Source organism: Myxine glutinosa, chromosome 3 (assembly GCF_964187855.1).
Source record: "Myxine glutinosa chromosome 3, kmMyxGlut1.1, whole genome shotgun sequence".
Lineage (NCBI taxonomy): Eukaryota > Metazoa > Chordata > Myxini > Myxiniformes > Myxinidae > Myxine > Myxine glutinosa.
Genome location: NC_136263.1, coordinates 190,727,228 through 190,871,406, shown reverse-complemented (window position 1 = coordinate 190,871,406; position 144,179 = coordinate 190,727,228). Strand labels below are relative to the sequence as shown.

Below are 144,179 nucleotides of genomic sequence, written 5' to 3'. Positions count from 1 at the left end.
AAAGCAACTCGGACGAATTCCGTCTTTGGTCGCGTCAATTCTTTCGACTCGCGTTGGAGCGCAGCTCCTTCACTGGTGACCTACCGACATGGACACGGCAGTGACTCTTAAACTGCCTACCTTCTGGGAGGCTCACGCGGCTGTTTGGTTCGCCCAGGCGGACTCCCAGTTTGCCCTGCGAGGCATCACCGCGGACGACACCCGCTTCCACCACGTTGTGGCAGCGCTCGGTTCCGCCACCGCGGCCCGCGCCCTGAGCCTCCTCGAGCACCCGCCGGCTGCTGACAAGTATGACGCGCTGAAGACGCTCCTCCTCGACGCTTTCGCCCTCTCACCGGCGGCACGCGCACGCGCCTGCTCGACCTGCCCGAGCTCGGCGACACGTGCCCGTCCGAGCGCATGGACTACATGCTCTCGTTGCTCGGTGAGCACTCTCCAGATTTTCTGTTCCGCGAGCTGTTCCTTCGCCAGCTGCCTCACCCGGTAAGCCTCGCCCTGGCTGGCACGTCGATCACCGATCCCCGCGCCCTCGCCAGGGAAGCCGATAAGATCTCCTCGGCGGGCCAACACATCGGCGCGGCTACCTGGAGCCTGCCGCCGTCCGAGGCGGTGCAACTGGCGGCTGCCACGCCGCGCCGACCGCTTCTGACACAACGGCCGGGGCCTCCACCTGACCAGGCGTGGTGATATTACCACGCCAGGTTCGGACACAAGGCTCGGACGTGCCGACCCCCGTGCACTTTCGGCAAGTCGGGAAACGGCCGGGCCGGCGTTCATTCCCAGCCATGAGCGCCGGCCACTCGGGCAACTTGCTTTTTATTCGGGACAAAGCGTCCGGGCGGCGTTTCCTTTGTGACACCGGCGCCCAACTGAGCGTCATACCCGCCTCCGAGCAGGACAGGTGGGACGCCGTTTGCGGCCCCTCTTTGGCCGCTGCTAATGGCTCGGCCATACGCACTTTCGGCCCGCGCGACGTCACCCTCTGCTTCGGCAGCCAGCGCTTTCAGTGGACCTTTGTGACTTTGTGACTGCGTCCCCATGGCTTTGCTGGGCACCGACTTCCTCTGCGCGCACGGGCTGCTGGTCGACGTCAAACGTCGTCGCCTTGTCAACGCCGAGACCTTCAGCTCCCTGGCGTGCACGATGAGCAGCTCCGCGCCGACCGAACTGGCGTGCGCCCTCCCGACGGCGAACGAGTTCGCTCGCCTGCTAGCGGAATTCCCGGCCCTCATGCAGCTGACGTTTTCGGCCGTCTCAGTGCGGCATGGGATCGAGAACCACATACCCACTACGGGCCCGCCGGTCTACGCCAGGGCCCGCCGCCTCGACCCGGCCAAGCTCGCCGTGGCAAAGGCCGAGTTTGACGCATTGGAGCACCTCGGCATCGTGCGGCGCTCCAATAGCGCGTGGGCCTCACCACTGCACATCGTGCCAAAGCCGGGGGGCGGATGGTGCCCGTGTGGCGACTACCGCCGCCTCAACGACGCTACCACCCCCGACAGGTACCCGATCCCGCACATCCAGGACTTTTCCGCCCGTTTGTCGGGACGGGTCAAATTTTCCAAAATTGACCTGATACGGGGATACCACCAGGTACCTGTCCGGGCGGCCGACGTCCCGCGCCGAGCACCTCCTCCACCTCCGAACACTGTTCGGTCGCCTCAGCGAGCACGGCTTAATTGTCAACCCGGCCAAATGCCACTTCGGCACGACGACCGTTGACTTTTTGGGCCACTGCATCACCAAGACCGGGGCCGTGCCGCTGCCGACCAAGGTCGAGGCCATCACCACGTTCCCGCGTCCCCGTTCCATCAAGGCCCTACAAGAGTTCCTCGGCATGGTGAATTTTTATCACCGATTCGTGCCCCGCGCTGCTCAGCTCATGCGGCCCCTTTACGAGGCCGTCCGGGGCAAGCCGGCCAAGCATGACATCGTTTGGTCCGCAGCCATGGACGTGGCCTTCGCGAGCGCAAAACGGGCCCTCGCCGACGCAACGCTGCTGGCTCACCCGGTGCTCAATGCGCCCATCGCCCTCACTACGGACGCCTCCAACTACGCGGTGGGCGCCGTCCATGAACAATGGGTGGACGGGGTTTGGCAGCCACTCGCTTTTTTCAGCCGGCAGCTCCGGCCGAACGAGTTAAAATACAGCACGTTCGACCGCGAGCTGCTCGGTCTATTCCTGGCCGTTCGCCATTTCCGACACCTCCTGGAGGGCCGCCCGTTCACGGTTTTCGTCGACCATAAGCCGTTGGTCGATGCAATGGCCAAAGTCACGGAGCCGTGGTCGGCCCACCAGCAGCGCCACCTCTCCGCCGTGTCGGAATTCACCACGGACATCCGGCACGTCGCCGGCAAAGACAACGCCGTGGCCGACTGTCTTTCTCGGGCCAGCGCGAACGCGGTCCACCTCGGCGTGGACTTCGCGCTCATGGCGGCCGACCAGACCACCGACACCTCGGTGCAGGCCCTCCGGGCGGCGGACACGGGCCTCCGCCTGGCCGACATCCCCTTCGCGGGAACCGTCCTGCTCTGCGACGTCTCCCAGGGCCAGCCTCGCCCATCGTGCCCGTTTCCTGGCAGCGCCGCATCTTCGCCTCCATCCACGGCCTTTCTCACCCGGGCCGGAAAGCTTCTCAAAAGCTGGTGTCGGCGCGTTTCGTCTGGCACGGCCTGCGACGGAACGTCCGCGACTGGGCCAACGCCTGCACGGCCTGCCAGCGGGCCAAGGTCCACCGCCACACCCAGGCCCCGCTTGCACCTTTCACCGTGCCTGCACGGCGTTTCGACCACGTCCACGTGGACCTGGTGGGTCCCCTGCCCCCATCGCGGGGGTTCACCCACCTGCTCACCATGGTGGACAGGACCACCAGGTGGCCGGAGGCCGTGCCCCTCACCTCCACTACCACCGCCGACGTGGCGCAGGCGTTCATCGCCACCTGGGTCGCGCGCTTCGGCGCACCGGCGGACATCTTGTCCGACCGCGGCCCACAGTTCACGTCCGAACTTTGGGGCGCGGTCGCCCGCTCGTTGGGGGTCACGCTGCACCGCACCACGGCCTACCACCCCCAAGCCAACGGGTTGTGCGAGCGGTTTCACCGCTCCATGAAGGCCGCACTCATGGCCGGCCTTCAGGACGACGGTTGGACCGACCGGCTGCCGTGGGTCCTTTTGGGCCTCCGCAGGCCCCCAAGGAGGACCTCCGGGCGTCCGCCGCCGAGCTCGTCTACGGCCAGCCGCTCCGCATCCCGGGCGAGTTCGTGCCCGACGCTACCAGTCCCTGGTCCGCCGCACACCAGCGCTCGGACCTCCAGGAGGCCGCCGGACGATTTGCCCCCGTGCCAACGTCCCGCCACGGTGGCCCCCAGTCCTACGTCCCCCCGGCCCTTCGCACAGCGGAGTACGTCTTTGTGCGTCATGACGCGCACCGGGGGCCACTCCGGCCGCCGTACGACGGGCCCTTCCGGGTCCTGCGACGGGGCGACAAGTCCTTCGTCGTGGACGTCGGCGGCCGGTCGGACCGGATCTCTGTGGACCGCCTCAAACCCGCGCACGTGGACGTCGACCGACCACCACGGTTGGCCCTTCCTCCGCGGCGAGGCCGCCCCCCGTCTACAGTTCCCCCCGCTCGACCACCCACCACCGGATCGGACCCCCCACCCCCCCACGACCCTCCAGGGGTCGCTTCGGCCGGGTCATCCTGACCCCCCTTAAATTGACCCTGCCGGTGCAGGTCGATTCTGGAGGGGCATGTGTAGCGGTCCCCGCTGAATGTACACAATCGCCTTGCACCTGCCAGGACGTGGCCAGGGCGCGATCGCCATGCCAGGCTCGTCCGGACGGGCCCAGACGCGCCTCTCCTCTCCTGGACTCGCTGTTCCCGGGCACGCCCGAACCTCCCGGGCACGCCCGGTCTCGTCTTTCCCGGGCATGCCCGCTCTCGCCTTTCCAGGGCTCGCCCAGAGCGCCCGGGCACGCCCAGCCTCGACTTGCCAGGCTGCGTCCAGGACGCCCGGGCATGTCCAGACTCGCCTTTCCAGGGCTCGCCCAGAGCGTCCGGGCATGCCCGCTCTCGCCTTTCCAGGGCTCGCCCAGAGCGCTCGGGCACGCCCAGCCTCAACTTGCCAGGCCGCGTCCAGGACACCCGGGCATGTCCAGACTCGCCTTTCCAGGACTCGCCCTTGACACCCGGGCATGCCCGGTCTCGGTTTTCCCGGGCAAACGCCCGGGCATAAATGTGTATATATATTGCTGCCCGATAAACGGGCTTTTCAGAATACCTGAGCTGTTTTGTTTCAATAAAGCAACTCGGACGAATTCCGTCTTTGGTCGCGTCAATTCTTTCGACTCACGTTGGAGCGCAGCTCCTTCAATAGAATAATATTTACCGATATGAACAGTGATGTGGCTTTTATTAAAATTCTACAAATACTGTTTAAATTTTGATGATTTACATGTGATATGATTTAACGGATGTTTATATAAATCGTTTAAAAAAAAAAGAAAAGCCTTCAATTTCTTATATTTTGCCTTTTCATTTGGGCCTCCCAATTTAAGCCCCGCCCGTAGGATGGGTACCGTTGCTAGTAATCATAATTATATAAGCATTTGTCAGTAGCACTCTGGCATGAATGCAAAGCACTATGTCTGGTGGAAACCGAGCACAGCTCATCCTCATTTAACACCACCCCTACCGTGAAGCATCGTGGTGGCAGCATCATGCTATGGGAATGCTTTTCAGCGGCAGGAATTAGGAGACATGTGCGGTTAGAGGGAATAATGAATGGAGCCAAATCCAGGCAAATCCTTGAGGAGAACCTGCTTCAGAGTGTAAAAGACATTAGACTGCAGCAAAGATTTATGTTCCAACAGGGCAATGACCCAAAACATACAGCCAAAGCAACACTGGAATTGCTTCAGAACAAGAATGTGAAAGTGCTTGAGTGGCTTTGCCAAAGCCCAGACTTTAATCCCATTGAGAATCTGTGTAAAAACTTGAAGATTGCTGTTCACCGATGCTCCCCATCCAACTTGGCAGAGCTTGAGCAAATCTGCAAGGAAGAATAGGAGAAACTCCCCAAATCCAGATGTGCAAAAGTTGATATAGACATACCCAAGAAGACTCGAAGCTGTAATCACTGCCAAAGGAGCTTCTACAAAGTATTAACTTGGGATCGAATACTTATGTAAATTAGATAGTTCTGTGTTTCATTTTCAATAAATTTGTAAAAAGTTCTAGAAACATGTTTTCACTTTGTCATTATAGGGTATTTTGTGTAGATCGGTGACAATTTTTCTTTCATTTAATCAATTTTCAATTCAGGCTGTAACAACAAAATGTGAAAAAGTCAAGGGGTGTGAATACTTTCTGAAAGCACTGTATATATATGAAAATGGTACCTCCTGGCTGTGATAGTGGGTATTAGCCACAGGTTATGTCTCGCATGGTGCAAACTGCATAATCTGCAAAAAAAAACAACCTGTCTGCCACCAAGACCATCGTTCCGCTAATGCAAACCCAAACCAGAAGGTATGGAGCGATCGGCAGGAATAGATTTGGTGGGAATAAATAAATAAATAAATAAATATATATATGTATATATATATATATATATATATATGTACACATACATACATATAAATATATTTAAATAAACATAAAAAATATTTAAATTCAAAAACCCGACGTGCGAAGCACAAAGTGGGGTTAAGCAATTGGTTCACTCTGTCTGCACTCTGCAGACGTCAGTCTATGATCGAGGAACTACTTAATTTCAATTGAATGTTATATTTTGAACATTAATTGGAACATGAATCGGAAAACGAACCTGTAGTTTAGCACAACGTTGGTTTTGAAACTGGCAATTCTACGGAATCTCGTCCCGAGCGCATGCGCAGAGAGGAGTAAGGTAATTGTTTTTATGGATTCTACGGAATCTATGGAATCTCATCCCAGTCTGGCATTGAAACAAAATTTAAAATCATTTGAAAAAGGAGACTTACTGTTTTTATGGATGTCATGAAGGACACAAACGACAGGCATGAATAACTAATTTAACGTGTTCAATAAGGTGGTGTAAAAGACGGGGCATCAATGCCGGTAAACGTCCAGAGAAGTTTTTTTAAACCTTTATTTTATCTCGATTGAATTATATGCTTGAACACTGAAGAACACAAATTGTCTTGTTGGAACTTCCAAACACCTCCAGTTTTGCAGTGCTTGGAGAAAACATTACGCCATCTCGACCAATCAAATTTTCCGCTCGCGCTCTCAGCGTCGGAGAATATCGAGATTCAGGCGAAATTGCGGCTCGTAGGAAATATAGATTGTGCTTGGAAAAGCAAAGCAAAAACAGTTGGGAACGATCTTTCCCTTGTGCTTTTTCTCAAGACTGCATGAGGTAAGGTTCTATGAACTCTCCAGTTAAATAAATAATAGTAGTAGTACTAGTAGCAGTCAGAGATTAAGACAGAGGGGGAAAGACCTGATATAAGAGGTAGACCTCATGGCTGTTATGCTTTGCAAATTGTCGTTATGGTTATATCTGATCATGCAAGTAAAGACTTGACAGTATCATTGTATAAATCAAATATAAACACCAGTTTTCAAGTACAGAAAGTGTATAAAAGTCTGGCCTTTACAGCAGATGCACAATGGGATAGTTAGGCCTAAAGGGGGGTGATGACACAGGGAGGGGCAACAAAATGATTAGGGACCATAGACGGAGGAATAGAGAATGGGATTCTGACCAAATTTGGTACAATTATGTAGAATGATGTAAAGACGAACTGATTCGATTTTGAGATCAAGAGGTCAAAGGTCTAAGTCTGTAATCGGCATAAGTAAATAATAGCAGGGGATGTAACTGGAGGATGGGTTGTGGCCACCAGATAGGAAGGTCCAGTGAGAAGTCGCGGCATGGCCACAGGGCGAGTAGATCACCTCCAGAAGAGACATAGCAGGGGAATTGGGGAAGTTAGATATAGACATAGGCACAGTATATTTTGTCACCGTTGTCCCATCAGTGCACATCCTCTGAGGTTGGACATGTGGTCCAAAGACTGCTACCACACGCTCTCCTCAATATCTTCCCAACTTTTTCTTGCCTTTCTTGTTCAAAGGTAAGTGGGATGACCAGCACCAAAAATCTGACATCAACCTCCCCCCAAACCCGCCCTTCTCAAGGTTCACTCAGCCTTTCCATTGGACTACCTATTGGAACGGGTCAGAGGCTCCTCGCGGATTGGCCACTTATAATGGATTAAAACACCCTTTCCTAATGATATCCTAGCCCAGCATTGCGATTGTTTTGCAGGGTGATTCTGCCCAACGTATCAATGCAGCAGCCCAGGTATCGAAAGGCGGAGTGGATGAAATGATGCAAGTCACGTTAACGGCAGAACAAGTCCAGAAAACCCTTTTCAATATCACATGCAAACGACAGAGCAGCAGTTTACATTGCAGTTGTTAAAACTGCAATTGTTTTTTTTCTCTCCGCATCAGGCACACTGTTGCCTATTAAGTTGCCAGAGAAAGGGCTTTTTAAACGACTCTGTATATTTATCACACAGCTTCAGCGCAGCGCAGCGCAAACACGAACGACCTTAATGTTATGTGTTGGATGCTGGCGCTCAAGGTCATGAGCCTTTCAATACTGGCTCCTGACGGCGAGGCCATGTCGTATGGTTTTCAGACATACACGCACCGACACACAGGCAATTGGGGGTGGACGGGGAGATTTGTGGATTTTTTTTTATAACCGTGACCTGACACTGGGTGCCAATCTCCACCAAAATCTACACACATGCAAAATTCGGTGGAGAGTGGCACAGGGGTATGAAAATATTGGAGCATTTCATTTCATATCAGATGCGGAGCATTTCAAAAATCTAACTCTTAGCTGTGACTTCATGTTTCAGCAGGTATGTATGAATATGAGGAGGATGAAACTGGTACTGTCGACAACAGAAGCAGTCAAGGAAGAAAGCCCAAACTCTCCAAAAGGGAGGTTCGTACTTCAAGGTATGCTCTCTACGTGATAGATGATGTTAGGTGCACCACCTTGCCAGGTTGTCGCCCGCCTGCTATGCGGCATCAAAGTACTGGTCCTGGCCGTGCAATACCGCGGTACACATTCACTCTTTTGGCAGCAGGCTTGGCCTTACTCTTAGTCTGGCCAGTCTCCATTAACTATGCCAACTCATCCTGGCCTGCTTTCAGCTCGGCCTTAAGATCAGCCTTGAGCTTGGCCTAACTTGCTTCAATTTTTATCAGGCTCATGTCAATATTGTTGGGTAGTTGGCCTAGACTGTGGTTACCTTGGCCGTTAAATCGGCCCGGCCTGTTTTTTTGACCTGTCCGGAGCTTCTGCTCCATGCTGACGAAGGCCAACAAGCCTGAAATACGTCCGTGGATGCTCCCTCTCCGGTGTGGTTTGGTCCACAAAGAATTTCATTCACTTATTGGTATTGGCTGCAGTACAATCCCATGGAAATGTAGGGGGCCATAGCTCTGCTAAGCTCATGCCTAATAGACTGGGCCTGTGCAATTGTTTATCCAGCAGAGCCTTTCTCAAATTTAAATTTGCTTGCTTCTCCCAGAACTGTTTTGTGTACCAACAGACCAATAGAGATCTTGCTCTAGACTTAGCTCAGTAGACCTAGCTAGACCTAGCTCAGTAGACCTAGCTAGACCTAGCTCAGTAGACCTAGCTAGACCTAGATCAGTAGAGCTAGACCTAGCTCAGTAGACCTAGCTAGACCTAGATCAGTAGAGCTAGACCTCGCTAGATCTGGATACACATTCGTGCTGCGTATCCGCCAGAAAACCTTTGTTGCGGATTGGCAAATTCAGCTCGGTGTATTGCAATTTGCCAGGAATGTACCTTTTCTTCTCATTTTTTTTCATTCTCATTGTTTCCGAATTTAATGCCCCCAAATTACCAGCAAGTATGTAACACAATGCATTGGTGCAGAACATACACATACCACTTCAGTTTGATGTCCTTTTTGCAACCTGAGTCGCCTCGCAATCCGAGGGCGATGCATCATCCACAGTTTGAATCTGATATCTTGAGATTTTCCATTCGCTACGTTCTAAGATCTCCTATTTGAGCATTCAGGGGTGTCTCGCCACTTTTTATTCAGCACCACATCTCCCAGGTGGCTGCAGGAACTGCACGGACAAGGTCTCTCCCATCTGCACGCCATGATTTGCGACCATCTTTGTGGTTTTTATGGGGCCTCAACAGGACATCTGTGCTGCAGTCTGGAGGGGCCGATGGAAATATAACCGAACATGAATAATTCATGACCCGATGGATGCATAAGCCATCCGAAAAATGAGTGGTGAAGGAAATAGAGCTTGCAATGGTAAAAGATGGAGATTGGAGATGTAACTCGGTTAGATATGTATGTGATGGATCAGCATTCATGAACGGTTCACATTATCAACACAATGTTGGACAGGTTTGCCGTGGAAAGGTGCTCTTGGATGCTGGTGAGAGCCTTTGTGGGTGGAATGCATAAATCCCTTCTTCGCAAACTTAAATAAGCCTTTATTCTAAAAGCAGAGCTCGGTCATGAAGACAGGAGTAAATATTACTCTCAGATAGTTAAAACTAGGAAATGGCTGGATGTACACTGTACAGTCACGTGAAAAAGTAAGTGCACCCCAAGTAAAGTTTTGCCTTTTTCAACATATTTCAACATACAGCTATTTGATCTTCATTTCAACAATATTGATAGACTAGCAGAAGTACCCGGCATTGCCGGGCGGGGGAGGGGAAGGGGGAGGGGGAAAAAGGAGGAGGAGGGGGAAAAAGGGAGGGGGAGGGGAGAAGGCGAGGGGGTAGGGTGGAGGGGGAAGGGAGGGGAGGGGGAAGGGGGAGGGAAGGGGAGGGCCAGTCAACAATGACGTTGCAGTTCTCATGGTCGGAGAGCAGCACAACAATCGCGACATCGTCCTGCATCTTCGCAACAGCATGAAGTGGCTTTTGGAGACTCACCGATCCTGTGACGCCCTCCAGTACCGGCGTTGCCGGGCGGGGGAAGGGAGACCTGTACATTCCCAACCCGTACATTCGCCCTCTCGACTCAAGCTCACTCGGACAAAAGCCTCGCACAAATTACACCGTGAAGGCCCAATGGCCCTGTCTATGCCACAAATCAAGTACGTGAGCGATTCGGGCGCACTGAATTGAAAATATATAGAACGCTCATACTCCGTGAAAAGTGAAGCCGCCGTGTCGCCATCTTGGTTAGCACGACTCGACCAATTCACTTCGCGGATCTCGTTTGTTTTGAACGTGTGAATTACGTGCGAACGCGTAACTGTGAGTTTATGGTGGCAAGGAGCATCACGTGATCGCTCTGAGCGAATCAGCGCGCTGCTCTGCCACCTGATCAGATTCCATGTATAATATTTCTCGCTGAAATGCGCTGAGGTAAATATGAATAAAAAATATGGATCTCGTAAAGATGAAAGAAAAAAAAACCGATGTGGTGTGAATGGCAATGTTCCTCGCTGAAATGTGAAAAAACGCAATCGCTTTTCGCTCTGAAATACGTGCGAACGCGTAACTGTGAGTTTATGGCGGCAAGGAACATCACGTGATCGCTCTGAGCGAATCAGCGTGCTGCTCTGCCACCGCCTCAGATTCTGTGCATAATATTCCTCGCTGAAATGCGCTGAGGTAAAAATATGGTAAAAAAATATTATGAAATAATTTTTTTAATGTCGGCCATGTTCTTCCCAGGCTCAATGGCCATGTCTATGCCAAATATCAAGCACGTGAGCCTCTCCGTTTAGGAGTCTATCGGTAACATTGCACACACACACAAACTGTGTTTTATATATATAGATAAAGGTGATATAATATAACAAATATCATGAAACATTTACATTTTGTACTCCATTGCATAATTTAAATAAACACAAATGCAAATTTCGCATGTGGAAAAAGTAAGTACACCCCTACATTTATCACTACTTCAAATACCTAAAATTAGAATCAGGTGCACCAGCTCAGGTGCAAATGATTAGAACATCGTTAGAGAGGATCTTGGAGGAACCTGTCTTATTTAAACCTCAGACATTTCGTTTGGTTTGCACTTTGTTGTTGAAGTGTGCAGCGTCATCAAGCCTGGATCATAAGAGCTCTCTGAGGCCTTCAGAAAGAAGGTTATAGATGCCTACGAGTCTGGGAAGGGATTTAAAAAGATCTCCAAACAATTTGAAATCGATCATTCGACTGTCTGGAAGATCATCTACAAGTGGAGAAGATTCCAAACAACTGCGAACTTGTTCAGGCCAGGCCTCCCCAGCAAGTTCAACCTGAGAGCAGACCGCAAGATGCTGAAAGAAGTCTCTAAGAACCCCAGAATGTCATCACGGGACCTACAGGTAGCTCTTGCCACTGTTGATGTCAAAGTGCACGAGTCTACCATTAGAAAGAGGCTGCACAAATTTGATCTACATGGGAGATGTGCCAGGAGGAAACCTTTGCTGTCCAGAAAGAACATCAGGGCAAGACTAAAGTTTGCCAATGAACACCTCAGCAAAGACCAGCACTTCTGGAGCAATGTGCTCTGGACAGATGAGTCAAAGGTAGAGCTATTTGGGGACAGTACCAGAAGACATGTTTGGCGAAAACCAAAGACAGCATTTGACCACAAGAACCTGATACCAACTGTAAAGCATGGTGGTGGAAATATTATGGTTTGGGGCAGCTTTGCTGCATCAGGGCCTGGGCAGCTCACCATCATAGAATCCACTATGAACTCTTCATTGTACCAGAGGGTGCTTGAGGATGATGTGAGGCCATCTGTCGGGAAGTTGAAGCTCAACCGAAGGTGGACCTTGCAACATGACAATGACCCTAAACATACCAGTAAATCCACCAAGGAATGGCTGAAAAGAAAGAAATGGAGGGTTCTGGAATGGCCAAGTCAAAGCCCGGATCTAAATCCCATCGAGATGTTGTGGGGGGATTTGAAACGAGCTGTGCATGCAAGAAACCCCTCAAACATCGCACAGCTGAAAGAATTCTGCATGGAGGAGTGGGCAAAAATTTCTCCCAGTCGATGTCAGAGACTCGTAGACAGTTATAAGAAATGCCTACTTGAGGTTGTTTCTGCCAAAGGGGGCAACACCACCGATTAGAGCCAAGGGGTTACTTACTGTCCACATGCGAAATTTGCATTCATGTTTATTTAAATTATACAATGGACTACAAAATGTAAATGTTTAATGATATTTGTTATATTATATCACCTGTATCTATCAATATTGTTGAAATGAAGATCAAATAGCTGTATGTTGAAATATGTTGAAAAAGTCAAAACTTTACATGGGGTGTACTTACTTTTTCACGTGACTGTATATATTGTATCCCAAGAGATATATTTTTGATAAAGAGAACAGAGGACAAGCCTTTTGGAAGAACTGGGCAATAGAAGAAGGAAGGTAAACAAACCGACAATGTCTCCATGGTAACAGGCAGACAATGGACATTACAGACATACAGGATTGAGGTGAGTAGAAAAGGCTTCGGTTAGAGTTGTGAGTATTCAAGGTCATGAGTAGTTATGGAGGACAACAACGCCAACTGGCTTGGGGAGAGAGAAGAGCGTGATTTAATTGACTCAAATAGGAATTTTTACAGACAAGATAAAAGGAGACAAAGGAGTAGAGGTGAGCAGAAACCATAGACTTTGATGGGGAAAGGAATGAGGTGGTGATAAAGGAAATATTACTATGATATTTTCTTAAATCGCAAACGGAGTTTGCTTATTGTGGGTCACTTCATGAACTAAAACGGCACTCGGTAGAGCGCATACCTCCGCCAGGCTGAACAGTTTACGTTTTGTATCCACCGATAGGCTGGATATGGATCCAAACCTGAACCAAACTCGAACCGGCTTGTTCTTGTCACTTACCTAACTCATCCACCAAGTTTCATCCGAATCCATCCCTAACTATTTGAGATATCTTCTTCACAAACAGACAGAGACAAACAAGAAGACGTCATGCAGAGCACGATAGTTGCAAAATACACCCCCTTCCCCCGAAAAAAAGGTTGCCATTGATCCAGCAAATTGTACATTTCATCAAGATTAAAATTGACGATCTTGATCAAAGCTCGGGTCAATCGGATGAAAAGTGATGATTCTTCAGATGAAAATTGATGATCTTAGAAGTTTGACCAAGAGTTGACCTTTGACCTTTTGACCTTAAAAATAGTTGGTTTCCCAATTCAGTGAGGCACTATGCAAATGCTGTTAAATTTTCAAATCATTCAGATGAAAATTGATGTTTTCTTCAGATGAAAATTGATGATTTTGAAAGTTTGACTTTTAGTTGACCTTTGACCTCAAAACTAGTTGGTTTCCCTATTTAATGACTCAATGTGCAAATGCTGTTCAATTTTCAAGTCAATTGAATGAAAATTGACGGTTTTTCAGATGAAAATTGATGATTTCGGAAGTTTGACTTTGAGTTGACCTTTGACCTTTTGACCTCAAAAATAGCTGGTTTCCCAATTTAGTGACTCAATGTGCAAATGCTGTTCAATGTTGAAGTCAATCGGATGAAAATTGACGGTTTTTCAGATGAAAATTTATTATTTTAGAAGTTTCACCTTGAGTTGACCTTTGACCTTTTGACCTCCAAAATAGTTGGTTTCCCAATTTAGTGAAAATATGCAAATGCTGCTCAAATTTCAAGTCAATCGGATGAAAAAATGACAATTTTAGATACTTGACCTCAAGATGACCTTTGACCTTAAAATCAATAGGCTTTTTCCTTATGACCAACTCTACCACTTTGTGAAGTTTCGTGAAGATCGGTTTAAAATTGTGACCTGTAGGAGACCAATATACTCATACTTGAAAAATCTTCGATTTTCGCAAGTAACAAACAGACAGGGGTGAAAACATAACCTCCATCCACCTTTGACATGAATGCAAAAAGAGATTGAGAGACTTCCATTTTCTCTGTGATGAGCCGGTATCAAGCCGTGCACGTCTGCTCCATGGCAGCAATGCAAATGATGTGCAAGGCCTTGGACCACACAGTTTTAAAAAGTGCCAGGTAAGAGCATGGGGACCGTTACCCACAGTGGCGAATCATAATCTTATGATAGTGCAGACAAACATCTCATAAGAAATGGACAGCGGCAGACTACCAAGAAGTCAGTACAATGGAGAATGCACAGCAGACGCCTGCAGTTGGAGGCCAGTCATGGACAAAATAAGTATTGATGGATAGTGATGCCTTAAAGTTGCATATGCTGGGCCTTCACCAAAAGTAGACAGTAGCTTGAAATGAAAACATTAGTGAAGCAATCCTTGTGAAGGGACAGGGTGAGTACGTGCAACTTGCCAGGGTTAAAGGTCATGGGTTTTCAGATCTCGCGAGATCATGCGGGGGAAGTCACGGTTTTTCGAAGCTGTCCCGGGCTTCACGCACGCTCGAAGCTGGCACCCAGCTCTGCTCACCAAACTCTCCTCCTTTGGTATCCATGGAAATCTCCACGCATGGCTGGCGGACTTCCTCTCTAGTCGTAGTCAACGTGTGGCCCTGAATGGGTTTCTCTCATCTCCTCTTCCTGTTCAGGCTGGAGTTCCCCAAGGCAGTGTTCTGGGCCCTGTGCTTTTTCTGGTCTTCATCAATGATCTCTCTGACTCTCTTGAAAATCCTCTCTATCTCTTTGCTGATGACTCTACTCTCTGTCGCTCCATTCCTCATCCCTCAGATCGGCAGTCTGCAGCCTCCTCACTCTCTACAGACCTGGACAAAATCATAGACTGGGCAAACAAGTGGAACATGTCTTTCAATCCTGACAAATCTCACGCTCTTACGATGTCTCTCCGAAAAGACCGACTGGACAACCCTCCCATCCACTTTCTGAATAATCCTCTCCAATAAGTTCTGTCACTCAAGCTTTTGGGTTTCACTATCTGCCATGATCTTTCCTGGGAAAACCACATTTCAAATCTGGCCTCCAAAGCCAGTCGCCGACTGGGCATCCTCCGTCGTGCGAAGTCCTTCCTTGGTACACCTGAGCTCCTCACCACATACAAGGCTTTCATCCGCAGCTCAATGGAATACTGCTCTCCCCTCTGGGCTGGTGCTCCTGCCTCGCACCTAGCTCGTCTTCACGCTGTTGAAACCAAAGCGTTCAGAATCATTGGAATCTCCCGCGATGAAGCTAACTCCAAGGGCCTTTCACTCACTCACCGCAGGCAGGTTGGTGGTCTTTCCGTCTTCTACCGACTCCTCTCTGGTCTTGCCCCCCCAGATCTCTCTGGGCTCTGTCCCCCAAATATTTCTACAGGTCGCACAAGATCTGCCTGCAACCCTCTTACGGTTAAACTGCCAAAATCAAGACTCTCTGCTGACATTCACACCTTCATTCCTCTTTTCTCCCACATCTGCAACAAACTCCCTCACTTTCTTCAATCCCACTCCACCCTCCAGGTCTTTAAAACAGCTGTTAATCACCATCTCTTATCTTCCCCCATAAAAAACCTTGATCTTTTCTACCCCCGCTAATTTCACCCTAAATCCACTTTTTTGAAATACCAACTTCTGTCCTGGAAGTCCTTGGTGTCCTTGTGTTTTATACTTCTCCCACAACCACCTCCCCTTCCCACGCCTCCGTCCCCCAAGCCCTCTCCCTCCCACACATCTCCCTGCTCTCAAATGTTGTGTTTGTGTGCTTCCCCTTCTCTCCCCATCTTGTCTTCCGCTCCCTCTTTTTATATATTTTGTTTGTCTGTTTGATTTGTTTGTGAAATAAATGTTAGCTCTTTCACGAGCCTCGATTCTGTATACAAAAAAAGTTAAGTAATTGTTCAAAATTGTATTTTTGTGGAAACTGTATTTATCTTACATGTGTGTACCTATAGTGCGTCCCTTGGAAGATTATCGGTGTTAATCTTTCATACCTGTATAGAGTGGTCGAGTATTTCGTGCCACGATATATTGCGGCCTTGTTGTTGTTCTTTAAGCTTCCTACCTGGAGGCTTTGTTTGCTCTCAGCAGTCGATTGTGGTCCATCTACTCTCGTTCTCTCAGTTTTTTCCCAGTCTTTTCACCCCATACATCCTTGTTTAAAATCTTAACTAAAAAAAAAACTAAAAAAACAAAAACATTTCCTTCTTTGTTCTTTTCGTTCGTTCGTTCTTCGACCACGTGTTTTACCCCCATTTCACCCCCATTTTCACGTCATTCCCCAGATCTGTTTTGCCCTGTTCTTTTTGCTGACACCTTTTGCCCTGTTCACGTGATTCGTGGTTGTCCCTCTCGGCTCCCTCTCCCCGTTGGTTTTTTTTTGTGAATGATAGATTGTTCTTCACGGTTCTGTTTAAATATGTTTAAACTTTCCCCTGCAGTGTTTTATTCAGTGGTATATTACAACACGCTGTTTATCTTCCTATTTATAAGGCTCTTTTCAATTTCCTCTCCAACTCATTAACTTCTCTCCTGGAAGTCCTTGCAGTGTCCATATGTTTTATAACTCTCCCACCTCCCCCCAAGCCCTCTCCCTCCCACAGTTCTCACGATGTCCCTGCTCTCAAATGTTGTGTTTGTGTCCTTCCCCCTCTCTCCCCATCTTGTCTACCGCTCCCCTTATTTTGTGTTTTTTGTGTCGGTTTGACTTTTTGTGTGATTAATGTTATCTCTTTCACGAGCCTCGATCTTGTATACAAAAAAAATAAAAATAAAAATGTCAGAAACGGGTGACAGCAACTGTATGCTGTCTGTTGCTCGGCTTCAGAATGGCCTAGTATTGAGTAATCAGCAAAACGCTAGAGAGGGTTGCTGAGGATGACACAATTGGCCTACAGCTTGACAACAATGGCTAGGTGTACGGTGCAACAAAAACAAATGAAAAGTCAAAATAGATTGCTCTGACTTCTTGCTTGAAGTTCGAGGTGTCTGCCCATTCCTGGATTAACAATAATAGAGTGCAAGAATAATAAGTATAATGATAATCTTCCATAAGAGAGATTATCAATGGTACATGAAGATAGGGCGGAGATGTAACCGGACAGGAAGGAGACACAGGCCTTCAAAGCAAGTCGACATTTTTCTTCATAAAATGAACTCGTCAATTATGATCATTTCCGGTGGAAAGCATTCATTTCCCGTGCTGCATCGCTTTCTGGGAGCGCAGCTGTGCCGCTGATGCAATGCCCCCCTTACCAGCTAGCTGGTACTCATTTTGTGAGGGTATTGTACTCAGAGTGCTGTCAGGTAAAGAGCTGACCAACCTTTGATGTAGATTGCTCACTGGGTGTCAGTGATATGGTGTAGCGGCTGCCGCTGGGGTTACACAATCGCCTTGCACCTATCAAGGACGCGGAGCGATCACCAGGCCGGGCTCGTCCAGGACGCCCGGGCAGGCCCGCGCTCGACTTGCCAGGCCTCGGTCGGGACGCCCGGGCAGGCTCGCCCTCAACTTGCCAGGCCGCAGCCGGGACGCGGGGCCACGCCCCCTGGCGCCAGGCCTGGGCAAACCCCCTGGCGGAATAGATATATATTGCTGACCGTAAAACGTTTTTCCCAGAGTGCCTGAGTAGGGGATTCAAATAAAGCAGCTCAGATGAATTCAAGCTTTTTGTCGCGTCCATTCTTTCGATCGACGTAGGAGCCACAGCTCCTTCATTGGTGACCTACCGACATGGACACGGCAGTGACGCTTAAACTGCCTACCTTCTGGGAGGCTCACGCAGCTGTTTGGTTCGCTCAGGCGGACTCTCAGTTCGCCCTGCGAGGCATCACCGCGGACGACACCCGCTTCCACCATGTTGTGGCGGCGCTTGGTTCCGCCACCGCGGCCCGCGCCTTGAGCCTCCTCGAGCACCCGGCGCGTTCGACGGCCGAACTGCCGACGCCATTGGCGGGCGCTATACCGAGCCGACCACGTCCAGCACGACGTCCGAAGCCTCCACCCGACCAAGCGTGGTGTTCCTATCATGCCAGGTTCGGACAGAAGGCCCGGACATGCCGACCCCCGTGCACCTTCGGCGGGTCGGGAAACGGCCAGGCCGGCGTTCATTACCTGCCATGAGCGCCGGCCACAGTCACACGGGCAACTTACTGTTCATCACGGACAAAGCGTCCGGACGGCGCTTCCTGTGCGACACCGGCGCCCAACTGAGCGTCATGCCCGCCTCTGACCAGGACAGGCAATCCGCGGTTTGCGGCCCCTCCTTAGTTGCGGCCAACGGATCGACTATCCGCACCTTCGGCCCGCGCAACGTCACCCTCTGCTTCGGCGGCCAACGCTTTGCTTGGACGTTTGTAACCGCCAACGTGCCCATGGCTCTGCTAGGCGCCGACTTCCTCTGCGCACACGGACTGCTGGTGGACGTCCAACGGCGTCGTTTAATCAACGCTGAAACCTTCAGCTCCCTGGTATGCACATTAAGCAGCTCCGCGCCGACCGAGCTGGCATGCGCCGTCCCGGCGGCGAACGAGTTTGCTCGCCTGCTCGCGGAGTTCCCGGCCCTCACGCGGCCGACGTTTTCGGCCGTCGCAGTACGGCATGGGATCGAGCACCACATACCAACCACGGGCCCGCCGGTCTACGCCAGGGCCCGCCGCCTCGACCCAGCCAAGCTTGCCGTTGCGAAGGCCGAATTCGACGCGTTGGAGCACCTCGGCATCGTGCGGCGCTCCGATAGCGCGTGGGCCTCGCCACTGCACATCGTGCCGAAGCCGGGGGGTGGATGGCGCCCGTGTGGCGACTACCGCCGTCTTAATGACGCTACAACACCCGACAGGTACCCGATCCCGCATATCCAAGACTTCTCCGCCCGTCTGGCGGGACGGGTCATTTTTTCGAAAATTGATCTCATACGGGGATATCACCAGGTACCTGTCAGGGCGGCCGACGTCCCTAAAACGGCAGTCATCACGCCGTTCGGCTTATTCGAGTTCTTGCGGATGCCGTTTGGTCTCAAGAACGCGGCTCAGGCGTTCCAGCGCTTGATGGACGGCGTGCTGCGTGACCTGCCGTTCCTTTTCGTTTACCTGGACGACATCCTCGTCGCCAGCACGTCCCGGGCCGAGCACCTCCTCCACCTCCGAACACTGTTCGGGCGCCTCAGCGAGCACGGCCTCATCGTCAACCCGGCCAAATGCCACTTCGGCACGACGGCCGTTGATTTTTTGGGCCACCACATCACCAAGAACGGGGCTGTGCCGCTGCCAACCAAGGTCGAGGCCATCACCACTTTCCCGCGTCCCCGCACCATAAAGGCCCTGCAGGAATTCCTGGGAATGGTGAATTTTTATCACCGCTTCGTGCCCCGCGCTGCTCAACTCATGCGGCCCCTCTACGAAGCCCTCCGGGGCAAGCCGGCCAAGCACGACATCGCCTGGTCCGCAGCAATGGATGCGGCCTTCCAAAGCTCAAAGCGGGCCCTCGCCGACGCAACACTGCTCGCTCACCCGGTGCTCAACGCTCCCATCGCCCTCACCACGGATGCCTCCGACTACGCGGTGGGCGCCGTACATGAGCAATGGGTGAACGGGGTTTGGCAGCCACTCGCTTTTTTCAGCCGGCAGCTCCGGCCGAACGAGCTCAAATACAGCACGTTTGACCGGGAGCTCCTCGGTCTACACCTGGCCGTCCGCCATTTCCGCCACCTCCTGGAGGGCCGACCTTTCACGGCGTTCGTCGACCACAAGCCGTTGGTTTACGCCATGGCCAAGGTCACGGAGCCATGGTCGGCCCGCCAACAGCGCCACCTCTCCGCCGTGTCGGAGTTTACCACGGACATCCGGCACGTCGCCGGCAAAAACAACGCCGTGGCCGACTGTCTTTCCCGGGCCAGCGCGAACGCGGTCCACCTGGGCGTGGATTTTGCGCTTATGGCGGCGGACCAAACCACCGACACCACGGTGCAAGCCCTCCGGGCGGCGGACACGGGCCTCCGCCTGGCCGACATCCCCTGCGCGGACACTGTCCTGCTCTGCGACGTCTCCCAAGGCCGGCCTCGCCCCATCGTGCCCGTCACCTGGCAACGCCGCATCTTCGCCTCCCTCCACGGCCTTTCCCACCCGGGCCGGAAAGCTTCCCAGAAGCTGGTGTCGGCGCGTTTCGTCTGGCACGGCCTTCGTCGGGACGTCCGCGATTGGACCAGCGCCTGCACCGCCTGCCAACGGGCCAAGGTCCACCGACACACCCAGGCCCCGCTGGCACCTTTCACCGTGCCCGAACGACGTTTCGACCACGTCAACGTGGATCTGGTGGGCCCCCTTCCCCCATCACGAGGGTTCACACACCTGCTCACCATGGTGGACAGGACCACCAGGTGGCCGGAGGCCGTTCCCCTCGTCTCCACCACCACCGCCGACGTGGCGCAGGCCTTCATCGCCACCTGGGTCGCCCGCTTCGGCGCACCGGCGGACATCTCGTCAGACCGCGGACCACAGTTCACCTCTGAGCTGTGGGGCGCGGTCGCCCGCAACCTGGGGGTCAAGCTCCACCGTACTACGGCCTACCACCCCCAAGCAAACGGGTTGTGCGAGCGATTCCACCGCTCCATGAAGGCCGCGCTCATGGCCGGCCTTCAAGACGGCGGTTGGGCCGACCGGCTGCCGTGGGTCCTTTTGGGCCTTCGCACGGCCCCCAAGGAGGACCTCCAGGCATCCACCGCCGAGCTGGTCTATGGTCAGGTGCTACGCGTCCCGGGCGAATTCGTGCCCGACGCTACCAGCCCCTGGTCCGCAGCTCGCCAGCGCTCGGACCTCCAGGAGGCCGCCCGACGGTTTGCCCCCGTGCCGACATCCCACCACGGTGACCCCCAGTCCTACGTCCCCCCAGCACTCCGCACCGCGGAGTATGTTTTTGTGCGTCACGACGCACATCGGCGGCCACTCCAGCCGCCGTACGACGGGCCCTTCCGGGTGCTGCGACGGGACGACAAGTCGTTCGTCATCGACATCGGCGGCAGGTCGGACCGGATTGCAGTGGACCGCCTCAAGCCGGCGCACGTGGACGTCGACCACCCACCACGGGTGGCCCTCCCGCCGCGGCGAGGCCGCCCCCCGTCCACGGTGCCCCCCACTCGACCGCCCACCACCTCACCGGACCCCCTCCCACGACCCGCCAGGGGTCGCTTCGGCCGGGTCATCAGGACCCCCCTCAAGTTGACCCTGCCGGTGCAAGTCGATTCTGGGGGGACGTGTGTAGCGGCTGCCGCTGGGGTTACACAATCGCCTTGCACCTATCAAGGACGCGGAGCGATCACCAGGCCGGGCTCGTCCAGGACGCCCGGGCAGGCCCGCGCTCGACTTGCCAGGCCTCGGTCGGGACGCCCGGGCAGGCTCGCCCTCAACTTGCCAGGCCGCAGCCGGGACGCGGGGCCACGCCCCCTGGCGCCAGGCCTGGGCAAACCCCCTGGCGGAATAGATATATATTGCTGACCGTAAAACGTTTTTCCCAGAGTGCCTGAGTAGGGGATTCAAATAAAGCAGCTCAGATGAATTCAAGCTTTTTGTCGCGTCCATTCTTTCGATCGACGTAGGAGCCACAGCTCCTTCAATGGCATGTTTCCGTCGCATCGCAACTGGGCTGGTATTCATATAGTTAGGTAATGGAAGACAACAGGTTCTGACAATCTCACTCTATCACTCTGGAATGATTGCCTAACAAACCAACCTATCTATTTCCTTTGTCATCCACTGGAAGAGGTTTAGTCTCTTGAACTTATTGGTCTCACCATCAGCCATGACCTTTCCTGTGCTGACCACGTAGCAAAGATGGCCTCCAAAGCGAGCTGGAAACTGCGTATCAGTCAGTCCAAGTCTCCCCCGAGGAAAATCAGAGTTACTCATAGTCTACAAGGCCTTTGTCCATAGCTCAATGGAGTACTGATCTCCACTATGGGCTGGTGCCCCAGCATCACATTCTCCTGGATTCTGTGGAATCTAAAGCTCTCAAAATTATTGGATTCTCCTGTAACAATGTCGAAGCACAGGGACTGTTGCTCTCGCATCGCAGGCAGACCGGTGGTCTCTGTTTTCTACCATTTATTCTTCAACATTGCTCCCTCTGCTCTCTCAGCCATCCGAAACTCCGCAACAACTCCAGGATGCACGCGTTGTTCCAGTAACCTCCTCCTAGATCAGCGGTTCTTAACCTGGGGGTCGTGACGTACGCGCATACGCGAACAAAATACTGTGTGTGGTATGTACCTTTGTTCGGTTCCTAAAAATGGGCTCAACACATTGATGTGTTATTTATCAATGACCCCCGGAAAACCCCAAACGAACCCCAGGTTGCGAACCACTGTCCGAGATAAACTTCCAAAATCCAGGCTGACTGCACACCTCAACTCTTTTATTGCTCCCTTGTCCAATCGACTTCCAGAGGCTGTTCTGTCTCACCCTTCCCTCCAGGGCTTCAAGCAGTGCACCGCCATCTATTGGCATCCCCAATTGTATCCCTTGATCTGATCGTTATTACCCCCCATTAACCTATATTAACCCAACCATCTTTTCAGCGTTTCCTCCCGTCCTTCCTCTTTTCCTGTTCATTCATTCCCTTGATATTTGTCCCACTGCAAGTTGTACCTTGCTCTTCCATAGTTCCATGCGCCTTGTTTTGTACGTAAAAAAATAATAAAATAAAGTAATTAAACAGGTCATTCCGAAATATGTCAAGTAGGGTTTGGTTAACAAAGAAATAAAGTTTGGTTTACTGTTGCATTATTTTGTAATAGTCAACAAAAGCAATCAACTTAAAAAGTAGAACAAAGGGAGTGGTCCAATGAACCATAGATAGTTTGGGCAATTGGCGTCTACGCAAGCTATGTTAGGATTTTCAAAAAGCATTCTTATGGTAAGAATAGAACAGAAAAAGGTTGACGTGCTACTGACAAATGCTTATAGAATTCTGATTATGCAAGTCGTTATTGGTACGCGATAAATGTGCTGCCTTTCTCCGACTTCTGTTACGTATATATACCAATAGTGCGATCCTGAATATCTCGTTTCGTTAGTGGTGAAGCTGATATTTCATACAATGCAAAGAGCCACCCTTCTGGTTTCTGTGCCTCGGGATGTAGCAGATGCAATACATTTTTCACATTGTCATTATGTCATGGGAAGATCTTTCTCGAAGATCTAAGCCGGAATTGCCCGGTTGGATTGTGGTGGACAGTTGGCAGACCTTTCGGTCATCGGCTTTGCAAGTTCATTCACGTCCCCTAGGGTGGGTTCGGTGACAATTAACCGAGGGCTTCCCATGACGTAATCACAATGCACGGATAAATACAACACCAGGCAATTTGCGGAAGCATGAAGAAACTTGTCCGCCAACACAAGGTGAGGACAGGTCGGACCAACAGCGATAGACCGATGTTGGGTGAAAGGCCAGTTGGTTCATCAAGAGTATATTGGAGACATATCTTCATTGTAGTTGGTGCACCACCAAATCTTCTTTATGCAGTCAGTGGTCTGACAAGGCCAATAGCCATCTTTAAAGGACCCGCATGCCAAACAAACAAAGTGAGATTATACATAACAAGCAACGGTACCCGCCCTATGGGCGGGGCTTCAATTCTGAGGCCCAAATGAAAAGCTAAAATATCAGAAATTGAAGGCTTTTTTTATTTTAAACGATTTATATAAACATCCGTTGAATCATATCACACTCAAATCATCAAAATCTAAACAGTATCTTTAGAATTTCAATAAAAGCCACATCACTGTTCATATCGGTAAATATTATTCCATCATGTTTGGAAAAACTGGAAAATTGGAAAAATTGGGGAAAAAATGGAAAAACAATATAGCCTATTTTACACCAGGGGGTTTGAAAAAAAACTGGAAAATTGGAAAAATTGGAAAAACAATATACCCTGTTTTACTCCAGGGGGGTTGGAAAAACTGGAAAATTGGAAAAATTAAAAAACTGGAAAAATTGGAAAATTGGGGAAAAAAATTGGAAAAACATTATAGCCTATTTTACTCCAGGGGGTTTGAAAAAACTGGAAAATTGGAAAAATTGGAAAAACAATATAGCCTATTTTACTCCAGGGGGGGGGGGGGGTTGGAAAAATTAGAAAAATTGGAAAAACAATATAGCCTATTTTACTTCAGGGGGGGTTGGAAAAACTGGAAAATTGGAAAAATTGAAAAATGTGGAAAATTGGAAAATTGGGGGGAAAAAATTGGAAAAGCATTATAGCCTATTTTACTCCAGGGGGTTTGAAAAAACTGGAAAAATTGGAAATTGGAAAAATTGGAAAAAAATTGGAAAAACAATATAGGCAATTTTACTCCAGGGGGTTTGAAAAAAAACTGGAAAATTGGAAAAATTGGAAAAACAATATACCCTATTTTACTCCAGGGGGGTTGGAAAAACTGGAAAATTGGAAAAATTTAAAAACTGGAAAAATTGGAAAATTGGGGGAAAAAAATGGAAAAACATTATAGCCTATTTTACTCCAGGGGGTTTGAAAAAACTGGAAAATTTGAAAAATTGGAAAAACAATATAGCCTATTTTACTCCAGGGGGGTTGGAAAAATTAGAAAAATTGGAAAAACAATATAGCCTATTTTACTCCAGGGGGGGTTGGAAAAATTAGAAAAATTGGAAAAACAATATAGCCTATTTTACTCCAGGGCGGGGGGGGGGGGGGTTGGAAAAACTGGAAAATTGGAAAAATTGAAAAATTTGAAAAATTTGAAAATTGGGGGGAAAAAATTGGAAAAGCATTATAGCCTATTTTACTCCAGGGGGTTTGAAAAAACTGGAAAAATTGGAAATTGGAAAAATTGGGAAAAAATTGGAAAAACAATATAGGCAATTTTACTCCAGGCGTCCCAGGATTACCCACCCACAATTTCGTTGAGATCGGTTCAGCCGTTTTTATGGTACCTGGGAACAGACGGACAGACAGACATTTGGTGAATTATAGTAAGACTAGGGCATGCCCGTACTATATATATATCTAAAATTATATCCCCCCCCCCCTCTATTTACATGAAATGGTTTGGTCCATTCGCAAAGCCAAAGCGAACGGCTTGCGAGTACGGTGACAATCCCTCCCCTCTATTTACATGAAATGGTTTGGTCCAAAGCGAACGGCTTGCGAGTACGGTGACAATCCCCCCCCCCCCCCTCTATTTACATGAAATGGTTTGGTCCAAAGCGAACGGCTTGCGAGTACGGTGACAATCCCCCCCCTCTATTTACATGAAATGGTTTGGTCCAAAGCGAACGGCTTGCGGAGTTTGGTAAAGAAATCGCCATAGCGTGCACAAACGCGCAGGAAAGCGAAAGAATCGCAAATTAGTTTTAATTAGTTTTAAAACATAGTTTAACGCCAACATAGCGGCAACATAGTTTGCCAACGTGAAATAAATGAATACGCTCTCAAATGTGCCGTCCGAGGCAGAGTCTGTTCGGCACGTTCGGCACACGTGATAGCTCGCTGCTCTCTGATTGGTTGAATCCTTTTTTGGACATAGCTCGGTAACTACTTGTCCGATTAATATGAAACCTTGAAAAGGCACATCCTCGGGTCCCCAGCAATATACCTGGCAAGTTTCAAGTATATCGGACCGGTAGTTGTCGAGAAACAGCGGTCACAGACAAACACACAGACATACACACAGAGATTACTGGAATTATAGATAGATTATCTGAAACGTCAGCAGTTTTCAGCTATGGCATATAGTATCCACAAGCATGTGTGTATTCTATATAGTTTTCTGCCTTAATTGTCTCACTTTGTCATCAAAGTGGGAATGTTTGTCAAGCTACATCCTATGAGCTCTGCTCACCAAGCTGCAGGGTCTTCGCTTTGGCTGGCTGGGGGATTTCCGATCCACACTCACAAGTAGTAGCCTACATGCCCAGGAAGTTGTTCTTTCTCTTGCTCTTCCCTTGGAAGCTGTTGTCTCCCAGTGCAGTGTTCCGCGTCGACTCGTATTTCTGGGAAACATCAGTGACACATTGGAAAAATGCTCCACACTTCCACCGATGATTCCGGATCACATGTGCTCGTGAAGCAGCACGTTCCTCGTTACTCTTGCCAAATCCGGTCTCGCTGATTGCTTTCCCTGCTTTGTCATCTTCCCTCGTCCATGGAATCATGTCTTTGAATGCATCCAATCTTTCTCCTCCCTCCAGGCTTTCACATAGTGGTGACCGACTGCCATCTTGTGATTCCTCCCATTACCTTTTCTATTGTAACTGACCTTTATCTTCCATCCACCTGTCACGTGTTATCTGGCTGCAATTACACTGTCTATTGGCCTTCCCATCTCTTTGTAACTCCCAATCACCTGTTTACTTGTCTCAACGTGCTTCCAGTTTGAGTGTCCCTAGTTGTGACCCCGTGCGTGCGAAGTGAAAAGTGGGCTTAAGCAATTGGGTCAGTCTGTCTGCAAATGTCAGTTTATGATCAAGGAACAACTTCATTTAATTTATTGTTATATTTTGAACACGAATCGGAACATGAATCGGAAAACAAACCGATCTTTATTTAATTAAAATTAAATTTTTATATACACACTTGAACACTGCAGAGCACAAAACGCCTTTGTGACGCTTTCAAAACCTTCCCAAATTACCAGAACTTCGGAAAAACAATTACGACACGTTTTACATCATCTCGACCAATCAAATTTTCCGCTCGCAGACCTTTTGTTCTCATAACTGCGCAGGGGTAAGGTGTTCTATGAGCTCTCGAGTTTTCATGCCCGTTTGTGTATTTTTTTTTTTGGTATACAAGATCGAGGCTCGTGTAAGAAGTAACATTAATCACAAAAAGACAAACTGACACATAAAACATAAGATAAAGGGAGCGGGAGACAAGATGGGGGGAGAGACGGAAGCACACAAGCACAACATTTGAGAGCAGGAACATCGGGAGATCTTTGGGAGGGGGAGGGCTTGGGGGGAGGAGGGACAGGAAGGGAGGGGTGGGGTGGGAGAGGTATAAAACATGGACACTGCTCGGACTTCCAGGTAAGAAGTCGGAATTTCAAAAAAGTGGATCTGGGGTGGAATGTGGAATTTCAAAGTGGAATTTCAAAACGGGGGTAGAAAAGATCAAGGTTTTGGATGGGGGACGATAAGAGATGGTGGTGAACAGCTGTTTTAAAGACCTGGAGGGAGGAGTGGGATCGAAGGGAGTGAGGGAGTTTGTTCCAGAGGCGGGAGAAAAGAGGAATGAAAGAGTGAAGGTGAGGAAAGAGTCTTGATTTTGGCAGTTTAACCATAAGAGGGTTGCAGGCAGATCTTGTGCGACCTGCAGGAATATTTTGGGGACAGAGCACAGACAGAGCTGGGGGAGCAAGGCCGGAGAGGAGTCGGTAGAAGACAAAAAGACCACCAACCTGCCTGCGGTGAGCGAGTGAAAGGCCCTCGGAGTTAGCTTCATCGCGGGAGATTCCAACGATTCTGAAAGCTTTGGATTTGGACCCAATTTGTCGTAATCCACCAGTTATTCTCTGCTCCATTGTCCGTGCATTTGCAATTCTCACCTCTGTCATTTGCCTTTGTCGTACAAAACATTGCTGAGAGATCAATGTACGTTCGATTCTGTCTAACTGATTCATTTCAAGCATAAACTCAAACATCTCGGATAAACGTCACTTCTAAAAGGGCAAGGAAACTTGTTTTGAGCATTGCACATTAATTTTATTGTTTAGCAGCACAAAGTATACCATCATAAATAGCAGACCAAAATAAAAAATCAGATTTGAAGAAAATACAGCCATAAGCACACAATATCAGGTAAATATGACCATTAAAAACGTACATTCAAGTTGTTTTTTGCAATAATATGTAAAAACATAGTCCTAGAATTCAGGATTTGTATTGCGGTTTGATGTTCATAAAGTTTTCCATGTTCCTTCCTCCACAACCCAAAGTTTTATAGAATAATTATATAACTGTTTTATTTGGCACAGCGCACCAACACACATATATTATGTACAAGTTATATTCTTTTCGAAAGTTAAAAGTTAATTTCTGATAAACGTCTGCATAAAGTCCGATTCGGAATTCACGGATTGGAACCTGGGATCCAGGCGGACGAATTGAGCTTCAATCCATCCCACTGCATCTTCTCTTGGAGTTTCCGGCGCTGCGATGGCATCAACTGTGGAACGCTTCGGCTCTGCGATTCTTTCCAGGGAAGAACTCTCGCGAACAAAATACACTGTTACTTCACAGGCCACAAATGCACTTCTTCAGCAAAGTAAATGAATGCGTAAATATAGGAATTGCCGTATTATATGTCGAGGCTTCATGCGGAGGAGAGCAGTGGAAAACATCCATACCTGGGTAACCTGGGTAACCTGGGTAGAAGCAAGCACTCGGTCTATCCGAGCAATGGCATTTGTGGGGTATGACGTCGCAGGAGTTGAACTGGCATCACTCAAAATAATCAATTCGCCAGATGCCAATTTAACGCATGTGACGTCATACTCATGTCATAATGGTAATGCACATGAATTTTTTTTTTTTTTTTACCTCCAAGTACCGAGCACATTGCAGGTGTGCTTTACGATACATTGCAACCAATTACGACTCAAATGTGGCTTTTTTTTTTTTTTAGGTTCTCACTTCTGCTGTCACTATAACACATTTCAACAATCCACACTGTATTTTGTTGATGTGGGGATCAAAAATCCTCAATTGTATTATTTAGAAATGAACATCGTTTTTGTTTCATGAACAGCACTACGTATTGTCGTCATTGTTCTTCATAATGCCAGGTAACGGGCTGGACGAGACAAGCTCCTTTCTTCACTGTCGACATGGCGTTGCAGGTTCCTCCTGTAGGAAGAAGAAGAAGAAGACGAAGAGGAAGAAGAAGAAGAATTAGGAGAGGAGGAAGAAGAAAAATCTCATGTTAGGTCCAGGAAAACAATCAGGGTCCTTATAAATGAGGTTTAAGTGTTAGGCAGGTCTAACTGTTGGTTTATGTGGTGGTGTAGTGAGGTTGACTTCCTGGATTCCCAAAGATGTTCACTCACATTTTGTTGGTGCGTCTTCAAAACTAGCACCAGTAATCTGATGCACATTCAACTGCCATTCAACTGCCTTGCCCTTGAGAGTTATCGTTTTTGTTTTTCATATCATCAATAATATTGTTGCGGTTATGGAAAAAGGATCTCGGGGTGTCATCAGGAACCCTTAGAACAGGAACTCAACACATCAGGAACCCTGAGTTAAATATCCCATGAGTAATTGTGCTGAGACAAGCGCCTTCCCCGAGTATCAGGGACGGGGAAATGCGTTGTTAGGGTTAGCGGGTTCCACCCCACCTTGTGATTCCCCACCTTCTCGAGATTTCCCCCATCCATCCATCCATCCATCCATCCATCCAAAATCCCTCCTGTCCTCAATTCCTTCAAGTCCCTACCCCCTCCCCGTGTACCTCCCCACAGCACAAACAACACTGACACCACAACCACACCGATGCCACAATCACACAGAGACCATAATCAAAGCCGTTCACAACATCATTCCAATGCCAGCTGATAACCAACAACATCATTCCAATGCCAGCTGATAACCAACAACATCATTCCAATGCCAGCTGATAACCAACAACATGATTCCAATGCCAGCTGATAACCAACAACATGATTCCAATGCCAGCTGATAACCAACAACATGATTCCAATGCCAGCTGATAACCAACAACATGATTCCAATGCCAGCTGATAACCAACAACGTGATTCCAATGCCAGCTGATAACCAACAACATGATTCCAATGCCAGCTGATAACCAACAACGTGATTCCAGCGCCAGCCCATAATCAACAACGTGCTTCCAGCGCCAGCCCATAATCAACAACGTGATTCCAGTGCCAGCACATAATCAACAACGTGATTCCAGCGCCAGCCCATAATCAACAACGTGATTCCAGCGCCAGCCCATAATCAACGTGATTCCAGCCCCAGCCTATAACCAACAACGTGATTCCAGTGCCAGCACATAATCAACAACGTGATTCCAGTGCCAGCCCATAATCAACAACGTGCTTCCAGCGCCAGCACATAATCAACAACGTGATTCCAGCGCCAGCCCATAATCAACAACGTGATTCCAGCGCCAGCCCATAATCAACAACGTGATTCCAGCGCCAGCCTAAAACCAACAACGTGATTCCAGCCCCAGCCCATAATCAACAACGTGATTCCACCACCAGCCCATAATCAACAACGTGATTCCAGTGCCAGCACATAATCAACAACGTGATTCCAGTGCCAGCCCATAATCAACAACGTGATTCCAGCGCCAGCCCATAATCAACAACGTGATTCCAGTGCCAGCCCATAATCAACAACGTGATTCCAGCGCCAGCCCATAATCAACAACGTGATTCCAGCGCCAGCCCATAATCAACAATGTGATTCCAGCACCAGCCCATAATCAACAACGTGATTCCAGTGCCAGCCCATAATCAACAACGTGATTCCAGCGCCAGCCCATAATCAACAACGTGATTCCAGTGCCAGCCCATAATCAACAACGTGATTCCAGCGCCAGCCCATAATCAACAACGTGATTCCAGTGCCAGCCCATAATCAACAACGTGATTCCAGCGCCAGCCCATAATCAACAACGTGATTCCAGTGCCAGCCCATAATCAACAACGTGATTCCAGCGCCAGCCCATAATCAACAACGTGATTCCAGTGCCAGCCCATAATCAACAACGTGATTCCAGCGCCAGCCCATAATCAACAACGTGATTCCAGTGCCAGCACATAATCAACAATGTGATTCCAGCACCAGCCCATAATCAACAACGTGATTCCAGCCCCAGCCTATAACCAACAACGTGATTCCACCACCAGCCCATAATCAACAACGTGATTCCAGTGCCAGCACATAATCAACGTGATTCCAGCCCCAGCCCATAATCAACAACGTGATTCCAGTGCCAGCACATAATCAACAACGTGATTCCAGTGCCAGCACATAATCAACGTGATTCCAGCCCCAGCCCATAATCAACAACGTGATTCCAGTGCCAGCACATAATCAACAACGTGATTCCAGTGCCAGCACATAATCAACGTGATTCCAGCCCCAGCCCATAATCAACAACGTGATTCCAGTGCCAGCACATAATCAACAACGTGATTCCAGCACCAGCCCATAATCAACAACGTGATTCCAGCCCCAGCCTATAATCAACAACGTGATTCCAGTGCCAGCACATAATCAACGTGATTCCAGCCCCAGCCCATAATCAACAATGTGATTCCAGCCCCAGGCAATAATCAACAACGTGATTCCAGCACCATCCCATAATCAACAACGTGATTCCAGCACCAGCCCATAATCAACAGCGTGATTCCAGCCCCAGCCCATAATCAATGTGATTCCAGCCCCAGCCCATAATCAACGTGATTCCAGCCCCAGCCCATAATCAACGTGATTCCAGCCCCAGCCCATAATCAACGTGATTCCAGCCCCAGCCCATAATCAACGTGATTACAGCACCAGCCCATAATCAACAACGTGATTCCAGCACCAGCCCATAATCAACAAAGTGATTCCAGCACCAGCCCATAATCAACGTGATTCCAGCCCCAGCCCATAATCAACATGATTCCAGCACCAGCCCATAATCAACAACGTGATTCCAGCCCCAGGCAATCATCAACAGCGTGATTCCAGCCCCAGCCCATAATCAACGTGATTCCAGCCCCAGCCCATAATCAACGTGATTCCAGCCCCAGCTCATAATCAACGTGATTACAGCACCAGCCCATAATCAACGTGATTACAGCACCAGCCCATAATCAACGGGATTACAGCACCAGCCCATAATCAACGTGATTACAGCACCAGCCCATAATCAACGTGATTACAGCACCAGCCCATAATCAACGTTATTACAGCACCAGCCCATAATCAACGTGATTACGGCACCAGCCCATAATCAACGTGATTCCAGCCCCAGTCCATAATCAACGTGATTACAGCCCCAGCTCATAATCAACGTGATTACAGCACCAGCCCATAATCAACGTGATTCCAGCCCCAGCCCATAATCAACGTGATTACAGCCCCAGCCCATAATCAACAACGTGATTCCAGCCCCAGCCCATAATCAACGTGATTACAGCCCCAGTCCATAATCAACGTGATTCCAGCACCAGCCCATAATCAACGTGATTCCAGCCCCAGCCCATAATCAACATGATTCCAGCACCAGCCCATAATCAACAACGTGATTCCAGCCCCAGGCAATCATCAACAGCGTGATTCCAGCCCCAGCCCATAATCAACGTGATTCCAGCCCCAGCCCATAATCAACGTGATTCCAGCCCCAGCTCATAATCAACGTGATTACAGCACCAGCCCATAATCAACGTGATTACAGCACCAGCCCATAATCAACGGGATTACAGCACCAGCCCATAATCAACGTGATTACAGCACCAGCCCATAATCAACGTGATTACAGCACCAGCCCATAATCAACGTTATTACAGCACCAGCCCATAATCAACGTGATTACGGCACCAGCCCATAATCAACGTGATTCCAGCCCCAGTCCATAATCAACGTGATTACAGCCCCAGCTCATAATCAACGTGATTACAGCACCAGCCCATAATCAACGTGATTCCAGCCCCAGCCCATAATCAACGTGATTACAGCCCCAGCCCATAATCAACAACGTGATTCCAGCCCCAGCCCATAATCAACGTGATTACAGCCCCAGTCCATAATCAACGTGATTCCAGCACCAGTCCATAATCAACGTGATTACAGCACCAGCCCATAATCAACGTGATTACAGCCCCAGCCCATAATCAACGTGATTACAGCCCCAGTCCATAATCAACGTGATTCCAGCACCAGCCCATAATATCAACGTGATTCCAGCCCCAGCTCATAATCAACGTGATTGCAGCACCAGCCCATAATCAACGTGATTACAACCCCAGCCCATAATCAACGTGATTCCAGCCCCAGCTCATAATCAACGTGATTACAGCCCCAGCTCATAATCAACGTGATTACAGAACCAGCCCATAATCAACGTGATTACAGCCCCAGCCCATAATCAACGTGATTACAGCCCCAGCCCATAATTAACGTGATTACAGCACCAGCTCATAATCAACGTGATTACAGCACCAGCCCATAATCAACGTGATTACAGCACCAGCTCATAATCAACGTGATTACAGCACCAGCCCATAATCAACGTGATTACAGCACCAGCTCATAATCAACGTGATTACAGCACCAGCCCATAATCAACGTGATTCTAGCCCCAGCCCATAATCAACGTGATTCTAGCCCCAGCCCATAATCAACGTGATTACAGCACCAGCCCATAATCAACGTGATTACAGCTCCAGCTCATAATCAACGTGATTACAGCACCAGCTCATAATCAACGTGATTACAGCCCCAGCCCATAATCAACGTGATTACAGCACCAGCCCATAATCAACGTGATTCTAGCCCCAGCCCATAATCAACGTGATTCTAGCCCCAGCCCATAATCAACGTGATTACAGCACCAGCCCATAATCAACGTGATTACAGCACCAGCCCATAATCAACGTGATTACAGCCCCAGCTCATAATCAACGTGATTACAGCCCCAGCCCATAATCAACGTGATTCTAGCCCCAGCCCATAATCAACGTGATTCTAGCCCCAGCCCATAATCAACGTGATTACAGCACCAGCCCATAATCAACGTGATTACAGCTCCAGCTCATAATCAACGTGATTACAGCCCCAGCTCATAATCAACGTGATTACAGCACCAGCCCATAATCAACGTGATTACAGCCCCAGCTCATAATCAACGTGATTACAGCCCCAGCCCATAATCAACGTGATTACAGCACCAGCCCATAATCAACGTGATTACAGCACCAGCCCATAATCAACGTGATTACAGCCCCAGCCCATAATCAACGTGATTACAGCACCAGCCCATAATCAACGTGATTACAGCACCAGCCCATAATCAACGTGATTACAGCACCAGCCCATAATCAACGTGATTACAGCACCAGCCCATAATCAACGTGATTACAGCCCCAGCCCATAATCCTGTGATGCCTGCGTCATGCCATAGCTGACGGTGTGCCACTGCAGCATCACCAGGATGGGCGCGCCAATGGGTACATGGCATGCAAGGGTCGAAGAGTGTGGAGTGACCCATGCTCCCCGAAGCTCGGCCCCGCCCGCGGGCAGAGAGTGCTGCCATGAACCTTGCTCCCCTCGAAGCCTCGGCCAGGACTGATGAAAGCCAGAGCACACCAGAGCTAAAAGTGTTGCCTCGCACACCAAGAACCTGGACGTGTAACGGAACCGTGTGCCTGCTTGTTGAAGGTGGATCCCTAATACCTGCCTGCCATTCGAGCTGAACGACGAGGCGAGACAGGTCATGCCGGGGCGAGTCGCTGTGAGCGGACGGCGACATGAGGCTCTTGGCACGCAGTGGCACCAACTGACCTTACATGAGCCGCCATAATGTGTCAACTTAAGACGCACAAAGAGAATCCAAGAGGCCATGAACCATTAACCTCCGTCTTGACTGTACGAGGTACCGATTTTGACGAGTGCCGAAGAGGAGCACACGGGACGGCGAGACCGGAACCAACCTGCAGGTTCTTGCGCCACACGTTGACAGCAGCAAACGCCAGCTGCATCTGCTTCCTCCTCGCGTCTTTGTGTCGCTTGTACGCGATCTCGATGAAAATGAGAAACATTCCTGCCACGATTCCGCCAGCCACCAGCATGAACACACCTGTGAACATGCATGAATCATACCAATAATTGGCTCAACGTAAATTACCCTGCCATGTATCACGTTGTTTCTGGCACCATTTGCCCACTGGATTGCCCCCGGTGCCCCCGGTGCCCCACAGTTGCAGTGATGAACCCACATTATGAACTACAAGGTGTGTTGCTTGATGGTGTTTCGTATTGGTTTGTTTCTAATGGGCATGTTTCTACCTGTAGTTCATTTAATGTACACGATGCCCACAAGTGTGGGCATTGCTGACCGTGTGCTAAGATGTTGCCATTCCGCTTAAGACCTGTTGCGTAGGCAGTCTCGACCATCGCAGGAAACACCTGTTAAGTAACTCAGTTGCCGCAGTTTCCTTTCCGGCTGTTGGCAAGGAAGGGCCTCATGCCAATCTATTGTAGCTGCCTGTGCCAAAACCATTTGTTTACGTTCTTCCTCGGCGAGACCAGAAATCGTAAGACGCAGAAGCAAGGCTGTGTTTTTCGTTTTTTCAGGCCCACAAAGGTCACATTGATGCTGCGGCTGCGATTCCCGTAAACATGCCCGTTCTCACGTGTTGCTTACCCGCCATGTTTTCGAAGGTTAGAGTGGCAGGAGAGTTACTGCGGCCGTCGCACTCTTGGTAGCGCACCCACATGCGATCCAGGTCCTCCATGAAGCCGCTCTCGTGGAAGCTGAAGCACACCACAGCGCAACACGCATAATCGCACTGCGTATTGATCGAGCACTAGAAAACACCAGCTTAACATGTTGAAAGTCATTGGAATCTCCCGCGATGAAGCGAACTCGAGGGCCTTTCACTCACTCACCGCAGGCAGGTTGGTGGTCTTTCTGTCTCATACCAACTCTTTTCTTTACTGTCTTCTACCAACTTTCTCTGGTAGAAGAAACTTGTCTTCTTCCAACTTTTTCCAACAACTCCTACAACTTCAACTTCTACCTTCTACCAACTTCTTCTACCAACAACAACTTCTACCTTCTACCAACTTCTTCTACCAACAACTTCTACCAACTTCTACCTTCTACCAACTTCTTCTACCAACAACTTCTACCAACAACTTCTACCAACTTCTACCAACTTCTTCTACCAACAACAACTTCTACCAACTTCTTCCACCAACAACAACTTCTACCAACTTCTACCTTCTACCAACAACTTCTACCAACCAACTTGTCTTCTACCAACTTTCAACTTTCTTTCTGTCTTCTACCAACTCCTTTCTTTTTCTTTTATCAACTTTCAACTCTTCGACCAACTTTCTTCTACCAACTCTCTTTTTCTGTCTTCTACCAACCTCCTTCTACCAACTTTCTGTCTTCTACCGACTCCTCTCCGGCCGAGCTCCCCCTGCTCTATCTGTGCTCTGTCCCCCAAATATTCCTGCAGGACGCACAAGATCTGCCAGCAACCATCTTATGGTGAAACTGCCAAAATCTCGGCTCTCTGCTCACCTTCACTCCTTCATTCCTCTTTTCTCCCGCCTCTGGAACAAACTCCCTCACTCTCTTCAATCCCACTCCTCCCTCCAGGTCTTTAAAACAGCTGCTCACCACCATCTCTTATCTTCCCCCATCCAAAACCTTGATCTTTTCTACCCCTGTTAATTCAACTCCTGGAAGTTCTAGAATCCTGGAATTCAAATGCCCCCCCCCCCCCTTCCCACGCCTCCTTCCCCCCAAGCCCTCTCCCTCCCACAGATCTCCCGATGTCCCTGTTCTCTGCTGTTGTACTTGTGTGCTTCCCTCTCTCCCCCCCATCTTGTCTCCCGCTCCCTTTATTATATGTTTTATGTGTCAGTTTGTGTTTTTTATGATTAATGTTATCTCTTACACGAGCCTCGATCTTGTATCCAAAAAAAAAAAAAAAAGTCGTGATTAATAAAAAATAAATTGATGTGAAGACTCCAGCATGACTGAGCGGGTGTGGCATCAATCTCTGGACACAAAGTGCAGGATACTAATGTTGCCATTCCCAGCTTTTTGGTGGCTACCTGCATAACTGGCAACTAAAACTAATGGCCTTTAAAATGGAACATTAAGGAAGAGGGAGTCTTTAAATCAAGGCCATAAAATCTGGGTGCTGGATTGTACAAAAGGAGCTTTTCAATAAAATAATCGAGGAGCATTAAAACGGAATCAGTACATGTGCTCCGTATCGCCATGAGCTCACTTTTGATCCTTTAAAAAAAAAATACGAAGAAGAGTTCTCAGGCAAGGTTATCGCATAAGGACGGCTCTCACTTGAGAATGGCGAGAGAAACTTGCTGCTTCCAGGGACTCTCCTTGCGCATCCCGATGCCGAAGCCGGAGCGAAAGAACAGCTCCCCGGCCGTGACCAGGTCACACTTCTGTGAGGCCTCGAACTCCAGCACAGCCGAGTCCCAAACGAAGGCATGCAGAGTGCTGCAGATAACATCATCCTATCAGTTACACAACACCATTGTTAGCCCCCGTTGGACTCGGTCCGAAACGGGGACTCACGGATTGGGTCTTCTCTGTCCGTCCGTCCGTCTGTGTGTGTGTGCGTGCTTCCGCAATCATATCTAGGAGATGTATGCACCGATTTAGTTCATACTGGGTACAAAGACAACGCATGATGGCATATATACATATATATTTTCTTTCGCGATGTGATCAAAGATGGCCGACTCGCGGCCATTTTAGTTGCAAAAAAACCCCGATTTGAACAGGCCACCAACCATTTCCCGGACATGCATTTACCGGTCTTGTTTAAACTTTGCACACAGATAACGAATGATAGCTTACACATGCACATCATTTATTTTCGAGATCATATCCAAGATGGCCGACTGGCGGACACTTTGTTACTTAAACGTGTCCCCAACCATTTCTTCAACATGCATGGTCCGATTTTGTTCAAACTTGGCACAAGCACAGCACATGACGGCAAAAACGTGCACCTCACCTTATTTTGTGATCTGAACAAAGATGGCTGACTGGTAGACTGGTGGACATTTTACTTGTAAAAAAACCCCGATATTGAGCACGTGCATGGTCCGATTTTGTTCAAACTTGGCACAAGCACAGTGCCTGAGGGCATATACGTGCACCTCACTTTATTTTGTGATCTGATCAAAGATGGCCGACTGGTAACTGGCGGCCATTTTAGTTGAAAAAAAACCCAATATTCACCACATTCTCAACCATTCCTCGGATATGCATTTACCGATCTTGTTCAAACTTGGCACACAGATCATGAATGATGGCTTACATATGCACGTCATTCTTTTTCGAGATCAGATATATCAGATCAGATATTCGATATATATATATATTGTTACGGAACCCACCGTCGGCCTCTTCCCCCCTTATCGAGGGGGGATTAATCCCCTCGTCTATGACTGACCGACGTGGTCCTGAATTTGCCCAAGCTCCCTCCGGAGAGGCAGGTGAGCAACCCCGTTCACGACCGCGGACAGATGTTAATTGCCGAGCGGATGGCAGCCCTCGGCACGAACCATTAACAAGAACTAGACCCGATTCTCATTCGTTGGCCAAATCATGCCACAGGTATTCAATTGGGAAATCACAAAGACGACCGGACGAGCATGAAGAAGAAGAACGAAGGTAGGAAATACAAATATAATTTATTACTAATATTTACACAATCAAAGGAACCAAGGAGAAGGAAGGATACGAAAATAAAGACAGAAAGGCTGGAAGGACCAGAAGACACAGTGCAACACTAGCTTATACAGACTTACTTAAACCCCAGGACAACACAGAAGACGGATGACAATCTGACTTACACGGGGCATGAAGGCAGGAACGGCTGGAGGGATGAGCAGGTGGAATCACAGGGCACAGCGAGCAGGTCCACTCTGGGTGGGAAGCGAGGAGCCGGGAGCTCCAAGTATTTGGCTGTACACCGCGCACCGGCAGGTTGGTTCACAGCAGTGCGTCAGGGCTCCGTGCGGTACGGACTCGGTGGAAGCAGTGTTGTCGGTCGCACCTCACCATGGAATGCTTGGTTCGTGCTCTCTCCCACTCATGTGCTCTTTCACGCTTCTCCTTGGTCCACGCATCTCCCGCATCTCCGTGGGGGCGTCCGCCGCGGGTTTTATGCCACGCCTTACCAAGCCATACCCACCGAGCCTGTGGTTGGTCGCTCGGGGCTCCACCCTTGATGACGAGGTGCGGGCTACGCCCGTAAGATGGCTCCTCCCCCCTTTTCTCTGAGATTACCTCGTGGCTAATGGAGTCTTGTGGCGAAGAACACAACCCCAAAGCAGCAGCGGCGAACGCCGCCTTGCTGGCAGGTTTCGGAGGCCATGGGGATATTTCAGGGGAGTCTATCTTATTTGAATTCGGTGCAATGGAGTGTCAACTAATGGGCAACAGAGCCTTAAACTCACATATAATAAAGAAATAACTATTTAAAAGGGTATATGATTTGCTACGTGCATGTATATGGATTAACTAGGACGACCTTTGACCTTTACACACCAAACGGAGATATTTACAAGGAATCATTACACTACTCAGAGGGTGATATTTACACAAAAAAAACAAGATTCTCAAATCCACAACAATATATATTGTTGTGGATTTGAGAATTGTTGTGTTTTTGTATTGTTGTAAGTGTAATGAATTGTTGTACATATCACCCTCCGTAGTGTAAAGGTCAAAAGGTCGTCCTCGTGATTACTCCATATACAATCACGTAACAAATCATAGATCTCCCTGTTCAGTAGTTATCTCCTTATTATGTGTATTAGTTTAAGGCTTTGTCTTCCATTAATTGACACTGCATTGCACCAAATGAAATAAGGTAGAATCCCCTTTCAATTGCCACCAAAACGAAATTGCCAGCAGCGTTCGCTGCCCTTTGGCTGGGGCTCGCCCAAATCGCCCCAAAACCTCCATTACGCACATGGTTAAGCTGGAGAAGGAGGAGGAGGAGCCGTCGGATCATGGGTGTGGCACCACCTCGTCATCAAAGGTGGAGCCAGCGAGCCCCCACCAGCCAACCAGGGCTGATAAGATACCATCACAGGCATGGCACGCATTGATCTTGAAGCGCATTATATAAGCGCCTGCGCAAGCTTTTTGACGGCAGATGCGTGAGAGAGACAGCAGATGCGTGACCCGGCTGAGTTCTGCACAAGAGAGATTTCTGCAGAGAGCCGCTTCAACCAGCCCCGTTTCAACCAGCCGCGTGAAGCCCTGACGGGACAGCGAGTGACCCTGCCGGTGTGCGGTGTAAAGCCGAATACAAGGAACTGCCGGCTCTTCGCTTCCCGCCTGGAGCGGACCCGCTTGCGGTGCCCTGTGGTCCCACCTTCGCATCCTTCCCGCCATTCCTGCCTGAGAATTCCCCATTCGTGCGAGTCTGTCTTTGTTTGTTCTGTCCCTGGGTTAAGTAAGACTGTTTAATATAAGCTAGCGTTGCACTGTGTCCTTCTGGTCCGTCCCTCTTTCTGTAATTATTTTCTTATCTTTCCATTCTCCTTAGTTCTTTTGGTCTTGTAAATAATAATAATAAATTATATTTGTCCTTCCTACTTTTGCCTTCTTCTTCTTCACATCCATTCGTCTTTGAGGTTTCCACATTGAATACCTGCGGCACGATTTGGCCAACGTTCAAGAATCGGGTCTAGTCCTTGTTAATAGTTCGTGCCGCGGTTGCTAAAACCGCTCGGCAATTAACATCTGTCCGCGGTACGAACGGGGCTGGGCACCTGCCTTCCCGGAGGTAGCTGTGCAGAGTCAGGGACCCCGTCGGTCAGTCAAAGACGAGGGGATTAATCCCCCCTCGGTAAGGGGAACAGAGGCCGACGTTGGGTTCCGTAACAATATATACACACATCTGACTGACTGATATTAGTGTCTGGTACATTCTGGGTGTCGTAGAAAGCTGAAATCTGGCGTGCCGATGGACATTGAAGCCAGTACACCAGGAAAAAACGCCAGAACCGTCGAAAAGCATTCGTAAATTACATAACTGTAAACTGTGAGATAAAACTCTCAATGAAAATTTACGTAAAAACAGTAAACTCTCCGTAAAAAAAAAAAAAAAAAAAAATTCTTATTTATTTTTTAGCTCAAAATAATCTTAAATAGGATAGTGTAATCAATGGTTCTTCGTACCTTGTTAAAGTATGTGTTGAAGTCTGTTATTAACATCCCACTCATTTGTAGTGGGCTGATCGGAGAGCTCAGAAGTAGCATACTTGTCAAGTCTGGATTTGATTTCCGACCAGACTGTAAACTACAGGTAAGCTGGCAATTTGTGAATTACAAATTTCTGCACCAACCTACAGGGGACACTGCTGCAAGAGCGCAGCCACACTTGCACAAATTATGCAATAACCAGCCAGGTGCTGCACAAGAATGTAGGTATAAGTCATCCGTACCCATCCTTGACTGACTGGATAGCATCGGCCGCGCTGTCGTAGTTGTATTTCTCCATATGACGGTACATGGTGCTAAATTCGACCTGCCGGCGGAAGTAAATGTCCACGGAGCTTTGCTTCACTGTTGCGTAGATGAACTTGTCCGAAGGGTTGCGTAGCTGTTTTTGGGAGGGAGGAATGACATCATAGGAGTGAAATCGGACAGTACATGTATCTGATAGGAGTGGGAATACAAAATAGAAGTTGGGTTGTTTAATTTTTCTTTTCTTTTTTAATTAATGTATCTTGGCCACAATTACCGGCCACAATTATTCCCACGTCCTTGTGTGGGTTGGCCGGTGGAAGTTTTTGGCCCAAGTCTTTCAAGAACTGGCTGGTCAGACCTGATGCTCGATTATATAGTCAGGACAGGAATTTTGGCCAAGGTGGTCGGGATTCAAACCCAGGCTAGACATCTTAGAGGTGAGTGTGCGTACCTTTCGGCCATCCTGCCAGCCCGCTGTTTCATTTATTTGCCTCCTTAACGACATTCATAATTAGTGAACTGCCCTGCAAATCCTTTTTCTTTTTAAAACAATAACATTACCAACTCTGGGATGTACGAGGAAAGGGATGGTAGATACCCGCCACTGTAGCATGAAATTGTTTGCAAGGAATTGCTACGCGACAATATGTATATTATGCATATCGTTGTGGAAATGACTTCTAGTGGTTAAAGAAGCTTAATATAGCATAGTTATTTCCTTAAAGTGATGATCTAGCATAAGGGTAAAGTAATTAATTGTGATATTAGATATGCGTCGCTTAAGTAATAGATAGACGCCATCTGCCGACCCTGGTGTTTGTGTCTACAAATGCTCAACTCTTCGAGCTTGTATTTTATATTCTTTCCTTTGTGAAATCTGAAAGCACTCACTCGGCCTTGCGGCATGATAGTCCAGTCAAAATGTGAATGGACCCGCCACTAATTGCAAGAGAAACGAAGTAATACTTTTCTGAGACCTTGATGTCTACTAAATATCTGCCCAAAATTATACTTAAATATATTGAGTGGAACATGGTTTTTCAGGTCCTTTCCGATTTGGGAACTTTTCGGACTACCGCAATGTTTGGAAATTAATTATATGACAATATCACTCCTAATAATACACCAAATCAACTATAAATTATTTATTTAACCATGTTTGAATACACTACCACAACTATTTGTACCCAATGTCCCTCTGTCCGTTCACAATATTTAACACGTCACTTCGTCTCTTCCATGGTCACTATCATCAGCATCCTCGAAAACGTCCACTGATTCGTCTGCATTTGCACAAATACCTCTGCACTCCCGACATGCAAATGTGCAAGGCAGCCCAATTTTCCGACAACCACAACGTTTATCACTGCAACCACCGTTGCAAGAACACCTAACCAGCTTTAGGAGATAGTTTGGTGCTGCAGCGAGGTCAGAATGCATAGGGATCATCCTGGTGTCCATGATCCTCCATCCCCAGTCAAGCGGGTTGAGTTTGTGTCCTTTCCACTCCTGAACCTGTTGGAATACCCGTAGGCTGTGATATTTGGAAGCTGAGCTCGTGGGCAGAAGTACCCATGGGTGCAACGATGTTTTGTTTGTTGTCACCTTAGCATGAAATTTTGCTACCCTCAATTCGTTCAAATTGTCTGATGGTTTGCCTCCGTACACACAAACCATTGCTCTGTCTCCTGCAGCAATGACCTCATCCTGTGTTGACTCTTTATTGCCGAAAATTAGGGCCTCTTGCTGGAACATTTCATTGTCCTTGAACAGTTTGAGTCCAGTGCCTTTGCCGATCCCAAAGACCCTTGATGTCGTGTCGCATCCCAGGTACGCATGGATGAAGAGAATGTTTTCACAGACAGTATCACCCAGAGCCTCTCTGACTTTGCCAATGTCCAAGTATTGTCTTGGATTCAATGAACCCTTTTTCGGCTCCGACATTAAGTAGAGAGTGTGCGCAGTATTCTTGCGAAAATAGTAGCACAGTAGTATCAACAAGTCAGTGTCTTCGCCAACAAGAACAGTGTTGGATTTTGAAGAGCTACAAACTGCAGTTGTTGCTATGAGTAGGTCCGCATCCCCACTCGCATGAAGCACTTCACAATGAGATTCTTCCAGTTTCTTACCAAGAATGTCTATGAATTGTTGCTTGTTCTCCTTGTTCAGAAGAAACTCTTCCTTCTTGACAGAAAGCGTCATGGTTTGAGAAAAAGATACCTTCACTGATGGTCGCTCACCCCTTTTCTGATGGGCACAGTCTTTCGTTGAGGGACCTTCACGATAGCCATCAAACACGACGATAGCATGCCCGTAATGCCTACTAACATATTTCAGGTAGCGGTCAAGAATATCCTTGTGCTGTTCACCTGACTGCCACGGTATGCGCTGCAATAGGGCACCGCCATCGAGTACGTATTGTATATCGGACGGTTGTGCAGTATCGGCAGGTGCCAAGGATTTGATTGCTGAGGCTAACGCTGGCTTATTGGCGGACAGCAAGGCATATTTGGTCTCGAACAAAGATGGAGGATATGTGCATAACTCACAAAGGAGTGCTTTGGATAAGTCTCCTACTTCAGTGCCAGCGATCACAAGTCTCTGGAAGAGTAACTGAGGGTCGATATTGATGTCTCCGTCTGGTGTCTTCATTGCAGACTCTGAGTCCATAGTTATGGCTTGACCCTTCTTCTTGAAGCTGTATTCAAGCACACGTTTACCACTCATCTGGCCCAAGAGCCTTTCTCCCACAGTTTTCGCCTCATCAACATTCACCGTTGTCTGGGCAACTATACCAGTGAAAATGTTGTGAAGAGTATCGTCGTCTTGAAAGGGATCCCTCTCATGAAGAAACTCAAGCATTTTCTGGGTATCAGCTACATCATTCTTCTGTCTAGACTTTGATAGATCCTTGTGCTGTTCACTTGTCACATACATCACATCAGTGAGGTGTTGGAGGGCGTTGTTCACCTCTGCAAAGAAAGGACTAGCCATGACCCAGACTGAGCGTTGTGTCTCTGTCATCCCTCGTCCCCTGGTCAGACCACCTGATGTCTTCAGACTTCTCATAAGTACTTGTTCGATGACTAAATCTGTAGACAGACCAGCCCAGTATCTGTCGCTCCGTCGGACAACTTGGAATCCTTGGAGAAATTTCTGATGTACTTCTGGATGGTCCTTTGGTAACTCAGTCATCAGTTGCAGATATATGTGCAGGCACTTTGTGTAGTGTCTGTGTCCGGAAGCTACAAGATATGGAAGCATGGCGCGCAGAATATGCAAGTGAAGCATCCAATCCCCTGTTCTTTCAGATTTCAGAAAAAAACGGATAATGTCCACCATTTCCATGTATTGTAACCACAGTCTCGCTGTCCGTTGATGCCTTATTGTATCAATCACCTGATTGATTTTGTCTCCAATGACCTCCATCACCTTCGATGACTAGATGTCTGACACTGCTTGGTCACCCGACATCAGACCGTCAAACAAGTCACCTGCATCATTGAGCTCTGCTGGAACTGTACGCTCGCTGTCTCCATCACTTGGGAGGTTCATCTGAAATACCTTCGAAGCAAGTTTTGCATTGAGTGCTGCATCAACGAGTAGCTGTCCACGTATAGCTCTAGACACGGCTTTGCCACTCATCATGTGGGTTGTAGTGTTGCTGGCATATGCAACTTCCAGAAGCTCTTTGAGTCCAGTACCAGACATCAGGTGGCCAATACACCCAAGAAAACTCATGAGTGTATGGAATCCCCCTAGTCTTAGAACAATCGAGTGAAGTTTGCTGTCCGCTGGCTCGCTCTTGACTATGGTGAGAGCTTTCCACCAAAGTGGCTGATCAAATGTCAGTATCGGGGTTACACCATATCTCTGCGCATGTTCACAAACGAAATGCAGTGTGGAGTTGATGCAGTCCAAGTCACTTGGACTGAGATCAATCATGGGCAGAAACATTATTGATGCCTCACCCGGATGTTCTCCCTTGTGTACCATCTGCATCATTCCTGTCCAAGAGGGCCGAGGTGATCGAACAGTAAGCGAAACCTTCCAGAGGAGGTCAACATTTGAGCTGATTTGTCTCAAGTCGGTACAGGCTGGAAGCTTCTCGTAGAGAAAGGACTGCATTCCTCCACATGCTGATGTGAAAGGTCGTATATTGATTCGCCCCACTTGTGCGATGTCCTCTGCCGAGACAGCTCTACGGGCAATCTGAAGTGTCCGGACTGTTTTCGGGGTCACACTCGCAATAATGCCCATACCATGGAATGTTTCTCCCATTTAATGTGCAGATGTCATGGTCAACATTGTCCGCCACATATTGGATGAAATGTCCAGGGGTAAAACTAGGGATGTCTGTTCCACACGTGACTGCTGCGCTGCGCTCATACGTTTGCACCTCCGTGTATGAACAACTATACCCATGTGCAAAGAGCGTGTCTATGAGAAATCGAGAACCAAAATGGAAGTGCATATCGATTCCAAGACCCACCAACAGTGGAGCTTGAAGGATCCTAGGCCTCGCGGCTTGCATGATCGCCTGTCCCAGTGAGCAGATTTTTAAGTCTTTTCCTTTCCCCACAAACAGCATTTCGAGCAAGAGCTTTAGTGACTCAGGTAGGAACTTGGTTGCAGCATTGACAGTGGACATATCGAGAGTAGTCGGGTAAATGTCCTTATTTTGAGATACCTCTTTTATGTCACTTCTAATGAGATCAGCAGCTGTCTTGATCAGGCGCAACTTTTCTGTTTCAGGGTCCCTTTCCTTTTGCTGACGATAGAAGTCATGAAGAATCGACGATGCCACACCCCTAAATGTCACAACATTTGATTTTCCATTAATGTCTGCAATTATGATCTTATCACCAAAGTGATTGAAAAGGTTATCCTTAGACAGCGAGCGTACAGCGTAGAGGTGATTGATAAATCCGGTGGTGAGTAAATTGTGGTTGGGGTTGTGTGGGTTAAGGTTGTGATGGTTGGAAATTGGCTTGTGGATTCAAATGGGTTTTTGACATGATATGCAAATGAGCTCTACTTCCGCTGCTTTCCTCCGCTGTTCCTTCTTCCCCGTGAATTGAAGAGGTTAGCGCTTTGGTTAGAAAGGTAAAGAGAGGAAATCCCCAGCTAATCCCACACAAAGCATTGCCCTTGAAACCCACTACACAGAAGGGAGGTATATCTGAACATTTAATCATGAAATAACTAAGATCGGGAACCTGTATGTTGTGTGCCATTGCCATGGGGAGTACCAGTTCACAGAACTGCAACAATACATTTAAAAAAATATATTATTCTATTTTTTTTAAGAAGGCACTTCCAACCAAAGAGTAAATTAGAAAGCATCTGAAAATGAAAAGCCCGTCTGCGTCCGTTTCTATTCAGACGTCTTCTTCTTCCGTATGCTCAAAATAATGAAAACAGTTTGTTTTTTTTAATACAAAATAAAAATTGCTCATTTTATGCAGCCTCGACCTTTTGACCTAAACAAACAATCGGCTTGTAACTTTTGATTGGTGAACCAATTCAGTGACCCAATATGCAAATTTTAAAATTTTCAGGCCAATCGGATGAAAAATGGCAATTTTGCACAACCTTGACCTTTGACATTTTGACCTAAAAAAAACAATTGGCTTGTAGCTTTTTATTGGTTGACCAATTCAGTTTTGTACACCGCACCTTTCCTATGCCATCTCCAGGCATTGCAAATCGTCATTGCCGGGCACCGAAGGGGGCTCGGCAGTGACGCACGCTGAAAGGGAGTACTCAGTTTTCACTCTGGTTGTTTTCTTTCTTGGTTTCTTTCTTGTTTTCTTTCTTGTTTTCTTTCTTGTTTTCTTGTTTGTTTGTCTGGACGATATCTCAGCCATCCTTTGAGCTAGGAAGCTGAAATTTTGGCACAGTAGTGAGCAAGTCCTTTGTCAAAAACATTATTTTTTGTTTTTTGATTAATCAATTAATTGAGGAGTTATTTAATTATTAGCGATTAATTAAGTACTTATTTAATTCATCAAATTTCCTTTCTCTTTTGACCATCAAGTCAGGCACCTTTTGAGTTAGGAAGCTGATATTTGGACATGCCAATGACCAGGTGATTTGGCTGCAAAGGCTATTTTTGATTTATTAATTAATCGATTAATCGATTAATTATTAAATTATTCGATTAATGACAATTTTTTTTTTTTTAAGTTACAGATTCTGATGAAATGGTGGTGGTTTATGTGTTCTGTGACTGAATTGATTAATAATTTAATTTTTTAATGATGATTATTTATTTATTTTCATTATTAATCATTTATTTATTTTCTTTCTCATTTGGCCAATATCTCAGGCACCTTTTGAGCTGGGAAGCTAATATTTGGACATGACAGTGACCAAGTGATGTGGCTATCAAGGATATTTTTGATTTATTGATTAATCATTTAATCAATTAATTATTTATTGATTAATCAATTAATTATTTAATTTTTTATTAATGACTTATTTAATTAAATTTCTAAAAGATACATCTTTGGATGAAGCACTAGTGGTTTAATTATGCTATTAGCGAATTGATTAAGAAAATATTTGTGATAATCTTTTATTGATTTTAATTATACAATTAATCAATCAATTAGCGTACACCTCTCCCTCCCAATGCAGCCTCTGAGCTGCACCGCGGTATTTCCGGGCGCCGGAGGCGCCCCGGCAATGCCGCGCTGTAGCATATTTAATTATTTGGCATGGGGGCGGTGTACTTTGAATGTATCTGTACTTGTTTTATAATTTTTTTGGATGCAAGATCGAGGCTCGTGTAAGAGCTAACATCAATCACAAAAAAAAGCCCGACACACAAAACATACAATAAAGGGAGCGGGAGACAAGATGGGGAGAGAGAGGGAAGCAAACAAGTACAATAGCAGAGAACAGGGACAACGGAGGATCTGTGGGAGGGAGAGGGCTTGGGGGGAGGAGGCATGGGAAGGTGGGGGGAGGGGCGTGGGAAAGGTATAAAACACATGGACACTGCTAGAACTTCAAGAAAAGAAAGAAGTCGGGATTTCAAAAAAAAAGTGGAACTGGGGTGAATTAACCGGGGTAGAAGAGATCAAGGTTTTGGATGGGGGTCCGATATTGAGCACGTGCATGGTCCGATAAGAGATGGTGGTGAACAGTGATCCAATATGCAATTTTTAAAAAATTTCACAGGCCAATTGGGTGAGCATTGGTGATTATATGCAACCTTGACCTTTGACCTTTTGATCTTTAAAAAAGCCCAATCGCCTCCTACCTTTTGATTAGTGAACCAATGCAGTGACTCAATATGTAAATGCTTTACATTTCAGGTCAATCGGGTGAAAATTGCTCATTTTATGCAACGTTGACCTTTTGATCTAAAAAAAACCAATCGGCTTGTAGCTTTTGATTAGTGAACCAAGTCAGTGAGCCGATATACAAATTCTTAAAATTTCTGGTCATTCAGATGAAAATTGATGATTTTAGGTTATGCTTATCTTTAACCTTTTGACCTTTTGACAAAATTATTAATTTGTCTTTTCCATATTATCATAATAAAGTTTTGGTTAAAATTTGATGACAAAACTCAAATGGTAAATTGAAATTTCAGGTCAATTGGAAGAAAATTGATGATTTTATGTGATGGTAACCTTTGACCTTTTGCCAAAATTATTAATTTTCCTTCTCCGTATTATAATAAAGCTTTGGTGAAAATTTGAAGACAATAGCTCAAATGGTAAAAAAGTTACGACAGACAGACAGACAGACAGACACACACACACACACACACACACACACACACACACATACACACACACACACACACACACACACACACACACACACACACACACGTTTTTTTTACTGGGGTGTTGCCTTCTGTTCTTATTTTTAAAGCATGACCTTTTGATTATTTATTGGGTTATCAGCAAGAGGTGCACTCTCAAATCCTAATGGTATTATAAATGATCCAAACCTCAGACTCTCAGGATCATAGGATATGTGCTCAGATGTGAACACCAAGCAGGCCTTCACATTTTCGCAAAATACCAGCACAAGAAGCCTATTCTTTTCAAATCATAACTTTAACATTCACAAACTAAATACGGATGGGACAACTGGCTTGATGTCCCCGTCAGAGGCACCATGTTTTGAGATGTAGCGCCCCCTGCTGGATCCGTTTCACAATACTGTATGGTCTTTCTGTCTCGTGTTGTCTTCAGACACATCTGTTTTGAAGGAATTTATTAAACTTGTGTGGTCCAACAGTGAAGGAATCAAATACAGTATATTCAAAACTAATAGAAGGAACAAGGAAAATCAGACAGGGAGAGTCTGTTGGCTATTTAGCATCCCCATCAAAGAATATCAAATTCCTTCATGGGTTTAATGCAAAGGTAATCAATAACCTTACCTTTTGGAAGCCTTACTGGTCGGTCTATCACTGCATCTCGTGGCTTCAAGAGCTCCATAGATCACAAAAGATCTAATGTTTAAAAACAAATAATACCCGAGAACATGCTTTTCAGTTGGTATCCATGAACATGGGACATGCATGGATGGTCATACCCGTGGGTCATTGATGCCAGTGATGAGTGCCTCAGGCCTGTCAAGCACGAGGAAGGCTGCAAGATTGGCAGTGTACGATGCCACAATGATCATGGCAAAACCGGCCCAAACCATGCCGAGGATGCGTGCCGAGAAAGAGCGTGGGCTGCCTGCGGACCAGATATACAAAAAAAACATCTGTGAAGACTCAAGCCTGCCAGCGATGAGAGGCCCAGCAACTCTTAAGTGACATCAAACAAGGCCAATGTAAAAAACAAAAGTTGTATTTGAAGAGACATTCAAACTGAAGACAATTCTTTCATCTCCAAATGTTTCATCTTCTCAAATACAGCAATTAAACGACATGAAAAATGAAATTGAAGAAAATGACAAATTATTAAATAAAATAAAAAATGATAAAAAATATATAATAATAATAATAAATATAATATAATAATAATAATAAAATGATAATAAAAAATGATTAAAAATATATTATAATAATAATAATAATAATAATAATAATAAATATCGTGTAATAATAATAATAAAATGATAATAAAAAATGATTAAAAATATATTATAATAATAATAAATATAATATAATAATAATAATAAAATGATAATAAAAAATGATTAAAAATATATAATAATAATAATAATAATAATAATAATAATAATAAATATCATGTAATAATAATAATAAAATGATAATAAAAAAATGATTAAAAATATATAATAATAATAATAATAAATATAATATAATAATAATAATAAAATGATAATAAAAAAATGATTAAAAATATATAATAATAATAATAATAATAATAAATATAATGTAATAATAATAATAAAATGATAATAAAAAAATGATTAAAAATACATAATAATAATAATAATAAATATAATATAATAATAATAATAAAATGATAATAAAAAAAGGATTAAAAATATATTATAATAATAATAATAAATATAATGTCATAATAATAATAAAATGATAATAAAAAGATTTAAAAAAAAAAAAAATAATAATAATATTGATATAATAATAATAATAAAATGATAATAAAAAATGATTAAAAAAATTAATAATAATAAATATAATATAATAATAATAATAAAATGAAAATAGAAAATGATTTTAAAAAATTAATATAATAATAATAAATATAATATAATAATAATAATACAATGATAATAAAAAATGATAAAAAATATATATGTACAGTATATATATAATATAATAATAATAATAATAAAATGATAAAATATGATTAAAAATTTAGAATAATAATAATAATATTGATATAATAATAATTAAAAAATGATAATAGAAAATGATTTTAAAAATTAATAATAATAATAATAAATATAATATAATAATAATAATAAAATGATAATAGAAAATGATTAAAATATATATATATAATAATAATAAATATAATATAATAATAATAATACAATGATAATAAAAAATGATTAAAAAACAACAACAAAAAAATACAATATAATAATAATAATAAAATGATAATAAAAAATGATTAAAAAAATAATAATAATAAATATAATATAATAATAATTTTAAAATGATAATAAAAAATGATTTAAAAAAAAATTAATAATAATAAATATAATAAAATAATAATAATAAAATGAAAAAAAAATGATTAAAAAAAAATTAATAATAATAAATATAATAAAATAATAATAATAAAATGAAAAAAAAAAAGATTAAATAATAATAATAATAAATATAATAATAATAATAAAATGATAATAAAAAATGATTAAAAAATATAATAATAATTATAAAATGATAATAAAAAATGATTTTAAAAAATAATAATAATAAATATTATATGATAATAAAATGATAATAAAAAATGATTTTAAAAAATTAGGAAAATAATAATAAATATAATATAATAATAATAATAAAATGATAATAAAAAATGATTTTAAAATAATAATGATAATAATAATAATAATATAATAATAATAAAATGAAAATAAAAAATGATTAACTAATAATAATTATAAATATTATATAATAATAATAATAAAATGATAATAAAAAAATGATTTAAAAAATATTTTAATAATAATAATAATAAATATAATATAATAATGACAATAAAATGATAATAAAAATGATTAATGACATTAAATGAAAATTAATTAAAGACAAATTTAAAAATTTTAGAGTTCAATATATTGCCATTCATGAAGTCACGTATTGCTGCATCTGGTAAAAGAATCATGAGCTGGCTTTATACAAGGGGCATCATGACCTCATTATAAACAAAATGTCTCATCTGTTCATTCTAGAATCTAGACAAATAAAACAATTTGGAAATAATGCAAGTTTGATGTGACCTTCAATTAATAACAAAATGCTCCTCAAAATGTTTAGTTTTTTCAGCGATAGCATTATGTGCGTACTGCTAAGACTTAACAAGATCCAGTTTACCAAGTGAAGATTTAAAGATGATTTGCAATCTGACATGGCCATCAAAACCAACATGGATTCACCTTTCTCACTTCATCCTACTACCGGCATCGAATGTGTGAGGTAATGGGTGGGCACACTCAGACATACAGGCGGACTCGTCCATTTGATACAATCACACTTGCTTGGACGTCAAGGCATGGTGAGATGGATGAGGTGAGGCGGAAAGATGTCGATGGAGAACCTGTCGGGCACAGCACGGTGGGACAAGCGATGGAAGAGTCAATGCGACGAGACGGCCAAAGGAAAGCGAAAACGCATCTCATTGGAGCCCCTTTACAGCCAGGTTGCCAGGACACAACTAAAGGAATTGTTCTTGCTCATACTGACAGAGGTTGAATCTTAACTGAGAGAGTTGGAGTGGGAGGAATCTTAACACAAACGCACAATTTAAGAACAGAACCGTCACATGAAACGGCTCTGATGATAAAAAGAAAGGAGCAGCGTAGATCATAACTTACAGATTTCCTTGTAAGTCAGTTTTCTGAGCATATAACACTTGCTCATAGACAACACAAGTAGGTGTCTAACACTGTGGCTATAACACCCACCAGCACTCCCATTTTCCCTTCATTTCGCACTTCATGGCCGATCCAAGATGGCCGACTGGCCGACATTTTGTTACTTAAACGTGCCCCCAAATATTTCTTGAACATGCATGGTCCGATTTTGTTCAAACTTGGCACAAGCACAGCACCTGACGGCATATACGTGCACCTCACTTTATTTTGCAATCTGAACAAAGATGGCTGACTGGTAGACTGGCGGCCATTTTAGTTGTAAGAAACCCCCGATATTGAGCATGTGCATGGTCCGATTTGGTTCAAACTTGGCACCAGCACAGCACCTGAGGGCATATACGTGCACCTCACTTTATTTTGCAATCTGAACAAAGATGGCTGACTGGTAGACTGGCGGCCATTTTAGTTGTAAGAAACCTCCGATATTGAGCATGTGCATGGTCCGATTTGGTTCAAACTTGGCACAAGCACAGCATCTGACGGCATATACGTGCACCTCACTTTATTTTGCAATCTGAACAAAGATGGCTGACTGGCAGACTGGCGGCCATTTTAGTTGTAAACAAAAAAACCGATATTGAGCACGTCCTCAGCCATGTCTTGGACATGCATTTACCGATCTTTTTCAAACTTGGCACGCAGAAAATGAATGATGGGATACATATGCGCGTAATTTGTTTTTTGAGATCATATCCAAGATGGCCGACTGGCGGCCATTTTGATACTCAAACGTGTCCCCAACAATTTCTCGACATGTATGGACCGATTTTGTTAAAACTTGGCACAAAGACAATATATGAGAGCGTACATATGCAGAAGATTTTATTTTGTAATCTGAACAAAGATGGCCGACTGATGGCCTTTAACTCTGTACAGCAAAATTAATACAACCTCGGAGGCTATGACATTTTATGTCTTTTTCTTCTTGTTATTATTATTATTATTACCTATAAAGACACAGGTGGCAACATGATTCCACTGCACAATCGTTACTTACTACAAGGCAGTTAGGCTAAACAGCTGAACAGTGTTTCAACAAAACAAGAGTCACATGAGAAAGTCACATCGGCATGAAATAACAAACAATGAAAGATGGGAATGTTCCCTTCTAAGAAAACAAAATGGTCATATTGGAATGCAGGTTTAAATATTTCATGTAAGAGTTAAAACAATGCCACATGATGTGGAAATATCCAAGACCCAAACTTTTAAAATACACTGTTTCGATATGGTTCGGTCGTTAGCGAAATCTCAACATGGTAGACATGCTACATGTCCGCATACGAGTTTGCCCTTTTCGCATTCCCATCTGAATCTTCACATCGCATCTCTAGTCACCATCACTCTTTCATTCCTCTTTTCTCCCGCCTCTGGAACAAACTCCCTCACTCTCTTCAATCCCACTCCTCCCTCCAGGTCTTTAAAACAGCTTTTCACCACCATCTCTTATCTTCCCCCATCCAAAACCTTGATCTTTTCTACCCCCATGAATTCACCCCAGATCCACTTTTTTGAAATACCAACTTCTTTCCTGGAAGTCCTGGCAGTGTCCACGTGTTTTTTTTTTATTTAACCTCTCCCACCCCCCCCCCCACCCCCCCTTCCCATGACACACAGAAAATGACACACTCCCTTCCCATGGCACACTCCCCCCAAGCCCTCTCCCTCCCACAGATCTCCCGATGTCCCTGCTCTCCATCTTGGCTCCCGCTCCCTTTATCATATGTTTTATGTGTCAGTTTGTCTTTTTTATTGATCAATGTTAGCTCTTGCAAGAGCCTCGGTCTTGTATACAAATCCCCCCCCCCCCCCCCCCCCAAAAAAACCGGGATTACGATACTCGAAACCCAAATTCAAATCCCATATACAATATGTATTTGTCCTTTGCCCACTAATGCCCTTGTTATCTATAGAAATAACATGACGATTTCTGTCTGTCTGCTTTTGTATCTACCAGTCGGAGACTGGTACAGGTTTCCTGGTACAGGTTTGGTACAGGTTTGGTACAGGTACAGGTTTGGTACAGGTACTGGTACAGGTTTCCTCTACCAGTCGGAGACTGGGAGATACAAAAGTAGACAGACAGAAATCGGACCTCTTCGAGCATAATCACCAAACTTCATCAAAATAGTTACAATACTACTTATGGCGTCTAAATACACTTGCGGGAAAGTGTGGGAAAATTACATGCTTGGTCAGGGTCGCCCAGATAGCTAAGATGGCAGGCAGAGCACTGGTACGGTTCAGCAGAGGACCTGGGTTTGATTCCTGGTCTGGGTGTGTAATCTCCCCCACATATGTCAATTAATTAGTCATAATCCTGTTCATTTATTCAAGCAAAATTGAAAATCATTCCAAACAGGAGAACTACTGTTATTATTTTATTATTATTATTATCATTTAATTATTTATAATATAATCTAACATGTTAAATTCCCATCTGTTAGAATGTTAGAATAACTAATCTAACATGTTAAATAAGATGGTGTAAAAGATGCTGCATCAATGGTGGTAAACTTCCAGAATTTTTTTTTCCTCAAACCGTTAAAATCTTTATTTTATTTCCATTGAATTATATACTTGAACACTGAAGAACGCAAATCGCCTTCTTGGCAATTTCAAACACCTTCCGTTTAGCAGTACTTGGACAAAATATTATGGCATTTTACATCATCTCGACCAATCAAATTTTCTGCTCGCAGACTCTGCCCGTGTGCTTTTTTTCTTGAAACTGCATGGTGGTTCGTGTGCAGCCTGTCGTTGCATAATTTTCTGGGGGGGGGGCACGGCTGCCGCTGATGCTGTGCCTCTCTATAACCAGTCATCTGATACTCATTTTGCCGACGTCGGAAGGGTTAGGGTTAGTTAGGCTGAGTCAACCCACCTGGTGTTAAATCAAACTCGGGAGTCTAAGATCTCAAGCCAGCCACCTTAACAACCAGAACAACCAACAACAACCTTAAGCCAACACCAGACTTTTGGATGTTCTATGAACTCTCTATGTGTTGTTGTTGTTGTTGTTGTTATTGTCTCCACTTCTTTGTGTTCAGCACAGGATTGTTGCTGCACTTATTTGTGTTGCTGCAAAAATCAGCACAGGATTGTTGCTGTTGTTCCATGGTCCCCTGTCCTATCATATGCCATTCCGCCTGATCACTCATCCTTGATGGGGCCGGACATGTTACAATACAAAGTCTTGGTGGTGGCATGCTTCATCAGCCATGGTAAAATGGTAAGTAGAGTAGTACATTCTATGCCCTCGAGTGCTTACAGAATACGTTCTCCCACTTTAGATGTGAAATGTACGCACCGTCACAGTTTATTTACACTTGGGTGAGCGAGCTTGAATTTTGATATACGAGCAACGGTACCTGACCTTCCCGGCGGGGCTTCAATTTGGAGGCCCAAATGAAAAGCCAAAATATCAGAAATTGAAGGCTTTTTTTATTTTAAACGATTTATATAAACATCCGTTAAATCATATCACACGCAAATCATCAAAATCTAAACAGTATCTTACTATAATTCACCAAATGTCCGCCCGTCTGTCTGTCCGTTCGAAGGTACCGTAAAAACTGCCGAACCGATCGCAAAGATATTTTGGGTGGGTAATCCTGGGATCTCCAGGAGTAAAATAGGCTATTTAGTTTTCCCAATTTCAGCTTTAGTCTCCAGCATTCTCAGGTTTGGACTCCCGCATAACATTCGCGTTTGCATAACGTTCATTGTGACGATGTTTTCATTGTGACGATGTATGTGTTCCCGGGTGCCGCACAAACGGCTGCACCGATCGAACTCGGTGACCCCGGACAAAGACCTTTAATAAGGACACGGGTTGAATCCCTGCTTGAGAGAATTCTAACCCATTTCAACTGAAGGAAACACGTGTCGGGAGTACATACGACATAGCGATTGTGAACACGATTATCGATTACGATTCACGATCATCACGATCATAGTGTATCGATCTCTGTGAGACATTTGGTGAATTATAGTAAGATACTGTTTAGATTTTGATGATTTGCGTGTGATATGATTTAACGGATGTTTATATGAATCGTTTAAAATAAAAAAAGCCTTCAATTTCTGATATTTTACCTTTTCATGTGGGCCTCAGAATTGAAGCCCCGCCCGTAGGGCGGGTACCTTTGCTAGTTTATAGAATTTCAATAAAAGCCACATCACTGTTCATATCGGCAAATATTATTCCATCGTGTTTCGAAAAACTGGTAAATTGGAAAAACAATATGGCCTATTTTACTTCAAGGGGTCCCAGGATTACCCACCCAAAATTTTGTTGCGATCGGTTCAGCCGTTTTTACGGTACCTGGGAACAGACAGACAGACGGACAGACAGACATTTGGCGAATTACAGTAAGATATACAGGATGTCCTTCAAATTGGAAAGTAAATGAGCAAAGACACAAAAGTCGAGTCTCAAAAACGTCGAGTCGAGTCTTAAATCAGAATATTCAGGTGATTCAACATACATTACTGGGAGAGCAACAAAAATCACAATGGAGGAAAACTGTTGAGAATTTAACCAGTACCTAGTCCACACCTCACCCACGAGCTATCATTGAATCATTCAATGAGTAACGAAAACAAAGAGCTTCAAACATGGATATGATCAGGCTGTCCCAGTCGTGGGAAGAGAAAGAGATCACAGAAAAAACATCAAAACAGGTGAAAACGAGAACGACACTCGGTAGAGCGCGTACCTCCGTGAGGCTGAACAATTTATGTATTGTATCCCACTGATAGGCCGGATCTGGATTCGGACCTGAACCAAAATCTAATCCGCTTCTTCTTGTAACCTAACCAAGCCATCCACCAAGTTTTGTCACAATCTGTCCACAACCTCTTGAAACATCATACGACATATCATGTTTGGTCCCATATCTCAATGGTGAAGAATCACTTAAAATAAAATTAAAACCTCTCGTATCTGGATTCAGAACTTCACCAAACTCGAATTCATTCGTCCGTGTCACACACCCAACCTGTCCATCAAGTTTCGTCCAAATCGGTCCACAACTTTTTGAGACATCCTGCTCACAGACAAACAAACAAACAAACAGACAGGGGTGAAAACATAACCTCTGCCCACCTTCTGTGGCGGAGGTAATGAACTCTTGGTCAGGAAGAGTAAATAGTTTGGATACCTTTTGTCAAAGTGAAAATGACCTTTAGAAGTCTTTAGATTTTTTTTTGGAACAAAGTCCAAAACGTCCACCTTTCCTGACTTTAATATTCAGATGACCTCTAATTCTCGTTTTCTCTCTTGGATTCCTCACAATGTGCCTCCTCACCCAGAGCAAATATCATCATCAATTGATAAGAGGGGCTAAAAAAGTTGCGTTTGTTTGGTTTTGTCTAACCCTAACAACCCTAACCATAACCCTAACAACAACCCTAACCCTAACAACAACTCTAACAACCCGAACCCTACCCCTAAAAACCCTAACCCTAACCCTAACAACAATCCTAACCCTAACCCTAACCCTAACAACAACCCTAACCCTAACAACCCTAACCCTAACCCTAACAACAACCCTAACAACCCTAACCCTAACAATTCAATTTGCAATGGATGAATGGAGGCTACCACAACTATTACTTCATTCATGGCCTCAATTATTCCCACCTTCTTGTGCGATCGAAATGGGAAGGTCTTTGGCCTGAGACATTTTCCCCCAGTTTTTAACACCTTGGTGATGTCCTGTAGCGTGCCACGCTTTTTTCATCCCCATTCCTCCTCCCCAAACCCCCCAATGAAATGACATCGTTAGCTAGACGGATTTATTTAATCTGGTTTTCATGTAGCGCAGCATGATGGACCAAATGGCCTACTGCATCAAATTTCCATGCGATTCCTTGTGAAACTGGCTGGCCAGGCCTGACATTCGACTGGAGTTGTTATTTGTTCAGGTTGGTGCCGATAACTCACTTACTCTTTGCAAAAGACACTGAAGGATCTTTAAGTTCCACGAGCTAATGATAGCAGATGGGTGCACTACCTCGGAGTCAAGTCTGTGCCGCTGATGCAATGCCCTCTGCTGGTTAGGGAAGGAATTTGGAATTTGTTGATGGTTCCTGGGATATCTCACCTACACTTCGCAAAGGACATCGTGGGATCTTTAACGTCCACTAACGAATGCTGGCAGACGGGACACCCATTTAATGTCCAGCCAAAGAATGGCACACACATGGATGAATCACCTTGCCTGTGAAACACCGGGATGACAGTTTATAGCTGGGTCGGGATTCAAGCCCAGGCTACACAGCTCAGACACGAACGAGTGTGCGTACCTCTAGGCCATCCTGCCAGCCCATCCTCGGACTCAAGTCATCTGAAGGCTCAAAGTATGACTTACTATCTTGGTTTTCCTTACCCTCTCCGATGCCAGAGTTCAGCAAGGTCCCCCAGGAGAACCACATTGCTGAAGAAAGCGTAAGGTGTTCCTCCTCTTCCTCTTCATTGTTCATCTTGAATCGACCAAAGGGGCTGCGAGGCAAGCACACGTCACTGTACAGAACAGCAAGAAGGAAACACCAAGAAGCAGCATGTGCTCCTGGGTGAGAACAGTGTTTAGGTATTCATACGAATGCAGCACCTGGTTGTGTTTTTGCCTCATTTCTTGGGGACATGGCTGCGCTACTCAATGTAGTGCCACCTGGGGGTGAAGCTATCAATTGGGAATTTGGTCGTCTACCGGCACACAAAGGCATAGTGGAGCTTGAACAGGAGACATTACCTGAACTTTTTACAATTATTAGAACAAGAGCTAATTTACAGAAGACAAAACAATGTAGGGTATGGGATTTTAACCTCAAATTGCAGTAATATGAGCAAAATGCTCTGTGGGGGCCACCAAAAGAGACCACCGGTTCAGCAAAATCAAGGCAATGCGACAACTGCTTACCTTTGGATCAGACAACAATCTGGTTTAAAGATGGAAGATTTAAAGGGGTGTTCAACCAAAGTGAATGAAAGAGCTGGGGTGTGTGCATAAGTGCCATAGCAGGAGGGGTGACACAGGGAGGAAATTGCCCCTCCTGCCTCTTCCCAGGAGGGGCAGGGGAGCAGAGGGAGACAATTGCCCATCCTGCCTTTGGCCAGGAGGGAAAGGGGCTAGGGAGGAACAGGGAGGCAATTCCTCCTCCTGCCTTTTGCCAGGAGGGGCAAGGGGGAACAGGGAGACAATTGCCCATCCTGCCTTTTGCCAGGAGGGGTAAGGGGGCACAGGGAGACAATTACCCATCCTGCCTTTTTCCAGGAGGGAAAAGGGCATCGTGTAGGAGTTGCAGGCAACGAAAGGCTAAAAACTTCTTGAATTGTTCAAGGCTCCTTTATTTAGCAAAGACTTAAGAACCCGACAGGAACTCCTCTCTTTATATCCCCCATCACTTCCGCTCGATCCTCTTAAAGTGGAGTGGCTCCAATAACCGAGCGCACGCCACACCCATATCGTCAATAGTCCCATTGGTCCCATGACAGTGAATTATACACCACCCAGCCTCTATGGGGTATCCCCCAAAGTAGGGAGAAACAGGGAGGCAATTTCCCCTCCTGCCTTTTGCCAGGGGAGGCAGGGGGGCACAGGGAGACAATTGCCCATCCTGCCTTTTGACAGGAGGGAAAGGGGGGCCAGAAGGGCACAGGGAGCTTTTTCCAGGAGGGGCAGGGGGAGGCAGAAAGTGCCTTATCATGCAAACGCCCAAAAGGTCTGACGACATTGTTGAATGGAGAGTGTAAGAGCTTTCTAAAATGCATAATATCCTTGGACTTGCAATAATTTTGTCCTTCCAATAATTTTGTCCTCGTAAGTCTTTCGGAGCCTTTATGGGGCAGACCTCTAAATTTCCTCAAATGGATTTGCCAATTCCAATTTGTCCTGGATTTAGTGTATTTGCATTGCGATAACACACAGCACGTATCCTGGCAGTGATTGACACCAATATATTTCTCACTATCGTGATAATATTATTGATGATTCTCAGTATCGCGATTCATTAAAATAGTCATGATCATTGTATAATTCAATTTCTTATTCAATTTGCAAGTTGCTGTTTATCTGCAGATATTTATTTTCCACCCTAAATCAATAAAGGTTTGTAATACTCTCTCTCCTTCTTTTGAGGTTAGAATCCAGGCTAGACAACTCGAAGGTGAGCATGCATACATCTGGACGCTATCCTGCCAATCCTGAAGGTGAAACATTTCATACGGATAAAAAAATCTTGGGATTTAGTAATGGACTAGTTATACCACAGAATAGTTGGGTGAACAAATCTTAAAAGTAGAGTGGAGAGTGGAGACCTAAGATGTGTAAAGTCACCTGAATCGGTCAAGAAGGTACAACATGACAGCTACCACGTGTACAGACAGTCCAACAAGGAGCCACAGCGTGCTCTGAAACGGCTGCATGAACGAGTCCAGGGTGCTGCGTGGAATTTCCTGTACACACACACACACACACACACACACACACACACACACACACACACACACACACACACACACACACACCAATCATTTTGATATATAACACCTCATTCCTTATTCATCACACAAGTGATCACAGGATCGTGTGTTTCCAGGCCATAACTTTTTTGACCATATTTGAGCGTTTGTCATCAAATTTTCAACAAACTTTTATTATGAGAATAATGAGAACAATAAATAACTAGAACGGCACTCAGTAGAGAGCATACCTCCACCAGGTGAACGGTTTACATTTTGTATCTCAGAGTAGACCAGAAAATCACAATACAAATCACATTTAATCAAAATCATCCGTCCACAACTTTTTGAGATATCCTGCTATGTATCGTTTTTGGCCCCATCTCCCAATGTAATCACTTAAAAAATTCTACCAGCCTGATAAGAATCCGGATCTTCACCAAATAGGAATAATTTTCTGCCAAATTTAGTCTGAATCCGTCCACAACTTTTTGAGATATTTTGTTCACAGACAGACAACCAGAGATACAGACAGGGGTGAAAACATAACCTCCATCCACCTTTGGTGGCGGAGGTAATAATTGTGTCAAAATGTCAAAAGGCAGTAACAGTAAGAACACGTATCCCTTATTAGCCCATCCACCATGCAGACAGCCGGGCTTTTATTTATTTATAATCACTTCCATGCTTCTTTATTTTGTCCACTTGCATCTTGAGAAGGAACACTAATTAATAAATTATACTTTAAAAAACTTTTACTTTATTTTTTATTTTTTAAATTAATTATTATTTTTAAATAATTAATTGATCATAATTATTTATTAAGTAATTATTTATATAAAATTATTTATAATTAGAATTATTTAGATTTATTTTATATAAAACTTTATTTCTAAAATTAATAAATTGGAGCTTTTGTTTTCATTGTTAAGTTTGAGTGCAAAGGACACGCAAATGGCCTTTACATTTTGGGATGCTTTCTCGTTTTACCATGCATTAATTCTGCACAAAGTTATCCATAGTAATAAAAGGCAGTGTCCATCCGTCCATCCGTCTGTCTGCCTGTCTCCTCCATAACTCCAAAACCATGAAACCTAGCGGCCCCAAATTTTGTACGCATACACCTGGACCTCCAACAGATTGCATTGACGAAAACTGGGTGTTTGGGTGTGTTATAACATCCTTTTTGAAGATGATTAACGAGGTGCTCAAAAGAAAAAACACGAAAAAGCCTTACCAATAAGGCGGCCTGCCATATTGGTCAGCGCACTGCCACTCGCTGGGTTCTTAAGCCACCATTTTGTTTCGGCCTATTCAAATGTGCCTTGCCTTGGAAACACGATCGATTATCATCAAAATCTGGATTCGGATATGAGGATTGGATCCTGTTGTCTAAATAAATGGCCAAATCTGGAGTTTAATCTGACAAAATTTACCATATCTCACGATTTTTATAACTAAGTGTATGTATTCATTTATTTAAGTGAGGCTGTCATTCTCCTTCTGGGGCTAGTTTTTAAAAATTTAATTTAATAATTTTAACTTAATTCATATGTCCATGGTATAGAGTGTCACTCCAATGTACCTGCGATCTGTTTTTAAAATTCCTCGGCCATTTCAACCAGAAGCAATCAGCTTGCTATTGCTTGCCAAGCCAGCTGTTCTTTAGTCACCCATTTTATTGGAGTGCTTAAGCCGCCAGGCGAGGGCTCTACAAATGAAGTCAGAAATACCTGTGTACTTAATTAATTAGTCACAAGGCCGGGGAAGTTTGGGTGTGTTATAACCCGGTGTGTACCCTGGTTAGAATAGGTACACCTTATCCCTGCGTGTCGTACGAGGCGACAAAGAGGGTTGGCGTCAGGAAGGGCATCCGGCCATAAAAACATTGCCTCAAAAAGAGAACCATGACAATTACAACTACATATGGGCAGGGTACAGCCCGAAGTGGAGATCGGTTTCTGAGGTTTGGGACATGGAATGTAGGGACAATGACAGGGAGATCAGGAGAAGTGGTGGAAGTATTGGTCAGAAGAAGAGTGGACATATGTTGTGTGCAAGAGACGAGATGGAAGGGAAGTGGTGTGAGAATGGTGAAGGGTAGGCAGGGACAGAAATACAAGTTTGTGTGGCAAGGGTGCCCGGAGGGCGTGAATGGTGTTGGTGTCCTGTTTTCTGAGGAGTTTGTAGACAGTGTGGTGAGTGTGACTAGAGTGAGTGATAGGTTGATGATGGTGACAATGATTATTGGAAAGCTCTTGGTGAACGTCATCTCGGGATATGCTCCGCAGGTTGGTCGGAGCGATGAAGAGAAGGACAAGTTCTGGTGTGCGATAGAGAAACTGATGGAAAACGTGAAAGATGAGGAAGTTGTTGTGGTAGGAGGAGACCTAAATGGACATGTGGGATGGAGTATGGACGGTTTTGAGGGAGTTCATGGGGGTTACGGATATGGTGTGAGAAAAGGAGAAGGTGAAAGGATTTTGGAGTTTGCTGATGGAGCTGATTTGTTGATTTGTAATACTCAGTTCCAGAAAGGGGATAATAAGCTTGTTACATACACGTCAGGTGGGTCGACGACAACCGTTGACTACCTGATGGTGCGTAGGCGAGATAGGGGGCACCTCCGGGACACAAAGGTGATCCCGGGGGAGGAGGCTGTTTCACAGCACCACTTGGTTGTCTGCGACATAAGGGTGAAAGGTGCAAGGAGAGCTCGGCGGGTGAAGCACCAACCGAGAATGAAGGTGTGGAGGTTGAAAGAGGTGACAGTAAGGGAGGCATTAAAAGAGAGGCTGAGTAGGGTAGAGGATGATGTGGTTGAGCTTGAACGTGGTTGGATGTCAATGAAAGATAGTCTGTTGGGAGCCGTTGGTGAGGTATGTGGATGGACAAAAGGACCACCGAGGCACTCGGAAACATGGTGGTGGGATGATGAAGTTGGAAAGAGTATTGACGAGAAGAGGAAGAAGTTCAAGGAGTGGCAGAAGGCGAAGGGTACGGGAGCAGAAAAAGCAGAGCATGAAAGTTATAAGGCAGCCAAGAAGGCTGCAAAGAAAGAGCTAGCAAAGGCGCAGGAGGCATGTAGGAAAATGTTCGGAGAACGCTTGGATTCGGAAGAGGGTCAGAGAGGGGTATTCAGGATTGCAAAGCAGATAGCGAAAGAGAGGGGTGATGTGATGGGGGTGAGTTGCTTGAAGGATGAAGTGGGACAAATCGTTGTGGACCCAGATGGAATTAAAGGAAGATGGAAAAGATATATGGAAATGCTGTTGAATACAGAGAATGAATGGGATGGCAACATCGAGAGTAACCCAGTTTTAGGATCGGCAGAGAAGATAACTGAGAAGGAAGTTGAGGAAGCGATAAAAGCAATGAAGAGTAGAAAAGCGGGAGGGCCGACGGGAGTTGTGGGAGATATGTTGAAGGCAGCAGGAAGTTGGGGTGTGAAGAGAATGACAGAGATCTGTAATCTGGTGGTGAAAGAAGGCCGCATTCCAGTGGATTGGGAACTGAGTACCCTCGTCCCTCTATACAAGGGGAAAGGTGACCCGAGTGTGGCTCGTACCGAGCGATAAAGTTATTGGAGCATGGAATGAAGGTATTCGAAAGGATAAGGAAGAAGGTGAAGATCGACGAAATGCAGTTTGGATTTATGCCAGGAAGAGGAACGACAGACGCGCTCTTTATTGTGAGGCAGTTGCAGGAGAAGTACATGGAGAAGAGGAAGAAGTTGTTTCTTGGGTTTGTTGATCTGGAGAAAGCATTCGATAGGGTTCCATGCGAAGTATTGACATGGGTATTGAGGAAGTTAGAAGTGGAGGGATGGTTGATCAGAGTAGTGAAGGCAATGTACAAAAGAGCGTGCACAGCTGTAAGGACGAAGGACGGGAACAGTGGTGAGTTTGAGGTGAAGGTGGGAGTGCATCAGGGGTCGGTACTAAGTCCACTACTATTTGTAGCTGTGATGGAGGTGCTGGCTCAGAACGTAAAGGAGGGTTTACCGTGCGAGTTGTTGTGTGCAGATGATCTGGTGTTGATTGCGGAAAGTATGGATGGACTGAAGGAAAAGATGAACAAGTGGAAGGAATGTATGGAGACAAAAGGTCTGAAGGTGAATATAGGAAAGACGAAGGTGATGGCAAGTGGTAAAGCATGTGGTGAGGTGGAAAGAACTGGGAAGTGGCCGTGTGCTGTGTGCAGGAAGGGTGTCAGAGTGAACTCCATTCAATGTACAATGTGCGCTGAGTGGGTTCATCAAAAATGTAGCGGTCTGAGAGGGTCATTAACCAGTGTGGCAGCTACATTCAAATGTAAGGTGTGCACAGAGGGAGCTGCAGATGGAGGAAATGTTGAGTTGGATCTTGGAGACGGCGTGAAGCTGGAAGGTGTGAAAACATTTTGCTACCTCGGAAACATGCTGTATGGAGAAGCTGGATCAGACTCGGCAACGGTTGCTGGAATGAGATGTGCATGGAAGAAGTTTCGGGAACTGAGTGGCGTGCTGACGAGGAGGGGAGTGTCATTGAAACTGAAGGGAAAGGTGTATGCTGCATGTGTGAGAAGTGTTATGATTTATGGGAGCGAGACATGGGTCATGAACGTAGAGCAGCAACGAAGGTTGGAAAGGGTGGAAATGCGAATGGTTCGGTGGATGTGCGGAGTATCGTTGAGAGAGAGGAAGACAAATGATGAATTGCGAAAGATGATGGGAATAGAGCCTGTGATTGATGCTGTGAAGAGGAACAGGTTGAGATGGTTTGGTCATGTGTTGAGGAAGGATGAAACTGACTGGTTGAGAAGAGTGATGGAAATGAATGTAGAAGGAAGTAGAGGACGGGGAAGACCGAGAAAGACTTGGCTAAAGATGGTGGAAGAAGAAATGCGGGCAAGGGGGTTAACAAGGAGAGATGCAGAAAATAGGGCAAAATGGAGAAGATTGTCATTGGGACCACAAGGCTAACCCCCGCTCTAGCAGGGAAAATGGCCTTAAAATGCATGTTGTTGTTGTTGTTGTTGTTGTTGTTGTATAACCCCCTTTTTGAATATGAATAACTACCACTTGGTGAACGTTATTCAGGCTGCTTTTGCAAGCCATGGCGCTACAGTAGACAGAGCTCGCTTTTTGTTATTATGTACCCATGTTTTTATTGACTAACATTTTTGTGTGATATACTAACCCTCCCGTCCATCCTCCCCTCCATCCCCCTCTCCCTTCCCTCTCTCTCCTCCCCCTGCCCTTCCCTTCACCTCCCCCTCCCTCCTCCCCTCTCCCCTCCCCCACCTCCCCCTCCTCCCACCTCTCTTCATATTCCCGTCAGGAAGCGACTCATTGTTACCCGGCAATGCCGGGTACTTTTGCTTGTGTTAAATAAATCTGGGTCCAGATTTTAAAAAGCCAATTTATAATTTGTGTATGGTCGTTACATCATTCTCCCCATGATGAAAATCAATATATATATATATTGGTAAACAGTAATATGGCACCATCATAGACAGTGTTTTACATGTTTAAAAGAAAGTGATGCGTGATAAGCTTCTGACAATCGAACACGTTTTTACGCTGAATATATATTCATCTCTCAATCTATCTCCCTCTCATCCTCCATCTCACCTTTACTCAGAGACAGCCAAATACTTTAAGGAGATATGTATTTGGAATTCAAGCAAAACCAAATATTCACTGAAATTGAAAACACACTCGGTAAACGTAAGCTCGTGTGTTCTGTTCAGTAAACCTCGAGTTCTGAAAGCAATATAGAATGGGTACCTTCTTGATGAGGATGGTGATGCCTTGGTATTTAAATGGTTTAGAAAACTCGATGTACTGAGCACGCTCGTTGTTTATTGTAAGAGGCGCAACCACCATGTCCGCCAGGCCCGTCAACAACTCCCCCATCATGCCATTCCACTCTTTCTTATTGCTGTTGTTCACCTGCACACACAGACATAAAATATAAAATCCTCACTTTGGTACAGCACATCTTGCCATTGGCAGAGTATTCCGTTCAATGTGTGCAGGTCACCACACCTAAGAAAATAAGTAAGAGAAACACTTCCACATCAAAATAAGTAAAAGAGTGGGGTTCAAACAGTTCTACAGGTGAAATAATCATGATAGTCAATGACACGCCAACATTTTGAAAAAAAAAGATATACAGTGGTACCTCGGCTTACGAGTTTAATCCGTTCCGTGACGGAGCTCGTAAGCCAAATCGCTCGTAAGTCAAAGCAAATTTTCCCATTCAAATGCATTGAAATGCTATTAATCCGTTCCAGCCTAAAAAAAAAAACACCAATTTTTTTTGTTAGGTGCTTTTAAATAACAAAAATGTACTTTATAAATAACAAATAATGTATAAACAAGCACGACCTCGTATATACTGTACATAATACAAGAGAATGTAAAGAAATAAACTGGTTTTATTAAGCAGAGGAGAAGAGCATGCCAGGTGAGGTGTGCGTGTTGTCGACTTGGCGAGGCAGTACGATCGTACTCCTTCTACGATATGTACGATTTTGAAGCAGAAGGAGTCCATAAAGGCTATAACGCCAGCCAAGGGCGTTACGATTATTTCAAAGCTCCGGACCTCTATCCATGAAGATATGGAGAAGTTGTTGTTTGTGTGGTTGAAGGAGAAGCAGCTCGCAGGAGATACCGTGACCGAGAGCATCATGTGTTTGAAAAGATTGAAACTCGGATATCGAGCACGGACCACGAGGTGTTTTTTCTTTTTTCTTAATCTCGGTTTCAGTGAACTTTTGCTCTGTGCTCACGTGTACTGTACCTGTACCTGTAATGGTACGTCAGAGGATGGCACCTGTTGTCATCATATTAAGTGCAAGATGTTCTGCATCGTAAGTTGGTACACCGTGGTCTTTCGGCGGTGTTTAAGCCGGCCGTCTTGGCTTCTGTCACCATTGGCATTGAGTCTTTCGATGTAGGTAGGTCGTTGTGTGCCGGTGCCTTGGCCGAATTCCTTCATTGCTGCATTGTTAGCTCACCTGGTTTTTTATACCACATCTTTGGTTATCGGACCAGCGAATGACGTCATCTCCAAAGTATGGCTTATTCTCACTTGTCTTGGACGATCTTCTACTTCTAGCCTTCCACCGTGCATTTGGTGTCCACTGTACTTACTGTACAGTGCCTGGTAAAATTGATGTAATGGGTTTTTGACCGTCAACGCCATGAACCGTCATGAACCGTCATGAACCGTCATGAACCGTCATGAACCGTCATGAACCGTCATGAACCGTCATGAACCGCCATGAACCGTCAACGCCATGAACCGCTAACACTCAAAAGCCCATTTATCGCGCCTTATAAAGCAAAACGCAAACCGAAAGCCATGCCTCTCAAGCGAGGCGTGCTTCCGTGGTCACGTGATCCACAGGTGTAGCTCATTATACCCGCACGCGCGACACGCTTTGGCGGTCACGTGACCAGCCACTCTGGAGGCGGGGATCCCCGCCGATGACGTCACCGGCTGGAGCAAGGAGATTCCTCGCTCATGTATTTCGACGATTGCGTGTTTTATATCCAAGCAGAGATGCTTTCACGGCAAGATAACCACGTGACCGGAACCGGAAGCCACAACCGGAAAATTCAAAAAAATAAATTTTTTGAGCTCGTACATCGGATCTCGGCTCGTATCCCAAAGCAACAAACCGCCCGAGCGACGGCTCGTATCCCGAAAAACTCGTACGTTGGGGCACTCGTAAGCCGAGGTACCACTGTATATATATATATATCCACAGGTAACCAATTGATCCGATGAGTTTGAAATTAATTGTGCATGATCTACACAAAAATTGTATGGGAGAATCTTACTATGATTCACCAAATGTCCGTCCGCCCATCCGTCTGTCTGTCTGTCTGTCTGTCTGTCCATTCGAAGGTACCGCAAAAATGGCTGAACCGATCGCAATGATATTTTGGGTGGGTAATCCTGGGATCTCCTGGAGTAAAATAGGGTAAAGGGTGTTTCCCTAAAGAATGCCTTTTTTCCCGACCGGATGCACACCTCAGCCTTTAATAATTTTTAATCGATTTTCCGCCAGCGGCTTTCACAAGATTCAATTGCGTTCGAAACGACCTCAACAAATTGCAAAAGAGGTCAGTATCACCTTTCATTCCTTCCAAGACCTCGTTGATTATATCCATTAAACGGTCACGGGAACACTGTTTGCTCTCCGAAATATCCAACAAGCTGTCTTCAACTCGCTCTTTCATAATGGCTCCAAGGTTCTCCGCTGGATTGAGGTCTGACGAATTTCCAGGCCATCGCCCAAAGCCAACGCTGTGAAAATAATGCAAAACAAAGCCAACGCTGTGCAGCCTTAACGGGTCTGAGAGTGTCTGCAAAAAGCTTGCGTGCAATTCCAAATGCGACACAGGCGATCCTTTGAGCGACGAGTTTTTCGATCATATCTTTAAAAAATGAGAAAAAAAGAAAAAGAATTGAGATTTTTTGGAGACTTTTCACCTCGCAGCGCACGGGTTGTTGAGACTTGCTACAACTAATAAAATATAATCACTTGTACGTTCAGATTGTGGTATGTGTGAGCACGCGATTCGTTTCGGGAAAAAAGGCATTCTTTAGGGAAACACTCTTTATATTGTTTTTCCAATTTCAGGTTTGGACTCCCGCATAACGTTATTTTCGCGGGTACCGCACAAACGTCTGCACCGATCACTGCACGGCTGCACCGATCGGACTCGGTGACCTCGGACAAAGACCTTTTATAAGGACATGGGTTGAATCCCTGCTTGAGAGAATGCCAACCCCCTCTCCGCCATCACGGTCGTCTCTCCAACTCACAATCCCACGAGATATGCGGAAAGGATGACCCAAAACCAATTATCTTCTTTTTGATTCGTATATAAACATCATTAAAAGTAAATAATGACCTCGACCAAAGTTCAAACGATGTGTGTTTAATCTCTACATGAGAGCATTCCACATAGCTATTTGGGCGGTGTATACACTAACAGATCGCTGTCTCCATCGACCTTGCCAAGGCCGTAACACCTATCGGCACAAAATCCTTTTAACTGTTGACTTGGTAGTTTTTACAATGAAGGAAACATTAACAATGTTGTTAGAAGTTTATTTTGTGATTAAGTTGTGATTGGAGTTATGTTGTTTGGAATGAAAAAAGAGATATCGAGTTCAACTAAATGACGACATGCCGTGATGGTTTCTACTTTCTGAACGTGAACTTCGCGGATCGCCATATGCAGATTCGCCACGGACCCACAATCGATGTTTCAAAACATGAACGTAACCGTTTGTTTGCGAATGGGTACGTTTTTCATGGAAGTCCTTCACGAACTTGCTGTCCATTTCTGACGTGCGACTGAGGGTGCTACAGGAGTGTGGAATTTATTGGTTTCATGCTTTAGCATTCGCTGTATCTGCATTGCCTGTTTGCTTCTGGCCTCCCACCCGTGCGTCGCACAGGTATCTCACTAGTTAAATCAATGACATCATTGGTCCTGTGGTTCGGCAGCCATATTGGATTGAACATAAATCTTTGTCATCAATAAACCACACAAACACAGCAGCTAATAAACAGCACACAAAATTCAAACACGTCCTGGTGAGGGTCTGCAATCTCCGATTGCTCTTTGTGATGACATAGGTTGTATTGTCTCAAGCACTATCCGCTGAAAAGGAATGACCTTGAGGGAGCTTATATAAACTGTGTCCTTTCGGTGCGCGGGAGGTGACACACTGTATCCCTGTGCGGTATACTATTGAGATGTACCAGGTATGTAAACGCTTGCTTGCAAGGAATTATAATGAGATGTATGCTCTGGTTGCCTTCATATGGGACTAATAATTATTGTATTCTTGTGTTGTAGGATTGTCTTTGAGAAATAGTTCGATAAAGCCTCAATTATTGCCAGAGGTCTGAGTTTGATTTCACAACACTCTTTCTTGTTTATTGGATTATATACAGTACAACACTGTACTAATTGATCCTGCAAACATAAAATGGTGAGGGAAAACGCAGTCAGCCAACATCAGTGCCGTACAGTAATTCCTCGCATAACGCGCTTTCCTTTTACGCGTTTTCGTTATGTAGCTGCTGATGAATTTAGGACCATTTTTGATATAGCGCACCTTTTTGTTATCAACCTGTTATATTAGGGCTGTTACCTTGCTGCGCAACACCGCCCAGTGGATGACTGAACTAGTCTGAGATGGGCCCCGGGATACTGGCCGCAGTGTGGGCATATCGAAACCACAACTAAACCTGGCGTGTAATATCTTGCGCATTCTTTGAAACCATGACTGGTGAGGGTATCAACAAGTGATACTTGTGCTTCCGTACCTAAGAAACAATGGAAGGCTATTTAAACCAAGGTGAAATTAGAAGAAGTGATCGAGCTATTGGGTTCGTGAACATTTGCCGACTGAGTGTCTGGATTCCCAGTATCCCCACATTACGAATGATTCGTTTTTATCTCGAAATTATAGTTTCGGCTTGAAAAATTGGCGGTTTTCAGGTAAACCGGATTTTAGGATCCTGGATTAGTGGTTGGTTACCTGTATTTCCAATATACAGTACTGTATATATTGTGAACATTTGTGAGGTAGTAGGTAGTCGTTAATTTAAGGCCTTCAACACCATTTATGTGTAGATACTTAGAACATTTTGAACACTGCAATAGGTGTATGTGTTCAGGATAAGGTGCCTGCGTTTTGCCGTGAGGGGTCAGCATTATCTAATTTCAATAGAAATAGAAGATGGGTAAGAAGTCTTGTCCCTCTGTTCGCCTTCCGTGAACTGGGCAAGGCCAGGTAAGTGTAGAGGGCGGTACATACATATCCCTCCCACCTACTGGGGAGAGGGCGAGATGGGGTGGTGGTGAGGGGGAGGGGCATATGGCTCGCCCAGCTGTTCATCAGCGTGTAGGAGGCAGGTCTTGACCTCTTTCCGGTCCATGATTCACTAAATTCCTGGGTCGGTGACAGGTCTGCTGCACCGGGGGCGGAGAGACCGCGATGGCGAGAAATTGGTGATGGAGGGTAAATTATGGGCGGGTGTCGGAGGTCGGAGAATGGCTGGTTTTGACAAGGACGGGGTGATTGGTCCAATTCCATCTGTCGGCAGGGAAGAGAGGGCTGGTGATAAAAGCGCATGCTCGCCCTTCGTCTGCTCTCTGGCATCCAGCAAGCTCTTGGACTCTAGCAGCTGTAATGATTGGGACAGCCCCACACTCCACTCATTGTTGCCTTGCTGTGACTCTTTGGTCTGCTGTCTGCCCCCGCTTGCAGTGCCAACACATATGAGTTCTGCAAACTGCCTGGGGATTCTTTGTAAGCCTCGCGATCCCGCCATTTTTGCTGCGCCAACATTTGGGTTTGATCGACGTACCTGGAGGATTAAAAGTAAAGCGATTCTGATTTATAACCGGTGTGGTGCCAGCCTGGACCGAAGCACAGACCAACGTTAACCGTTCGACATCGAATCGTCAGTAAGTGGTTCTATCCTTGGAGGTGGCCTTCAGTGTGGTCGTTGACCACTTCTAATGTGGTTATCAGGTGGTTGCCCCTCCACACAACAACATATATATATATATATATATATATATATATATATATATATATATATATATATAATCGGGAGATTGAATAAGACGCGGACGTAGCTTCAGGGCTTCGATCTTTAATTCGACAAGCTTTCGACTAACAAAGGTCTTCTTCTGAGTCGGCCCCAAGTTCAACGGAACGGAAGACTTCTCTATGCACTCTATGATAATATTTAATTTAAATACAAGATAACTATTACCTACCCTCTCCTGGGTGCCAAATTTTCCATCTTGAACCAGGTGTACGGTGTAGGTAAAGTTCAGCGTTCTGGAAAGCTTTATCAAGAGGTCGACACAAAAGCCATAACAACACTGGGGCACGATCGGTTCACCTGCAGGTGAGATAAAACACGTAGGGTTCAGCAACCACATTGTAAAATATAACCATTATGAAGTACGAGACATTATCTGTATCGAGTAACAAAATGTGGTGAGTTTGAGAGCTTAATATCTCGTACAAACCACACTCAGAACCATTCCAACTGACCAACTAAGCCCCGCCTCCTTAACCTAAACCACACCTTCAGCAATAAGCAGCAGTTCATTACATAGCAAAACTCCAGGGTGTCCCCACTTAACGTCGTCCCGGTTAACGTTGTTTCGTTATAATGTCGATACGGGTTAGATATCAAGGCTTCACAGAACGTCGTGATTATTTAACTAAAACTCCCTATTACATCGTCGGTTATAGAAATATCATGGAAAGTCATGGGCACACCTGGTGAAACTGAAAATGCCAACCTGCGACGCTGGTTATCCCCACACGGTGGGCAGGGTCTCCCAGGAATCGCCTTTTGTTAACATGAGAACGGATTCACGGATTTCAATGAAAACACTCTCAGGAAGTAAACACAACCGTACTTATCCCTCTCCCTATGATGATTCCCAATCCCCATAAATCTAAACCGGAACCTACAAATACAACTTTCTCGGCTTCTTCTGTTGCCACCGCCATACTCATTACCTCCACCACCAAAGGTAGATGGAGGTTATGTATTCACGCCTGTCCGTGTGTCTGGGCAGAGAATATCTCAAAAAGTTGTGGACAGATTTGGACGAAATTTGGTGGAGAGGTTGGGTATGTAACAAGGCCGAAATAATTAGATTTGGGTGAAGATCCGGATCCAGATCTGGATACGAGAATTTTTTAAAGTGATTCTTCACCATTGAGAGATGGGGCGAAAACTATATAAGAGCAGGATATCACAAAAAGTTGTCGAATAATTCTGATGAAACTTGGTGGACAGTTTGTGTGTGTGACAAGGAAGAAGTGATTCAATTTTGGTGAAGATTCGATTCCGGATCTGGATCAGAGAATATTGTCAAGTCCGTAGCCGATGAACACCAGCCTTGGATGGATAGCCAGACGGTCCTTAATTTCTGAGGCGAATGGCCGAAATCTTGGCGGTACTTTTTGGCGCGCGCGGGACGGAAAGGCAGCGAGGTGCTTGCCTGGACGAAGCACACAGGTTGATTCCCGAACCCATGAACAAAGAAACACGACACAACAAATGAAATGCCACACAATAATTTAATGAAAATAAATTAAAGAGGGGAAAATGAAAGGTAAGGTAAAACTAAATCCTAATTTGAGACGTCCCCACTCAGTCACGAAAACAGACAAGGGGAAAGATAATGAAAATAAAATACATTGTTTTGTTGAGTCGGCCGGTACTCAGCTCTGGTCCAAAATGCGCTTGGGAGCTTGATGGCCGCCGCAGCACGAGCGGCCACCCACGCGGGAAACGCTCCGACAATGGCGCCAAACATGCCCAGGCGTGAGCAAGCAGTCAAATGGCCCTTTCTCGCTTCCACCACCAAGCCCAACGTGGCTTCACCTCCCCCGAAAAGCACCACGGTCCAACAACACCCCCTCCTCCAACGTTGCAAAAGTTCGCACAACAGCTCCGAAAAGTCTCCTCACAAGCGCACACCAGCCAGAAGCAGCCGAAGCCAGAGACGAAAGCGACCGGGAGAGGCAAAAGACCCAGAGAGAGACTCTTCTTCCTCTCTCCTGCTCGAACCTTTCCTGCTCTGACGTCACACTCTGTCCAATGCCCGAGCTCTGTCGAATCACCCCATGTCTCCACGACCAATGACGAAGCTCGGGGCATGGCCTGCCGGTTGCGAACCTTTCGAGGTGGGGTATAGTTGGCGATCGAGAATGTTCGGGCTTCTGTCGGCAATTATGCCGGTTATGGTTGGTTAATGGACGGTTGTTGTTATTGTTGTTGTTGTACGAGGGTTTTTATTGCCGGCCTTGTTATAATTGTAAAAACATAGGGAAAAACCACCGAGGGCAATCACATACTGGGGGAGAACTAAAGCCTAGGTCACACATAGGCGGATATTTTGGCGACTACTGGCGACTGCCGGCGATCAAGATTTTTCGGCGACTACTGGCGATTTCGGGTGGTCAAATATGGTCAGGCGGCAGTATGGCGACTGCAGGCGGCCACATTGCGACTGCATTGCGACGACGCCCCGAGTGGGATGGCGACTGTTGAAGATCGACGACGACTGCATTGCGGATGCACGGCGGCAGCATGGCGACAGTCTGGCGGCTAGATTACGACCGATGGCGGATCGCGGCGACTGCATTGGGGCTGGGTGGCGGTTTACTCCGACATCCGCAAGACTGCAATAAGACCGCCGGCGATTGGAGACGATTCACACAACTTTTTAAATCTTTATTTCTCTATTTTACATTTCACTTTATTCATTTCAATGATGTATGACATGAAGCATAAAGATGTTTGATGTACAATAAGAAAGTTAATAAAGATGTATCATTGTAATGTAATAATCAAACTTTTCTGCAGGGAGAGAGAATGGAAATAAAGTCCAACAAATTATTTCCACTGGTCCCAAGTCCCATAAATAAAGTTTCCAAAGGACCAAAGTCCCAAAAATAAAGTTCCCAAAAGTCCCAAGTCCAAACAATAAAGCCATATCCTTGTCGGCACCACAGGACCTCACTCCACGGAGACCCTCACACCATCCTGTCTTGCCATGGAATCGTGGTATGTCGTAATGCAGTCGCCAGGCAGTCGTATCTCTGTCGCCAATGGCCGTAACTCGGCCACCACTAGTCCTACTGCTGTCGTCGTCAGTCTCCCATAGCCGCAGGGGAGACGTGGCAGTTCTTCTGTACTCGATATGCAGCCGCAACAGTGTCGGCCCGTAGTCGGGAAGATGCCGCAGGAAGGCCGTATGGCATTCGCATCTCTGCCGTGCTAGCTGCTGGGGCGATTGCGGAAGACTATGAGCGACTGGGTTGCGGCCGCTTTACGGTCTTATTACGGATACCGACGACAGCATGGCGGTTCCATCGCGACAGCATGGCGGATTTTTTTCGATTGCGACTGAGCGCGCCGTTTTTAAACATTTTAAAAATTATTTTGCCCCTTTGCGGCTCTTGCCGACTGCAGGCGACCTGGGGAGGATAACCACGACTACAGGCGACCGTCCATTACGGTTTCATTACGATTGTCGGCGGGTGGTGGCGATTTTTTCAGTCGCCAGTAGTCGCCGACAAATCCGCCTATGTGTGACCTAGGCTTTACGCTCTTATTACGGATACCGAAGACAGCATGGCGGTTCCATCACGACAGCATGGCGGATTTTTTTCGATTGCGACTGAGCGCGCCGTTTTTAAACATTTAAAAATATATTTGGCCCCTTTGCGGCTCTTGCCGACTGCAGCCGACCTGGGGAGGATAACCATGACTACAGGCGACCGTCCATTACGGTTTCATTACGATTGTCGGCGGGTGGTGGCGATTTTTTCAGTCGCCAGTAGTCGCCGACAAATCCGCCTATTTGTGACCTAGGCTTAATCTTAACCCCAATCTAATTACCATAGTTTCACCCCTCGTGTGAAGACACGTAAACAACTTAAGCTCCAGTTTCCCTACTTAATACTCGTACATCGAGATGTTTCCTATGCGTCCATGGTCCATGCTACACCTATACGATCCTGCCTCCACTATGGCATTCCATCCTCTACCACCACAAACGTAACAATATTTTAAGTGATTCTTCATCATTGAGTGATACGGCTAAAAACCGATATATTATAGCACGATGTCTCAAAACGGTATCTTCCCGGTTACTGATTTGGGCAAAACTTAATGGAGAGGTTCTGTGCGTGACAAGGACAAATAGATTCCATTTTGGTGAAGATCTGAATACGGATTCGGAAACGATAAATTTTTAATTTCTAAGTGATTCTTCACCATTGAGTGATAGGGCCAAAAACGATACGTAGCATGATATTTTAAAAAGTTATGCACGACTTATAACAAAACGTGGTGGATGAGTTGGTTAGGCGATAAAAACAAGCCGATTAGATTTCGGTTCAGGTCATGATCCAGATTGGGCCTATCACTATATACAAAACATAAACTGTTCAGCTTGGTGGAGGTATGTGCTCTACCGAGTGTTGTTCTAGTTTTCACCTCTTTTGATATTTTTATGCCTCCGCCCCCAAGGATGGCCGGAGGCATTATGTTTTTGGGTTGTCCGTCCGTCCTTCCATACGTCCGTCCATATGTCCGTCCTTCTGTCTGTCCATACGGGCTAAACCTCGTTTTTTACAGCAACCACATGTCCAATTGAGACAAAAATTTCAGGGCAGGAGTGACATCCATGCAGAATGTTTTTATGATAATTTTCACGTCATAAGTCACGTGGTATGGCAACCATCTTAGATTAAACACAAATAATTGAAAATATTTTCTCGGAAACCGCTGAATGGAAAAATTTGAAACTTGGCACATTGTCACGTACTCCCAATGGGGAGAAAAACCATGATAATGATGACATCATAGGTGAAGTGGTATAAGAGCCAAAAATGTTTTAATCGAATTCATTATCCTAAAAATCTGAAATTGCATGCACATGATCTATGACTCATTTGTATTGAAATATTAAATTTATGACATCATAGGTCACATGATTTGGCAGCCATATTGGATTTAACCTAAAACCTTAAAAAGACACCTTCTCCTAAACCACCAAATTGATCGACTCAAAACTTCACGTGTGTCATTGACTAGGCATGGCGATTAAAAGATGGTCACGAAAACTTAATTTGTCACATGGTATGGCAGCCATATTGGATCGAAGGAAAATATTAAATAATTATATCTCTGCAAACGCTTACCCTATCGATGCGAAATTTTACAAATACCATCTAACACCATTGTTGCATATAGTTTGAAAATGATGATGTCATAGGTCACGTGGTTTTGCAGCCATCTTGGATAGAAAAACGAACCTTATCCGATCAACACGAAACTTCACAAACGTGATCCCTTTCCCATACATATGCAAAGTGTAAATTTTTAAGGTCATACTGTATGTCACATGGTGTAAGCCATATCAGCTTGAAAGCCGATATTTTTAAAAATCCCTTCTCTGAAACCGCTTCACTGATCGATGTGAAACCTGTCATGGCTGGTGAAAATGTGATACTTGAAAACAGCTGAAGGGATTTAAATCAAACTTGTTTATTTTTAGGACAGTGAACGAGGGCATCTACCCGTTGTCGGACTATGCGGAGGCATATTGGCGACACAGTCGCATTGCTCTTTTGTTTTATCTGTGCTTTGTTTATCTTCCCACACCTGCGACAGCCTGATCATATCCATGTTTGCAGCTGTTTGTTTCCGTTACTTTATTACTGTTATTACTGTTATTACATTACTTATTTCCAGGTTGTCCGTCCAGCTGTCTGTCCAACTGCCTGTCCGTGATAGGTTTTCGTTATTGCGAAAACTTCAGACTGGCTGAAGGGATCCAAGTGAAACGTGGTACAGGTATGTGTAATGATGTAATGATGAACTGATTAGATTTTGGGGTAACAAGGTCAAAGGTCAAAGGCAGAGGTCATGTTAGGTAAAAATCCTGTTACTGCGATAACTTGTGAACCAATGATGGGATTTTAACCAACGTTAACCAACGTCTTCCGCTCTTTCACTCCCTCTTTCTGTTCTCTTCACCCTCTCTTTTGCTCAAGGTCATCTGCCATCTGCTTGGAAATCAGCCAACATCACCGCTTTGCACAAAAAAGGTGCAAAAACAGATCCCAGCAACTACAGACCAATCAGCCTTCTCCCAATTATCAGCAAAGTCATGGAATCCATCATTGCTTCAGATATGAAATCTTTCCTCTTCTCCAATGGCTTGATCTCGGATCATCAATTTGGTTTCAGACCTGGTCACTCTACTCTGGACATACTGCTTCTGCTTTCTCAACAATGGATGGAGGGAGGTCCTCAACGCCAAACAGGAAATTAGAGCTGTCTCCCTTGACATTTCACGTGCCTTCGATACGGTCTGGCACCCTGCTCTGCTCACCAAACTCTCCTCCTTTGGTATCCATGGAAATCGCCACGCATGGCTGGCGGACTTCCTCTCTGGTCGTAGTCAACGTGTGGCCCTGAATGGGTTTCTCTCATCTCCTCTTCCTGTTCAGGCTGGAGTTCCCCAAGGTAGTGTTCTGGGCCCTGTGCTTTTTCTGGTCTTCATCAATGATCTCTCTGACTCTCTTGAAAATCCTCTCTATCTCTTTGCTGACGACTCTACTCTCTGTCGCTCCATTCCTCATCCCTCAGATCGGCAGTCTGCAGCCTCCTCACTCTCTGCAGACCTGGACAAAATCACAGACTGGGCAAACAAATGGAACATGTCTTTCAATCCTGATAAATCTCACACTCTTACGATGTCTCTCCGAAAAGACCGACTGGAAAACCCTCCCATCCACTTTGTGAATAATCCTCTCCAAGAAGTTCTGTCACTCAAGCTTTTGGGTCTCACTATTTGCAATGATTTTCCTGGGAAAACCACATTTCAAATCTGGCCTCCAAAGCCAGTCGCCGACTGGGCATCCTCCGTCGTGCGAAGTCCTTCCTTGGCACACCTGAGCTCCTCACCACATACAAGGCTTTCATCCGCAGCTCTATGGAATACTGCTCTGCCCTCTGGTCTGGTGCTCCTGCCTCACACCTAGCACGTCTTCACGCTGTTGAAACCAAAGCGTTCAGAATCATTGGAATCTCCCGCGATGAAGCTAACTCCAAGGGCCTTTCACTCACTCACCGCAGGCAGGTTGGTGGTCTTTCCGTCTTCTACCGACTCCTCTCTGGCCTTACCCCCCCAGCCCTCTCTGGGCTCTGTCCCCCAAATATTCCTACAGGTTGCACAAGATCTGCCTGCAACCCTCTTATGGTTAAACTGCCAAAATCAAGACTTTCTGCTCACCTTCACTCCTTCATTCCTCTTTTCTCCCGCCTCTGGAACAAACTCCCTCACTCTCTTCAATCCCACTCCACCCTCCAGGTCTTTAAAACAGCTGTTCACCACCATCTCTTATCCTCCCCCATCCAAAACCTTGATCTTTTCTACCCCCGCTAATTTCGGTCCCCTTGTGTTTTATACCTCTCCCCCCCCCCCCCCCTCCCCTTCCCACGCCTGCTGCCCCCAAGCCCTCTCCCTCCCACACTTCTCCCTGCTCTCAAATGTTGTGGTTGTGTGCTTCCCCTTCTCTCCCCATCTTGTCTTCCGCTCCCTCTTTTTGTATATTTTGTTTGTCTGGTTGATTTGTTTGTGAAATAAATGTTAGCTCTTTCACGAGCCTCGATTCAGTATACAAAAAAAAAACAAAAAAAAAAAAAAAAAAAAAACGTTGGTTCAAGTATGTGTTATGATGCAAAAATTAACTGATTTGATTTTGGGGTCAAGAGGTCAAAAGTCAGAGTCTGTAATAGGTTTTCGTTACCACGATAACTTAAGAACGGCTGAAGGGAACCAAGTCATATTTGGTACATGTATGTATCATGATGGAAAGATAAATGGATTACATAAAGGGGTCAAGAAGTCAAAGGTCAGAGGTCCCGTAAGGTAAAAATTCTGTTTATGCGCTAACTTGTGAACCAGTGATGGGATTTTGACCAAACTTGGTACAAGTATGTGTAATGATGAAAAGGTGAACCGATTAGATGTCAGCATGAAAGGTCACAGGTCAGAGGTCACGTCAGATAAAAATGCAATACTTGAGAACAGCTGAAGGGATTTAAATCAAACTTGGTACAAGTATGTATTATGTTTTAAGGATGAACTGATTAGATGTCGGGTTTAAAGGTCAAAGGTCAGAGGTCATGTCAGGTAAAAAATGTGATACTTGAGAACAGCTGAAGGGATTTAAATCAAACTTGGTACAAGTGGGCGGAGGCATATCCTGTCGACATCGCAATGTCAAGAAATGCCGATCTAGTTATATGTACAGTAATATAATTTTATGTTATTTTCCTCTGTTTAAATGTTTTTACAAAACGCGCTCACATGAGCCTTGCAGTTCAAGACATGGGAGAGTATGTGGCGAATATACATTGTAAAAGCCAGCAATTCGCTTCACCATGGGTGCCCACACAGCAGGCACAGGCCTGGGTGGTTGCTGACACAGAAAGCCGTTAATGCTGGAGAGCAACAGTTATGCCCGATGACTTTTTTTAAAGAATGGCTGTCGTAGAAAAAGGAAGAGAATGCCTGAGTTTGGCACACAGAGTCTCTGAGTTTGTAGAGCTGAGTGTGCTGGAGCTGTGAACGTTTAATCCCCAGAGCAGACAGAACTTTGGGGAGAACGACAGAAAAGGACCTTCTTTTTTTTTGGATACAAGATCGAGGCTCGTGAAAGAGCTTTGGGGAACTTTTATGCCAATTTTCACCAGAGAACTGCCAACATGCCAAACTCTGCTTACGTGGATTGCGGTACACCTAGGAGCAAATGATGTAGGGAAAGTTTACTCGGAGGATTTGAAAATCAGGTACAAGATACTGGCACGACTTGAAGACAGCTTCAGTATGGATGAGTGATTTTGTACATCTGTACTGAATGTAATGTCTGTAAAAGGGTCTTTTCAAGGGATATTGTGTGGTCCGTGTTGTATGTTCTTCACCCCAAAGCCGCCTTCACCAAACTCTCTCCACCCCAATCCCACCCCCACCCCATCAAAACAAACAAGTTTATTTTATTGTCAATACCCTGGTGGTATCCTCAAACCTGCCTCACTTTTTTCATCCCCACTCCTCCACCCCATTCCCCCAATTAAATTAAGTCACTGCCTTGACAGAGGTATTTAATCTGGTGATGGTGTAGCGCAGGCATGATGGGCCAAATGGCCTCCTCCTGCATCAAATTTCCATGTAATTGTTCCGGCCCTGATTCTGCGATCCCAACAAGTATTGTAACGTGACAAACAGGTCTGGGAACTTTCTTGGGGCTGTGGACTTGGCCGGCAGTTGTAGTTGTATTGCCATGACCGGCGGGACTCGAACTGGGTAACTAGAATGGACAGCGGCTGTAACAACATATATAACAGGCTAACGCTGTCTATCTGTCCCACCCTGAAACATGGAAATGCTCCTCAGAGAGAAAATAATATTAAGTAAAAGTTGCTGCAAATTAATCCAAACCGAGGGGAAATCATAATTTTTTCAATCAGACAAAAATAATTAAACCCGGGCAGCATACAGACAACAGAAAGCTGTGTTAATCACTCCAGAATTTTTTTCTTCCCTTTTTTACTTTTTAGCTCACTGGGAATGTTATTCCGGAGAGCTCATGGGATGGTGCGTCGTCAGTCAGTCCATCAGTCTGTCAGTCTGTAAACACTTGCAACTTCTTCTTCAAAACTTCTCCAAACCCCAAACAAAACTCCAAAACGAAACTACACATACAATTCTGATGAAACTTGACCACAACATTCCATTCACCACCCATGATGTACCAAAGTTTGTTCACTGCATTAAAAAAAAAACCAAATCGGGGTCTAAGGCGGGCGGTCTACGGGGAGTTTAACCCACCAAAGAGGTATTTGCTTTCTTTTCCGAAACTACACACACAATTTCAATGAAACTTGACCACAAACTTCATCACCTGTAATGTACCAAAGTTTGTTCACAGCATTATAAAAATCAGAGTCTAAGGGGGCCCATGAGTGGGGTGGGGGTATTGGTGGGCTTGCCCCAAAAATAGGTATTTTTTTGTTTGTTTGTTTAAAGTCCTATGATTATGTTAGTATGATTCTACATGCTGCCCTGTCTCCGAGCAACCATTGAAATTGGTTTAAAATGCCGTCATACTGTTTAAAATACCTTTCGTTAGTGTAGTATACTGCTTTATTCTACCAGGTGAGTGCAGTATACTTTTTGTAAAACTTTTTGAATGTGCAGGTATTATCCCTATTTATTTCCCCGATTTATTTCTTAGGTATTGCCCTTATTTATGATTGCCCCTATGTGCCCCTATTTATTGCCCCTATTTATTTCTTAGGTATTGCCCCTATTTATGATTTTTCATAAATGTATTTCATAAATGAAATGAATGAAATGAAGATTCATAATATCATTACATCATGAACATTAAATTATAATAAATTAAGCTGTTCATTAAATGATAATGATAAAGACATGCATGAGATAAAGACATACAATGACAATTACAATGACAATTACAATGACAATGACAATTACAATGACAATTACAATTACAATGACAATTACAACGACAATTATAATGACAATGATAAAGACATACAATGACAATTACAATGACAATTACAATGACAATTACAATGACAATTACAATGACAATTACAATGACAATTACAACGACAATTACAATTACAATGACAATTACAACGACAATTATAATGACAATGATAAAGACATACAATGAATTAAGCTGTTCATTAAATGATAATGATAAAGAATGATAATAAATTTATCATTAAATAAATGGAATGAAATGAAGATTTCATAAATGTATTTTCATAAATGTAATGTGCAAGTATTTTTCTATTTCTTAGGTATTGCCCCTATTTATGATTGCAATGGTATTGCCCCTATGTGCCCAGAGGTATTGCCCCTATCTATTCTTATATTATGGTATTTTTACTATTGTGGTAAAGGAAAATGATGTGGTAAAGGAACAAAGAAAAAGAAACGGAGACATTGATGTGCAGTACTTTAACAGAGGGGACATTAGCAACTAAAGGCCAAACCAACGCAGTATATGGGATTTGAAATGGGTCTCCGTATCACCAATTAAACAAGCTGTTCTTTTCATTTCGAATTTTAATTTTAAGACAAGTCTTGTGCAGTTTCTCATAATATGACATCAGAATAACTCCAGAACACATCTTTTGAAGATCCGTTTGTAAACATTGATGGCTTAGAAGTGCAGAAATGTTAAAGAAGTTAAGACCACTAGGCCTTATCAAGTCTCTCTATCTACTTAACCTTAAACAGCCACAGTTCCATGTACGATTGTGCATTGTACCTGGTTTGGTGTTATTTGGACCCGTGCAGATGACTTTCTGCATAATGTCATTAAAAGTGGTCAGCTGCTCTACACAACTCCCATCAGGCAGAGTAGGTTTCACGTAGACAAAAGGTTCCTGATGAATGGTTACAATCTGTAAATATAGAGAGAAAAAATAAAGAAGTAAATAAACAAGAAGACGTCATGTGGAGCACGATACTTGCAAAATCCAACCCCCCTCCCCAAAAGTTTTCCATTGATACAGCAAATTGTCCATTTCATGAAGATTAAAATTTACGATCTTGATCAAAGCTCGGGTCAACAGGATGAAAAGTGACGATATTTCAGATGAAAAATGATGATTTTAGAAGTTTGACCTAGAGTTGACCTTTGACCTTTTGACCTAAAATAGTTGGTTTTCCTATTTAGTGACACAATGTGCAAATGCTGTTCAATTTCCAAGTCAATCGGATGAAAATTGACGGTTTTTCAGATGAAAATTGATGATTTTGGAAGTTTGACCTTCAGTTGACCTTTGACATTTTGACCTCAAAAATAGTTGGTTTCCCAATTCAGTGAGGCAATATGCTAATGCTGTTCAACTTTCAAGTCAATCGGATGAAATTTTATGGTTTTTCAGATGAAAAGCGATGATTTTGGAAGTTTGACCTTGAGTTGACCTTTGACCTTTTGACCTCAAAAATAGTATGTTTCCCAATTTATTGACTCGATATGCAAATGCTGTTTAATTTTCAAGTCAATCGGTTGAGAATTGACGGCTTTTTAGATGAAAATTGATGATTTTGAAAATTTGACCTCGAGTTGACCTTTGACCTTTTGACCTCAAAAATAGTTCATTTCCCAGTTTAGTGACTCAATACACAAATGCTATTCAATTTTCAAGTCAATCGAATTGAAAATGGCGATTTTCGAAATTTGACCTCAGATGACCTTTGACCTTTGACCTCAAAATCAATAGGCTTCTCAATTGGGACGACCTATACAACTTGGTGAAGTTTCGTGACGATCGGTTTAGAATTGTGACCTGTATCCCGGTGACAAACAGACAGACAGACAAACAGACAGACAGACAGACAGACAGAACCACAAACGCAACCGACCAATATACTTGAAAAATCTTCGATTTTGCAAGTAATAAATGGCTTTTCAAATGGGGGTAAAGATTACTAAACAATCATTTAATGGCAAAACAGCAAAATCAAAATCGTCATATTGTATTTCTCCACTACCTCTTCAATTGCCTCCAATTAATCTCACCTTGTTGTGTTCAGCTGGGAACGTTTTTGGCCCAAGTCTTTCATGAACCAGCTGGCCAGGCCTAACATTCAACTGGAGCTGATAAGGAATTTTCACTAAAGACACCATGGGATCTTCAATGCCCACAAGCTATTGCTAACACGAGGGACAACCTGCTTAAGGCCCACCCATGGGAATACGCGCAGACACAACACGCCCAGCCTGTGAAGCACCAATCCGACAATTTATAGTCGTGTCAGAAATAAAACCCAGACCAGACAGCTAAAACGTGCTCTGCCTCTGTAATATGCTGTGAAGACAAAAAATAACCGACATTTTATGATGCAACAGATTAATTCCTTCCTTAGACAAACTTTTTCCATATAAAAAGAGGATTTCCAAAATGGCGTCAAACCCATTCCACCTGATCCCCAGATTTAATCTTGCTCCATTCGGCCATGCTTGGCCATAACTGGTACTCATGTGCATCTTTTCTATGATTATGCCTGGCATGATGGCCCGATACCTTCAGCTGCCTCAGATTTAAATAAACAGAATAGAACGGTATTCGGTAGAGAGCATACCTCCGCGAGGCTGAACAGTTTACCTTTTCTATCCACTGATGGCCGGATCTGGACTCGGACCTGAACCAAAATCAAATCGGCTTGTTCTTGTCACCTACCCAACTCATACACCTAGTTTTGTCGTAATTCGTCCACAGCTTTTGGGAGTATATTGCTACTTATCGTTTTTGGCCCTATCTCTCAATGGTGAAGAATCACTTAATAATTAAAAAATTATCGTATCCGGATCCGTATTTTTTTCAAAATCAAATCAATCAGTCCTTGTCACACATACAAACTGTTCACCAAATTTCAGGCGAATCCGTCCGCAACTTTTTGAGATATCCTGCTATGTATCATTTTTGGCCCGATCACTCACTGGTGAAGAATCACTTTAAAAATTAAATAATTCTCATATCCGAATGCATATTCAGATCTTCACCAACATCGAATCTATTTGTCCTCGTCAGACACCCAACCTGTCCACCAGGTTTCATCCAAATATGTCCATAACTTTTTGAGATATCCTGCTATGTATTGATTTTGGCCCTATCTCCCAATGGTGAAGAATCACTTAAACAATTCTAGTAGCCGGAACCGATTCCGGATCTACACCAAAATCAAATAATTTCGTCCTCGTCACATATGCTACCTCTCTGCCAAATTTTGTCCGAATCCGTCCACAACTTTTTGAGATATCTTGTTCACAAACAAATGGACAGACAGACAGACAGACAGGGGTGGAAACATAACCTACGTCCATCTTCGGTGGCGGATGTAATAAAACCACTCACTCGTTGTTTATGAACGAAACCCTTAAACCTGTGAGTGTTCATAGACCGCAATGGAAGCAGGCCAATAAATAATTCTGCAAAAGGCTAGCACAGCTTCTAAACCAACAACACCGTCTAATTTAACCTCGAACAATACAATACGGCTCCTCTCGAGCATCATACGCATCAAACTAACAGAAATGTCTCGGTCATGTCTCCCAGGAACACGACGCTTCAGGACGGTTTCCTCCCATTTAACTGCTGCATTCAGGGAAATTAGAGCCAGATTATGGTAATTAAGGAAATGCACTCAAGCATTATGGAATTGCACACAAAGGAGACATCTAGTGCAGAATACTAAGGCTGCACCGTATCTCCAGTCATACCTTCAAGGCTTCAACACAATATACAGTAGAACGTTTCATACTTTAGTTGAAGAGGATAGTATGACATGGGTGGGGATACTAGTTAGCAGTTAGCAAATAATGTAAGTATTAATATTTTTTGACTTCAGGCATGGACAGCCAGTTCGTGAATGACTTGGATAAAAAAATGGCAAATGGCAAACGATGACCAAAAAATTCCACATTCCTGTGCCACCTCCAGTCGAACATCAGACATGGACAGCTCATTGTATAGATTTTCATTCCAAACTGCATCAATAAACATTCCAATCACAAATTAATCCTATAGTACTCATCTGCATATTAATACTATAGTACTGTTATGTCTGCGGGTAAAGCAATATCTAGAGCCAGGTAGATCTGTATAGGTATGTATTCGACTGTCGCGATAGGGAATCTACCTGTAATAAGTTCTTCATGTTTAGGCGTTTGTCGGGATAAGATGTATGATTGTGGATCTACCAGGAGATTCGAGTGTTAAGTAGTTAGGGATTAAAGATAACGCCCCTGTGAGTCTCACCTGGTAGTCAAACCTTTTTTTTTTTCTTTTTTTTTTTTTTTTTCTTTTTTTTTTTTTTTGTATACAAGATCGAGGCTCGTGAAAGAGCGAACATTAATCACACAGAAAGACAAACAGACACACAAAACAAATAACATCGGGAGCGGTAGAAAAGATGGGGAGAGAGGGGGAAGGACACAAACACAACATTTGAGAGCAGGGACCGAGAGACATGGAGACATCGAGAGAACTGTGGGAGGGAGAGGGCTTTGGGGGGGAGGCATGGGAAGGGGGGGGGGGGGGTGGGAGATATCTATCTCCCAATGGTGAAGAATCACTTAAACAATTATAGTAGCCGGAACCGATTCCGGATCTACACCAAAATCAAATAATTTCGTCCTCGTCACATATGCTACCTCTCTGCCAAATTTTGTCCGAATCCGTCCACAACTTTTTGAGATATCTTGTTCACAAACAAATGGACAGACAGACAGACAGACAGGGGTGGAAACATAACCTACGTCCATCTTCGGTGGCGGATGTAATAAAACCACTCACTCGTTGTTTATGAACGAAACCCTTAAACCTGTGAGTGTTCATAGACCGCAATGGAAGCAGGCCAATAATAATTCTGCAAAAGACTAGCACAGCTTCTAAACCAACAACACCGTCTAATTTAACCTCGAACAATACAATACGGCTCCTCTCGAGCATCATACGCATCAAACTAACAGAAATGTCTCGGTCATGTCTCCCAGGAACACGACGCTTCAGGACGGTTTCCTCCCATTTAACTGCTGCATTCAGGGAAATTAGAGCCAGATTATGGTAATTAAGGAAATGCACTCAAGCATTATGGAATTGCACACAAAGGAGACATCTAGTGCAGAATACTAAGGCTGCACCGTATCTCCAGTCATACCTTCAAGGCTTCAACACAATATACAGTAGAACGTTTCATACTTTAGTTGAAGAGGATAGTATGACATGGGTGGGGATACTAGTTAGCAGTTAGCAAATAATGTAAGTATTAATATTTTTTGACTTCAGGCATGGACAGCCAGTTCGTGAATGACTTGGATAAAAAAATGGCAAATGGCAAACGATGACCAAAAAATTCCACATTCCTGTGCCACCTCCAGTCGAACATCAGACATGGACAGCTCATTGTATAGATTTTCATTCCAAACTGCATCAATAAACATTCCAATCACAAATTAATCCTATAGTACTCATATGCATATTAATACTATAGTACTGTTATGTCTGCGGGTAAAGCAATATCTAGAGCCAGGTAGATCTGTATAGGTATGTATTCGACTGTCGCGATAGGGAATCTACCTGTAATAAGTTCTTCATGTTTAGGCGTTTGTCGGGATAAGATGTATGATTGTGGATCTACCAGGAGATTCGAGTGTGAAGTAGTTAGGGATTAAAGATAACGCCCCTGTGAGTCTCACCTAGTAGTCAAACCTTTTTTTTTTTCTTTTCTTTTTTTTTTTCTTTTTTTTTTTTTTTGTATACAAGATCGAGGCTCGTGAAAGAGCGAACATTAATCACACAGAAAGACAAACAGACACACAAAACAAATAACATCGGGAGCGGTAGAAAAGATGGGGAGAGAGGGGGAAGGACACAAACACAACATTTGAGAGCAGGGACCGAGAGACATGGAGACATCGAGAGAACTGTGGGAGGGAGAGGGCTTTGGGGGGGAGGCATGGGAAGGGGGGGGGGGGGGTGGGAGATATCTATCTCCCAATGGTGAAGAATCACTTAAACAATTCTAGTAGCCGGAACCGATTCCGGATCTACACCAAAATCAAATAATTTCGTCCTCGTCACATATGCTACCTCTCTGCCAAATTTTGTCCGAATCCGTCCACAACTTTTTGAGATATCTTGTTCACAAACAAATGGACAGACAGACAGACAGACAGGGGTGGAAACATAACCTACGTCCATCTTCGGTGGCGGATGTAATAAAACCACTCACTCGTTGTTTATGAACGAAACCCTTAAACCTGTGAGTGTTCATAGACCGCAATGGAAGCAGGCCAATAATAATTCTGCAAAAGGCTAGCACAGCTTCTAAACCAACAACACCGTCTAATTTTGGGGGGGAGGGCTTTGGGGGGGAGGCATGGGAAGGGGGGGGGTGGGAGAGGTATAAAACATATGGACACTGCCAAGACTTCCAGGAAAGAAGTTGGAATTTCAAACAAGGTGGATCTGGGGTGAATTAGTGGGGGTAGAAAAGATCAAGGTTTTGGATGGGGGAAGATAAGAGATGGTGGTGAACAGCTGTTTTGAAGACCTGGAGGGAGGAGTGTGATTGAAGTGAGTGTGGGAGTTTGTTCCAGAGGCGGGAGAAAAGAGGAATGAAAGAGTGAAGGTGAGCAGAGAGCCGAGATTTCGGCAGTTTAACCATCAGAGGGTGGCTGGCAGATCTTGTGCGACCTGTAGGAATATTTGGGGGACAGAGCACAGAGAGAGCTGGGGGAGCAAGGCCGGAGAGGAGTCGGTAGAAGACAGAAAGACCACCTACCTGCCTGCGGTGAGTGAGTGAAAGGCCCTCAGAGATAGCTTCATCGCGGGAGATTCCAACCTTTGTCCATTATGGCACTGCAGACCACATAGACACTTAGTTAGGTCCCTAGCGCAACATTAAATAATTCCTTTCCCTGACAATGACTTAGGAAGAAATCGGGCTGGAACACCGCCCCAATTGGCCGCCACCATTTACACCTCCGAAAGGCCTACCCACCTCGCATAGCACGTGCGGTGACCGGGGAGCAGGTTGGGGAGAGTTGGAGCGACGCAGTGGGCGTGCCCCTGGACGAGCCGGCGAGTCATGGGAGGCTCTGATTGGCAGAGCAGTGCGCCAATGTGACGTGATCGGCCAGGGATATTATCGAGGGTCGGACGCCATTTTCGGCAGTGCAGATCGGATGAGCCCGGAGTTGGTGGAGTCTGAGGAGAATCGTTAGTAGCCTCGTGGAGTCCGGAGAGCGAGTCGAGTTGAGTGCAGTTCAAAGGAGTTCACGGCTTGAGAGAGTCCCGGTGCGATCCTGAGTTGGCTTGTGAGCAGGGTCCTGGCCCGGGTTGAGTTGGCTGTCGTGTGGAAGATCGCCGTTGAGGTGGTTTGAGCTCACTCCTTTTTGCTGGGTGGATTCGTGCTAGCCTGGAGCGGGACCTCGGGTGCAGCGGCGAGGGCGTTGGCTCGGGCCTAGCGGGGCGTGCAAGGTGGACGGAGGATTCGTCCAGGCCGGGAAGAAGACGACAGGGACGAGATAAGGCTGTATCCGCGAATACACTTTACATAAAAGACGTGTTATTTTCGTATTCATCTCCCTCGTCTCGTGTTTGAGGTCTGGAGTGCAGGATCCCGATTTAGCTACCTTATTTTATTACCGGCACGTGTTTTTTTCACTGTCTTTGCTTTTCTTTAATAAATCCTTATATACACAAAGAATTAAGTTAAGCACCCCTACACAACGAATTAAGGTAAGTACCCCCTAATATATATTCTTTGTGTATATGTATACATTGGCATATATTCTAAGGTATGTGAGATCAAATAATGATTGGTATGACATTAGCAATTATCCATTGATGAAAGTGAGTGATCAAAGTGAAAAAAAGTGATTGGTTGAGTCAGTGATCCGATCACGTGGGTCCTACACACGTTATTGACGCAAAGATCGCTAGAGGTCTTCTCAGAACAATGACTGTACGTTAGAAAACATAAACGTCATCCACACTGTCCGTGATGGACCTAGAGCTCCATACTTAAATTGAGGTGAAAATATGCCTAAAATTCCCAAAAAATTTCACCTTAAATTATTCAGAATAAAATATTGAAAACGGCATGATTGTTATGTTTTTATGTGACCATAATATCACTTCTCCAGAAAATATAGCAATATCATGGGTATATTACACTGTTTTGACGACAACAAACTTGTAATGTGCGAGGTTGTAAAAAAACGGGGGGGGGTGCTTAACTTAATTCTTTGTGTATATTATTTTTGTACATTTACCTGAACGCAGTTTCCTGTTTGGTTTTAATAGCTAAGGCTGCAGGGCTCTCGCTGTGTCCTGCCATTCCGCGCGCTTAAGTGCTTGATTTGGCATCCGCTATTGAGTTTTCGCCTCGGGAGTTTAAAGCCTCGTAATCAGCCTCCGCAACTCTGATGTTAATCGCAGTTGCGTGACAGTACTCATCTTATTGTATAGTATTAATATATCAAAATATAATGTTAAATCACGATTATATTGAGATATTATCAAACCAGAGAACCGTTATCAACTGTTCACTTCCGGATTCGGGAGCAAGGTCCGTGTCGATTGCATTTCAAAATCATAATTGTATTCAGGTTTTTATGAAAAGTCCTACCTACCTTATGACACCTGCTGGGACCACAAAACGTTCCCCAGAAGGTTGTTATATTTCCTTTTAGTAAAATATGAAACTGTAATAGTTACTAAATGCTGTCACCTTGTCATGTGACCCGATCCTCAGCTCTGATTGGTGTACGTTTGTGGGGACATACGGACAGACAAACGCTGTTCTCGACGGCCTTGCCCTACGGGCCACGCTGTAAAAAAATAGACAATTGGACTAAAAAAAATTCCCATCATTTTTTATTCTCATCCTCCTCCGTGTCTCTGTCTCTATCTGTCTCTCTGTGTCTGTCTGTCTCTCTGTATCTCTGTCTGTCTCTCTCTGTCTCTGTCTGTGTCTCTGTCTGTCTCTGTCGGTCTCTGCCTGTGTCTCTGTCTATCTCTCTGTCTTTCTGTCTCTCTCTCTGTCTCTCTGTCTCTCTCTGTGTGTCTGTCTCCCTGTGTGTCTCTGTGTCTTTATCTCTCTCTGTCTCTCTGTCTCTCTGTGTCTCTGTGTCTCTCTGTCTGTCTCTGTGTATCTGTCTCTGTGTGTGTCTCTTTGTGTCTCTCTGTCTCTGTCTCTCTCACACACATCTACTCCCATTAATTCGCTCCATATATCCACTTCCTTCATGAGGTTCTGACATAAAACAAACATGTTATTTACATTTAAAAAGCTAAACTTCCCTTAATCTACCACCAATGCCTTATTTTGGGTAATTCAACAAACTACTTAGCACAAGGAGTTATCTGCATGAGAAAACAGAGGAAAGTTTGAAAGTGCCATTTTTAGAATGGGGTCTGCATTTCGGAGAGCATGACACATTGGCCTAACTGTTTCACGAACAGGCTTTGCAGGCCTGGCATTTGACCGGAGCTGGTTCTGGAAAGAATTTTAAATTTGCTCAGGGAACCTGCAATTAACCACTTACTCCTCGTTGAAAACAATAAATAGGTCATTTAACATCCACGCTACACTTATCCTAACAGAGGAGTTCCCAGGTTAACGTCCGTCCGAGGGAAGGCCCACTTTGTGTTGCAATGCTCTCCCTGCGAAGCACCAATCCAATGATTTAAAGTCACCCTCCACACAATATAAAGGCCGCGTTCCTTTGTCTGCTCAGCATATAATCAGCAAAACATGATTTCTCAGCAAAAAGCACTTACCTTCAGATTAGTAGACATTTTGAATCCCACTGGTACATCTCGAAGACCCCCAGGCCACACTATTTTGTCCTTATTCAACTGGGCCTAGTGGTTTTTAGTGGGATACAAAAAAACATACCTAATCATTTCAATGGGCAAGTGTCAACATGATCACGACATACAAGAGGTTCAAGTTCTGGATTAACATTTCTAATTGATTGTGTGCAGTCGGGTCCATTGGGTTATCACAATATCACATGGTAACGCACAAGCTCTTTCAGCAATTGCAAAAAAACTAATTATCCTTGTGAAGTTCCATCTACAAATGTCGATCTGTCTGTCTGCCTGTCTGTGTGTTACATATACACTCCTACACCCCTGGAAAGATTTGAACCAAATTTGTCACAGAGGTAAAAGGTTGTGGAGACCAGGTTTTACCGGGGTTAGCGGCTCATTTGGCCGGCCGCCGAGAAACCCCTGAACTCCCAGGAAAAATGATGGGGTATACTTCCTCGCTATTGCAGTTGGTTTGAATAGCGCCACCTTTGGTGAAGTTGAGCACTACAGGATTTGGTTTGAATAGCGCCACCTTTGGTGAAGTTGAGCACTACAGGATTTGGTTTGAATAGCGTCACCTTTGATGAAGTTGAGCGCTACAGGATTTGGTTTGAATAGCACCACCTTTGGTGAAGTTGAGCGCCACATGATTTGGTTTGAATAGCGCCACCTTTGGTGAAGTTGAGCGCGACAGGATTTGGTTTGAATAGCGCCACCTTTGGTGAAGTTGAGCGCGACAGGATTTGGTTTGAATAGCGCCACCTTTGGTGAAGTTGAGCGCTACAGGATTTGGTTTGAATAGCGCCACCTTTGGTGAAGTTGAGCGCTACAGGATTTGGTTTGAATAGCGCCACCTTTGGTGAAGTTGAGCGCTACAGGATTTGGTTTGAATAGTGCCACCTTTGGTGAAGTTGAGCGCTACAGAACCACCTTTAGAGGCCATTTTCCCCCACAGAGCAGGGGTTGGCCTTTTCCGGGCACCGTAGTCCCCTTTTTGAAGCAATGTTTTATGGCCGGATGCCCTTCCTGCTGCCAACACTGTGAGTCGCCTCTTGTGACACACAGGGAATTACCAGTGAAATGGTACTCAATTTGCCGACCTCGGAAGGATGACAGGCTGAGTCAACCCCCCTGGTGTTAATTCAACAATCGACTAGGATTCGAACCCAGGATCCTAGGATCCCAAGCCGGCACCCTAACCGCTAAGCCAACACCAGGCTACAGGATGGATTGAATTCCCCAGACAATTTCCTGACTGTCATCTTCTGTGGTTATTCTCGCCACCACTATGGCTAGCTTTTTCCATCACTGGGGATGGGTACCTTTGCTAGTATTCTATAATTAAGGCACCGCCAAGTAGAATAGACACATAGTAGGTAATGCTCAGGGCTAACATTTCACACCAAGTGGTCTTCATTAGAGACTGTGGAGGCATTATATGCCAGGTGTTAAGTATTCACCCAAGAGGGAAGGGGTATCGCATTATTTCACTCAGTAGATAGTGAGACCTAAAGGCTATTGCCACCTGGATGCCACACACTATTCTATCTGCTGTCCACAAACAGTGGAGTGGAGAGAGGGGGAGGCACTGGCACACCAACAGCAGATTTGAAGGATAAAATAATGGGAGATTTGGACAAATGATGAGTGTGGGGAGGAATGAGGGGTAAGGGAGGACGCATGGGGTGGACAAGAGGGAGCAAAATCTCAGGAAGGAAAAAATGGAAATTTCGAAAGAGGAGTGCTTAGGGGTGCTGGGGGGGGGGGCAGGGGGTTAAGAGGGACATGGTTTGGATGGGGGATGATCTGAGATGGTAGTGAACAGCTCTCTTGAAGACATGGAGGGAAGAAGGAAATTCAAGAGAATGTGTAATTTGGTTCTACAGGTGGGAAAAAGAGGAATAAATGAGGAGGTGAGCAGTGATTCTGGATTTATGTAATTTCACCAGAAGGGGGTTGATGGTGGACAGCGTGCGCCCTGCAGATACCTGGGAATTCCATGGGGGGGGAGGGGAGAGGGGTAGGAGGTGAGGGGACAAAGCAAGAAAGAGCAGAGGGCAGAGGGTGCAAGACCAGAAAGGAGGCAGTATAAGACGAAGAGACCACCAACCTGTCTGCGATGGGAAAGTGATAAGCCCATAGACTCAGCTTCATCACAGGAGATTCCAATAACCTTGAAGGCCTTCATTTCCACGGCGTCAAGCTGAGGAAGATGGCAGGGCGCCAGCCCAGCGGGGCGATTCAGTATTCCATCAATGTGCGGACGAAAGCTATGTAGGTGTATAGAAGTCTTTGCCAAAGAAAGATCATGGCTGATTATGAGACCATGGAGTTTGAGTGGCTGAACTTCCTCAAGAGGATTGCTATGAAGGTTGATGGGAGGGTTTGTCAGACGGTGCTTTCAGAGAGAGAGAGAGAGAGAGAGAGAGAGAGAGAGAGATTTATCAGGATTGAAAGACATACTCCAAGTGCTTGGCCAGCTTGTGATTTTATCAAGGTGTGAAGAGAGGGAAGAGGCTGCTGCCATCTTATCAGAAGGATGAGTGATGTCAGGGCAGAGGGTGAAGTCGTCAGCACATAGATAAAGGGGGTTTTCCAGGGAGTTAGAGAAATCATTGATGAAGATTAGGAACAGGACGGTGCCCAGAACACCACTTTGCCAGCCTTGACAGAGAGAGCAGCTGAAAGGATTTAGTCGAGCGCTACACATTGGCTACGAGAGTGGAGGAAGTCAGCAATCCAAGAGTGGACTTGGCCTTTGATTCCATAGGCAGACAGTTTGGAGAGCAAGGCAGGATGTCAGTCCGTATCAAAAGTTTGAGATATGTCTAGAGACATGGCCCTGATATCATGTCTGAATTTGAGGACCTCCGTCCATTATTGTGGCAGTAAGAGTAGCATGTTCAAGGTAGAGTAACCTTGTCTGAATCCAAATTGGTTACTGAGATGAGGCCATTGGAGAAAAGGAAGGATTTCATATCAATTGCAATGATGGATTCCATGATCTTACTGATGATTGGAAGGAAGCTGATAGTTCTGCAGATAAAGGGATCAGTTTTTGCACCATTTTATGTCATGCAGTGATGATGGCAGATTTCCAAGCAGATGGAAGATGACGTAGCACAAATGACAGGGTGAAAAGGGCAGAGAGACGATGTGCAGGAGCAGCAGAGCAGGTTTTTATGACACGTGAGCTGATGCCATCCAGTCCAGTAGTAGAGTCAGAGTCAAGGGTTGAAATAACCACCTTCTCCACCTCCTCGAGTGCAAAAGACACAGAGTCCAGGAGCAGTTGGGAACAACTGCTAAAGGTGGGTACAGGAAGTGAGGGGTTGAAGACACAAGACTTGGAAGCAAACACAGAATCAAGGCATTCGGCCTTCTCTCAAGTGGAGACGGCTGTGGTGCTATTTGAAATGAGGGAAGGGATGGAAGGGGAGCATACACTGGAGACAGACTTGACAAGGCACCACCAGGTTTTGAGGAGGGAGACAAGCTTGAAAGATCAATCTTGAGGTTGGACAGATGTTGATTTCTGGCTCTTCTGAGTGTGGGCTTTGTGGAATGATCTGAGATTTCCTTCGGTCGGGTTTGCTTTCCAGGAAGAGGAGGCAAGTTGTATCAGAGCAACTGCCTCCCCACAGGATTTAGTGTACCATGGGCAGGAAGAAGGGGAGGGTAATTGCAGACGAGATGTGATAAATCTGTGCATAAGAGAGAGCAGGTTTCTGTGGAAGAATTCCCAGGTTGAGTTAACATCAGGAGCAGTAGATATGGGACACCAGTCTTGAAGAGAGATGGCTACTTGCAGACCCTGCCAATCTGCTTGACTGAAATGGCAGACTCGCCGGCGTTGAGGCAGCTCTCTGAGAATAACCAGAGAGATGATGACTCTCACAAGAATATGGATCAGATGACCCAATTGGAGCAGAGGAAGAGCAGTAGACATTTGCAGAGAAGTTTGTCATCACCAATTCCAGAAGGGGGGATTTGCCATTGGAAGAAATTTGGGTTGGAAAGTTCACGGATTGAGTCAGTCCCATGGAGTCGCAGAAGTCCTTCGCTGAAGTGCCATGGTTGGTGAGACAATTGAATTCATCAAATATGAGGATGAGAGAGTTGGGATGAGTCGGTTCGAGAATCCACATATCCATTTTGAGAATGTTGAGTGCCACATATTGAGAATCCATGCTGTGGTTGTCCATTCAGATCGGCTTTCCAGGGAATTATAGCTTTGGAAGCTTCTGGACTTTATAAAAGGATGCGTAGCCTAAGCTGCCAGGATTGTTTTTGGGAGAGTCTGGGATGCTTGAAAGAAATGCCGAAGTGACTTCTAAAGAGGTTGGAGGAGGTTGTGCTGCAGCAGTTAACGCGTCGCATGGTGCGTGACAAATCAGAATCTAACACATAGCCCGGGCTTTGTTATTCGCATGAATTTTTTTCTCAATTGCAACGTTTCTTTTTGAGGTCGCACTACGAGTGAACTTTGATTTAGGAGATCTTAAGGGCCTAACTTTTCGTATTATGTGGTACAGAAATGGCAGATTTCGTTTGACTATTACCCACAAACCAACAGCCACCACTTCCACCTTCCCCATCTCCTTCCGCTTTTCAAGTTCTCATGCCATCCACTTCCGAGTTCTCACTAGCTATACAAGTCTTCTTTCAAATAAACAACGTAAGAGACATGAAGTGAATCCAAAAGACTTTCGAAAGAATGCTAAATGCTAATTTCGAAAGAAAACCGATTGCGCAAGGTTCTTGTGAATGCGTGACGCTGTGCCAAACCTTGGGCTCGGACCACTTGCCGACACGCACGAGGTTTCTCTTCTGCAAGTTGACGATGCTGTATTCAGGGTACTTCCGGTCACCTTCTTCATCGAATTCCACACGCCCAGTCTGGCCTTTGTGCAGACTCGATGACAGCAAATACCTGCATCGGCACAGCCCGAAACAATTCCTCCCACCCGAGCTCCGCTAGCTACAGAGTACCGCGAGCACTGTGAGCTCACACGCACCGCAGTTACCTGTTGAGGGTGAGACCACCCTTCCAGACCGCCGTGTTGCCAGCACAACCACGTGGAGGCTCGGTCACGTTCTCCTTATCGAACATCTCTTTCAGCGACATGGTGAGTATGGACACGGCATCTTTGATGTGAGCTTTCTCGTCTTTTCCATGTACCAGCTGCAGCCCAATGATACCTGAATGGGATCACACATACAAGTCTGAGATTCACGAATGCTCCTGGTTCATTGACCGATGAATTGCATGTTCAGATGTAAAATTCAAACCATCAACCTTATGATCAAATCAGCATTGCATAGACTATCCCAAAGGAAAATAAAAAATAAAAAATATCCCAAGACCTGCACACGGTCAAAATACTCGTCCCCAGTTCTGTGCCACAGTGGTGCTGGCACAATTCTTGTTTTCTTCCACAATCCTTTTGGTGCTCAGAAACTATACAAACTAGAACGACACTTGGTAGAGCGCGTACCTCCGCCAGGCTGAACAGTTTATGGTTTCTATCCCACTGATAGGCCGGATCTGGATTCGGACCTGAACCAACATCTAATCTGCTTGTTCTCGTCACCTAACCAACTCGTCCACCAAGTTTAGTCATAACTAGTCAATAACTTTTTTTAAATATCATGTTATATAATTGTTTTTGGCCCAATCTCTCAATGGTGAAGAATCGCTTAAACAACAAGTGAATCCACTTGGATTCCGCCCAGGTTGGCACATGGAAATTATGATGTAGCATAATTATCATCTCGGGTCAAGATTTGAAATTATGCCATGGTTTTTGTAAAATTGCTACTAGTATTCACATTATGTACTTTCACCAAAACATACATCATCATAGAAACATACATAGAATTTGGGTCCTCTGGGTCATTTGGGTCCTCTGGGTCATTTGGGTCCTCTGGGTCATTTGGGTCCTCTGGGTCATTTGGGTCCTCTGGGTCATTTGGGTCCTCTGGGTCATTTGGGTCCTCTGGGTCATTTGGGTCATTTGGGTCATTTGGGTCCTCTGGGTCATTTGGGTCCTCTGGGTCATTTGGGTCCTCTGGGTCATTTGGGTCCTCTGGGTCATTTGGGTCCTCTGGGTCATTTGGGTCATTTGGGTCCTCTGGGTCATTTGGGTCCTCTGGGTCATTTGGGTCCTCTGGGTCCTCTGGGTCCTCTGGGTCATTTGGGTCCTCTGGGTCCTCTGGGTCCTCTGGGTCCTCTGGGTCATTTGGGTCCTCTGGGTCATTTGGGTCCTCTGGGTCATTTGGGTCCTCTGGGTCCTCTGGGTCATTTGGGTCCTCTGGGTCCTCTGGGTCCTCTGGGTCATTTGGGTCCTCTGGGTCATTTGGGTCCTCTGGGTCATTTGGGTCCTCTGGGTCATTTGGGTCCTCTGGGTCATTTGGGTCCTCTGGGTCATTTGGGTCCTCTGGGTCATTTGGGTCCTCTGGGTCATTTGGGTCCTCTGGGTCATTTGGGTCCTCTGGGTCATTTGGGTCCTCTGGGTCCTCTGGGTCATTTGGGTCCTCTGGGTCATTTGGGTCCTCTGGGTCATTTGGGTCCTCTGGGTCATTTGGGTCCTCTGGGTCATTTGGGTCCTCTGGGTCATTTGGGTCATTTGGGTCCTCTGGGTCATTTGGGTCCTCTGGGTCATTTGGGTCCTCTGGGTCATTTGGGTCCTCTGGGTCATTTGGGTCCTCTGGGTCATTTGGGTCCTCTGGGTCATTTGGGTCCTCTGGGTCATTTGGGTCCTCTGGGTCATTTGGGTCCTCTGGGTCATTTGGGTCCTCTGGGTCCTCTGGGGGTCCTCTGGGTCATTTGGGTCCTCTGGGTCATTTGGGTCCTCTGGGTCCTCTGGGTCCTCTGGGTCCTCTGGGTCATTTGGGTCCTCTGGGTCCTCTGGGTCATTTGGGTCCTCTGGGTCCTCTGGGTCATTTGGGTCCTCTGGGTCATTTGGGTCCTCTGGGTCATTTGGGTCCTCTGGGTCATTTGGGTCCTCTGGGTCATTTGGGTCCTCTGGGTCCTCTGGGTCATTTGGGTCCTCTGGGTCATTTGGGTCCTCTGGGTCATTTGGGTCCTCTGGGTCATTTGGGTCCTCTGGGTCATTTGGGTCCTCTGGGTCATTTGGGTCCTCTGGGTCATTTGGGTCCTCTGGGTCATTTGGGTCCTCTGGGTCATTTGGGTCCTATGGGTCATTTGGGTCCTCTGGGTCATTTGGGTCCTCTGGGTCATTTTGGTCCTCTGGGTCATTTGGGTCCTCTGGGTCATTTGGGTCCTCTGGGTCATTTGGGTCCTCTGGGTCATTTGGGTCCTCTGGGTCATTTGGGTCCTATATTCCTATCCTATAACATATATATCTCCTATAACCTATCCTATAAATATAGATTTGATGACGTCATGTTTACACATCTGAGCGACAGAAATGAGCGACAGAAATGAGCGACAGAAACTAGCTTCACTTTTGAGCGCCCGAAATTCCCAGGCAAACGCTATAACGCACCAGGTTTACAACCTGTGCGTTAATAATCTAGTAGCCGGATCCGAATCAGGATCTTCACCAAAATCTAATCATTTCGTCGATGTAGCATATGCTACCTCTCTGTCAAATTTTGTCCGAATCCGTCCACAACTTTTTGAGATATATTGTTCACAAACAAACAAACAAATGAAAAATCACTCGTAGAGCGACACTTGGCAAAACAGAACAAAGTAGAGTGCAAAGTAAAGGCACTCAGTAGAGCATCCTTTTGACCTCATAATTAATTAGTGGTTGAATTCAGTGACCTGATATGCAAATCGTCTTCAAGTTTTAAGTTAATCGGATGAAAATTGACAATTTTAGAAATTTGGCCTATGTTGACCTTTTAGCCTATGTTCACCTTTTGGCCGATGTTGACCTGTTGGCCTATATGTTGACCTCAAAAATAGCTGGTGGTTGGTTTCAGTAAGCTGATATGAAAATCCTATTCAGATTTCAAGTCAATCGGATGAAAATTCAGGATTTTAGAAATTTGAAAAGGTTGTTGACCTTTTGGCCTATGTTGACCTTTTGGCCTATGTTGATCTCAAAAATAGTTGGTGGTTGAATTCAGTGAGCTGATATGTAAATCCTATTCAAATTTCAAGTCAATCGGATGAAAATTTAGGATTTTAGAAATTTGAAAAGGTTGTTGACCTTTGCCCTATGTTGACCTTTTGGCCTTTTGACCTCAAAAATATATAGCATTTTGTCCGACCACGGAATCTACCGTTTGGTGAAGTTTTGTGAAGATCGGTTTAAAATTGTGACCTGTACACAAGTTAATTGTGAGCGGACAGACAACTGTACACAAGTGAGCGGACAGACACACAGACAAACACACAAACTGGAGTGATCAACATACTTGGCAAAAAAATATTTTTTTGCCAAGTAACAAACAGAAAAACAGACAGACGGGTGAAAAGATAACCTCCATCCACCTTCGGTAGCAGAGGTAATCAACGATTTATAGATCTCAATGAAAAGTTACATGGTATAATCAAACATTCAAACAGCCAGTTTGAAAACTGGTGGTTTAAGAGAAAGAAAGCATTCTGACTCGGTTGAATTAGGTTTCAGATAAATGATTTTAACTCAACATCAGATTGGCATTATATTACTTTTTGGCCACTCCACTTTCATTACTTCGGCCTCCAAAGGTGAACGGAGGTTATGTTATCACACATGTCTGTCTGTCTGTAAGGAGGATATCTCAAAAGGTATGGACAGATTCAGACGAAACTTGGCGAACAGGTTGGGGGTGTGACAAGGACAAATTGAGTAAATTTTGGAGAAGATCGGGATCTGGATCCGGATCCTAGAATTGCTAAAGTGATTCTTCACCATTGGGCCAAAAACCATACATAGCACGATTTTTTCAAAAGAATCCGCCATACAGATCATAGAGACGTTATTGGAAGGGTGAAGCATACAATAAATGATTGATTCATTGCATAATTAAAATCAACAAAGAATTAATCATCGTAAAATAATTTCTTAATCAATTGGCTAATAGCATACCTCAACCACCAGTGTTTCATCCAAAGGTGAAATTTTTGAAAATTAATTAAATGTCATTAATCGGGGAAAAATAATTAATTGATTAATTAACTAATCAATAAATAATTAATTGATTAATCAATAAATCAAAAATATCCTTTATAGCTACATCACTTGGTCACTGTCATGTCCGAATATCAGCTTTGTAGTTCAAATTACCCAGATGTAGCCTGAGATATTGCCTAGATGAGAAATAAAATAAATAATAATCGTAAAATAATTAAATTATTATTCAATTGGCTGATAGAATACCTAAACCACCACACTTTCATCTGAATCTGTAACTTTTTAAAAGTAAATTAATTAAGTCATTAATCGAAGAATTAAATAATTAACCAATTAATTGATTAATCAATAAAGCAAAAATACCCTTTACAGCCGAATCACTTGGTCATTGTCATGTCCAAATATTAGCTTCCGAACTCAAAAGGCGCCTGAGATATCGCACAGATGAGAAAGGAAATAAATAAGTCCTTAATTAATCGATAATAATTAAATAATTGATCAATTAATTGATTAATGAAAAAACAAATAATACCGTTTTTGCCCAAGCACTTGTTCACTATTGTGCTGAAATTTCAGCCTCCTAGCTCAAAGGATGGCGCCCGGACAAACAAACAAGAAAGAAAGAAAGAAAACAAACAACCGGAGTGAAAACTGAGTACTCCCTTTCAGCACGCATCATCGCCGGGCCCCCTTCGGTGCCCGGCGATGACGTCATGCAGCGGCTGCAGATGGCATAGGAAAGGAGTGGTGTACAACAAGTTGCAGACTGAACTCTCCAGAAAATTTGAAGAAAAACTGGACTCGTCTGCTACATTATACGTTATAATTAAACTACCAAAGAAATAAGATGATATGGAAGGACAAGATTGAGCGCAAACCTTCAGGTGCATAATCTAAAGCTGTTCCAGATATCTCTCGTTCACCCACGAGCCACACGTAGCCAGCGCCTGTCATGTTGAGACGAGCGGCATCTCTGTATATTACTGCGGCATCCTGCTCCCTTAAAACACAGTACACATCTCTCAATATAAAAATATAACCCTCATGAAAAATTGTGCAATCAATTCAGCTCCAGAGTAACAGATGTGTATTATTAAATTTTAAAAATACATAAGGTAAATGGAAGAATTAAAGGTAACATTGAAAAGTTAGAGCACAGATGAAGTTATACAGGGTCCGGCTGGGAGGTGTGACGATTTTCAGAAAACCCGTACAGTTATTTTTTGTCGAATTTCAATTTTTATTTTTTTTAAAGACTACATATATAATGCCATGTAATACACTGTAACAAAGACATTTAAAAAATGTAATTCATGTTTGAATTGGGTATAACAATGCAAGTGGGGGGTCTCGCGCATGCGTGATGGCTGTTGGTTACTCGTTGTTAGGCGCCATTTCAGTAGCCATGGAGCTGTGGACGATTGAACATCGCGTCTTTGTTGTTGAGACGTTTATTCAAACGGGTAGTTCGGTGGTGCTTACACAGCGCAGATTTCGTACTCACTTCAATGTTGGTCGACGTGGCGCCGTTCCGTCTCGAAACACAATATTGAAGTGGGTAAAAAACTTCAGGACAACTGGATCTGTGAGGCCGGGAGCAGCTCGGGGAGGTGATCGAACCGTTAGGACCCCGGAAAACATCGAAAGGGTTCGACAAGCTGTGGAGGCCAGCCCTCGTCGGTCAGCGGTACGGCACGCTCGCGCTCTACGGATGTCAGACAGATCGGTTCGTCGAATTTTGCACTTGGACCTTCATTATCACGCGTACAAAATCATGGTGGTTCAAGAACTGCAGCAGAATGATTTCGTACGGCGGTTTACGTTCGCAGAAAGAATGCTGGAACTGCTGAGGGATGCTGCTGTGCTGAGAAATGCTGGAACTTTTCCGCACGTCTGCAAGAATGCTTGGACAAGAACGGCCGCCATTTAGATGATGTCATTTTTCAAACATGAATTACATTTTTTTTAAATGTCTTTGTCACAGTGTATTACATGGCATTATATATGTAGTCTTTAAAAAAAATAAAAATTGAAATTCGACAAAAAATAACTGTGTACGAGTTTTCTGAAAATCGTCACACCTCCCTGTGTAGCAAAGGGCTATGTAGCAGAATTATGTATGAGGGAAAGCTTGGGTAGTGTTTCGAAACAAGAGGGAGAATTGCTTTGTAACACATGTCCCCTACCAAGTTTAGTTCAATATCTTAAAGGATAAGGGGAAAAAGTCTGGAAATTTTTGCACCAGTTAGCACATCCCTTTATTTGAGCAGAGTTCAATGCCACGTTCGGTGCCGAAAATAAGAAAAAGAACCCCATGTACATACATGAAGCAAAAAAATGTATACGGCTTTTGAGCATCTATATATATATATCTGTGCAGTGCCTGTGTTGTCCTGTGTTGTGTTGGCCTGTGTTGTCACTGAACTACTCCCTCAAACTTTTGTGAAATCCTACTAAACTTCTGGTATGCACCTATCTCTCCCGTCGGTATGTCCTAAGGGTATTGTGTTTGGAAAAAATTTCCAATTTTTTTTTTTCGGGAAATTTTTTGGGAATTTTTTTTTTTTTCAACTTACGTTTTCAACTTCAATTGTTTATGAAATGTAATATCACGTATATTACAAATACATTTGTGCATTATGATTGTTTGAATTATGATTGGTGTAAACCATGACAAAACAGCAACTCAGGTACAGTCATCTATCTATATATCTACGTATCTGGGCAGTGTCTGTTGTCACTGAACTACTCCCTGAAACTTTTGTTTCCGTGGTTGTGAAGTGTTTTTAATAACGTGGTGGTGGTTTTGAATCACGTGGTGGTGAGGTATTTTGAAGTATGTGGTGGTGAGGTGTTTTTAAATGACATGGTAGTGAGGTGTTTTTAAATCATGTGGTGGTGAGGTGTTTGAATTACGTGATGGTGAGGTGTTTTATTACTTGGTGGTGAGGTGTTTTGAATTACATGGTGGTAAGGTGTTTTGAATTATGTGGTGGTGAGATGTTTTAAATTATGTCATGGTGAGGTGTTTTGAATTACATGGTGGTGAGGTGTTTTGATTTACATGGTGGTAAGGTGTTTTGAATTATGTGGTGGTGAGGTGTTTTGAATTACGTGGTGATGAGATGTTTTAAATTATGTCGTGGTGAGGTGTTTTGAATTACGTGGTGGTGAGGTGTTTTGATTTACATGGTGGTGAGGTGTTTTGGATTATGTTGTGGTGTTTTGGATTACGTTGTGGTGAGGTGTTTTAAATTTGGTGGGGGTGAGGTATTTGAAATTACAAGGGGGTGAGGTGTTTTGAATTACGTGGTGGTGAGGTGTTTTGAATTACGTGGTGGTGAGGTGTTTTGAATTACATGGTGGTGAGGTGTTTTGGATTACGTGGTGGTGAGGTGTTTTAAATTTGGTGGGGGTGAGGTATTTTAAATTACAAGGGGGTAAGGTGTTTTGAATTACATGTTGGTGAGGTGTTTTAAATTACTTGGTGGTGAGGTGTTTTAAATTCCGTGGTGTTGAGGTGTAATCGTCCCAAACTTCTAGTCTGCACCTACCCCTCCCATATGTATGTGCTGAGGGGTTCTTTTATGAATTTTATATATTTTTTCAACCTAAATCTTCAACCTAAATTTCTTATAAAAATGTAATATCACAAACACAACAAATACATTTGTGCAAAATAATTGTTTGTATTATGATTGCTGTAAATCATGACAGCACAGCAACTCAGGTACAGTCATTATCCTCAGCTAAAATAAGCCCGTTCCTCAGTAACGACGCGTGGTGAGGCGAGTGCAGCGAGCCCAGCCAAGCTAATATATATATATATATATATATATATATATATATATATATATATATATATATATATATATATATATATATATATATATATATAGCTACGGTTTTGAGATCCGTACAGTGAGCTTAATAAAGGTTAAAGGTTTGCCCCCCATAGATAGTCACACGTGCAACATGTCGCCTCATTTGTAGTATGGTTATGTATTAGTATGTGTGAAAGTAGGCCCCTTCCAGTGTTAATCCTGCGTTGTGTAAAGACAGGAGAATAGGTCCTACTTTGGCAAACCATTCCACCTCTGTGGGCGCAATCCAGTTTGTTAAGCATTGGTTGTTCATTAGTCGAGCTAACACGAGGTAGGCCTAAAAAGGTGGGGGCGGCGTTGAGGTCGGGAGCGGCAGAGGCGATGATGGTAAACATGAGCCGCCAATCAGGGCTCAGAGGTGGTGGCATCAGAGGGCGTGGTGAGAAGAGTCTGGTGAGTTCCAGAAGGCTCGCGGGGCGGGGCTATATAACCCGATGCGCAAAGCCCTCAACAGGACTTGAACAGGACTTGCCGGGGAAAGAGCACTTGCAGAGGAGAGGGAGAGGACTTGCATCACTCGCACTGTATGAACTTGACTATCACTAGAGATACGCGGGCGCAGCCAAGGCATTTATAACTTGCGCGTTTCAGCCAAGCGAGTGAACGAAGCTGCGTAACCGCCCTTCGCCATAAAAGCCGTCCTGCCTTTGCCATAAAAGCCCTCCCTGCCATTCGCCCCGATATATCACCGTTGCTCGAGAGACGCGCTGCGTGGCCTTGTCTTCGTCGATCACCATCCTCGCGGACGGACGTGCCTGGGACCGTGGAGAGCTGCACGAGAACCACCCGTGGACGCGCTGGGGAACATCTGGCCATCTGCAATACCCCGTGTGAGGGTGAGTGAGACGGGCCCGTTGTCTTTGGGATAATTAAGCCTGTATAAGGATTGCTCTGTGTCTCTTCGTCCTGAACTGTATATACGTGTGATAATCATTAAATCTATTTGTTCTTCCTTTCTTCTGAATTCGATCGTTCCCGTGATTTCTCCATTGACTAAGCGTCGCACGAATAAGATCGCTCCAATCGGGTTCCACTATCTATAACTGCGCGGATCACGTGTACGGAAACCGCTCGACGTATTCCAACCACACGTGGTTCGTGCGAGGCTTGTTTCCTTGCTTCCAGGGCAGCGCGAGTACTTAGGTACGAGCGAGAATTTGGTCCTGGAACCCGATTTGGCGCTGTCCGGAAGGGACGTAATAGGTCTCGGTTCGCGCCAGGTCAGTAAAGACAAGGGGATTAATCCCCCCTTGATAAGGGGAGCAGGCCGGTGACAGAACCATAACAATATATTGCATCCGTTATATACTTGGGATCATTCCAGTTGCACTGGGCCATGGACTAACACCCAGGCCTAAGCCCTGATGCCTGCCAATATGTGCTGCTTCATTTTGGGTGGAGTCAGGCCAGCTGTCCAGCCAACGGGTGTAAAGCAGTGGGGTGGAGTCAGAGCTGCTGAAAAAGGAACCATGTATAATATGTGATATTTTCTAATTGCAAAAAGGGCATAACTCCGTGAAAAATTGGTGACGCCCCAAAAAACTCAAACTTGTTCTGTAACTTATCATAATAAAGCCATGTACCAAGTTTCAGTTGAATATGTTTAAGGGTATGGGAAAAAGTGCAGAAAACCACTGGTGGGATGGACAAACAGACGGACGGAGAGCAAACCTATAGTCCTCTCCAGGTAGGGGCCAATAAAGACAAGAGTAAGACAAGGATGTGTTCTCTCACCAGAATTTATTTTCCATATTTATGGATCAGATTATGTCTAAGGTAATGGAAGGTGTACATGAAGGTGCTAGATCTGAATTTTGTTGGTGATATTGTACTGTTTGTAGATACAATAGAAATCATGAGTGCATTAGTATTAAAAATGGGAAAAATAACCCAATGATTTGGTTTAATAACTAGCATCAAAAAAAATTTGAAGAAATTTTAGAGAACAGAGAAAAATAATAAAATAACATGAAAAAAAAATGCCCCACATAGAAATAAGAGGGCACGATTTAATATAATAACTAAATGAGTTTAAATGTCTTGGGTCAATTGTAACATTTGATGGAAAAGCAACAAAAGACTCAAGAAGAAGAAGAAAGGCAGAAGCTGTGATGGTGTTCACCCCGAAGTCACTTTTGCGTAAAAGGAGGCACATATCAGAAAAGGTAAAAATAAAGATACTCAATGTAATAGATAAAACAAAGAGGAAATAAAATATTTTGAATGGTGATTGATTCGGTGTGGAGTGAAGAAAAGCTGACGTTTCGAGCCCTTCCCTTTGTCAACGCAAAAAAAAGAAGGCTTTTTTTGCTCTTTTATAAATAAAGAGCTGGACAGCTTCCTTCATCGTAGGCCAAGCACCCAAAACATCCGCTTCATTTTTCTTCCCATGAAAACTAGCCAAATTTCAGTCAATAAAACACATTGCATCCTACTGTATTAAATAAGGCCATTCTCTGTATGTATGTGTACTGTACGTCTGAAAAATCATAGAAAAATAATAACAGGGCTGGGTCGATCTCGACCAAATTTTGCAGACTTAGTGGTTGGATGCAGGATCAGGTCGTGGGTCCAGCCCTCCCTCCCCCCTAATCCACTGCAAGGGGATATGACACGATTTTCTCCTGTATACACGCCACATTGCAAGTGGTTTACTGATCCCTGCTGCAGACGGGGGTTTATTAGCCACGGCTTTCCCCACCAACCCTACGCTATCCCCCACCCCCATCAAGGCTGATCCCTAAGGAAGCTGGTGTTTGTAGTAAAATAAATATATAAAAAGTGTTTAAGAACGGAAATCGAAGGGATTTTAATGAGGATTTTAAATGTGTGATGTAAAGTACTCGTGATGATGAAGATTCAATTTTTGTATACAAGTTTTAAGCTCACGAAAGAGCAAGGCCTAGCTTTTGGTCCAAGATTTTTCACACTCATGGAAACGTGTCATTATAGATAAGATTCCCACCCTTTGTGCATTATCTCTTACACAAATCTCACATTCAATTCCCAAGAGAAATCTCCATGGGAATTTCATGGCATTTGGCCCAATAGGATATCCTCCTCCCTGTGAGGCGCAGCAAAAAAGGAAGATTGTCACCCCAATGGCTTTTACCATGGGATATTGAGATATAATTAATCTAAGGCACACCCATGGGACGTCCATTTGTGCCCATGGACATCCCATAGGACTTATGTGGGATGTTTGCACAAGTCATGGCTTGAAAGGTGGTTAGAGGCATAGAAGGAGCAAGCGGTATGGCTTTGTAGTAATGATAGGCTTATGTGGTTGAGATGGTGAATCATGAGAAAGCCAACAACAGAAGCATCGTGTCTTACTCTGCCACCAGCAGAAACACCCTTGCCTCGACTTCCCGGGCCTCAAGGAGCCGCGGTGTTACATTTGTCATTCCAGGTGGAATAAGGATCGTTTTCTCCGTCTGCAGACATCACGTTGACAAGTCAGGTTCAAAACAGCACGTAGCACGTTAGGAAGGCAAGGCAGCAAGGCAAGGACACAAGCTAAGGGTTTGCTGTGAGGAGATGTGTGAGGACGAGGGATCAAATCAAAGATGGAGGTCAGGGAGAGGCTGGGACTCGAGAGACCTCTCGGGCAGGGCCTGTGGCTAAGAGGTTCATTCAAGCGTTGGTCCCGTGAGGATTTCAAGCAAGAAGGAAAGGTGCCACGCTTCCGACATGCATTGGTTACACAGTTGTGAGCCTGTGGCCGACGTGGCACCAGCATGCGTCACAGTGCAGGGAAGAGTAGCTTGCGTGCAGGGACCCTGTACCGGCCAGCAAAGAGCTTCCCAAGGACGCGGCATGACTGACAACATATTTAAGCGCACAGGATAAATATGCCTTCCAGCAATTTTACCCGTCATGGAAAGGCCGAATTGTAAAAACAAGCACCAAGTGTGAGGGGAAAGGTGGAATTGTATAGGGCTGGACAGACACAGCTCACAGCATGCATACTTTCTGTTGTGTTGTCAATGGTGAACGTAAACAAAGAGGAAAGGGTTGTGTGGATCAGGCCTTGTCTGCACTCTAATGGCAATGACAAGGCACAAAAGCTGCAAAATTAGAAGGGTCAGCTCGCAGGCAGAATGGGCTTGCTGGGCTGCCTTTCCGGCCAGACCGAGTGGATGCCCCCAACAGAGAGGTCCGTTCGTGCACACATGCAGAGCTACCTTAGGCCTCGGTTTCTTGTCATAGGCCAGGTGGTCGTAGTTCTCATAGTTCCTGAGATATTTACTCTGACGTATTAGGCACAGAGGGAACAAGCAGACACAGCACATTACACAAGGTGAAGAACTCCTCTCCCATCTTGAAGCAGGCGTCACTGAAAGGCAGATGTGCAGAGATGATGCGGGATGCAGACACACAGACAGACAGAAGACGACCCAAATATATGGGATGACGGCTGGGGCTAAAAAAAAGTCCTGAAGATTGAATCTGCTTAAAAATTTTAACATCTTGGTTTACGTGATGAAACATACAGATGGGTACGTCACCAAATCCTGCCAAAGGTAAAGCTTACCAAAAAGGACAGCATCCGGCTAACCGCTTCTTGCAACAATCTTAAAAAAAAATACTCTATCACCAGGACCCAGTATGCATCGTCCCAAAGTGTTTTTTTTAAACATTTTTTTTGCAAATCAAACTTTAAACACCCACATGCAAACGATAATCATTCGTAATGTAAATGTTAACAGAGCCATTTATAATACCGTACCAGGAGAAGCTGTCCACAACAAAATGAGTCTACTCAGGTGACAGGCCTTTGACACAACAACAACAACAACAACAACAACAGGCATTTTAAGGCCATTTTCCCTGCTAGAGCGGGGGTTGGGCTTGCGGTCCCCATGACAATCTTCTCCGTTTTGCCCTATTTTCTGCATCTCTCCTTGTTAACCCCCTTGCCCACATTTCTTCTTCCACCAACTTCAGCCAAGTCTTTCTCGGTCTTCCCCATCCTCTACTTCCTTCTACATTCATTTCCATCACTCTTCTCAACCAGTCACTTTCATCCTTCCTCAACACATGACCAAACCATCTCAACCTGTTCCTCTTCACAGCATCTATTCCCATCATCTTTCGCAATTCATCATTTGTCTTCCTCTCTCTCAACGATACTCCGCACATCCACCGAACCATTCGCATTTCCACCCTTTCCAGCCTTCGTTGCTGCTCTACGTTCATTACCCATGTCTCGCTCCCATAAATCATAACACTTCTCACACATGCAGCATACACCTTTCCCTTCAGCTTCAACGACACCCCTCCTCATCAGCACGCCACTCAGTTCCCGAAACTTCTTCCATGCACATCTCACTCCAGCAACCGTTGCCGAGTCTGAACCACCTTCTCCATTCAGCAAGTCTCCTAGGTAGCAAAATGTTTTCACACCTTCCAGCTTCACGCCGTCTCCAAGATCCAACTCAACATTTCCTCCATCTGCAGCTCCCTCTGTGCACACCTTACATTTGAATGTAGCTGCCACACTGGTTAATGACCCTCTCAGACCACTACATTTTTGATGAACCCACTCAGCGCACATTGTACATTGAATGGAGTTCACTCCTTTGAATGAAGTTCTTTCTTTGAATTGTTCTTTTCACATTGTTCTTTTAATTGAAAGGAGGCCTTTGATGATAAAATAAAACTGACTCAAGACAAAACAGCTGCACAAATTTTATCGAGCATCCTGGTAACCTACACATGGGACATTATAGCTTCAGGACACTCGGGCTTAGGGCAATAACACAATTGGAATAATGAAAAAGCCTCTAGAATAGAGAGCAACTAGGACGACGCTCTGTCGAGCGCATACCTCCGCCAGGCTGAACAGTTTATGTTTTGCATCCCACTGATAGGACGGATCTGGATTCGGACCTGAACCAAAATCGAATTGGCTTGTTCTTGTCATCTAACCAACTCATCCACCAAGTTTTGTCGAAAGTCGTCCACAACTTTTTGAAATATCGTTCTAAATATCGTTTTTGGGCATATTTCTCAATGGTGAAAAATTACTTAACAATTAAAAAAAAATTCTCGTATCCGGATCAGGATTTCCACCAAAATCTATTCAATTCGTCCTTGCCACACACCCAACCTGTCCACCAAACTTCGTCCCAATCCGTCCACAACATTTTGTCCATAGATATTGTCCTGTAAATCGTTTTTGGCCCTATATCCCAATGGTGAAAAATCATTTTTAAAATTGTAGTATCCGGATCCGAATCCGGATCTTCACCAAAATTGAATGAAATTTTCCTCGTCACACACTCAACCTGTCCAGCAAATTTCGGCTGAATCTGTCCGCAACCTTTTGAGATATCCTGGTCACAGACAAACAAATAAACAGATAGTGGTTAAAACATAACCTCCGTTCACCTTCGGGGGCGGAGGTAACAAGGCCAGAGGCTGACATCAGGTTGTGAGTAGGTCACAGAGCTGTAACGTGTTCCAGCATCGTCACCAAACAAAAAACGATAACCCTACTCACTGTCGAGTAATCCTAATGCTTCCCTTAAGTAACATCGGATCAAAGTATCCACAAGGAGAAATCATAACAAATCCAGGATTTCTCTGAAAGACATTTCAGTCTTTCACCTGAAATGGTGAACCCAATTTTTTTTTTCTGCAGTTCATCTTCTTACCTTTTGTATGATGGGGGAGAGAATCACTTTTAACCAACTCTCACATGCTTCTGTAAATGTTTAAATTAACGAGTAAATGTAAATGTTTAAATTTAACATGTGGACCCCATTGTGTCCGGGAAGGTTTTCCTGCTCACAGTACACTTCTCTTTTCTACTGAAGGTGAGGGAAAGACATGGACATTCAAGCTAGCATGAGGCAAGATGAAATGTTTGCTATTAGTGGAGACAGTTTTGACAAGATCTATCTTGTCAATAATAATAATAATGAAAACAAGAGCAAATAATAACAACAAATTATATCTAACGAGTGAGGTACCTGTGTTACGCACGGGTGGGAGGCCAGAAGCAAACAGGCAATGCAGATATGGCGAATGCTAAAGCATGAAACCAATAAATTCCACATTACTGTAGCACCTTCAGTCGCGCGTCAGACATGGACAGCAAATTCGTGAAGGACCTCCATGAAAAACGTACCCGTTCGCCAACAAACGGGTACGTTCACGTATAGAAACATCGATCGTGGGACCGTGGCGAATCTGCATATGGCGATCCACGAATTCACGTTTAGAAAGTAGAAACCATCACATCATTCCGAACTCAATATCTTTTTTCATTCCAAACAGCATAACTCCAATCATAAATATACATTAATATAATCAACTTTTAACAACATTCGTGACATAAACAAATATTTAAATCCTGATGTGAAGTTCCGTACGGGTGGGTGAATACAATTACGAATTCAAAATCGTACTTGTATTCACTCAATTCCAATCATCCATTGATACTTTAACAAAGCAATTAACACGATTAACGTTTAACGATTTAACATTACGATTGAATGACGGTTGTATTGGGATATTATCAATCCCGCGCATTGCCGGCATCTGTCCACTTCTGCATTCGCGGAAGGTTCATAATTCTCATCAAAATCTAAATTCTAAACAGTATTTGTAGAATTTCAATAAAAGCCACATCACTGTTCATATCGGTAAATATTATTCCATCGGGTTTGGAAAAACTGGAAAATTGGGGGAAAAAATTGGAAAACCAATATAGCCTATTTTACTCCAAGGGGTCCCAGGAATACCCACCCAATATATCGTCGCGATCTGTTGAGCCATTTTTGCGGTACCTTAGAACGGACAGATGGACATTTGGTGAATTACAGTAAGATAATAAATCCCATAATTTGGCTGTCAAACCTGTAACCCATATTTGGAAATATTAGGATGAGTAAAGCGAATTCTATAAATGATGGAAGAAAAATTATCTCAATCATCTTTACACACAAATACAGCATATGTACTTTTTTTTTCATAGTTATACTGTTTAGTATAACTGAATAAAGTCAGCGTTGATGGGTCTGCGTTGTGATGCTGTCGTTAGAAATCCCATACAGTATGTGTCATTTTCCTTTTCTACAAGCCATTTGCCGCAAATCACAGCATCACGAGCACATTCTCTTCACAGACGCCCCCTAATGCTTCAAACACTGGTTTAATGGATGCCGAGACCATATATCGCGGCAAAACCCAAAGCCACGGTGGCTCTTCCAATGGATGGGAGGGGAGAGGGGGGGCGGGAGGTGGGGTTAGAGGGGGTAAGGCTCAAGCGAATGCGGGGGTGGGGAGAGGCTCTATAAAACGGCAGAGCGGAGAGCCTCTTAAAGAGAGGGGGAGGCAGACTGAGATGCTCAAAGACTCACAGACTCAGAAGTTCGGAGCTTGAGAGGGTTTCCAGACTGTTAGGCTGCTCACTTCTTCTTCTTCCTCTTCTTCGTCTTCTGCTTCTTCTGCTTCTTCGGAGCACACCTGTGAGGGTCCTTTGCATTTTTCTGTCTCCCCTTCCTTTTGCCTTGTTCGATCATTCTTGTTTCTTTCTTTCAGGCTATGGAGCACTTTTTGTCATTATCTTTGGAGCGACTCGATAACCACGTTCTCTGGCGGCACGACTCACTGTCACTTTCCTTCCCTCTTTATCTATTCATTTCTAGCCACTCAATATCTTTGCTCCACTCCTTGTTCTTCGTTCTTCATTCTTTACTGCATCTTCTGTCTTTGTCCTTCTATTAGATAGAAGATAGTCCATTCTATCTTCCTTATGTCTTTGCCTTTTGCCCTTGTGCACCTTCGCCCCCATGTACCCACGTCAGCTAGCTGAATCGCTAAACCCTCTGCCTCATCTACATCATCTAGACGTCCCACCAAGAGATGCATTAAAGACATGCCACGAGTGATGTCACTGGTCTGGGAGGAAACGCCGTAACCGTGGCTGCACGAGAAGTAGGAGCAAAGAGTGGAGGGTTCAGGTTTCAGTCAGGAAGTGGGAGCCAGAATCAACAAGCAACACCGGCCCCACCAGACTGGTGTGAGGTGTGCAGTGGTCCATACTGTCCCCATCTGTCTCTTTCTGTCATCTCATCATACATGCCAATCACATCTCTCCCTTCCACATTAGATGCATGATGATGGCCTACTGTAGAGTGGTAAACCACTGTTAAGGTTCCGAAGGCGGGTATGTCACGTAGGGGATAATTTGGGAATGTTTAGGTGCTGTGATTATTTGTTTAACATATATGCCACTTGGTGTTTTCTCTCCATGTAAATACATGCATTTTAATTACTGTCACCCAAAGCCATTTCCTCAAGAAACTGTCCTGACTTATCCTGTCTATTCTAGCGGGAGCATAAGACTACTGAGGTGCTTGGCGAGCACTAATTGGTTAACCAAGTTAGATCTCAGACTCTGTTAGGAAATGTTGGTTCCGCTCGGCCGACCGACTAACATCTGTTGCCTGATCACTGGCACGGTACCTGCTCACACTCGGGCTTTTGCATATGGTAACCTGACTCTGGGAGTGAGATCCTGCAGGAAGTTCTGGGGTGACTGGCGAATAGATTAAAGACACGCCGTCCTCTCAGAGTTATCTAGAGGCGACATCCATCACAATTGATATTCTACTTCCCCCATGCAAAGAAGTTCCTGTCTTGAATCATTGTTGGCTAATTTATAGCTTAGCAAAATGGGGTAACTTAATTCTGAGACACCCTGTATATATGTACATATATACAGGAAGTGGACGAAGAAAAATGGAAACACCAACAGAATGTCACTTAGTAGGATTTTGGGCCACCACATGCATCCAGGACAGCATGAATACGACGCGGCATGGAGTCAACAAGGGTCTGGAAATGCTCTGCAGGAATGTGACATCATTGTTCCACAAGGAAGTCCTCCAATTCACGTTGGTTTGATGGAGGCGGAAACCACTGCCTGTGGCAGCTCTCCAGACAGTCCCATAAATGCTCTACGGGATTGAGCTCCAGTGTTGTGAGGGACATGGAAGATGGGTAACTTCGTCCTCTTGCTCCTCAAACCACCTGGTGATAACAGGTGCCCTGTGGATTGGAGCATTGTCATCCTGAACAAACCCTCCCAGCAGGGAAGGAATACTGCATTATGGGATGCAGATGATCGCTCAGGACGGTAACGTAGTGCGTTGCATCAACCTTACCTTCTAATAGAATGAGTGAACCCAGGCCATGCCACTAAAATGCACCCCACACCATTATGGAACCACCAGAACCTTTTACTGTTGGAACTAGGCATTCGGGGCTGCAGAGCTCCCTGGGCTATCACCACATGTGCACACGTCCAATTGTCGAGAACATGGTGAAGCATGAATCAGACCATATCACATTCCTCCAATGCTCCTTGCACCACTGGACCCGCAAATGAGTGTTGCTTTCTGACCATTTGCAACAGGATGCTCACGACCCACGTTGAACCTCCACACACAGTTTGTCTGCCATTTCTCTCCTGTTTCACCTCACAGTCCGAACTAATGCCCATGCATCACGCTCGTCAATTATGCATTTCCGCACACTGTTGCCCTTCGGTGATGACGTCTTTCCTTCTTTTTTCCCCAGGTTGACAGTTCTTCATGACACGTTAGCAATTTCCCCAGCCTTTTTAACTGAAGTGCCAAATTGCAATGCGTTTCAGAGGACCTCCGCCAAACCCCTGAGACTGGCTCACTGAACCGCTGGGGTTCGGTCGAACCCAGGTTAAGAACTACGGCACTAGACCAAAGGGACCTCGCACCGACTCGGATGTCACAAAGACCACCATGGATACAGGGGACCACCGTGGATACAGGGGACCACCGCAGATACAGGAGACCACCGTGGAAACAGGAGACCACCGCGGACACAGGAGACCACCGCGGACACAGGAGACCACCGCGGACACAGGAGACCACCACGGACACAGGGGACCACCACGGACACAGGGGACCAACAAACATGCGCAAACAATTACACCCCATTCAAAACCACTGAGGTATTCTTTTGCGACCATGCTGGCTCTTAAAACCAGACTTGAGCCGCAGCCAACTTATATATACATGAGAAAAATGCCGGGGGGAGGGGGGGGAGGAGGAATCTATATATATATATATAGTAACTGACTCAGTCTTCCAAACGGGTGATGAGAGACCGCTGGAGAATTCTTTTCCAAGAAGCCGAGCGGAGGCAAGATTGCGCACATGCGGATAATCCGCCACAATGCAGTCGTTGTTGTGAATCTTACGATGTGGTTGGCTTATTGGGGTCAATTTACTTACGCAGGACGCAACTGCGCCTCAGAATACACAGCAACTCATTTAACAGCAAACAGGCTTACTTAATAAATGCTTGGATGGGAACACGGGCAGTAAAGAGCAAAAAACACAACACAGTGATAACCGGGACAGCTCGCTTAAATAGACGGTAACAGTATATGAGTTACCTTAACACTTACTTAAGTTAACACGGGCCAGAAACATTCGGGAAACTCAAGATGAAAGGGCATGGCAGTGTGTGTGTTTTCTGTTGTCATTTGCGGATTTCTGCACCAATGGCTGCGCGCTCGCTCTCTGGAGGTAGGTGGGAGATTGACCGATGGCTGGGCACTTTGGGCTGTGCGAGTCGGACTGTGAATCTGAGAGAAGAGGAAAGCTTTGATTGTCCCGGGTCTGTGTCTCAGAGAGAGCAGAGAGATCCGTGTCGCTGGCTGGGTGTCCCGGCTGTATCTCTCCCTCTGTGAGAGTCACCGACCTCCGGCCTTACGCAGCCAGCCCTCTCGCCCCCTCCCATGCATGTGCTGTCGATGTCCCGGGTGTGAGAGTTAGCACTTGTGGAATGTGGACCTGCCATTGTTGTAAAAAACCCCCCCGTTTGAAGCTCCGTGGTAACACATGTGGAAGAGTCATTTGTGGAGTATGATGAAAGGATGCAAGTACAATGTGGGTGATTTAAAGATTACAAATGGATGCGAGATGGGAGAAAGAGACAGACACAAGGATAAAGGGTGAAAGAGAATCAAACTAAACATATCATTCTGGTCGATGGAAATTGGGGTTTACAAACACTTATGCTGACACTCATTAGGATATAACTACTCAATAATTAACCCCTCATTTTGGTAACTATGTGCATATTATTTAATATATATATATATATAATTTGGACACAGAAGAAGGCCATTTGGCCCATCATGATTGCATGACATCAACACCCCATTCATTCAATCTATCCATTTATTTACTTCATTTCACTGGGAAAGAGGAAGGGGAGGGAGAGTGGAGAGGAAAATACTGGAGCAGGTACGGACATCACCAGGGTATATTTATTTTTAATTTCTCATTTAATATGGGGGAAGGGGGGGGGGGGGGGAGGAAGAGGGCCATGAAATAAGGAATGACTGGTTTTATTTCATCATTATAGATAACAAAATCATTATAGATTATAGATTAGCAGCATTATAGATTAGCAGCACGTGCCATTTTAAAGGTCTTTGGTATAACTGTCAGGATTCGAACCGCCGACCTTCCAGACTCTCCCAGGGAACACTCTAACCATTATACACCACCGAGTATGGTATAATGTACATAATACTGTAGTGTCATATTTTTATGTGCTGATCCTATTCAAATGGATGATTGCAGAGGAGAGTAGATCATGTTTTTAAGGATTCACTTACAAAGTGGAATGCTAATGTGATGGTTCTTTAGAATATAAAAGTCTTTCCCATCCAAACCCATGACCTTTTCAACCCCCGCATACCCCCCTCTCCCACCTCCCAAATTTCCAGTTCCCCCCCCCCAAGTCAATCTTATCCACCCTGGGCATCCTCCCATTCCCCTCATTCCTCCTCACACCCATTGCTTGTCCAAGTCTCCCTTTATTTTATCCTTCAACCCTGCTGTTGTTGTTTCCCCCTCTCACCACTGTTCCTTTTGCTCTGTTGCGTCCTGATCCGTTCAGTGTTCCAGCTCTTCCACTCGCACAGTCATGTGGCCATCAATGGAGCGCTCTCCTCTCATCTTCCAGTGGAGGCTGGATTTCCGCAAGGCAGTGTTTTGGGCCCAGACTTAGTCCTCATCTATACTAATGACTTCTCCGATGCTCTGGAGAACCATTTCTTCCTTTTCTCTGAGGCCTCTATATTTTGTCGTACAGTAGCCCAATCCTTCTGATCAACAGACAGCAGCTGTGTCTCTCGATTTGCTCATCTGGAAATGATTAGACTCTGGTCTGATAAATGGAACATGTCCTTAAATCCGGGTAAATCTCTCAGTCTCATTATATTACTCCAGAAGTATCGTCAAACAAACACACCTATCTATTCCCTTGGTCATCCACTGGAAGATGTTCAGTCTGTTGAACTTCTAGGCCTCACTATCAGCCATGATCTTTCCTGGGCCGACCACGTAGCAAAGCTGGCCTCCAAAGCCAGCCGCAGACTGGGAATCCTCCGTCATGCAAAGTCTTTCCTTGGAAAATGAGAGCTACTCACAGTCTACAAGGTATGTCGCTCAATGGAGTACTGCTCTCCACTATGGGCTGGTGCCCCAATATCACCATCCACCTCTCCTGGATTCAGTGGAATCTAAAGCTCTAAAAATTATTGGAATCTCCCATGATGAGACCTAAGCACAAGGTCTATTGCTCTTGCATCAGAGGCAGGTCGACGGTCTCTATGTTTACTACCGTTTATTCTTCAACATTGCACCCTCCGATCTCTCAGTCGTCCGAAACTCCGCAACAACTCCAGGATGCACGCGTTGTTCCAGTAACCTCCTCCTAGATAGACTTCCAAAATCCAGGCTGACTGCACACCTCAACTCTTGTATTGCTCCCTTGTCCCATCTATTCTCCATCATTGCACCCTCCGATCTCAGTCCTCCGGACCTACCTATCTACTCCAGATTGAGCGTGTTCTTCCAGTAACTTCCTGGTTAAACTCCAATAATCCAGGCTGACTGCACCCCTCGCTTCTCCCGTCTAGGAACCAACTTCCAGAGACTTCTGCTCACTCTTCCCTCCAGGACTTCAAACAAGCAGTGCACCATCATCTCGTCACCCTCAATTGTGTTCCATTGACTTTATTAACCGCATTAATTTTTTCTAACCCAACAATTTCATTGCTAGTTTCACCGTCAGCTCTACCTTGCTCTTCCATGAGCCTCACTCCTGCAAAGAAAAATAATTGTGCAGCAGTGCTCTTCCTATAAACCATGCCAGAGTGGCAACTACTCAAGTTATGAGCCAAGTGGATTTAGCGTGACAAGGGTAAGACCTGCTAACATGAGGCTATTGCTATCTGCACCATCATAATTGAGTTCAAACAGTCCAGGAAGACCAGGATATGTCCATGACCCATGTTACAGTAAGGGCATCACACACGCTGAATGTTGGAAAAATTCCGCACCTTAATTTCCTCTTCCTCAATGAGCTTCTCGAGCCGCTTTTGCACAGCACGGCCCTCGTGGTCATCGTTGATTATCAGGACTATGTGTCCCCAATTGCACTGCTCGATGATGTCGAACCAGACCAGTGCTTGGTGCGAGTATGGAGGCACTGTGCGCAGGTATGACAGGTGAATACTCTGGAAAGACACAGTAAGGTAGACAGTCATACGTGGCCCTTTAATGGACTAGCAGAATCCAGGATCCGTATTAGGACATAATTCAACACAGCAACATACGACATCACACTGCAACAAAGAACCTTGTCGGAGTAGATAGAGAGGCGGTTGCTGAGGCCGATGACAGGGATGCGGTAGAAGCCAGCTGTATAGGACACGGGAGTTGGGTTCATATGCTCATAGGGTGGTGGAGGGTGGCTTACCAAGATGGCGTGTACCTGCACAGAATGATGTGCATGAACGCAAGATGAATCACCAGGCAGATCTGAACAATTATGGATATGATACAGGGTTAGTCAGAAAGATGTATACAATTTTAATTAATTATTAAACCTGCTATTTTTTCATGCCAGACCATACAAATTGTATGATACATAAAGGAACTCATAAAGTTTTGTTTCACAATAACGAATGTTCTAAATGTCCTCTGCCAGTTTACGGATATGTATTGAAAAGTTTCGAAATACAGACTTGTTTACGTGAGACTCTGGAAATAACCCTCGTTACAGCATTTTTGAGTTCAGGAATGTTCATTGGGTTCTCTTTGAAAACATTTTTCTAAACAAATCCCCACGGAAAAAAAAAACAACAAGACGGATAATCTAATAACGGTGCACCTGGACTTGGATCTGCTGAGTGGAGGATCTGCTGTCCCCCTGTCATGTGACCAGATCCTCATCTGTGATTGGTGGACGTTTGTGAGGGACATATATAAATACATACAAACACCGGACGGACAGACAAACGCTGTTCCAGACGGCATTGCCCTATACGCTACGCCGTAAAAATATGGCTGCCAAACCACATGACCGATGACGTCATCAAAAGAATTCTCAATAAATTTACCCCAAGATCATGCTCAACAACTTTCATACCAATCGGATCAAGAGTTCCACTTGTCGAATTATGATGTCTTAATGAAGACATATATGACATCAATCATCATTAACATATTTTCTTTTCCATGGGGAAGACTTTACAATCAGCCACCTTTTGGAGATATAGAGGTGCAAAGATATCGGTTTTTCCAAAATCGCGACTGTACCACGTAGCATGTGACGTCATAATTATCACTAAACATTCTACAGGAGGAGGCGCTCCTATGGTGAAAATTTCGTGCCCATCGGATCACCGGTTGGAGAGAAAACAAATTTTTAAGGGAATAAACCTGCAAAATGCCGGCGGAAGGGACAAACATACGTACATACATACATACATACACACATATATATATATATATACATACACATATATACATACGTACACACATATATACATACATACACACATATATACATACGTACACACACACACACACACACACACACACACACACACACACACACACACACACACACACACACACACACACACATATATATATACACATGCACACGCGCACACGCGCACTCACACCTTTTACTCTTGCTGTTTCTGTCCGACGCGGATTGCATCCCAAACGATTTAATACCACTGCAGTTAATATGGTTACGCCGTGTTTATAATCAAGATAAGATATAATAACGACGACAATCGTGGAATCTGAGAGACTAATCACACCACGTCATTGGGACTCCTGTATGCGGCACCTGCTGGATGATGAGACGCTCACACACGGCCAAGGCCATCCGGATGGCGTTCTCCATCTGGATGACGGCGGTGCCGTTCAGCGGTCGTTTGCGCAGTGGGCTGGCGATGGCGACCACGTCCTTGAACAGGGTCGCGTGTTCGGGCGAGCTCAACACGGCACCGATGCGGATCACCTGGGGCAATTCGAGCGCGTTCACCATCCGTGAACCCAACACCACAACCATCGCCACCGGCAGTAGTTGCCATGTGGATCGCAAATTCATGGTGCCGGCGCACCGGGTGTCCCGAGGAGCTGCAGACCGGGAGACGCAGCCGGTGCTGCAGCTTTGGGCTCCGGCACGGACTGGATGTGTCCACCAGGGGGCGGTTTCCAAAACGAGCCCAATCCGTGCTCGAAAGCACGACACAGACGACCCGTGCTCACGGGCATTATCGATACCAAACCGTGCTCATTATTATCGATTTCCGATTCATGTTCCACAACCAGAACCGATCCATGCTCATTATCGATAACATTCCAAGATCATACTCGATAACATTCATGCTCATATTATCGATAACATTGCATGCTCATTTATCGACAGCATTCTAAGCTCATAATCGATAACATTCATGCTCATTATCGATAACTTTCCATGCTCATTATCGATAATATTCATGCTCATTATCGATAACATTCCATGCTCATTATCGATAGCATTCTAAGCTCATAATCGATAACATTCATGCTCATTATCGATAACTTTCCATGCTCATTATCGATAATATTCATGCTCATTATCGATAACATTCCATGCTCATTATCGATAACATTCCAAGATCATACTCGATAACATTCATGCTCATTATCGATAACATTGCATGCTCATTATCGACAGCATTCTAAGCTCATAATCGATAACATTCATGCTCATTATCGATAACTTTCCATGCTCATTATCGATAATATTCATGCTCATTATCGATAACATTCAATGCTCATTATCGATAGCATTCTCAGCTCATAATCGATAACATTCATGCTCATTATCGATAACTTTCCATGCTCATTATCGATAATATTCATGCTCATTATCGATAACATTCCATGCTCATTATCGATAGCATTCTAAGCTCATAATCGATAACATTCATGCTCATTATCGATAACTTTCCATGCTCATTATCGATAATATTCCAGCTCATTATCGATAACATTCCATGCTCATTATCGATAGCATTCTAAGCTCATAATCGATAACTTTCCATGCTCATTATCGATAACTTTCCATGCTCATTATCGATAACATTCATGCTCATAATCGATAACATTCATGCTCATTATCGATAACTTTCCATGCTCATTATCGATAACATTCATGCTCATTATCGATAACATTCCATGCTCATTATCGATAACATTCATGCTCATTATCGATAATATTCATGCTCATTATCGATAGCATTCTAAGCTCATAATCGATAACATTCATGCTCATTATCGATAACTTTCCATGCTCATTATCGATGATATTCATGCTCATTATCGATAACATTCCATGCTCATTATAGATAGCATTCTAAGCTCATAATCGATAACATTCATGCTCATTATCGATAACTTTCCATGCTCATTATCGATAATATTCATGCTCATTATCGATAACATTCATGCTCATTGTCGATAACTTTCCATGCTCATTATCGATAATATTCATGCTCATTATCGATAACATTCCATGCTCATTATCGATAGCATTCTAAGCTCATAATCGATAACATTCATTCTCATTATCGATAATTTTCCATGCTCATTATCGATAATATTCCAGCTCATTATCGATAACATTCCATGCTCATTATCGATAGCATTCTAAGCTCATAATCGATAACTTTCCATGCTCATTATCGATAACTTTCCATGCTCATTATCGATAACATTCATGCTCATAATCGATAACATTCATGCTCATTATCGATAATTTTCCATGCTCATTATCGATAACATTCATGCTCATTATCGATAACATTCCATGCTCATTATCGATAACATTCATGCTCATTATCGATAATATTCATGCTCATTATCGATAGCATTCTAAGCTCATAATCGATAACATTCATGCTCATTATCGATAACTTTCCATGCTCATTATCGATGATATTCATGCTCATTATCGATAACATTCCATGCTCATTATTATAGATAGCATTCTAAGCTCATAATCGATAACATTCATGCTCATTATCGATAACTTTCCATGCTCATTATCGATAATATTCATGCTCATTATCGATAACATTCATGCTCATTATCGATAACTTTCCATGCTCATTATCGATAATATTCATGCTCATTATCGATAACATTCCATGCTCATTATCGATAGCATTCTAAGCTCATAATCGATAACATTCATGCTCATTATCGATAACTTTCCATGCTCATTATCGATAATATTCCAGCTCATTATCGATAACATTCCATGCTCATTATCGATAGCATTCTAAGTTCATAATCGATAACTTTCCATGCTCATTATCGATAACTTTCCATGCTCATTATCGATAACATTCATGCTCATAATCGATAACATTCATGCTCATTATCGATAACTTTCCATGCTCATTATCGATAACATTCATGCTCATTATCGATAACATTCCATGCTCATTATCGATAACATTCATGCTCATTATCGATAATATTCATGCTCATTATCGATAGCATTCTAAGCTCATAATCGATAACATTCATGCTCATTATCGATAACTTTCCATGCTCATTATCGATAATAATCATGCTCATTATCGATAGCATTCTAAGCTCATAATCGATAACATTCATGCTCATTATCGATAACATCCCATGCTCATTATCGATAGCATTCTAAGCTCATAATCGATAACATTCATGCTCATTATCGATAACATTCCATGCTCATTATCGATAACATTCCATGCTCATTATCGATAACATTCCATGCTCATTATTATTATCGATAACATCCCATGTTCATTATTGATTCCAAGCATTGTTCTAATTTCATTTTCATCCTTGCTCCTCATCGATATGAATCCATGCTAACGGATGGGTTCTTCGCCAGTCGCAACAATCTGCAATCTTTTGGCCTCCAAAGCCAGTCGCCGACAGGGCATCCTCCGTCGTGCGAAGTCCTACCTCGGCACACCTGAGCTCCTCACCACATACAATGCTTTCATCCGCAGCTCAATGGAATACTGCTCTCCCCCATGGGCCGGTGCTCCTGCCTCACACCTAGCTCGTCTTCACGCTGTTGAAACTAAAGCGTTCAGAATCATTGGAATCTCCCACGATGAAGCTAACTCCAAGGGCATCTCACTCACTCACCGCAGGCAGGTTGGTGGTCTTTCTGTCTTCCACCGACTCTTCTCCGGCCTTGCTCCCCCAGCTCTGTCCGTGCTCTGTCCCCCAAATATTCCTGCAGGTCGCACAAGATCTGCCTGCAACCCTCTTATGGTTAACCTGCCAAAATCCAGACTCTCTGCTCACCTTCACTCCTTCATTCCCCTTTTCTCCCGCCTCTGGAACAAACTCCCCCACTCCCTTCAATCCCACTCCTCCCTCCAGGTCTTTAAAACAGCTGTTCACCACCGTGCTAAACGTAGTCCCAGAGAGAATATTGACCAGCAAGGCCATCTGCGACGCCTTGAACCACAGGTATGGGTTGGGTGCAAGGTGCGACCTGGTCAGGGCGCAGCTGCAGCATCGTAAGCAAAAACCTAACGAGACGTTGCAGGACCTCGGTCAGGATTTTTTTTTGGGAGAGGTGTAAAACTTTTGGGGGGTGGGGGGGGGTGGGAGAGGTATAAAGCACATGGACACTGTTAGAACTTCCAGGAAAGAAGTCGGTATTTCAAAAAAAAAAAAGTGGATCTGGGGTGGAATTTGGAATTTCAAAGTGGAATTTCTTCCAAAAAAGTGGAGGATACTATCTTCCCTCATCCGAAACCTTGATCTTTTCTACCCCCGTTTTGAAATTCCACTTTGAAATTCCACATTCCACCCCAGATTCACTTTTTTTTTTGGAAATACCGACTTCTTTCCTGGAAGTTCTAGCAGTGTCCATGTGTTTTATACCTCTCATATACAGTGCATTCAGAAAGTATTCAGACCCCTTCACTTGTTTCACATTTTGCTATGTTGCAGCCTTATGGTGAAATCGTTTAAATTCATTTTTTCCCTCATCAATCTACACTCAATACCCCATAATGACAAAGAGAAAACAGGATTTTAGAAAGTTTTGCAAATTTATTAAAAAGAAAAACTGAAATATCACATTTACATAAGTATTCAGACCCTTTGCTATGACACTTGAAATTTAGCTCAGGTACCTCCCATTTCTCTTGACCATATTTGAGATGTTTCTACACATTGATTGGAGTCCACCTGTGGTGAATTCAATTGATTGGACATGATTTGGAAAGGCACACACCTGTCTATATAAGGTCTCACAGCCGACAATGCGTATCAGAGCAAAAACCAAGCCATGAGGTCGAAGGAACTGCCTGCAGAGCTCAGAGACAGGATTGTGTCGAGGCACAGATCTGGGGAAGCCTAAAAAAAATCTCTGCTGCATTGAAGGTTCCCAAGAGCACAGTGGCCTCCATAATTCTTAAATGGAAGAAGTTTGGAACAACCAGGACCCTTCCTAGAGCTGGCCGCCCGGCCAAACTGAGCAATCGGGGGAGAAGGGCCTTGGTAAGAGAGGTGACCAAGAACCCGATGGTCACTCTGGCTGAGCTCCAGAGATCCTGTGTGGAGGTGGGAGAAACTTCCAGAAGGACAACCATCACTGCAACACTCCACCGATCTGGGCTTTATGGCAGAGTGGCCAGACGGAAGCCTCTCCTCAGTGAAAGACACATGAAAGCCCACATAATCTTGTTTCTCACATTCTGAGAGTCCTTTAGGTGCTTTTTTGCAAACAATTGCAAACTTTTGCAAACCAAGCACGCTTTCATGTGTCTTTCACTGAGAAGCATCTGGACTGTATCTGATGCTCCCCCTTCCTCTTCATTAACGGTATGGACCTCAAACATCCGGGGCCTTCGTTCAAACTTAACCGATCTCTCCATACAGGTTGCTTCTGTCAAACCAGACGTGATCTGCTTAACAGAAACATTCCTCCTTTATGATGTCTCTGATTCCATAGTATCTCTCCCGGGCTACTCCCTCCTCCGGTATGATAGACCTGAGCCTCGTCCTGGAGGCGGGGTTGCTATCTTTATCAAAAACTCTCTTCCTCACTCGCCCTGCACTGCACTCTCTCCACCTCACCCCCAGGAATACCTCTGGCTACGGCTTCCCCTTCGCTCCCACCTCTTGTTCATATGTGTGTTGTACCGTCCACCAAACAGTGATGACTCCATCTACATCTCGCTGTCTGATGATATGGACCAACTTCTATCTACTCATCCCAACTCTCTCTTCCTCATATGTGGTGATTTCAACTGTCATCATGCCAGTTGGCTGGGTGTGGGTACCTCTCTCACCAGCCATGGCTCCTCAGCAAAGGACTTCTGCGACTCACTGGGACTGACACAATCTGTCAATTTCCCGACCCGGATCTCAGTCAACGGAACATCTTCTCTTCTGGACTTGGTTATGACTAACTTCCCTGAAAATGTCTGCTGCTCTTCTTCTGCTCCGATCGGAACATCTGATCATGTCCTTGTTAAAGTGGACATCTCTCTGACCATCCTCAGGGAGCCTGCTCAGCGTCGACGAGTCTGGCATTTCACTCAGGCCAACTGGCACGGTCTTCAAGCAGCCATCAATCATCTGGACTGGTCTCCCATCTCTACCACCTCTGACATCAACTCATCCTGGGAATTCTTCCAAAGTAAATTGCTCTCTCTCATGCACAGATTTATCCCATCTCGTCTTCAGTTGTCATACCCTTCCTCCCGTCCATGGTACACGGAATCTTGTGGTGAGGCTGTTGCCCAGAAACAACTTGCCTTCGTCTCCTGGAAAGCAAATCCAACGGAAGGAAATCTCATTTCCTTCCACAAAGCCCGAAACAAGTGTGTGTCCACCCTCAGGAGAGCCAGGAAACAATATCTCTCCGTTCTCAAGACCGAACTCTCTTATCTGTCTCCCTCTTCCAAATCCTGGTGGCGTCTGGTCAAATCCGTTTCTGGTGTTTGTTCCCCCTCCATCCCCTCCCTTACCTCAAACGGCTACACAGCTGACTCCGCACGTGAAAAAGCTGAATGCCTCAACTCTGTGTTTGCCTCTAAATCTTGTGTCCCAAACCCATCCCTCTCTGTACCCACCATACCCAGTCGTACCCTGCTGCTCCTGGACTCCGTGTCCTTTCCTCCTGACAAGGTGGAAAAGTTTCTGTCAACCCTCGACTCTGATTCTGCAACTGGACCCGACGGCATCAGCCCACGGGTCCTAAAATCCTGCTCTGCTGCTCTATCTCACCCTCTCTCTGTTCTCTTCACCCTCTCTTTTGCTCAAGGTCAACTGCCATCTGCTTGGAAATCAGCCAACATCACCGCTTTGCACAAAAAAGGTGCAAAAACAGATCCTAGCAACTACAGACCAATCAGCCTTCTCCCAATTATCAGCAAAGTCATGGAATCCATCATTGCTTCTGATATGAAATCTTTCCTCTTCTCCAATGGCTTGATCTCTGATCATCAATTTGGTTTCAGACCAGGTCACTCTAATCTGGACATGCTGCTTCTGCTGTCTCAACAATGGATGGAGGTCCTCAATGCCAAACAGGAAATTAGAGCTGTCTCCCTCGACATATCACGTGCCTTCGACACGGTCTGGCACCCCGCTCTGCTCACCAAACTCTCCTCCTTTGGTATCCATGGAAATCTCCACGCATGGCTGGCGGACTTCCTCTCTAGTCGTCGTCAACGTGTGGCCCTGAATGGGTTTCTCTCATCTCCTCTTCCTGTTCAGGCTGGAGTTCCCCAAGGCAGTGTTCTGGGCCCCGTGCTTTTTCTGGTCTTCATCAATGATCTCTCTGACTCTCTCGAAAATCCTCTCTATCTCTTTGCTGATGACTCCACTCTCTGCCGCTCCATTCCTCTTCCCTCAGATCGGCAGTCTGCTGCCTCCTCACTCTCTGAAGACCTGGACAAAATCACAGACTGGTCAAACAAGTGGAACATGTCTTTCAATCCTGACAAATCTCACACTCTTACTATGTCCCTCCGAAAAGATCGACTGGACAACCCTCCCATCTACTTTCTCAACAATCCTCTCCAAGAAGTTCTGTCGCTCAAGATTTTGGGTCTCACTATCTGCCATGATCGTTCTTGGGAAAACCACATTTCAAAGCTGGCCTCCAAAGCCAGTCGCCGACTGGGCATCCTCCGTCGTGCGAAGTCCTTCCTCGGCACACCTGAGCTCCTCACCACATACAAGGCTTTCATCCGCAGCTCAATGGAATACTGTTCTCCCCTATGGGCCGGTGCTCCTGCCTCACACCTAGCTCGGCTTCACGCTGTTGAAACCAAAGCTTTCAGAATTATTGGAATCTCCCGCGATGAAGCTATCTCTGAGGGCCTTTCACTCACTCACCGCAGGCAGGTAGGTGGTCTTTCTGTCTTCTACCGACTCCTCTCCGGCCTTGCACCCCCAGCTCTCTCTGTGCTCTGTCCCCCAAATATTCCTACAGGTCGCACAAGATCTGCCAGCAACCCTCTGATGGTTAAACTGCCGAAATCTCGGCTCTCCGCTCACCTTCACTCTTTCATTCCTCTTTTCTCCCGCCTCTGGAACAAACTCCCTCACTCCCTTCAATCCCACTCCTCCCTCCAGGTCTTTAAAACAGCTGTTCACCACCATCTCTTATCTTCCCCCATCCAAAACCTTGATCTTTTCTACCCCCGCTAATTCACCCCAGATCCACCTTGTTTGAAATTCCAACTTCTTTCCTGGAAGTCCTGGCAGTGTCCATATGTTTTATACCTCTCCCACTGCCCCCTTCCCACGCCCCCCCCCAAAGCCCTCGCCCTCTCTCAGATCTCTCGATGTCTCCATGTCTCTCGGTCCCTGCTCTCAAATGTTGTGTTTGTGTCCTTCCCCCTCTCTCCCCATCTTGTCTACCGCTCCCTATGTTATATGTTTTATGTGTCGGTTTGTCTTTCTGTGTGATTAATGTTCGCTCTTTCACGAGCCTCGATATTGTATACAAAAAAAAAAAAAAAAAAAAAAAAAAAGCATGAGAAACAACTACAAAAAAGCATCAGAAAAATCTACAAAAAAGCATCAGAAAAAACTGCAAAAACTACAAAAAAAGGATCAGAAAAAACTACAACTACAGAAAAAATACCAAAAAGTATGAGTTAAAACTACAAAAAAGCATCAGCAAAAACTGCAAAAAAACTACAAAAAAAGCATCAGAAAAAACTACAACTACAGAGAAATACCAAAAAGTATGAGAAAAAACTACAAAAAAGCATCAGAAAAAACTACAAAAAAGCATCAGAAAAAATTAGAACTACAAAAAAACGAGAAAAAACTACAAAAAAACTACAACTACAAAAAAGACAAAAACCCCAGAAAAAAACAAGTACAATACAAAAACTACAAAAAAAACCCAAAAACTACAAAAAAAACTTCAGGAAAAAAAACTAATACAAGAAAACTACAAAAAAAAACTACAAAAACACTTCCGAAAAAACTACAACTACAAAAAAGACAAAAACCCCAGAAAAAACAAGTACAATACAAAAACTACAAAAAAAACCCCAAAAAACTACAAAAACACTTCCGAAAAAACTACAACTACAAAAAAGACAAAAGCCCCAGAAAAAAACAAGTACAATACAAAAAACTACAAAACCCCCCCTAAAAAACTACCAAAAAACTTCAGGGAAAAAAACGAATGCAAGAAAACTAAAAAAAACACTTCCAAAAAAACTACAACTATAAAAAAGACAAAAACCCCAGAAAAAACCAAGTAAAATACAAAAAACTACAAAAAAAACCCCCAAAAAACTACAAAAAAACTTCAGAAAAACAAACTTATGCAAGAAAACTACAAAAACAAGCGTTACGCCTCGGTCCCCCGTCGGTGAAGTGATGTGAGTTGACAAAGTGGAAGACGCAGAAAACATGCTATGATATGATATTTCGCTCACAAGGTTCAGACATACATGGAGGCGGCCATCTTGGATTTTGACGTGGCGACCCAATTTTAAACAGCGTTCTTCCTTATGCCGAGATACACCCACACACCAAATTAGAAGTTGGTACTTCGCTTATTTTTCAAGATATTCATCTCACAATGTTCAGACATACATGGCGGCGGCCATCTTGGATTTTGACGTGGCGACCCAATTTTAAACAGCGTTCTTCCTTGTGCCTAGATACACCCACACACCAAATTAGAAGTTGGTACTTCGCTTATTTTTCGAGATATTTCGCTCACAAGGTTCAGACATATATATGGTGGCGGCCATCTTGGATTTTGACGTGGCGACCCAATTTTCAATAGCGTTCTTCCTTATGCCGAGATACACCACACACCAAATTAGAAGTTGGTACTTCACTTATTTTTCAAGATATTCATCTCACAAGGTTCAGACATACATGGCGGCGGCCATGTTGGATTTTGACGTGGCGACCCAATTTTCAATAGCGTTCTTCCTTATGCCGAGATACACCCACACACCAAATTAGAAGTTGGTACTTCGCTTATTTTTCAAGATATTCATCTCACAAGGTTCAGACATACATGGCATCAGACATACATGGCGGCGGCCATCTTGGATTTTGACGTGGGTTGCACCCACACACCAAATTCGAATGCGGTCCTTCGCTTACGCACGCATGCATGCATGCACGCACGGACGGACGGACGGACACACGGACGGAGGGGAAAACCATAGTCCCCCTTTCGCTCCGCTGTGCGACGGGGGACAAAAACTTCAGAGAGGACTAATGCAAAAAACTACAAAACTACAAAACAACAACAAACAAAAAAAACATTCAGTATTTTTCCTTTTTTTCATTGAAATTGGTCTGGTGTGATGTGGTGCCGGCATAATGGGCCGAATGGCCTCCTGCTGCATCAAAATTCCTTATGTATCCTTGTGTTTCTTAATTATACATGTTGCGACGCCTGATTACCGCCTTCTCGAGCTCGCATCCAAACCTCTGTCTGGTGTTTGGGAATTCCCTGGGGGAGATAAATAGTGGTAAAGTGGATTTGTTTTAATAGGAGACTGGTGGGATTTTGGTCTCGGGGGAGGGGTCTACACTGTCACTCCATAGTGACTCCCTTTCATTTAGCCATTCGTGAAGCACATTGCTTCGGCACGGCGAGTCCACCCGGAGCAAACTCGTCAACGCGATAATTTCGATAAATTAATGATATAACTGTGCACATATGGGGTATTTTTTGAGTATATTTATGCCTTTTAGTCCGTAGCCCGAGTCCCTGTTTTGTTTACTTTTGTGACCCACCTCGCATATCTACCTGCATTTATATTATGTTGTGTAAAAATATTACAGAATTAATATCTGAAACTCGTCATGCACCAACATTGCACATATTTTAAAAATGTGGAAAAAACACCCAAAATGTTGGCGATCTTTTTATAAATATTGTCCAATCACAGCGCGTGTAACATAGGCCACGAGCGGCCGTGAGCACTTATCAGCCAATCGCGCGCTTCGTTGCAGACTGTACGCACTGTACTGTGGCAGCTGTCATGGCGACTTAGATGTGGTCAGATGCAGCTACTGAAGGCGAAGATTCTGATGTTAGTTCTTCGGGGTTTTGCTTCATTCATGTCGTCAATATGCACAGCAGAGAGATTCCATTCAGTGAAAAGAGCGCAAAGAAACTTCTAGAATGTGCTGTTAAGCGGATACAAGTGGAAGGAAGTCCCGATTCATCTTACTAGAATTCACCAAATGTCTGTCCGTCCGGCCGTTCCCAGGTACCGCAAAAACGGCTGAACCGATCGCAACAAAATTTTGGGTGGGTAATCCTGGGACCCCCTGGAGTAAAATAGGCTATATTGTTTTTCCAATTATTTTTCCCAATTTTTCGAAACACGATGGAATAATATTTACCGATATGAACAGTGATGTGGCGTTCATTGAAATTCTACAAATACTGTTTAGATTTTGATGATTTGCATGTGATATGATTTAACGGATGTTTATATGAATCGTTTAAAATAAAAAAAAGCCTTCAATTTCTGATATTTTACCTTTTAATTTGGGCCTCCCAATTGAAGCCCCGCCCATAGGGCGGGTACCATTGCTAGTTTTTTTTAATAAGAGCTTTGATAACTAGTTTGAAAATTAATTTCAGTTCATGAAGGATTAAACAAAAAAATACTGTTTCCTTTTTAAATTACAATGGCCATCTGATGAAAAAAATTATTCCATCATTCCCCTTACTTTAAATGAGTGTGTTATTTCGAGGGGTCGGCGTGACGTCACAGTCACGTGATTTTGCTTCGCCACGCGACCGCCATATTGGCAAAGGGGAAACAAGAGCCATTTCACGCATGATCACACGTGTTAGCGTCGTTCCCTTGTGCACAACGACTCTCGCTTTCGGAAACGTACTTGCTCATCTGTCGCTTTATTTTGGTTCAATTATATTGATTCATTTAGTTCATCCAACTGTTTGCAATGTCCTCTGAGTATGCAGAACATTTGCCAGGTGAGGCATTCCCAGGTATTGAGTGAAACTGCAATTAATCGGCCTTGATTCTTGTCCCGACCAGCATTCGGCTGATTCGTGTAAAAAGTTAAGTGTCTTGTTACTCAGGTTAGCCTGAATAAAGTTACATGTAAATTTACATCTAAGTGATGGTGGAGAGAGTAACAAATGTCAGATTAGAAATCTACTCTCCAAAGTCCGTCAGATTTATCGGACTAAAAAAAGTTAGGCTTGGCCCTGGTCTTGTCTTGGCATGGCTTCTGTTAAATTTAGCCATCAGCCCAGATCACATATTAAATGTAGCAGGCATAAGCCCTGAGCCATAATTTAAGCCACAATTTAGCCATCTCATAAGCCCTGAGCCATAAGCCGCAGAAGATGATGTTAAATTTAACCATAAGCCCAGATCACATGTTAAATGTAGCCATAAGCTGAGATCACATGTTAAATGAGATAACATGAGATCACATTTAACATATCACATGTTAGATGCAGCAGGCATAAGCCCATACAACATGTTAAATGTAGCCATAAGCCCAGATCACATTTTAAATGTAGCAGGCACAAGCCCATATTACATATTTAATGTAGCCATAAGCCCATATCACATGTTAAATTTAGCTATAAGCACAGAACATTATGTTAAATTTAACCATAAGCTCAGATCACATGTTAAATTTAGCCATAAGCCAAGATCACATGTTAAATTTAGCCATAAGCACAGAACATTATGTTAAATTTAGCCATAAGTCCAGATCACATGTTAAATGTAGCCATAAGCCTAGATTACATGTTAAATGTAGCCATAAGCCTAGATCACATGTTAAATATAGCCATAAGCCCAGATCACATGTTAAATTTAACCATAAGTGCAGAAGATGATGTTAAATTTAACCATAAGCCCAGATCACATGTTAAATGTAGCCATAAGCTGAGATCACATGTTAAATGTAGCCATAAGCCCAGATCACATGTTAAATTTAGCCATAAGCCGAGATCACATGTTAAATGTAGCCATAAGCCCAGATCACATGTTAAGTGTAGCCATAAGCCCAGATCACATGTTAAATGTAGCCATAGGCCCAGATCACATGTTAAATTTAGCTATAAGCGCAGAACACATGTTAAATTTAGCTATAAAGCGCAGAACACATTCCCCCCCCCCCCCATTCCCACGCCTCCTCCCCCCAAGCCCTCTCCCTCCCACACATCTCCTGATGTCCCTGCTCTCAAATGTTGTGTTTGTGTGCTTCCCCTTCTCTCCCCATCTTGTCTACCGCTCCCTCTTCTTATATATTTTGTTTGTCTGCTTGATTTGTTTGTGTGATAAATGTTAGCTCTTTCACGAGCCTCAATTCTGTATACAAAAAAAAAAAAAAAAAAAAATGTAGCCATAAGCCCAGATCACATGTTAAATGTAGCCATAAGCCTAGATCACGTTAAATTTAGCCATAAGCCCAGATCATATGTTAAATTTAGCCATAAGCCTAGATCACATGTTAAATTTAGCCATAAGCCCAGATCACATGTTAAATTTAGCCATAAGCCGAGATCACATGTTAAATGTAGCCATAAGCCCAGATCATATGTTAAATTTAGCCATAAGCCTAGATCACATGTTAAATTTAGCTATAAGTGCAGAACACATGTTAGATGTAGCCATAAGCCCAGATCATATGTTAAATTTAGCCATAAGCCCAGATCACATGTTAAATTTAGCCATAAGCCGAGATCACATGTTCAATGTAGCCATAAGCCCAGATCATATGTTAAATTTAGCTATAAACGCAGAACACATGTTAAATGTAGCCATAAGCCCAGTCCACATGTTAAATTTAGCCATAAGCCAAGATCACATGTTAAATGTAGCCATAAGCCCAGATCATATGTTAAATTTAGCCATAAGCACAGAACATTATGTTAAATTTAACCATAAGCTCAGATCACATGTTAAATTTAGCCATAAGCCAAGATCACATGTTATATTTAGCCATAAGCACAGAACATTATGTTAAATGTAGCCATAAGCCCAGATCACATGTTAAATGTAGCCATAAGCCTAGATCACATGTTAAATTTAGCCATAAGCCCAGATCATATGTTAAATTTAGCCATAAGCCTAGATCACGTTAAATTTAGCCATAAGCCCAGATCACATGTTAAATTTAGCCATAAGCCGAGATCACATGTTAAATGTAGCCATAAGCCCAGATCATATGTTAAATTTAGCCATAAGCCTAGATCACATGTTAAATTTAGCTATAAGCGCAGAACACATGTTAGATGTAGCCATAAGCCCAGATCATATGTTAAATTTAGCCATAAGCCCAGATCACATGTTAAATGTAGCAGGCATAAGCCCATATTACATATTTAATGTAGCCATAAGCCCATATCACATGTTAAATTTAGCTATAAGCGCAGAACATTATGTTAAATTTAACCATAAGCTCAGATCACATGTTAAATTTAGCCATAAGCCAAGATCACATGTTAAATTTAGCCATAAGCACAGAACATTATGTTAAATTTAGCCATAAGTCCAGATCACATGTTAAATGTAGCCATAAGCCCAGATCACATGTTAAATGTAGCCATAAGCTGAGATCACATGTTAAATGTAGCCATAAGCCCAGATCACATGTTAAATTTAGCCATAAGCCAAGATCACATGTTAAATTTAGCCATAAGCCCAGATCACATGTTAAATTTAGCCATAAGCCCAGATCATATGTTAAATTTAGCCATAAGCCCAGATCATATGTTAAATTTAGGCATAAACCTAGATCACATGTTAAATGTAGCCATAAGCCCAGATCACATGTTAAATTTAGCCATTAGCCCAGAACACATGTTAAAAGTTCTGTCATGTTGGTGGAACAATCACAACATTACAATCCCAATCTTGAAATTCGTGGGCATATTGACAGTTTAACTTTTCAGATTTTCTTTAGCTTCTATTTTACATGACTACCGTAAACTAAAGTAACTATAACAAAAGTAAACTATGACATCACTAACCCGATATGAAATGTGCTGAACAAACGTCGGAATAATCTGACTTGGGCTCCCACAGGTTACCTCGAGTATATTTTGTGCCGCCATTGACAGATTTTAGCCATAGAATTCTCTCTCTGGCTCAGTAGCTTTGACTTGGTTTCAAATAAAACGAAAGTTCTCAGTGTTTTGCGTTATTGTTCGTGCAATTGAAGACGCAGCAACTTTTGACCACGACTGCAATTACAGAAATATCAAAAGAAGAAAATATACATGTAACCTGCAAACGTGACAAGTGCAACTCATGTACACAGTACGTGCATGCAGGACACGTCTTTCCCCTTTGTTTGCCCCTTCGAGTTCGTTGCTAAGACATTGCATTATGGGGCAGGATGTCCGATCCCGAGAATATGTGTATATGTATATATGTGTGTCTATGTGTATGTTTGTCTCTCTGGGTCTTTCTGTGTGTCTATGTGTGTCTCTCTGTGTCTTTCTGTGTGTCTACGTCTATGTATGTCTCTCTGTGTTTGACTATGTGTCTCTGTCTCTGGTGTGTGTGTGCGTGTGTGCATATGCGTGTGTGTAGGACCTCGACCACCCACACTCCTGGACAGTTTCCCCATCTCTACATCGACTACATACTTTATATTTAGAATTTACATTCAGTTGTACACAGCCAGATAATAATGGCACAAGATGGTGCTATAGTTTGTGCTAATTAGCATAAGTAATTAATGTGCAAAAAGTTGTCCCATGTACAAGCATTACAAGTTGGTGGACATTAAGGACCTCACAGTGTCTTTTGTGCAGAGTACGAGTCATCGATGGATTCCTGGTGGTGATTCCCAACGTCACACCACCTGATGGTTCTGACCAGGTCATCCAGGTGTGTCTTCATCTGGGGTATGTTCAACAGTTTCAAATGGAGTGCTTGCTTGAGTGATTATAAGCCACTTAGCGAGCACTCCACAAGAAACTTGGTAACTGAACACACCCCAGGTCAACCTCAAGTGAGTTTTGCAGTTCTCATTTCTGGCTAGTTGCAGTTTGCTCACCAGCAGCAGGCATTGTGGGTAAATTGGTTAGACATTTCATTTTCAAGAAAAATCACACTGAACGATGATGAAATGTAACTGTCAAGGGAGACATTACATGACCATTTCAGAAATCAATTCCCTGAGGCTCATTCAAACTAATAATCAGCCTTTTTATTTATCTAATAACGTGCTTTTCTGCCCGTCCGTCTGTCAAGCTGCTTTCCACCAATTGGTTGAACAGCTGGCCTGACTCCACCCACAAATGTAACCTTAAACATAACGCCACCATGTTGGTGCTGTGCGAAGCCAAATACATCTTCGGAGCTGTCACATCGCCAAGCACTCCTTACAAGTTTTCCCTTCATTGTAAAACAGGCCCAGGCTTCAATCCTGAGACTTCAGGCCTTCAGTAGCCTATCATCCTGAGGCCCAGCACATTTGGAATCTATTCGAGCTATAAAACCACAATGTATTACACTGTATATGCTGCATCGAGCTATAAAACCACAATGTATTACACTGTATATGCTGCATAGGCAACAGGAATATTTTTGCTTCAAACTAGGTTTTTCCTGGGAGTGATCAAGACAGTAATCTGTTGCCTATACACTGCCCACATAACTATGTGGCATTCTCTCAAGCAAAGGCTTTTACCACAGATGTTCCACAGGTCCTATTGCCATTATTTGACTGTTTCTTCTTTTAAAAATGGCTCAATTATGGATAAGGCATTTAATTATATAAATGTCTTTGTCCTCGGAGTTCTGGGAATCTCATGAAATTGTGAAAGAAAACATCCATTATCGACTTTTAACGGCGTATATATGCATGAGAAGGGTAACTGGTTTATCAGGTCATTTATTGGCACAACTAGTTAAAAGCCCGTCAAATACGATTGGTTGGAACAGTTTTTATTTGACGGTGCAGCCTCGTGAGCGTGCCAAAGTCTGAAGCCTCGGTCTAGTGTCAGGTTCGCGTATATCTTTATTTATTAGACATCATACAGGAATGCCTGTATGACATTAACCTGCACTGGAATCCTTAATCCCCCTCAGGAAACCTTCATGCCCTCATTTAGGGAATTTCCCCAGATAGTTTTCACGGTTTACTTTAAAAACGTTTAAACTTTCCCCTGAAGTGTTGTATTCTGTTGCATATAACACACTTTTCTTCTTCTTCAAAAGGTTGTTTTCGATTTTCTCACCAAATCTCTTCATTTCAAATAAAAATTCAATCCATTACAGTTCTTCCTTCCTACATTCCCTAAACTCACCTGCATTCCACCCCTCCTCCAACGTTTTCAAACGGATCTCTGACTTGAAAATCAAAAGAAACTCATTTTGCAATAAATGTTCGTCTTCCATGAATCGTCCAACACTTTCAAAAATCCAAACTCACCCCTCCCCTCCTAAACTCCCTCCTCACCCATCCCTTTTAAATCTCCCCCCTCGCCCCTCCCCTCCTAAACTCCACCCTCACACATCCCCATCAAATCTCCCCCTTGCCCCTCCCCTCCTAAACTCCCCCCTTACCCCTCCCCTCCTAAACTCCCCCCTCACCCATCCCTTTCAAATATCCCCCCTTACCCCTCCCCTCCTAAACTCCCCCTTCACCCATCCCTTTCAAATCTCCTCCCTTGCCGCTCCCCTCCTAAACTTCCCCCTCACCCCTCCCCTCCTAATGTCGCCCCTTGCTCCTCCCCTCCTAAACTCATCCAATCACCATCAAGCCTTTTGTCCTCCTCATCCTTCCCTTTCTCCTAGCTCTTCTGAAATCTCCGACCCACTATCAACAGCTCTCCCTACCTCCTCCTCCTCTTCCCCATCTTACCCTACCCCTCCCCTGTCCTGTATCCCATGCTACCCTTTCCTCTTCCTTAACGGTATGGACCTCAAACATCTGGGGCCTTCGCTCAAACCTGATTGATCTCTCCATACAGGTTGCTTCTGACAAACCACAAACCAGAGGTGATCTGCTTAACAGAAACTTTCCTCCTTCGAGATCTCCCCGATTCCTTAATATCTCTCCAGGGTTATTCCCTCCTCTGGTATGATAGACCTGAGCCTCGTCCTGGTGGTGGGGTTGCTATCTTTATCAAAAACTCTCTTTCACACTCTCCTTGTACTGCTCTCTCTCCACCCCACCCCCAGGAGTACCTCTGGCTACGGCTTCCTCTCCGCTCCCACCTTTTGTTCATATGTGTTCTGTACCGTCCTCCAAACAGTGATGACTCCATCTACATCTGGCTGTCTGACAACATGGACCAACTTCTAGCCACTCATTCCAACTCTCTCTTCCTCATATGTGGTGATTTCAACTGTCATCATGCCAGCTGACTGGGTGTGGGTACCTCTCTCACCAGCCATGGCTCCTCAGCAAAGGACTTCTGTGACTCATTGGGACTGACACAATGTGTCAATTTCCCGACCCGGATTTCAGTCAACGGAGCATCTTCTCTTCTGGACTTGGTTATGACAAACTTCCCTGCAAATGTCTGCTGCTCTTCTTCTGCTCCAATCGGTTCTTCTGATCATGTGCTTGTTAAAGTGGACATCTCTCTGACCATTCTCAGAGAGCCTCCTCAGCGCCGACGAGTCTGGCATTTCACTCAGGCCTTCAGCTCAGGCCAAAGGGAACACCCTTTACATGCACCATTACAAAGCATTGACACATATGTTGGCTGTAAATGCAAAGCCTAGAGATTTTAAAACAATGGCCCTGGTAATGATTGGCCCTACAGGTACAGGTAAAAGCAAAGCAGCATATGAATTAGCACAGCAGAGTGAATCATACCATTTTAAACCACGTTAAACCACGAGTAGGCTTGCCTACTCTTCGTGAAAGACACCGTGGGACCTTTAACGTCCACCACCTCGTACCTGCAGATGGGAGGCCCGTTTAACGTCCATCCGAGGGACGGAACACACCTTGAAGAATCGCCCGACCTGTGTACACCAGAATGGCAGTTTATAGCTGGGACGGGATTCGCACCCAGGATAGACAGCTTATAAGCGAATGTACATAGCTCTTAGTCATGGCTATCCTTTCAGCCAAACGTCTCATTATCAATCCTTTAATTATCCACCGTGAGTCGATATTATCCCATTCGATACAAATCCAATAAACGATTATATCGAGTTGCCGAATCGTTCTTCCAAAATTATTTCCTAACGAATTATAATCAATAATCGCGAAAACCTCTTCAAACCGGTGACAAAGGAGAACCTTCTGACATCCTGAGATTCATGGGCCTCGATTCCACGGCTAAAAAATGTTTGTCATTTAAACATGATGTTCATGCAAAGGACACAAATCGTGGTCGAATAGTAAATTCGTGGTCTTAATACAGAAAGTCAAGAAAAAAATTCAAAACGTTACAATACAGATCTCCCTATGTCCCTGCTCTCAAATGCTGTGCTTGCGTGCTTCCCTCTCCCTCCCACAGATCTCCCGATGTCCCTGCTCTCAAATGTTGAGCTTGCGTGCTTCCCTCTCCCTCCCACAGATCTCCCGATGTCCCTGCTCTCAAATGTTGTACTTGCGTGCTTCCCTCTCTCTCCCACAGATCTCCCGATGTCCCTGCTCTCAAATGTTGTACTTACATGCTTCCGTCTCTCTCCCACAGATCTCCCGATGTCACTGTTCTCAAATGTTGTACTTGCGTGCTTCCCTCTCCCTCCCACAGATCTCCCGATGTCCCTGCTCTCAAATATTGTACTTGCGTGCTTCCCTCTCCCTCCCACAGATCTCCCGATGTCCCTGCTCTCAAATATTGTACTTGCGTGCTTCCCTCTCCCTCCCACAGATCTCCCCATGTCCCTGTTCTCAAATGTTGCACTTGTGTGCTTCCCTCTCCCTCCCACAGATCTCCCGATGTCCCTGCTCTCAAATGTTGGACTTGCGTGCTTCCCTCTCTCTCCCACAGATATCGCCATGTCCCTGCTCTCAAATGTTGTTCAAGCGTGCTTCCTTCTCCCTCCCACAGATCTCCCGATGTCCCTGCTCTCAAATGTTGTACTTGTGTGCTTCCCTCTCTCTCCCCATCTTGTCTCCCGCTCGCTTCATCACATGTTTTATGTCAGTTTTTCTTTTTGTGATTAATGTTACCTCTCACACGAGCCTCGATCTTGTATACAAAAATAAATAAATAATAAATACAAACTTCAACAACGATGGCATGGTCTTCAAGCAGCCATCAATCATCTGGACTAGTCTCCCATCTCACCTGCCTCTGGCAGAAACTCTTCCTGGGAATTCTTCCAAAGTAAACTGCTCTCTCTCTCATGCACAGATTTATCCCATCTCGTCTTCAATTGTCTTACCCTTCCTCCCGTCCATGGTACACAGAAGCTTGTGGTGAAGCTGTTGCCCAGAAACAACTTGCCTTTGCCTCATGGAAGGCAAATCCAACAAAAGACAATCTCAGTTCCTTTCATAAAGCTTGGAACAAGTGTGTGTCTACCCTTAAGCAGATCCAGGAATCAATATCTCTCGACTCTCAAACTTGTCTCCCTCTTCCAAATCCTGGTGGCATCTTGTCAAATCTGTTTCTGGTGTTTATACCCCCTCCATCCCCTCCCTTACCTCAAACGGCTACACAGCTGACTCCACACGTGGAACAAGCTGAATGCTTCAACTCTGTGTTTGCCTCAAAATCTTGTGTCCCAAACCCGTCTCTCTCTGTACCCACCATACCCAGCTGCTCCTGGACTGTGTCCTTCTGTCCTGACAAGGTGGAGAGGTTTCTATCAATCCTCGACTGATTTTGCAACTGGACCAGACGGCATCAGCCGACGGGTCCTAAAATCCTGCTCGACCACTCTTTCACACCCTCTCTCTGTTCTCTTAACCCTCTCTTTTGCTCAAGGTCATCTGCCATCAGCTTGGAAATCAGCCAACATTACTGCTTTACACAAAAAATGTGCAAAAACAGATCCTTGCAACTACAGACCAATCAGCCTGCTCCCAATTATCAGCAACGTGATGGAATCCATCATTGCTTCGGATATCAAATCCTTCATCTTCTCCAATGGGTTGATCTCCGATCAATTTGGATTCAGACCAGGTCACTCCACTCTGGACATGCTGCTTCTGCTGTCTCAACAATGGATGGAGGTCCAAAATGCCAAACAGGAAATCAGAGCTGTCTCCCTTGACATATCACGTGCCTTCGATACGGTCTGGCACCCAGCTCTGCTCATCAAACTCTCCTACGATGGTATCCATGGAAATCTCCACGCATGGCTTGGGGACTTTAAACGTGTGGCCCTGAGTGGGTTTCTCTCATCTCCCCTTCCTGTTCAGGCTGGAGTTCCCCAAGGCAGTGTTCTGGGCTCTCTGCTTTTTCTGGTCTTCATCAATGATCTCTCCGACTCTCTGGAAAATCCTCTCTTTCTTTTTGCTGATGACTTCACTCTCTGCCGCTCCGTACATCATCCCTCATATCGGCAGTCCGCAGCCTCCTCACTCTCTGCAGACCTGGACAAAATCAGACTGGTCAAACAAGTGGAACATGTCTTTCAATCCTGACAAATCTCACTTTTTTTTTTTCTTCTTTTTTTTTGTTTTGTATACTGAATCGAGGCTCGTGAAAGAGCTAACATTTACTTCACAAACAAATCGACCAGACAAACAAAATACACAAAAAGAGGGAGCGGAAGACAAGATGGGGAGAAAAGGGGAAGCACACAAACACAACATCCGAGAGCAGGGAGATGTGTGGAAGGGAGAGGGCCCGGGGGGAGGAGGCGTGGGAAGGGGGGGGGGGGGGGAGGGAGAAGTATAAAGCACAAGGACACCAAGGACTTCTAGGACAGAAGTTGGTATTTCAAAAAGGGGAATTGGGGTGAAATTAGCGGGGGTAGAAAAGATCAAGGTTTTGGATGGGGGAAGATAAGAGATGGTGGTGAACAGCTGTTTTAAAGACTTGGAGGGTGGAGTGGGATTGAAGCGAGTGAGGGAGTTTGTTCCAGAGGTGGGAGAAAAGAGGAATGAAGGAGTGAA

General features: G+C 44.7%; 1 protein-coding gene across 1 annotated transcript; it reads right to left on the bottom strand.

Moving 5' to 3' along the window:
* Positions 1–27,658: 27,658 nt before the first annotated feature.
* GRIN1 (glutamate ionotropic receptor NMDA type subunit 1) lies at positions 27,659–122,685 on the bottom strand. Its single transcript, XM_068109619.2, has 20 exons — positions 122,461–122,685; positions 120,955–121,089; positions 120,656–120,832; positions 110,424–110,489; positions 109,573–109,673; positions 103,231–103,352; positions 98,285–98,459; positions 98,046–98,190; positions 93,222–93,305; positions 84,191–84,326; positions 73,051–73,178; positions 67,012–67,176; positions 61,117–61,235; positions 59,170–59,282; positions 49,763–49,911; positions 41,173–41,330; positions 37,037–37,198; positions 35,360–35,469; positions 34,647–34,792; positions 27,659–28,820 (listed from the first exon to the last, which is right to left on the bottom strand). The coding sequence occupies exons 1-20, from the start codon at positions 122,683–122,685 to the stop codon at positions 28,791–28,793; spliced, it is 2,646 nt and encodes an 881-aa protein (XP_067965720.2). The 3' UTR covers positions 27,659–28,790.
* Between the last annotated feature and the right edge of the window lie 21,494 nt (positions 122,686–144,179).

What these genes read in the sequence shown, in the direction of transcription:
- GRIN1 (XM_068109619.2), bottom strand. Translation starts at nt 122,685, where the DNA reads ATGGTTGTGGTGTTGGGTTCACGGATGGTGAACGCGCTCGAATTGCCC. An exon ending in TCACCATCCTCATCAAGAAG is followed by an intron (nt 61,236 to 67,011) that starts GTACCCATTCTA and finishes GTGTGTGTACAG; the next exon opens with GAAATTCCACGCAGCACCCT. An exon ending in GAACTCTGGCATCGGAGAGG is followed by an intron (nt 49,912 to 59,169) that starts GTAAGGAAAACC and finishes TCTGGTCCGCAG; the next exon opens with GCAGCCCACGCTCTTTCTCG.